Source organism: Camponotus floridanus, unplaced genomic scaffold, assembly GCF_003227725.1.
Source record: "Camponotus floridanus strain SB8 unplaced genomic scaffold, Cflo_v7.5 scaffold35, whole genome shotgun sequence".
Lineage (NCBI taxonomy): Eukaryota > Metazoa > Arthropoda > Insecta > Hymenoptera > Formicidae > Camponotus > Camponotus floridanus.
Window position 1 is genome coordinate 1536459 of NW_020229492.1, and position 144179 is coordinate 1680637.

Here is a 144179-nt window from a genome sequence, read left to right on the forward strand (position 1 = left end):
CATATAGTAATGTAAGATATGTAATATCTCGTAAAGCATTCTTTCTACTAAAATATATGTTAAATTTTTAATAAACAAAATAATGAGTAGGATCGACTAGGAACTTATTTTTATTTTACAAATGCAGCTTTATATCTGTAAAATGTAGACATATCCTCTTTAAAAAAATGCAATTATATATTTTTATATCAAATAACTTATTTCATTTACTCTTTGTGTACTAAAATTTGTGGTATTAAAATAAGTCATTGTGAAAAATAAATCTTTTAGAAGATATTGCACATTTTACGTTATAATATGTTAAAATAAATTATCAAATTCTATAAATTAGTTCCGTTATGATATATATTTATGTTGCTGTAATATTTATATAAATAAAATAATAAAAAATTGCTTTATATAAAAAGCATATTTTTAAACAGAAAAGATTATTTAAAATATTAAAATATTAAAATCAAACTAATCAGTCTTCCTCGAAATTAAACAATTTTCTGAAATATTTTTCTACAAAATAAATGTCTTAGAATTCAAGAATATGGCAATTTTTGATGACTCACTCTATACATATATATAAAACTACCCTCTTAAGAGAGAAATTGTTCAATCAAGTCATGAATAATAAAGGTTATAACGATCAGTGAATATGCGATTAAAGAGAGAAGAGATAAAGCAATTAATATAAAAATTGTGCAGAAATTATATAACTGAAAATGTTTTCAAATATTGATTCTAATTATATGGAATGTATCAAAACTCGCGCACTCATTCTCTTAATCACAGATAAAGTCACACTCATGAAATTTAGATTATAAGCGTTTGTCTTCTATTTTCTTCATGCTTTGATTCATAATTCTAAGTCAATTATACGCATTAAGACATAAGCTCCTTTTACTGTATTTGCAATTTATTCTTCATATCTAATTACGTCCCAGTTATCGCGGAATGCCTCGTTTAGCTACTCTTTTTTCATTATGAAGCAATTTTATTTCTTAGCGATATTCCAGGAACATTAATCAATCTTAGTCGACGATTAAACCACATCTGTTTCGCAGAATTATCTCTCATTATCATCGTTAGTTTACAATCACGAATATTATCGGGACTTGACTTACTCGCGCAATTCAACAAGCTATATATAAATAAGTTATCTGTTGTGGTATCTGCGTGATTAATTCTTACGATGTTGATGTATTTCAAAAAAAAAAAAGATTATATGAGTTATTACACGCTCATTATTTATTTTTAATAAGCGTGTTTTTATCTTTTATTTCCTCGTCATTTTGTTTTTATTATTCAAATTCATTAATTCCAGCATATTTCTTGCATGTGTTTAATTCTTGCATATAATGTACTGAATATTAGTTGCCGCACTATTTTTATTTCCCACACTGAGAAAAAAATCTGGTTGCATTAATTAGAATACTGATAGATTCAACCAGTATGTCTGTTGAAAAATGGATGAATCAAAATTCTTGTAGGAATTACCAAATGAATCTGATTAATTTCTTCCTGTTAAATCATTGTTTATCAAATTTTCTAGTTAATAATACTTGCCAACATCAAGTCGTCTAAAATTTTTTCCATCTAATCTCAAAAGTCTGTTTAATATTTTGAATTCCAACAAAATTATTGCATAAATTCAATTCAGATTATTGAATAAATTATTTCAAATTCAGTTTGTTAGAAATTAAACTGAAAAACAGTGATACAAGAAGAGGATGCAGCTCAAACACACACAATCAGAGAGCTAGCGTCCTCTTTCTAGCACTATTGCTTGTAAGAGAAAAAAAATATACTTTGGATTTAATGTTAATACTAGTTCTTTATATACATTTTATGACAAATATTGAATACGAATTAAATTAAGAAGCATGCAAAGAAATTAATGTAACAAGAAATTTTATAAATCCAACCAAAAAACCAACCAAAGCCTTATAATAAAATCTATTAAACGTTCTAGTTATAAAAAATCGAGTCTTATCACGATAACTAAAAATTCTTGTTTGATTTAACCAAAATGCCTTTAATTATATACATCTTGTTAATACAATTAAACAATTTTTCTCAATACAGCCATATTATCACGAGTTACTTTTGTTATTTTTACTACTTTCTTTTTAAATAAAAAACGCAAGTAATCCGATCGAGTTACGGTACGTGACTCTTTTAGTTATACGTGTCACGATCTCGCTACAAGAGAGGTGAATTCAACACATTTGAACCTGAATTAATCGAGCACCGCGACGTGCATTAAATCTAAACTCGGATAACAATGCAGGATGAGATCATTTCCCGATAATCGATCGATTGATAAATTGCGAGAAGGAAATCAACCTACATCGCTGAAGGGGCACAGAAAAGCAGCGAATTTATCAGATGAAATCGTGCAGAGAAACACAACGATTCCTATCGCAAACTCGCCATTAGCTTATATGCTATAGGTGTGGTAAGGCACACGATAATTGCGATTGCAACGAGTTCGCGATCGTGCGCGAAAATTCAAGCAACGTGTAACTTAATCCAGATGCTTAGCGGAATATTTATTCTTGAAAAACTTAGATCTACCAACATATATAATATCAAATATAAATAATATAAAAAATCGGCTTAAAATTAATCGATAAACTAAAAGTAAAACTTCTCGGATATGCTGTATATATCCCAATTGGTACAAATTGAGAGGGACGGTAGCAAAAAAGCAAGCGCTAATAATAAAAATGTGCGAATAAGTATTGCAGCGTGAAAGATATGTAAAATAATGCGATTTCAATGTTTGAAAGCCCTAGAGTTCTGGTTTTACTTTTGGCCGAAGGACTCGAGGATCTCGTTCGTGACGACGTATCCCATCTTGTTCATTTGATCGACAACTTTCGGATCCTTGATTAGTGCTTCGATCCACTTATAATAAGGCAGCTCGTTTCTCACACCGCCGTAAATCTTCGGTAGATATTCGGGCGAGACATGCTTGTGAAGACTCTTGTAGTCACCGCCGTGGAAGAATATTCTATTCCGCATGTTTGTGTCGAGCAGCGGTTTGAATACCGTGAAGATAGTGTCAAAAATCCACGATTGATGGATAATGTGCAACTCGTGGATCTTTATGGGAAACGCAGTCACCATCAGAGATAGCATCATAGTTGCCACCTGGAGAAAACAAATTATCTCATGTTACGTCATCAATACATATACAGTGTTCCATTTTAAATAATACGCTCAAATATCTTCGAAACGCTGCGTTAAAAAAATGTTTGAAACAAAAGTTATATGGCTTAAAGAGGGTCATTAGATAGTGGCAATTATTTGAACTTGGAGAGTCATTTGAAGGTCACGTAAAGATCACCGTTAATTTCTTAAATGGAATCTCCTATTTTTTATTACATATTCGTATAGCTTATCTCGAGAGCTTTCCAAAAAACTATAATAAAGTATTTCTTCATTGAGTACTTTTCGAGTTATGAGGCTTGAAATCATTTCTTAATTTTGCATAAACCATAAAATATCTGATAAAATATTCATTTTTCGATTATCTTACCTTAATACTTTTATGTACAAAATAATGAGAGGAATCAATTGGTGTAAAGAAAACAGAAAGTTGTTTTTAAGAAAAAATATGGAATTGTTAATTGCAAATTACATATTTTTTCTTAGAAACAACTATGTGTTTTCTTTACACCAATTGATTCCTCTCATTATTTTGTACATAAAAGTATCAAGGTAAGATAATCAAAAAATAAATGGTTTACTAGATATTTTATGGTTTATGTAAAATTAAGAAATTATTTCAAGCCTTATAACTCAAAAAGTACTTAATGAAAAGGTACTTAATTATAGTGTTTTGGAAAGCTCTCGAGATAAGCTACAAGAATATGCAATAAAAAATGGGAGTTCCCGTTTGAGATTTAAAAGTTGCCCCCCACCCCACCCCCAGGGGAGCGGGGGCGGGGTCGATTTTGGTATCATTCGACGGCCCTCTTCGACAGGAACAACTTTTATTTTGGATATTATGTCGTAAAATGCGTATTTTTTGAGTTATTTCGATTTGTCAGGTTACATGGGACACCCTGTATATATTTTTTCGAAGTAATTATGTGTTTTCTTTATACCAATTGATTCCTCTCATTATTTTGTACATAAAATTATTAAGATAAGATAATCGAAAAATGAATATTTTACAAGATATTTTACGGTTTATGTAAAATTAAGAAATGATTTCAAGCCTCATAATTCGAAAAGTACTCAATGAAGAAATATTTAATTATAGTGTTTTGGAAAACTCTCGAGATAAGCTACAAGAATATGCAATAAAAAATAAGGGGTTCCGTTTAAGAAATGGACGGTGATCTTCGCGTGATCTTCAAATGACTCTCCAAGGTTAAATTATTGCCACCATCTGATGGCCCCCTTCAAGCCATACAAGTTTTGTTGGAAACATGTTTTTATTTAACGCACCGTTTCAGAGATATTTGAGCGTATTATTTGAAATAAAACATCCTGTATACCTATATATTAGTTTCCTTTTTGTTTCCCGATTGCAATTAATGCCAATCAAATCGCGATCCATGCACGAGTGTGACATAAACAAATTATAGATGAGAAAAAAAATGACATTGAGATTACCTGAGGAGTCACGGTCCACGCGTGTGCCATAGTGATATCCTTGAGGTCAAAGATAACGATACCGCCCAGAATCTGCGCTCTAGGCTCGAGGATACCCAGCTCGAGCACGCAAGTCGTGGCCTTGAAGAGCTCTTCGATGGGATATTTACTCGGCTTCCAATTGCCTATCCGGTAGATTAGCAGACGTCTACCGCACTGATTCCTGTACGGTGGTACGGTGATCACGTTGTCGTCGCCAATGTACCTCATCTCCGTCGGGTTTAGCTGCTGATGGATCTCTGGATGTTCCTCTTTGAAGTTATAGTAATTCACGATCTATCGAAAGAAAGTCTCTCATTCATTTTATAAGTTGGAATCGCGTAAACAAAACATAAATATTCGTGCTGTTTATTATGTTATACAGCGTTGAGATAAATTGAGACAAATGAGACGAATTGAGACAAATTATAATTCCTCGAATATCGATGAATAAATTGTTAATTTATTATTCATCGGTTGCATTAAAATTTATGAATAGTCTGTTTGTCTTCTTATGCATATGCAGGAATTTATGATTAAATTGTCTTATGCAGGAATTTACGACGAACCGTCCTAAAGACGGTTTTTAATGGACGGTGATCTAATGGTTTAATGAAACTCGGTTTAATGAAATATTCTAGCTTTATATTATTTAGCTTATTATTTCTATTTATTAATTTTGCTAGAAAATCGCAATTAAAACTATTCGATGGTAATTAGTAGCAATTAATGTCTCGATTACTCTGTTGAAAGGCAATTTAAATTTCGCATTATTTTTTTTATTATTCAATCTCTCTTTAAAATGCTAGTGCACTGTGCTAACACTCGTATTCGATTTCTTACCAAAGTAAATTAGTTTGCCTTGACATAATTGTGCAACGGGTAGTTTACCTCGTATTCACGTTTTATTCACTGAAGTATTTTTAATATTATTTATTGATACCTATAAGTCAAAGCCATTCACATTCTTTAAATTTTAATAAATATGATTGATCTTCGAAGAAATAGCAATTTTATCTTATGAATAAAAAAATTTTGAATAACATGATGAAATGATATGAGTTATCATTATATTATCCGACGTCAAATCATGTTAAATAATTCATTGATATCATCGTTATTGAGAATGTATGATAAAATATTCTAATTTTATTCTTTTTGTTTCTCATTTTTGCTAAAAAGTTATGATTATTTCAAAATTATTCGATAGTAATTTGGATCAATTGATGTCTCGATTACTCGATTAAAAAGCGATTCTTTTATTATTCAATTTCTCCTCAAAATGTCAGAAAATTATCGATTTTTCAAAAAAGCATAGCAGTTTTCCTTGGCATAATTGTGCAACAGACAATTTACTTCGTGTTCACGTTCTATTCTGTTGAAGTGACTTTTAATATTAATTATCGATAGATCCATATAGTTACAGCCATTCACATTCCTTGAATAAATATATTTTTATTAAACATGACGTGAAATTACATTCGTTAATAAATTCGTTGATATCGGTGTATCGCAAGTTGTATAAAGTAAATTAAAGATAATAAAATATAATAAATATCGTAAAAGTGATAAAAAAATAATAAAAAGAAATTTAAAAAAATTATACTTATATAAATATATAAGTATAAATTTATTTTCTTAATACTATAATACTAAACAAAAAACAAATTTGCAAATGAAGATTATCACTGCGATTATGTTGCGTCAATTGACGATTATAGTATTGCGTAAGTAATCATGCATAAAAATGAGAAAAATATTTTTTACTTTTTCAGTATATACCTGATTCTACTAATAATTCTAAAAAGTACAATCACATAGTTAAATAAAAAATTAGACATTATGGAAAATTGAAATCTTTTAAGTGTTCAGATGATATAAATATTTATTACCTGCGCTGTAAATTTTCTAAATAATGTAAAATTTAATACATTTATATACAGTGATATTTTTTACTTATACAAGAGTCTCTGTAATTAAATTTATAACTTGCAAACAAGTTTCACATTATGAGTCAATAGGTGATTCATAATAAAGAAATATTTCTAAGTTGTTGTAAGCTTGTTATAATTTCCAGGAATATAGTTTAATTATTAGACAAATTATATACCTAAAGAAACAAGGTTAATTCCGTCTCATGATGTTCTTTCAGAAAGCGTTTATAAATAAATGTCAGATAAATTGTTCTCTTATATCTCTCTCGAGCAATTTTTTTAATTTCATATAATAATATATAATTTTATATATAATATTAAATCCGATGAGATTATGTATATATGTAATACTATTATAAAGAGAGAGAGAGAGAGAGAGAGAGAGAGAGAGAGAGAGAGAGAGAGAGAGAGATGTATAGGCAGATACATATAGACAAATTTAGAAATATAACATAAAAAAACCAAGAATTTTACAATAATTTCTACTTTTTTAAATTTACCTTTAAATAAAATATACTTAATTATATATAATTATATATAAATATATGAAATATATTATATATACTTATACATAATTTTATATAATTATATATATAACTTTAAAAAATTTTTTTTTTATTATTTTTATTTTGTGTATTTTTATATAATTTCGTATATAAAAATTTTGATATATAAGTTTTAATAAATTTTTCAAAATATAATTATTGTTTTATACATAATTATTTAACAGCATAATAATGTATTTGACAACAGATGATCAATAAAACTTAATTTTCAAGACTTTGCATTTATATTTATTCTGTATGTAATCAAGCATTCAATCTAGATTTTATAATTATGCGTCTGATATATGATCTTCGATTGAATTGCCTGAAAAATAGTTTTCTAATCTTTTGTGTATGTAAATTGTGTATATAATATGTTAATCGTGTATTTAAAATGTTAATAGTGCGTTTAATATATTAATCCATATTTAATGTAAGGTAGTTAATCAATAATATTGACTCTGGAAAAAAAGTAGAAATACATCACAGATTTAAAAAATTGTTTACAAAATTGCTCTCATGTAATTTATATGTGTAATTTATATTATTATAATTTAATTTACTATAAATTTTCATTATAAAATTTATTATTGTTTTTATTGCAAAATCACAATTATAAGTATTTATAACTCTTTCTTTTTTTTTATACAGAATCTTTTAAATGGAAATTTAAAGTATTATTAACATTTCTTTATCTTTTTGTTTTCTCTTTTCTCTTGATTGACATTCCTATTCTTGTACGAGATAATCTCTCATCTACTCACTCTCATCTAAAAACATGTCGATGACAGCATAAATTTAACAATGGAAGCAACTTCTTTTTCTCTTTAATCGATTTAAGTGAACTATCTATTCACTTTTCATCCTTATCTCGTTAATTGTTCATTATAAATGTCAGTATCAGTGTCAGTATTAATATCTACATTTACAACTCACCAGCCTGTGCGCTCTTTTTAAATTAAAGCTTCTGGCGCGAAGAAATCTGATGAGAAAATCATCATCCATCCTATGCGGCAAACACTCGCCTCTTTCTGCCAAAGAATATATATATTACACATTAAATCCTAAACAATAAAAACACAACTTGATAAAATTTTTATCTTATTGTAAGATTATAAATTTGTCAAATTCGAAAGAAAGACGTTTATTTTAATTTAAAGACATCTTAAGAAAAAGAAATCATTTTTTGATTCTATTATTATAATAATAAACTATATTTAATAAACTATATTTAAAAAGATATTGTCACAAACATATAGTTTTTATAGCGAGTAAAAATTTCTGGAAAATTATAGCAATTTAAGGATGTATGAAAAATTTCGATATTTTTATTTGGAATTATATGGAAACTAGACTCTCAAAAATACAATATTAATTATATTGCAAGATATTTATATTATAGAAAATGTTAAAAATAATTTCAATAAAAGCAAATGTGGAAGAACTAAGCTTTTGCGAAAATTACGTTTAGATATTTTTTATTTATTCATATAATTTTATTATGCACATATTTTAAATACACACAGAGATATGTATTTTTAAAAAAATCATATTTTCGAATATTTTTATAACGCCTTTACTACCGTTTATATTTTGAATTTGATTTCTTAAAATATATATAAAATAAATATTAAAGATTAAAGTAATCATTTCAGTTTGCAAAACATTAAAAATCATCCAGAAATATTATTTTTATGTCGAAATGTCCCTAAATTACTCCATATTCTCTTCTTCAGGCATATTTAAAAAACTATCAACTGACAGCACCGACACATCTTTTCCATTTAACCAATCATTCATATCTCAGACTAATATTGCAATTTGAATTACCGTAGATCATGTCGCGTAATTCCTGCAGTGTCTGACACTTGACCTCATCGGTCTCCCCGAGCACTCTTCTAGCATATTCCATGACTTCCGGCGGGATGCTGAAATCCAAACTTATCTGCTCGTCGTCTTGTAACAGCTGATCATCCTTGAGCTCGGGCATCTCGTCCTTGCGAAATTCTAGATTCTCCTTGACATCAGCCTGTTGTTCGAAAGTCCCCCGATCTCTCGAATCTTTCTCCGATTTGTCCTGATGCTTTATCGGGATCGTTTCCGGCTCGACACCGTTGCTGATCGTTTGGCTGTTCTGCGGCATGATAACACACGAAGCGATGGCCTAATATTTCATTCGAGATTTGCAAGATCGTCTCTTGATCGAGATCGTTGCGGCGCGTCAAGAACGAAATCACGCGCTCATTCAATCGTGGATCGTACTGTCACTTGCGCAGCAACCGCTGCTGAACTTGCCTCTGCCAGCTTTGCTAGATAATATCCTTTTATATTTATGGACGTGCGCACAATTATGCAAGACATGTGTATACGTATATATATTTCTTGCGCGCGATCCGCGTAGATAAGACGAATGATAATCGACAGTCTTGCTCGCGCACGACTTAAATTCCGAAAGTATTTTTAGTTTTTACAGGTACAAGAGAGAGACTTCCTTGTCCTTGAAGATCTAAACGCGGTTACAGTAGCGCGAACTTGGAGGGACTTAGTGATTTAAGACGGGCCTGGTCAGATCTATGGCAGCGACGAAATATAATTTCAAAAGAAGTAACTTAAAGATGTTTTGTATGTACAATCCCAGCAAAAAGTAGCTGAAAATCAATATTGACGAATATATATCCACTTTGGTGTATTTTGAGTAAGAAATTGTGTGGAATATTACAATTTAATCAGAGATGTATTTTTTAATATTTATTGCGATTTTACTGAAATATTCCGAATTTTGTTAATCGAAATGATTAACTTTTGATAGAGAATTTCGTCTTGTGACAGATACATGACTTCATTTAATTATATTTAATATCTTTTTAACCAATTAGTACTTGTATAATATTATTTGACCCAATATTTCCCCTGTATCTAAACTTTTACAAATTTTAAACAAATTCTAAATATTATTTCTATGTGTTGTCATTTAAATCGATGTGGTTATGCGTTTCCCATAAGAATACATGTTAATTCGATGCAAATTAAAATCCTCATAACTTGTGAACGCTTTAGTGAATCGATTAAAAATTGTACTGAAGATTCTAAACATATGTAAGGATTCTGTACAATTTTCATTATTCTTCTCAATATTTTTAAAATAGGTACAAAACATCCTTAACAAGAGAATAAATAATCAAAAAATGCATGCATAAGTAAAGAAGAACTTTGTATGAAGAAAAAAAATAATTAACATATCGAAAGTTTTGTTATGTAACACATATTACATAATGTATAACTAATAAATTTGCGTTCGGAAAATATTTTAGATTTACAGAGCTGATATTAAATAAATTGTATATGCGTAGTTTGAAAACTGTTCACTTATATTTCTTACTAGTATACTTTTAACAAACAAACGTTGAAATGTCTCGTAATGTCATTAAAATAAATGACTACACGATTATTGTATCGATAAAGTATTTTTCTTCGACGTATTTAAGAGAAGTGATGAATTCATTATTATATCAATTCCATGTAAAATTTAATTAATATACGTATATATGTTGTTTTGAAATAATATTTATCTAACAGATTTGTCAATATCTTAAAGTGTATCATAAGAGATGACTTTTTTCGTAAGATATCAAAACGATATGATAATTATATGAACTTTCGCAAGAGTTATCGTGCGCAACGATAATTATCTGTCAATTTTTACAATATTAACATCCGGTTTGCTGTTGCAGTAAAATATATTTACACTTTGATCACTAATTTTTCCGAGCCTGCAAAATATATACACATGCGATCAAAATTTATATTTATGGAATGCGTTTTTCCCAATTATTAATATCAAAAGACACTATAATGTTTATATTTAAAATATTTTTAAATATATTTTTAAATATAAATAATTGATTTTTAAGGATGCTTTGTGTATACAATCCCAGCAAAAAGTAGCTGAAAATGAATATTGACGAATATATCCACTTTTGGTGTATTTTGAGTATGAGAAATTGCGTGGAATATTACAATTTGATCAGAGATGTATTTTTTAATATTTATTGCGATTTTACTGAAATATTCCGAATTTTGTTAATCGAAATGATTAACTTTTGGCAGAGAATTCGTCTTGTGACAGATACATGGCTAACTTCATTTAATTATATTTAATATCTTTTTAATCAATTAGTACTTGTATAATATTATTTGACCAAATATTTCCTCTGTACCTAAACTTTTGCAAATTTTAAACAAATTCTAAATATTATTTCCATGTGTTTTTGTCATTTAAATCGACGTGATTATACGTTTCCTATAAGAACGCTTATGAATGTTAATTCGATGCAAATTAAAATCCTTATAACTTGTGAACGCTTTACTGAATCGATTTAAAAATTTTACTGAAGATTCTAAACATATGTAAGGATATTCTGTACAATTTTCATTAAATTCTTAATATTTTGAAAATAGGTACAAAACATCCTTGAATATAATATAAAAATGAAACAGTCAGACCACCCATAGGACGCCTCGTGTTGTAAATATTTAAATTCTTAATAATGACTGGATGAATTAAATCTTTGCAGTGCTGACTTGATCGATATCTTATTACTTTAAAAAGTACTATAATTTATATTTTTCTCTCAACATGCGTTTATAAACAAAAAAGTAAAGATATTATGCAACGAACGATTTGATTTACTGTTTACCGTCCAAGACATGCTGTGTTTCAACGTCGCGCTGTTTCTTCTTGCTCTTTTGATAGACAATACGGCGATTCTACTTATATGTTCATTTAAGCAAAACTAAACAACGCGCGGACTTAACGAGAGGACTTGAACATTTCTTTGCACTTCGAGAAAAGCTTCTTTCGATCGAGTGGGATGAATAGACGGCGCATTCAATTGCCATAAACACACACAAATAGAAGAGATAGAGATTTGAAGGAGCGGAAGTGCACCTTATCAGAACTGTATTATCGAAACACTCAAGGAAGACTCGCGATCGTCGATCAACGTCAAATGGAGAACGACCGGTTCCGAGAGATACGTATGTGGATTTAACTTTTCCTCCGCAGATACACGGGATACACACTGGTGAAGGGTATAGATGCAATTTTCCGCGAGTACGACACTGTATTCGCGCGTTGGTGCCGATCGCAGCGATGACGCAACTGGCGCACGGTTCACCAAGGTGGTACGCCACGGTTCTCCTCTTACTTTATGCTTCACCGTCGAAAACCTTTACGCGAATGTGCTAGGTAGTTGTACGTCTTGCGGTTATTAGTGCGTCTTCTCGCGTGTCCGAGGCCAAGCGTGGGCCGCCATTGCCATCAGGTCCTCGTAAAGCGCTCGAGATACGATCACTAGTCGCTGCTCGCAAGTAATTAAAAAAAGAAAAATATTTTCCTTAACCAGCCATTTTTTTAAGCTAGCTTTCATGAATTTTCCTCCTCTTGATTCTGTTGTTTAACAATTTTATTCAACAGTTTATATAATACACTCCATATATAATACACCATATATAATACACTACCATATATAATACACTCCGTGCTAAAATTTGCAATTTTACGCGAAAAATGAAATGACAAGGGATATTGAGATTAATACGCCATTTTAGTTGATAATGATATTTCTAATGGGAACAAGGTTAAATGGAAAAACTAGATAAGCATGTAAATGTATATCAATTACATTGATAGAGAGAGAAAGTTTCAACCGTTAAATATCCTGTTACTTGAAATTCATCGGATAGAATTTAAATTATGACTTTTTCTCGAAGTTTATATCAACCACTTAATTCTTTTCAGAAGTTACAACGTGAGCTTTCACTTATTCTTAAGGAATCTATAAAGTGAGATTATTGAAAGCGTATGACACATGATATTTTGCGAGCATATGTACATACATATGTGTAAGTGTGTGTATGGATGTGTGTCTATGCGTGCATGCAAACTTCTAATGTATCTTTAAGAAATTATTTAGCATATACTCATTATGCATGACGCATCCGTAGATAGTTATTTGTGATGATATCACGCTATTATTATATACTTAGTGGATAACACTACGTATAATATACAATATATGTATATATACAGGGTATCCCAAAACTCATAATCAATCTTTCAAAGACAGATTCCTGGGATCATTTGGAGATGATTTTTCCTCAGCGAAAATGTCGATGAAGGCCATCATTTTTGCATGTTCCCAATTTTTGTCATCATATATATCTTTGCAATTAAGCCTTAAATTAAAACTCAATTAAACTCTATTTAAAATTAATCGAAGAATATGATTTTGTAATATTTTATTTCTGCAAAGCTTAGTTTACGAAATACCCCTTCTTTCCAGTCACTTATAATTCGAAAATTATTAGTGCCTCGACATTTTCATTGAGGAAAAATCGTCTTCAGATGATCCCAGGAATCTGTCTTTGAAAGATTGATTATGAGTTTTGGGACACCCTGTATACAGAGTTTCATTCACACTCGAATATCTCGAAGCCATGGCAGTTTCGGCGAAAATGTTTTAAACAAAAGTTGTATGGTTTTAAGAGGGCCATAAGATGGTGTCATTGGTTTTACCTTGAAAAGTTGTTTGAAAGTCACGCGAAGATTATCTTCAATTTTTTAAATGGAACCCCCTATTTTTTATTACTTATTCTTGTAGCTTATCTCGAAAGCTTCCCAAAACACTATAACTAAACATTTCTTTATTAAGTACTTTTCGAGTTATGAGGCTTGAAATAATTTCTTAATTTTACATAAACCATAAAATATCGAGTAAATCATTCATTTTTCGATTATCTTATCTTAATACTTTTATGTACAAAATAATGAGAGGAATCAATTGGTGTAAAGAAAACACAACATAATTGTTTCGAAAAATAAATGTAATTTGCAATTTCATTTTTTTTGTCGAGACAATTATGTTTTGTCTCACTAATTGATTCCTCTCATTATTTTATACATAAAAGTATCAAGGTAAGATAATCGAAAAATGAATATTTTTCTAGATACTTTACGGTTTATGTAAAATTAAGAAATGATCTCATAACTCGAAAAGTACTCAATGAAGAAATACTTTATTATAGTGTTTTGGAAAGCTCTCGAGAAGCTACAAGAATATGTATCGAAAAATAGGGAGTTCCATTTAAAAAATTGAAGGTCATCTTCACATGACCTTCAAACAATTTTTCAAAGTAAAATCAATGACACTATCTCATGGTCCTCTTAAAACCAACTTTTGTTTAAAACATTTTCACCGAAACCGCCATGGTTTCGAGATATTCGAGCGTAAAAGTTAAAATGGGACACCCTGTATATAAAAATTATCGCAAAAAGATAACAGATGATGCGACGCGTGGTAGAATAACAAGTACGTGAGTCATTAGTTTAACATTGAGAGACGGAAGGAAAGAGGGAAAAGAGCGAGACGGTACGAAATCGCCGCGGGCTTTTCGTTCCGTGAATATAAGAGGACGGACAATTTTCGACTTAATTTTGCGATATACATTGCATCTGGAGAATTATAGAGAATTATAGAGGCGTGTTGCGAAATGTGTCATGGTCATCCTGTTGCACATCCACAGACCGGCGCTTTCACTAACGGCTACGTTTTACGGAACGATAACGCTGCCTCGCACGCACGCACGCACGCACGCACGCACGCACGCATGCCCAGCGTCATTGCATCTATACAAAAACGCGCGGACAAAGGTCCTATTCTTCGTTGGACGGATCAATAAATCGATTGACGTGCGATTATCAACGAAGGGATTCTGTGCGTAAAATAAAAGAGAGATTTATATATATAAAACTCTTCGAAGACGGAGGACTGTGTCATGATCCCCGAGATAATTCGCATCGCGATGAAATAATCTATCGAAATCTCGAGGAAAATTACACGAATATTCGCACGAATCCATGTGAACGTGTGTCATTATAGCGCACGTGATCGAGCATGAGAATTCATATCGAGTCTGTCGGCACGTAACGATGTCTATGTATGATGTAATCTAATTGTAAGTATATGTTAGAGTATGCTTTCTCCGTCGTTTTTTGACGATATTACATCATGTGTCAGCGCAACGATAAATATAGTTGTCTTGTATTCAGGATGCATACGTGTTATTTGTTCATCGTAATTTTCTGAAATTGTTTGATTTCACTTTCGTCTAGTTCGCACGTTTATTGTATGCACTTTGCGGAACATCGAGGAATGCACACTGCAACGGGCCAAAAGTGAAACCGTAATAATGTTGCAATGCGACGTCTAATCGTGAAAAATATAATATCATGTTAGCGGATATATACTTTCCTGTTGTAGAAAATTGTATTTGTTTCGTTCAAGCAGGTATTAATTTCCTTTAATAAATGTTTGCATAAAATACATAATACAATAAAATATCTCTTGTTGCATTGTTGCAACGTACATCGTATTATTATATTGAATTATATTATATTAAATTTTTATTATATTTATTATTTATTACATTAAATGTATTATATTAAATTAATTATTTATTGTCCTGGAACATTTCTCCAGGGAATTTCAATTGTGATAAAACTGTGATAAGAAAAAATATTCAGCTAAGAAAAGATGCAATGGAGATTTCTGAGGTCCATACATACACAGAAAAAGACATTCTTGTTTTAAAAATATCTTTAAGGATGTTTTGTACCTATTTTCAAAATATTGAGAATTTAATGAAAATTGTACAGAATGTCCTTACATATGTTTAGAATCTTCAGTAGAATTTTTAAATTGATTCAAGGTATAAGGATTTTAATTTGCACCGAATTAACATGTATTCTTATGGGAAACGCATAATCACGTCGATTTAAATGACAAAAACACATGGAAATAATATTCAGAATTTGTTTAAAATTTGCAAAAGTTTAGATACAGAGGAAATATTTGGTCAAATAATATTATACAAGTACTAACTGGTTAAAAAGATATTAAATATAATTCAGTCAAGTTAGCCATGTATCTGTCACAAGGCGAAATTCTCTGCCAAAAGTTAATCATTTCGATTAACAAAATTCGGAATATTTCAGTAAAAACGCATATTAAAAAATATAAATATTAAAAAAACGCATATTAAAAAACATAAATATTAAAAAATATATCTGTGCACTGTAGTTTAGATCAAATTGTAATATTTCGCACAATTTCTTACTCAAAATACACCAAAAATGGATATATTCGTCAATATTGATTTTTAGCTTATGCTGGGATTGTACATACAAAACATCATTAATTTTAACATGGAAAATGTTGAAATAAAATTATATTGTGTTAATTAAAGTAAAATATAATTGCTTGAATAATTGCTTGCTTGAATGAAGCCATTTTATATAATTCAATCAAGAAAAATATATTCTTCTGATTTAAGATTTAATTTTCTTGAATGGAAAAGTAACAATGTTAGATAAAAAATAACATTTTCAAATCAAAGATTATAATTTTCTTAAAGTAGAATTAAATAATTATATATTGTTGAGATGACAATTATAATATTAAAATAAGACCATAATATTGTTTAAATTTAAAATGAATAAATTCTTCTAAGAAGGTTATAAATTGTTGCGTATATATGAAACAATGAACGCGTTAATTTAACTATATAAGTTTGGATTTGACACTTATTTTTTTCCTGTGTATAAGGATGATCCACAGGCTACTCCATTTGTTCTACAAAGTGATTCACAATGAATTTTGAACATCGTGAGGGAATCTCATCGCTATCCTTAATAGTTTTCGAGAAAATAGCTTGTAATATTTTACGTGGATTATCTCGTATGAAGATCGGTTCTCACTTTCGTGGGAAAGACTGCAATCTCTTAGAGTTTTGGTTTTTGCAAAGCATGATAAATCGTCCTGCAAATGAGTTCTCCTTTTTTTACGAATCACGCTGAATCATCCGATGATGTAATAAGTGCTTTGCATCAATCTTCATCTTCTGCGGAGTTGATAATCGAAAAAAATTCACTCTCCTCTCTTGCTTCTAATCGCGAAAATTTGTCGGGTGTACGCGATCATCAAGATAGCAACGCCTATCGATATGCAACTGTGTATAGGTTCATGTAATGAGAACTACATGTTACGGCTTTACGCGAAAGTTTTCGCTAGAATTATTTATTGCAAATTTCCGGCTTTTTACTTACCAATTAATATCTTTTTATCATTAGCACTATGTTAAAGAAAGAGAAATTTCTGATAATATCTTAAAATATCTCGTATAAAGAAGGCATTGCTCATATTTATAAGATAACAGGTTCCTATTGATTAGTGTTCTCATCTAACAATAAAACAACCATTCCGATAAAAACTATTAGAAAGTTATTTTCGTATAAATATATCAATACACACATATTCCGCGTAAGTATTAAGTATTTTATACTGTTTATATTTCTGGTAATTGCGCATTTTGACATCTCAAGTTAAAACATTGCAGCATTATTTATTAACATCGTCGAAATGTTTTAAATTTCATAAGCCGTAAAATCTCAAATCGACAAAGGATTCTTGATCAAAGATTGATACAACCACGATAAAATCTCTCATTATATGAGTTGCATCTTATGCAGCATTAATAACTTCTACATAATTTATTCGTAAATTTCTTTTTTTTATCATTAGCATATACAATCAGCTGATCAAGAGTTTTCGATTCTTCTTCCTTGGAAGATTATTTAATACTCCACTATTTCCATTAAATGTTTAGGAAGTCAAATATGTGTGCATAATTAGTTTTATATTTTATGTTTATGTAAATTAGTGACTTCACTTGATTATGTATACATATAAATTGTAAAATGAAAATATGCGTAAATCGTCTAAACGCACTGTGCGATCATCTCTTTGTTTATCTGGGAAGCGAGATTTTTTACTAGCTCTCGTGAATTAATATTGCTTCAATTTCAATTTATGTAAAACAAACATTATCATGTTATTTTTTTTTAAATATTAATAATTATTTGCAAAGTAATTAATCACTCTATCCTTTGATAATTTTTTTTAACCTTGCTATGCGCTTATATTGCCAACAAGTAATTGATTATTATATTACATTATAATATGTAACTTGGACACACGTAATAATTACATGTGTATCTTTATGCAAGCATTAAATATCTGATTAAATTCTGATGCTAATTTTTTCCTTTCGTGATGCTTTTTATCTCTCTTCAATGACGTTAAATAAAAACATATAATGCAACAAAAAAATGATTGTTCAAAATCACAATTCATGGCCTTCAAAGCATAATTTTATTATTCTGTTTTTTTCATTGAGTCAGGTAAGATTTAAACGTGACGGCGTGATAAATATTACACGAATGTGCGTGTCTTTAGCCGATTTTTTGAATCTCGTATTTAACTTTCGATAACGAGACAACTGAAAATATGCGAATTATAAACACTCATCGTGGCAAACATCAATATTGAGATATCGGACATCATGTCATTTCATATAATTACAGTATTACAGTAAGATATCCATTTATAAACAGAAGACACACCAAATCGAAACCTACAGAAGAAAAATTTCCATCATTTCTCAAGATAAATTCACACGGTTCTTAATGAATACTTGATGAATAGAATTTGAGAAATTGATCAGACTCATTGATCGGAAATATTAACAATTGCGATTCACGTTGATCGTAAAGGACGATCTTGCCGTTTCTTGAGCCGCGAAATTTATTTCAACGGTGACTCACCGGAGAAAAGAGAGTCTGCTGAGAACACACCAGATGAGAATCTCTCTTCCTCGTGATCCTTGCGAGACAACGATCCTGTGGGCACTGATTAGTGAATTGGTAAGCGGCTACTCGAGTACTATACCTCTTCGACCTATACCTCTTCCGCATTTGCGATTCCGACAGCGAGAAAGTTGTACGACCGCCGCGTATAATCGCCTTTCCATCGAGGCCCGATGGAAGGGTCGTCGTTTACTACGCTCGTGAACTCTGAAACCCACTAGTTTTCCTCGAGGGTTTAGATTTATCTCACGTTCAGACTGTTAAATCATCGGCGATCCGCGTAGCGATTCCGGTTTACAATATCATTTTGCGTGCCGCTAATTAGATTAAAGGCATATTGCTGAGTACGTCAAGTAACAGGTTTGCCGTAAGATATTATTTATTTATTTATTATTTATAAATATTATTTTTACTTATTATTTCATACATACACTAAGAAAAAAATCTGGTTGCATTAATTAGAATTCTGGTAGATTCAACCAATATGTCTGTTGGAAAATGAACGAACCAGAATTCTTGTAGGAATTACCAGATGAATCTGATTAATTTCTTCCTGTTAAATTTACCAAATTTTCTAGTTAATAATATTAAACTCACCAGCACCAAGTCGTCTAAAATGTTTTCCATCTAATCTCAAAAGTTTGTTTAATATTCTGAATTCCAACAAGATTATTAGATAAATTTAATCCAGATTATTGAATAAATTATTTTAAGTTCAGTTTGATAAAAATTAAACTGATAAACAGTGATGCAAGAAGAGGATGCAGCTCAAACACACACAATCAGAGAGCTAGCGTCCTCTTTCTGGCACTACTGCTCGTAAGAGAAAAAAAATATACTTTGGATTTAATGTTAATACTAGTTCTTTATATACATTTCATGACAAATATTGAATACGAGTTAAGTTAAGAAGCAAATAAAGAAATTAATGTAACAAGAAATTTTATAGATTCAACCAGAAAATACGAACTAAATCCTTATACTAAAATCTATTAAACGTTCTAATTATAAAAAATCTTATCATGATAACTAGAAATTCTTGTTTGATTTAACCAAAATGCCTTCAATCATATACGTCTTGTTAATACACACTGAGAAAAAATCTAGTTGCATTAATTAGAATACTGGTAGATTCAATCAGTATGTCTGTTGGAAAATGGACAAACCAGAATTCTTGTAGGAATTAGCAGATGAATCTGATTAATTTCTTCCTGTTAAATTTACCAAATTTTCTGGTTAATAATACTAAACTCGCACCAAGTCGTCTAAAATTTTTTTTATATAATCTGAAAAGTCTGTTTAATATTCTGAATTCCAATATGATTATTGGATAAATTCAAAGAAATTAATGTAACAAGAAATTTGATAGATCCAACCAGAAAATACTAACCAAATCCTTAAAATCTATTAAAAGTAAAATCTATTAAACGTTCTATTTATAAAAAATCGAGTCTTATGATAACTAGAAATTCTTTTTTAATTTAACCAAAATGTCTTCAATCGCATACGTCTTGTTGGTTTACAATCAAACGATTTTTCTCAGTGTACAGATGAAAAAAGAAAACTGATGCGAAAGAGAGGAAAGAGGAAGAAAATAATTCACCCTCTCGTGTACAATTGATAAATACATAATTACACTTATTATTACATCAAAGTTTGTAATTGGGCATTAATAAATAACTATAAACTAAAAAGAGGATGAAGCTGATCAGTAGTCTTCGATCACATAATTAATGTGCAACGGACATATTTAGCAATAAGTATCGCCGTTGATATTAAGCACAAGCGATTTGATTGTGAAACGAGGCTGTTTCATTAATTTCCGGTGTAATTAATGAGCGTGTGTGTATGAAATTATAATACAATCAGTAAATGAGATATTAATTTATGATGTGAGATGTGATGGTGCGATCTTCGTAAATCAAATTAATCAATATCGGCTTATCGATTACATTCGAGATATTGGGTTTTACGGAAATGACTATTATTTTAAGAAATTAATAATTGGCGTAATAATACAGCGTAATTAAATATACGTAATAATGGTATCCTTTCACGAGCCTTTAATTTGTGATAATCCTAAATTGATTTGGTGAAAATATTATCCGTCTGTTGACCTTTATTTAATAGTTTCTGGTGCAACATTTTAATGGAAATGTGATATAAATAAGTGTCAAGCATTTTTCCACTTCTTCGTTTGAAAAAGAAAAGAGATTACTTCGGCTCGTCATATTGTTAATGTGATGTAAATCAGAGGAAAAAATAATCAAATCTCATTCGACAACAGCATTTGTGTTGCTCTATGTAGTTGTAATTCTCATCTAATGGATAAAAATACGAAAGAGAAGATTACGACGCTTGCTACAAACCACTATGTTAAAAGGAAAAAATGCATGTGGTTGAATCGGTCGGACCGCACATCTAGAGACCTACGGCATGATTAATAATAAACTGCATCGTCATACTTCCATTTCGCACCTTGCAAAAATCATCGATCGTTTCGTTACGTTATCGTATCATCAGGATGTTCGTAAATAATAAACAACACGAGCAATAACATATGTCGTGGATTTAATGGCAAAGTTATTGTAAGAGCAAAAATGCAAACATTTGATTGAAACTTGCTCTCATTTTTTTTTATTACTAAGAATTATTCCTGTTTCATTAAAATAGTATTAATCTACAGCAAATATTTAACGAAAAAGATTTTATCTACATAAATTATTATTCACTATTATTCTGCAACATTTTATAATTATATATTTCTAGAAAAGATAAAATTTAAAATAAGATCAAAGATAAAATTTATTAAATTATTGTAATAAAAAAATCATAAGTTTTTTAGACTTAAAGAGATATTTAAATAAAATATTTCAAATAGATTATCTTTTTCTTTGTATGACGATGTAAATCCGCGCTATAAAATACGCAGTGTGTTGTTAAGAAGAAAAAAATCACTGGGTCTTCGTGATGAAAATTGCGTTTATATTATTTGAATCTTTGTGGCTCACTTTTAATCGTAAATAATCTGTACATCGAAAGTTGGCATGAATCTTCATTGAATGATTTGTTAATCGAGAATGTTATTAATTCGACATATATTACATTATTTCATTAATATTCAATAGACCTGACGTATTATTGATATTGCGCAGTCACCGATTATTTTATTTTCTATTTTATGATAATATGTATATCTTATTGAATTGATAATCATGACTCCAACAATGAATTGCAGTGACGGTGCAGTCTGGCGATGGAATTATTTGCGATGATCGCATCGGGCTATATACCTCGGGCGATGTATCTCGATCACAGTCCAAGTATAAACGCACTGTTGAACTTATTTTATTCGCCGTTTACGCCTTTAAAGTGATTTTTCGATCCGCTTTTATCTCACCTGGAAAAATCGCTTGGAAAAATCGCCTGGATTACAACAAGTAAATTAAAGATGTTTTGTATATACAATCCCAGCAAAAAGTAGCTGAAAATCAATATTGACGAATATCCATTTTTGGTGTATTTTGAGTATGAGAAATTGTGTAGAATATTAAAGTTTGATCTTAGTACAGAGATGTATTTTTAAATATTTATTGTTTTTACTGAAATATTCCGAATTTTGTTAATCGAAATGATTAAATTTTGGCAGAAAATTTCGCCTTGTGACAGATACATGGCTAACTTCATTGAATTATATTTAATATCTTTATAACCAGTTAGTACTTATAATATTATTTGACCAAATATTTCCTCTGTATCTAAACTTTTGCAAATTTTAAACAAATTCTAAATATTATTTCTATGTGTTTTTGTCATTTGAATCGACATAGTTATACGTTTCCCATAAGAACACATGTTAATTCGCTGCAAATTAAAATCCTTATAACTTGTGAACGCTTTAGTGAATCGATTTAAAAATTGTACTGAAGATTCTAAACATAGTAAGGACATTCTGTACAATTTTCATTAAATTCTCAATATTTTGAAAATAGGTACAAAACATCCTTAATCGAAATGCTTAACTTTTGGCAGAGAATTTCGCCTTGTGACAGATACATGGCTAACTTCATTAAATTATATTTAATATCTTTTTAACCAGTTAGTACTTGTATAATATTATTTGACCAAATATTTCCTCTGTATCTAATCTTTTGCAAATTTTAAACAAATTCTAAATATTATTTCTATGTGTTTTTGTCATTTGAATCGACATAGTTATACGTTTCCCATAAGAACACATGTAAATTCGGTGCAAATTAAAATCCTTATAACTTGTGAACGCTTTAGTGAATCGATTTAAAAATTGTACTGATGATTCTAAACATAGTAAGGACATTCTGTACAATTTTCATTAAAATCTCAATATTTTGAAAATAGGTACAAAACATCCTTAATCGAAATGCTTAACTTTTGACAGAGAATTTCGCCTTGTGACAGATACATGGCTAACTTCATTGAATTATATTTAATATCTTTTTAACCAGTTAGTACTTGTATAATATTATTTGACCAAATATTTCCTCTGTATCTAAACTTTTGCAAATTTTAAACAAATTCTAAATATTATTTCTATGTGTTTTTGTCATTTGAATCGACATAGTTTATTATTCGATTATACGTTTCCCATAAGAACACATGTTAATTCGATGCAAATTAAAATCCTTATAACTTGTGAACGCTTTAGTGAATCGATTTAAAAATTGTACTGAAGATTCTAAACATATGTAAGGACATTCTGTACAATTTTCATTAAATTCTCAATATTTTGAAGATAGGTACGAAACATTCTTAAATGCATAGCGAAAGGTAATTTATCTGTTGCATGAAGACGTGTAATTGCGTCAAGGATGAACAAATCTTTGTCAAAGTTAACTGATTGAATTTATAATATTCGTATAATGAGTAAAACTCATACTTAGTACCGTAGTTTTCTTCTCATTATAAACTCACATGAACAAGAAAATATTTATGAAAGTTGATTTATATATCATATTGACGAAGCAGCATTTATACGTCTCATTGGCGAGTATCATAAAATGCCTTTTCTTTGATTAAGTTATAATTATGAATTGCCTGCTCTCGAGACAGAAAATTGTTTCTTCTTCTTTTTAATTACACAATGATTTTAGTGTACCATCGAGATTCTGATCTCGTTTCCGGTTATACGTACACATTTTCCATTGTGCCAGGCTAGAAAGTCTCGCAGCAATAACGTCTTGAGAATGAAATCTCTTATTACGGAAATTGCCATATTACGAGATGATTATGAGAGACGTAAAGAATTAAGAGATGTGGAGAATCCGCGAAATTATAGCTGTCACGCGGATGCATACTTGCTACTCGCGGGTTAGCTTAATGAGTAACATAATGAAGGAGTTTCACAACGGAACGCACATTGTTGAGAATTCATAAAGATAGCACTATCAGAGAGATGAAGATGGATTTGAATAATTGAAGAGATATTTATGGAATTTCGCTATTTATAAAAATGCCTTATATTGCATTACTTTGTAATAGCAATAAATAGGCATAAAATCAATTTTTTTTTCACAAATATGAACATTATTATCGCTTTGTTTTTGAAAAATTCTCATTATTCTTCTCATTATTCTTCTCTTAATTCTTTTTTTCATCTTTTCAACTTTTTATCACGTACACACACACACATGCGCGCGCGCGTATATATACAGGGTGTCCCAAAAGTCTCGGACCGGTCGAATATTTCATAAACTATGTACTTTAGAAAGAAATGTTTCAGACAAAAGTTATATGGCTTGAAGGAGGCCATCAGATAGTGACAATGATTTGACATTGGAGAATCATTTGAAAGTCACGTGAAGATCACCGTCAGTTTCTTAAATGGAACCCCCTATTTTTTATTACATATTCTTGTAACTCATCTTGAGAGCTTTTCCAAACGCTATAATTAAATATTTTTCTATTAAGTACTTTCCGAGTTATGAGGCTTGAAATCATTTCTTAATTTTACATACATCGTAAAATATCTTAATAATCATAAAATATTCATTTTTCGATTATCTTACCTGAATATTTTAGGTACAAAATAATGAGAGGAATCAATTGGTGTAAAGAAAATACATAGTTGTTTTTAAAAAAAATATGTAATTTGCAATCAACAATTATATATATTTTTTCGAAGTAATTATGTGTTTTCTTTACACCAATTGATTCCTCTCATTATTTTATACATAAAATTATTAAGATAAGATAATCGAAAAATAAATATTTTACAAGATATTTTACGATTTATGTAAAATTAAGAAATGATTTCAAGCCTCATAACTCGGAAAGTACTTAATGGAAAAATGTTTAATTATAGCGTTTTGGAAAGCTCTCAACATGAGTTACAAGAATATGTAATAAAAAATAGGGAATTCCATTTAAGAAATTGACGGTGATCTTCACGTTACTTTCAAATAACTCTCCCATGTCAAATCATTGCCACTATCTGATGGCCCCCTTCAAGCCATACAACTTTTGTCTGAAATATTTCTTTCTAAAGTGCATAGTTTATGAAATATTCGATCGGTCCGGGACATTTGAGACACCCTTATATATATACGTGTCTTATACAATATAATATTTTATTCGGAACAACATATCTCATATTCTTGATGAAATTAATATACGTAGAATGTTGTTATCCATTAAAATGTTCACGTGACTTTTGATATCATACTGAAAGCCGTCTAGCGGTGACTAGACATTGCACACGTGCATATATACATGATCGTTTAAAGCGCTTATGTAATTCCTACGCGTTGAACTTTTACTAAATGATGGAAAGACCATTGGGTAGCTATACTCGTAGAAAGGGAAATCGTCGCTCGGGAGATTAGAAATAAATTTATTTCAAGTCGGAAGCACACACACCTGGAAAGGCGCCGTGTACAAAGTACACACTGTCGGGGAATCGTAAAAGATCGCGAATACACATGTATACACTTAGCGCGTAGACATGCATGTGTATAGGCAAACAAAACCTTATATTTCTTCGTTATACAAGCAATAACGTGAGAGTAAGTAGACATGCATTCGATTATTCGGCCATTGACTGTTGTATGTAAATATAAAGCTTGTAATAATGCAGAGGCCTTGTCTATATGTCGACCATAAGCAAGTCTATTTCAAGAGAATCAACAGAGAGGTGAATATTCTGTCTCAATTGTAAAATCTCCATTCCACGAATCTATTCCTATTCCAATAAAACGGACCTATGTTACATATGTCTTGCAGATTACACTAATAATATAATACATTAAAAATTCAATCAATAATATATTAATATGTTAAACAACTCGACTTTCCACATTTATACATATCTCATTTTCATCTTAATTATCAGTTTTATCATTATTATATTTTTTCTTTAATTATACAAAAAATTTAAATTAAAAATTTAAATAGATGTTGTATTTAAAAAACTTTTATAAAGAAATAAAACAAGATGTCGTATCACGTATAGCTACGTATAGCTACGGATATATTCTTACAATTGAAACAGAAAAATATATTTATATCTTTTCCTTTTACTCACTAGAACCCTTCCATTATTATAATCTCTATGCATGTACACATTGGATCAATGGACGATTAACGTAAGAAAGTTTATACGTACTTTACGTATTAATAAAATGTATATATGCATGTATATGCACTGAAAAAAATCTGGTTACATTAAACAGAATTCTGGTAGATTCAACCAGTACTCTCTAAAAATGAATCAGTGTATTATCACTATAATAAAAATATAATCAGTGCTGTACTTATAACTGCTTATAATCAGTGAGTATTTACTGTTTTTCAGTGATAATACATTGATTTACTCTAGTGAAAGTAGAATATATACTACTTTCACTAGAGTAAATCAATGTATTATCACTGAAAAACAGTAAATACTCAATGATTATAAGCAGTTATAAGTACAGCACTGATTACAGTGATAATACACTGATTCACTTTTAGAGAGTATGTCTGTTGGAAAATGGACGAACCAGAATTCTTGTAGGAATTAGCAGAGGAATCTGATTAATTTCTTCCTGTTAAATTTACCAAATTTTCTGGTTAATAATACTAAACTCGCCAGCACCAAGTCGTCTAACATTTTTTCCATCTAATCTCAAAAGTCTGTTTAATATTCTGAATTCCAACACGATTATTGCATAAATTCAATCCAGATTATTGAATAAATTATTTTAAGTTCAGTTTGTTAGAAATTAAACTGATAAACAATGATGCAAGAAGAGGATGCAGAGAGCTAGCATCCTCTTTCTGGCACTACTGCTCGTAATAGAAAAAAAATATACTTTGGATTTAATGTTAATACTAGTTCTTTATATACATTTCATGGCAAATATTGAATACGAGTTAAGTTAAGAAGCAAGCAAAAAATAAATGTAACAAGAAATTTTATAGATCCAATCAGAAAATACTAAACAAATCCTAATAGTAAAGTCTATTAAACTTACTAGTTATAAAAAATCGAGTCTTATCACGATAACTAGAAATTCTTGTTTGATTTAACCAAAATGCCTTCAATCATATACGTCTTGTTGGTATAATCAAACGATTTTTCTTAGTGTGCATATATATATATATATATATATATATATATATATACACATATATATTATATATATTTTTGTAAAAGAAAATTATTTGCATTTATTTTTAATACTGGTTGAGAGAGAGAAATATGTAGAGAGAAAATTATATTCATTTAATTATCGCTACCACTGTGTCGCATCAATTGCGTTATAAATATTAATTGGATGCACGTATATCGACGATAGATAACTATACAAACTAATGCAGAAGCAGAGTTAACAACCACGCATAAGCGAAATCTAATGAAATCCATTCTCTGCATCAGGAATCTCGAAAAATAAATGCTTCTAATATAATGCTAATATAATGCGAGAATGTGTGTATATATGTATATATATATATATATATATATACATATACAATGTATAATATAAATATACATATATATATACAATGATAATAAAAATAAATGCTTCTAATATAATGCTAATATAATGCGAGAATGTGAGATATATATATATATATATATATATATATATATATATCTCACATTCTCGCATTATATTAGCATTATATTAGAAGCATTTATTTTTATTATCATTAATAGGATATATATATATATATATATATATATGTATATATATATATATATATATATATATATACATATATCCTATTAATGATAATTTATAGCGTAATCAGACATAATTAATTGGTCGCTTTCCATTTTTAATATCGAATTTTACAGAAAATTAGATTATGCAAAAATAGAATTTCTGGATCTTCGCATAGATATACCAGTATTGACATTTCATAATTTTTAAGTATTTTACTCGATATCTTTTGAAAATGATTTTGATAAATCTGATGTTGTTACGTAAATGAAATACTTTCTGCGATAGAATATATTATGTTAAGTATCACGTTCCAGTTTGAATTATGCCGATTAAATTGTTCGTTTTTATTGATCCACTTGCGCAATAAGCCGACATTATGTTTTTTTTCACATGCGTCATTCTGATCATTTTTTGCCTCATGAATATATAATATTATAATCTGCAACTGAACTTTAACATGTAGAGTATAAAATTAAAAAAAAAGAAACTACTTTGTTTTCAATTTCTATAAATATCGTTCAACGATTATTATAGATCGATTATAAATCGAGATGATTGTTTTATTTATTCTCGAATGAGAATAGAATTAACATATGAAAAATGCCATCAATATGTTTTTTCAATTTTGCTATAGGTACAATTATATTTAAATTTTTAAAGAATAACATCTTTGGTCGCATTTTAATGTAAATAATTAAAAAATTATGTATCCTATAAATGTATACAGAATTTGAGAGGAGCTTGTGTATAATATCAAAAGAATCAACGAATTTTGATAACAATATACTTCTTAGTTTTTGTTTAAAATATCAAATATCAATATATGTGTGTGTGTGTGTGTGTGTGTGTGTATGTGTTTATTTAATTATTTATAAGAAGCAATAAAACATTCTATAAAAAGCTCTCCAATTTTGTCACTATTTTAAGATATACGACGCATACATTTTTAAAAGAAGACCGATTTTAAAAAATAGATCGATTTTGGTTACATAAATATAGATCAAACCCTGAAATTTACTTTATGAATATATGAAATTCTAAATTTATTGTTTTAATAATTTTGATTAATTCAACCGGTCTGTTATTGTTATTTTGTCATTTTTTCTTTATTTATTTTTCATTATTTCTTTCTTTAAATTTTTTAATTGCCTTCCAGGCCTCTTTTCAGTCCTTTTTCACATTATCACAGAACAAAATGTAATATTTTTTATCAACATGTTTCAAACTTAAAAAAAAAACAATAAAAATAAAATAAATATTTATTAAGCAACGTGTACTTGATCTTTATGTTTTGTTTCAGTAATAATTATATTTTCTCATATTTCGCTGACGCTTACATGTTTTGTAAAGACGCGCGTATGCAAAATTGAGTAAAAAAAATTGGTCAATCTAATATGGCACAATTACAAAGTATAATCAAAATTCATTTTTTTTTTAATTTTTGAAAGAAATTAAAATGCATCGATGTTTGGATTTTGACAAATGCGATAAAGAATCTTGTTTTTCACACATTCAATTCCACGTAACAGATTTTAATTCGCAATGCAAATTTGAACGCGAAACTTTTTTCTCAATAATTATACTCTTTTTTCTAAATAATTACTAAATATAAAGATTTTTTTGACACATACAACGAAATATACACATGTAAAGATACATTTATCTCTAAATAATTAGAAAAAAAAAATTTTAAACCGTGAATGCGATAAGATGGCTAATTATGATTAATAAAAAAAATACAATTATTATAATACTTGCTGCAGATTGAATCTCTTTTAATTGAACGTATTAACATTTTTTACAGTCGTTAAATATGTTTGTTAAATTGTTTCTTTCATTACCATTTCTAATGATATATCTCAAATTTCAAAACACTCTTAAATGTTCATAGACTTGATATAAGGAAAATTGAAGTTTATTCCAGATGCAAAGAATCTGTTGATCGGCTTTTATGATTCATCAGATGTATAATATAATATGTTCCTGGAATATTCGATCGCACATCCTTCGACAATACATCTCGTTATCCTCCATTAAGATTTTTTTTAATTACTTGTACATCTCGCGTTTACTTTAAAAATAAGAATAAATATAAAGAATATAATATAATATAAAACGTGTTACACCGCACATCACCACAAACACACACACACACACACACACACACACACACACACGCACGCACACTTCTTATACAACTTTACTCTGCAATATACAGTAAAAAGAGGATTGTAAAAAAAATAAATTTGTAAAAATTTAAAATTTATATCGTATGTAATAATTTTTTATGATAAAATCTTGATAAAAAATTATAAATAATCTTTATCATAAAAAAATATTACATACGATATAAATTTTAAATTTTTACAAATTTATTTTCTTTACATCCTCTTTTTGTTGTATATTGCAGAGTAGAGTTGTATAAGAAGTTATTGACACTAATCTAATTTTTAATGTATTAAATCGCTGATAAAAATTGATATAAGATATTGTGACATATTGAAAGAAGACACGATTTAAAAATTCGAAGACATTAAATTGAATAAAAAAAATATTTAATTAAAATATACTATAGATTTTGTATAGATTGTAATTTGTTTTCTTTTTAAATAAACAGGATTTACGTGTGTGTGTGTGTGTGTGTGTGCGCGCGTGCGCGTGCGCGTGTGCGTGTGCGTGTGCGTGTGCGTGTGCGTGTGCGTGTGCGTGTGCGTGTGCGTGTGCGTGTGCGTGTGCGTGTGCGTGTGCGTATGCGTGTGCGTGTGCGCGTGTGCGTGTGTGTGTGTGTGTGTGTGTGTAATAATAAACTTGATTCATTATCATATGAAAATGAAGCATTATCTTATTGTACATTATTACATAAATTTCAGTCCTATTTAATTTATTGTCAGATAAAATCGGAATTTAACTTACATCTAAAATAGATAGGATTAGGAATTTAAACATTATGTGAGTTACCTCTCTCCCAGCTCTTTTCCCAGCAATTCTTCAATTCTTTTTTGTATAACATATATATAAATATATAAAAAGTTAAATGTGATATATTTGAAAAATTTAACATTATTATATATATACAGGATGAGTTTTAATGCTTGTGTCAATCTTTTTATCATGCGGGAGATTACCGACTGCATAATAAATTGATCGCGTACATAAATGTCAATTATTTGGATCGATCGTATCTAAGGTCCGAATATAATATGTACAATTAAAGCAAATTAATAGCTGAAATTATGTAGTATGGATTTATTATTATTATTATTATTAAAGCTACATATGTACAATTAAAGCAAATTAATAGCTGAAATTATGCCGTATGGATTTATTATTATTATTATTACTATTATACATAATATATTCGGGCCTTCGATATGGTAGATTCAAATAATTGACATTTATGTCCCGATCAATTTATTATGCCGTCGATAATCTCCCGAATGATAAAAAGATTGACACAAGCATTAAAACTCACTCTGTATATATATATATATATATATATATATATATATATATATATATACATATATATGCTTTTCCTCGCAAATTATTTTTAACTGTATATTTTTCTCAAACAATTTATAGTTTTTTTAAGTCTTTTTCTCTTAATGAAAATTTGAAATAAAATCATAATTTTATCATAATTTATCATAATTTTCTTTAAGCAATAATGCGTTAAAAATGGAAAATGTATTTTTGTTAAGAGATTTGAAATGAATGATAAATTATTATAAAAAATTGTAAATAATAATTGTATAATGCAAAAATTTATATAAAATATAGGAAAACGAAAAAAAAATAGAGTATCATTTAAAAGAGATTAAAGTAACGAAAAAATAAAATAATATTTCATGTAATTTCTAATATCACTTTTTGTTTTTTTACTCTCTAGCTAGGTTATCGCGTATAAATTATCGGAATACATCAAGAGGAAAGAAATTTGCAATAGTGAACCGAATGAAGAAAAATAAGATGATAAGGATATACATGAGTGGCAGTAGTGACAAACAGCAAAAAGCTAAGATCAGAGAGAAATAACGCGAACTTCATTAGCCCATTTATTTAAGGAAAGATGTGTCGTTAGATTAGCATTCAACATTCGACTTTGTAAAGTACATGCCATCCATTCGCTAGAGAGTGCGAGTGAGTCAATTACTTTAATCGTTCTGCTCTTCAATCAGACAGTACCAGTCGGATCTTCTATTGGATTCGATCAGGATTGAATCAATGGAGTCAAACAGCTTCGAGATTATGTTAATAACAATACCACCAGGTACGAAATTTATTTATCATTATTCTTAATGCTAAAATCTCGTAATTTACGTAATAAAATATAGAATCTTTTTAATTCTTTAAATTTTTTTATTTACACTTTTCTTTCATATTTATATGTATTTATCACAAGCGGTATACAAACATTTAATTTTTACGGCTTTAAAAGGGCAAATATAACAAATGAAAATAAATATGTATATATTATATATTATATACATTTATTTTTATTATTATTATATATTATATACAGGGTGTTCTAAAAAGGTATGTCAAAAATTTAAGGAGATATTCCTCACACTTGAAAGATGAAAAAATGTTATATGGACATAGGTGCGGAAATGCTTATTTCAGGAGTTACGTTGAAAATATTGTTAGCTGTATTACTTACACAAGGAAAAATTTAGAATTAATTATTGTAAATGACAATCGTTTAATTAGGCTTATTTACATTTGTTTTAATGTGATCTTGAATATGTTACAATAAATGTTGAAAACCGTTTCCCTGCTTGTATTCAGGAAAATGATGAACATTAAAACCAATTGTAAATAAGCCTAATTAAACGATTGTCGTCTACAATAATTTATCCTAAATTTTTCCTTGTGTGAGTAATATGGTACAGCTAACAGTATTTTCAACATAACTCAAATAAGCATTTCTGCACCTATGTCGATATAATATTTTTTCATCCTTCAGGTGTGAGGAATATCTCCTTAAATTTTTGACATACCTTTTTAGAACACCCTGTATAATAAATTTATACTATATATTTATTATATATACATATATATATATATATACAGGGTGACCCATTTTAACTTAGGCAGCCAAATAACTCGAAAAATAAGCACACTACGAAAAAATGGTTAGAATCAAAATTTCGTCATTTCGAGGGGGACGTACAATGACGTTAAAATCAGCCCCCCCACCCCTCCCCCTGGGCGGTGAGGGGGGGCAAGTTTGAAATCTTAAATGGAACCCCCTATTTTTCATTGCATATTCTTGTAGCTTATCTCGAGAGCTTTCCAAAACACTATAATTAAGTATCTTTTTATTAAGTACTTTTTGAGTTATAAGGCTTGAAATAATTTCTTAATTTTACATAAACCATAAAATATCTAGTAAACCATTCATTTTTCGATTATCTTACCTTCATACTTTTATGTACAAAATAATGAGAGGAATCAATTGGTGTAAAGAAAACATATAGTTGTTTCTAAGAAAAAATATGTAATTTGCAATTAACAATTCCATATTTTTTCTTAAAAACAACTGTATGTTTTCTTTACACCAATTGATTCCTCTCATTATTTTGTACATAAAAGTATGAAGGTAAGATCGAAAAATGAATGGTTTACTAGATATTTTATGGTTTATATAAAATTAAGAAATTATTTCAAGCCTTATAACTCAAAAAGTACTTAATAAAAAGATACTTAATTATAGTGTTTTGGAAAGCTCTCGAGATAAGCTACAAGAATATGCAATGAAAAATAGGGGGTTCCATTTAAGATTTCAAACTTGCCCCCCCTCACCGCCCAGGGGGAGGGGTGGGGGGGCTGATTTTAACGTCATTGTACGTCCCCCTCGAAATGACGAAATTTTGATTCTAACCATTTTTTCGTAGTGTGCTTATTTTTCGAGTTATTTGGCTGCCTAAGTTAAAATGGGTCACCCTGTATATATATATATATGACATAAAACACAAGACTTTTTCGTAACAATTACAATTATACATTATTTTTTTATTAAAGATACATTATTCATGAAAAAATCAATATTCACGATGAATAAATTTATTAAGTTTATCAAGTCTATTCGCAACGAATCGTATGAAGAAAAATATTATAGATTAATTAAGAAGTAATGATTAATTAAGAGGTAATAGCCGCAACAAACGGTGGAAAGTTAAGATCAGAATAATGCAAGTTTCATATCCGTTTGTACATATAAGAATAGATGTGTCGTTAATGAATGTTGCATTAGTGCCACTTTAAAATACACGCTATTTACTCGCTTGAAAGTCGATTAATTTAAACAAGTTGCATATATCAGACGGACAATACTAATCAAATCTACGGATTCGAGGAAATCAAATCAATGGAATCGAAGCTTCGAGATAATAATAATATTGATCAAGAGACACGGTAATGTCTCGCGCCAAGTTCATGCAAAGCATTAACGCGACACTCCGTGTATTTATATATGCGAGTCGGACAGTTGAGAGTAACTCAGATTATCGAAATTTCAATAACGGCTGAACGGATTGAATTCTTACTAGGCTTAATCGATAGAGCGGGTTTGAATTGTATAAAGAAAGTATCTTTATTTTTGTGCTGCGTGATTTATAAACGAAGAGATATCATAACGCAAAGTCGAAATATGAAAATTTTCAGTTAAGAAACGTCTTTATGGTCATCAACGCACATGTACACAAATACATGGAAAGAGAAAACGTACATTTCCTACTCTCGACAGAAGATTCCACTAATGACGCTTTGCGATATTTGTGATATTAATGATATGTGTCATATCATTAATATGACATGTATCATTAATTGCATTTTGCGTGTTAAATATTTTAGTGATAAATAATAAAGTATAAGTTAAATAATAAATAATTAAATTATTAATTAAAAATTCGCAAGAGCCAGTAAGGTATGATAATTGGAGCGCAAGGTAAATAAATATCTTCAAAAATTTACCTTTTTTAAAAAAAGATAAAAAAGGGTGCCAAGTTCATGTACTAATTGTATCCAACTGTCATATTGTCTACAAAAGTAGTGATACAAAAAAATTGCGCCAACTAAGAATAAAAATATGTACAAGATAAATAGAAGTACAAGGAAGAAAACTTGTACAAGTTAAATAGAAATATTTTAATTGAAAACAATGTTATACAAAATAATTGTTTTAATTTTCAAAAATAATAATATTAAAAAATTAAAAATTTATTTAAAAATTGAAAACTGAAAAAATTAATATAAAACTAAAAAGTAAAAAAAAATTTAATTAAAAAAACTTGGCACTGTCAATTTTATTAATATATTGTTCAGCTTAAAAGTCTAAATTTCCAAATGTAAATCAATATAAATTAATTAAAGAAATTAGGTCATTAAATTTAAATGTTAGACTAATAATTGGAATATGTTCAAATCTTTTAGATTTCCATACTATATAAAGTTGATAAAATAGAAAAAACATAAGCTTGAATAAATCTCATAGAAATTAAAAGTAAAATAAAAAGTATAATTTGTGAAAATAATATGAGAATTATAATTAAATTATTAATTGAAAATCCAGAAGATCTTAAGAGAGTTAATAATAAATGTCCAGAAATTATATTTGCTGTTAAATATATATTTAATTAAAATATATACCAATTTTATTGGCAGCGCCAAGTTTTTTTAATTAAAATTTTTTTATTTTTTTGTTTTATATTAATTTTCAATTTTTAATAAATTTTTAATTTTTTAATATTATTATTTTTGAAAATTAAAACATCTATTTTGTATAACAATGTTTTCAATTAAATAAGCTACAAGAATATGCAAAAGCATATAGGGTGTCGCATTTAAAAAGTGGAGAATCTTCGCATAATTATCTTCCGCGGATAATCTTCACATGACCTTCGGGTAACTCTTCGAGATCAAACTAATGACACTATCTTATGTCCCCCTCGAAACCATACAATTTTTGTCTGAAACATTTTTTTTTGAATTGCTTCGTTTCCGAGATATAAATTTGTAACACTTTACGTGGGCCATCCTGTATATATACAATAAATTATAAAATTCAAAACTTATATAATATAAAATTATAATATTGTATAAAACAAAGAAACATTTATAACAATTTTATTGTTGTTATTTGATCAAAGATTCATTATTCATGAAATAATTAATGTTTACAAAAAATACATAAACTGTTTACTAAGTTTTTATTCGCATCCATTTGTGTTTCTTATAGCATTTCTTATAGCATTTCTTATAGCATTCATAGATTCATGGCAATCAATAAATACAATTCCAATATTTTCTCTTTGTAAAGAATATTTCTTTTACAAATATATTCAAAAAACATTTTTTTCTTCATTAATGGAGGAATCATTAGCATATCTCTTCTTCGCGAGATCGATTTTCAAACAAAAAATATAATAAAATGAAAATTTTGCACAATGCTTATTTATATTCATTTATATTGATCATTTCGATTCAAGGCGCTGACGTGATCACCGTTCCACAAATGGAATATTTATACGTGACGTGTTGTGTCCGATAATCATCGGTCTGACAATATATCGATTAATTGGTCGCATCTACCGTCGCATTCTACCTGTGTGCGTCAGTCCCTCCATGGGATCGTATTGTTTACTGCCATACACGTGGCAACTTTGATAGTAGAAACAATTAAATTACATCACGTTTGCATGCGACAAGGTAAGTCGACATGCGCTTGCGGAAAATCGACACGGCCACTGCCTTACTACCTGCTTGACCCTGAAGATCAGGACGTATAAGAGCGCTCGTCCGTACGATACCGGCCGCATTTTCGTTCGTTTTTTGGTGTCGCACGGATCGTTCGTTTCACGTATCATCCTCGGTAGTTGACGCATTTTTAACTGATACAACCGGTAACGATATTCCCGGCACATCATGGCACTGATAGCAAGTAGTGAGTACGAGGCAATTTTCTTAAGCAAAAGTGCATCTCTCTCAGTGATCATACATAATCCATCAATCTTCTCCTCGCTCGAAAATGTCACGTGTTTTATACGTCCGTAAAGAAAGAGTTGTACAAGTTATAAAGTATACACGTCGAAAGCCATATTAATTTACATTTAATATGCGTTTCATAATTTAATAAAATAAAACGCTATAGCTGATTTATCTCGAGCAGAGCAAATTATATCTCAATGTGACTATTAAGAAATACACTTGATTAATTAAATTAAATTAAAATCAAAAAAATCATGAATGAAGTCTAAACGAAAGCATTTACGATATTACATCGACTTTCTACTAAACCCAAATGTATGTCAGTGCACGTATGAAATGGGTGAACGGCCGAGTACCATTCACATTTTCGTCGGTTTTTCAAACGCGCGTTTTAACGTCGAGCATTCGCATCGGCAAAGTGTTTCTCTTCTATTTTTAATTTTTTGACGCATAAATTGATTCTTCTATTGCTATTATGTTGTATTTTTTTCGAACTATCTCTTCGGTTAAAACATAAGCAGAGCATGTGATCGAGTGTGATCATTCAAGAGATACCCTGTCAATAAATTCAATTGTGTGTTTTTCGCGATTATGATAATATTGACTATTAATCTGTGCGTAAGAGAAACTACTAAAAAATTAAATAAACTTTCAAGATTAAGGGAAACTATATATCGCCCCAGTTTTAGTGCAATTACCTCAGTAGAGTTTGTATTCCAAAGTTATATATAATATGTGTAAAGCTTAGCATATATTTATTATTTCATAGATATTACATAATAAAAATTTGCTAACAGTGCACTTTCGCGATCTTAAAATTTATTTATGCTACGTTATAATGCTACGTTGTAATACTTGATCGATTACGTAATGCATTATTTATGATTGCGCATAACGCAACATTAATTTTACTGTCACGCTTCAAAAAATATACGTTTCTTTCTTTAATAAAAACAACTAAGCAATTTAAAAAATTATTCATATACCTTATGCAAGATGTCACCGCGCTATACTCGGCATATAAAGGCACGTCATATATTTTTTATTCGTGGAATATATACATATATATATAAATAAAAATCAATAATATATAATCTAAAATACTATAAATATATAAATATATAACCTATAATAACATATAATAACATATAATAAATTATATATATATATATATATATATAATAAATATATATAATCTATAAATATATAATGTAACACACAAAAACAGCTTTTTTATTAATATGTATGTGCAATAAATTTTAAATAACGATAATAAAAAAAATTATTTACTAACAAGCTTTAGAGATTTAATGTTAAAGCTGAAAATTATAGGAATATTATATTGAATATCATACTGATGTTTTTTCCAAAGATTTTGAAAGCTATTTGTAAAAATATTTTGACTTTTGTTTCTTTATGGAGATTTTTAATGCATCCGATATACTTTTCCACAAGCAAATTAGACTCAAAACAAGTCTTAAACTTATGAAGCAATTTCTCGGTGACCATGACACGGATAGGGCTCATGAAAAACCACTCTTTACCATTCCAAGATAATATTCCGCTTTGCAAATTAGAATTTTTAAAAGAAAAATCTTGTATTTTATGTTAATGCGAAATATTAATATAAGATGCAAGTTTCTCCTGCGTCATTCTATTTTTCATATAAAAGATCTTCGACTACAATTTTTAATTGATTTTTCCCTATGAAAAATAATGCATATAAATATCTCAATGACTTCTAAAATTGAAACATCTTAATACGTACATGTATTTGTATAAAATACAAATTTGCTAAAAAAAATAAAAAGAGAGAAGAAATAATTATAAGAATGATTATTTGTTATATTGAATATCAACGATTCATCATTTATATTTTATCATTTATATTTTATAATAAAACGTGACAGTTTCATTTACATTTTACAATCACACGGATAAAGTAACGCGTTAGTTTCTCACGTATGTGGAACATTACGTGGTCTGATTACGATTAACGGATAACGCTAATGAATCACATGTTTAATTCCAAAGTTGATGTATAAAGAGCTCAAAATGAGAGATTAAAATACGAAATGTTAAATATAGTTTTTAAAGTGAACATTATTATCATGAACTTCTATTTTTACTGTGAAAACATTATATAATTTATCCAACATAATTTAATCGCTGTCAACTTCGATGATTGAGTGAATTCTAACTTTTATTATAGTTTAGAGCAACTAAACAAGGAATGGTATCTTCGTAGAGAATCTCGCGTAGAGAACCATTAGTTGATCAGAGACAAATAATCAGCATCGAATTTTTCAACAAAATGGAGAAGATGGACAAAGAAATATTTGACGTTCCATTTATGACACACCTTTGTTTTGCGGAAAATATTCGTTCTTACTTTCTGTCCTGTACAATCTCGATTCGTCAAATGCGAAAGGTTCAACCGGTTAGCCGATTCTTGTTTGCGGAGTCGTAAATGTTGAACGATAAATCTATCAAAATGCAACTTCCTATTCAGTCTGTCTGGTTTCTCTCATCTCGCAGAGATATTAGAAACGTAAAAGAATATTTGTTTTATTTCTTCCTCTTTTTTTCTCTCTTTCTCTGGCAAACTAAACAACGAGTCATCATTTTCTTTTACGAAGATATATCGCGCAGAGTAATCTTCAATATTATTACATGGCGCCCGATTCGCAGAAAATTGCTAAGAGATTACAAAAGCTCGCTAAACATTTTTGCCACAAATTTATTCAAACATGTTTTACATTACATTTAGTTATATTGATGCAGTACAAGGAGATAAAATGCTACGACTTGTTTAAAGATTATTATAAAAATATAATAATAAAATATAATAAAATTAAGAACAAAATTTAATAAAATTATTATAAAAATAATTTTATTAAATTTATTCTAATTATAAAAATATTTATAATATAATATTTATTAAATAATATTTATATAATTTTTATATTATTAAATAATATTATTATTAAATAATATTTATAATATAATATTTATTAAATTATCTTTTTAAATAAAATCTGTACCGTATGTGTGTGTGTATTAATATATTAACATGTCTTTATTATATATACACACAATATAATTTATTCTAAAAATTTATATTTTACGTAAACGCAATTTCTTAATAATATCCCTAAAGTCATTTTTTATTTTAAATCAGAATAAACACATAGCGATATCAAAATAATGTCCGCGAAAATTGTTAATTTTGTTCATAGAATATGCATGTAATTACCGATTTAAATGCTTACTGTGATTTATGAAGAATTTTCTAATTGATTGCCAGTTGTTTATAAAATCAGCGTTTCAATATCTAAGATCTGCCCAACCGGTCAAACATGATCGATCAGCCAATTCACACTATCGGTTTGCTCCTCTCACGGTCCGATACATATTCTCCCATTGTTTATAAATAGATATTCACATCATAGACTCCGCATATGTGCCAAAAAAGTGAAGCCAACATATAGAAAGAGACAAATAATCTAATCTCTCTGTTCTTTGTCTTCTTTTGCGCAGATGAATTACAAAAAAAACAAAAAGAAAGAGAGGAAACGAGCCCCTCTATCTCGCTCTCTTTCTAGATGTTGACTTCACTCAATTAAACGGCAAAATGAAGGGCATTCAGAGTTCATGATTCACACTAACCTAGGTAACCTTCAACTGTCAACTTTAGACGATTAATTAATGCAATATATATTGAGAATCAAAAATGTTGAAATAAAATTGAAATCCTCTGATTGAATCGACATTGAAATGATATAAAGTGTTAATAAATCTCCGACGCGATCATTTCAACACAATTTCAACATTGAATCAACTTATTAATTATATTCATATGCTTTATAAACTAAAAATAATATTAATTTTTACTAAATAAATACACCTAAAGAATAATAAAAAATACATATCATTTATATTTTATGTATATTATATATATTAATATATTAATATTAACGAATATATTAAAAGATTTACATGCAATTTAAATGTAAATAAGTAATATTTAAATGTAAATAGAATAAGTAACAATAATAATAGAAACGCAACATTGCATAGCTAATCATAAATTGAAATAAAAACTAAATATATTAAAAATTAAAAAATTAATAAAAACAAAATGTCATGTACTCATTACAGTTATTATCAGAAGCAATATTGATTTTGAATGATTTTTTAAAATATTTTATGCGGATTGCAATGATATTAGCTTTACATTATTTATCCAATCTTTGACTTTTAACGAATAAAAAAAAATAAACTGTATAATGCAATATCAATATTATTATTATTATCTTCTTTGTTTTCGCTGCAATGAGCTCCCTGGCTTGTAAATCTAAAAAAAATAGAAATACAGTCGATATGTAGCAATGATGAAAATCGATATATTTAATCATATTTTAGTAAAGGTTGAATAAACTTGCGATATCGATACAAAAATGAAAGAAAATGACATTCACGACTGTCAAAGAGAAAACAATGAAAGAAAGCATGTAGACAAAGTTTTTCGTTTGCATCAGACATTTATAACGAGATTGCTCAAAATGTATCGACTTTTTCTTCGTTTAAAATACTTTTTTACCATTTTTTTTTATTCTAAAATAGCTTTGATGTATTTTCACGAATTATTGAAGAAATAAATCTTATATGCAATTAGTTGTCAAAATATATATATAAATAATTGCAAACTTGTAACATTTTTTCTGCGTTTATTAAATCTACTTTGTTATAATGTTCTTTCTTTTCTTATTATAAAAAATTAAGTTAAAAATGGCCTCAAATGTTTTATTAAGGAGATATTGTTTCAATTCTTTTATCAATATCCTAAGAAATCGACATGTTTGATACATATTTGCGCATATTGAATAAATGATATAGAAAAAAAGCATGAGTATTATAAAATGATACGCAAAATGATTCTTAAATGATTCCTCGATTCTTCCAATTAATTCCGTTTACGTAATTTATGTATATATCGCATGCAGAAAAACGTAATAAGTGTGATAACTATTTTCGACACGTATAACTGCTACGTATAATTGCTATGCGCGATGCATCATTATGTGCTACGGTGAAATCAGCATTTTTCCTTCTATCCATTCGCAACATAAAAACTGTCGTAATACCGATTCTTGTCGAAATCGCGATGCAATTTATCCAGTCAATATTCTAGGCTAATCCATGCGATCTGTCACTGTACTAAAAAACTAGAGAAAAATCTTGTGTAAGGTTATTTTTTACCTATAATTGTTTAATATTCTAGAAGTATATCGCAAAATCATGAATTTATACATGAGCCAGTTGCGACATCGTTTGCACTTTATTCTACATTGCGCTTACAAATTTGTTGATTTGCAAACGCAGACTGAAACTCGTTTAGAGCAGTACTCATTTAGAAAGCGATAAGGGTAACTGCCCACAACAGTGCACTTGGTTCGCGTTAATGATATCAGTTTATTAAACGACGTATACCGAGAAGCGTGCAATATCTATTCATGTACATGCATGTATTATCTTTTGGTACATTCTTTTGCTGTGTGTCAATTGCAGCGATGTTCCGGCGACCGATAATTTACAAGTTTATCATGACATTCTCTGCGCGAATTTCGTGAAAGTAAAATAAATTTATTAAATTAATAAATTTAAATAAAAAAAAAAATAAATTTAATGCAACGTATTTATAAATTTTATTCTTTAATTTATAATTAAGTATTTATAATTAACATTTTGCACTTCTTAACATAATAACTTTAGACTGTATTTTGAGGAAACCGCGTCGTAATATCGTAATAATAATAATGATATTATTATTGCACGACAGTATCTAAAACTTATCATGTATAATATATTAGCAAGTATTAACATAACTTTCTTGACACGATTATCTTACAACTTTTGTAATCTATTAAAAATAGTCAAAACTCCTCTGATGATCAAGATAAATCAAAGATTCGTGACGAAAAAAAAAAATAAATTATATCGTGATTAGTGATATACTGACGCAATAAATTTGCTTAATAAAATTTTATATATATAAATGTCATGTATCTGTTTAAGTTTAATAAGCTCAAATATATAATTTAAATTAATAAACTCTAGTATAATTAATAAAGAAATTATCATAAATAAATGCTAAAATATACAAATAATATAAAAAATGTTTGTATATGTAAGACGTCTTTTAACTGATTTCTTTTTTCATATATTTAAAAAATATTTTAGATGAATAAATGAATAAAATAATAAAAAAGAATATTATTGATATTATGATTTCAGCAATATTTTATTTTGTTCAATTGTCCAATTTTTGATATTCAGATTTAGAAATAATTGCTAAAATAATAAATAAATTCAAAAAAGAATTAATAATAATCGAAAATACAATGTAAAAAAAGCAAATACATTGCGATTATATTTGGTAGGAGTTCTCAGTATATAATTCTACAACCACAGGCTTCGAATATTTACGATAAGGAAGCTGACTCATGTTTCCACTGAGTGTTTGTGAACGTGGTACGTCGAGGATTTTTGTTCTGCTTCCTTTCTGAAGTCGCAAACGATTGCGTTACTCACTACATCCGCGATGTGTTAGATAATTAACAGCTGTTCGAACACGAAAAGCAAACTCATCTTATTCGTTGGTTCGACGAGTAACAGAATTGTTTGATTTATCGCATAGTTTAATCACCGTATTCGCATGTGGATTAAAGCTACATCATGCGTCATCAATTATTCTATAGATCTTCTTGTATTTTATTCATTTATTACAAGGAATGATGGATTCAGGGATCTTGTTTGAAGATGGTGAGAACATGTGTGGTTTGAAAATTTCAAGTTGTTTACGTTTGTCATCTAATCTTATAGATAAATTACAAAAAAAACGCTAAAATATCCTGTATTATGACAAACTTTCAATTTTGTATCAATTTAATCTATTAATTAAAATGTGTAATACTATATAAAAAGAAAGAGAAATTAAATGATGTAAGTATAAGATTAAAACAAATTTCTTATTTGAATTTGTATAACCTAAAGCTACTTGTGAAAATTTCATATATTTTATTTATATTTTATTTATATTTTTATAAGACAATTCTTGCATAATACAAAAAAAAGAGAAACAATTTATATTTTCTAGAAACTCACAATAGATGTGCGAAAACAAAATATTAATTATAAATCCGAAATAAGAAAACTGAAAGTTGAATCGTTTAAAAATATTTTTCAAAATGTATACGTATTATATGTAAATTTTTGTATTTATAATTGTTCAAAATCCAAAATAAACTACCTTTTTATCTTTTTCTTTAAGAATGTGAAAAAATTATATCTACAAATTTTTAATTTTATAATTATAATTCTCATAATTTAATCATATATTTAACCGATAATATCATCATCATTAACTGAAATAATTAATTTACTTATAATTACAGAGCTTTTAGCATTACTTAAAAGATAACTATAAGGAAAATAATTACTTAAAAGATAACTATAAGGAAAATAAGATGTGAATACTGGCTAAAAATAAATTGCATTTTTTTCAGACACCTTCTTATCGGGTTTAACTGAAATACCGTCCTTGAAAATCGGAAACAAAACGTTCGAGCTCGAAGTAGGTCCTCCCACTCCAGAATTGCAACAAGTAGCCCAAAAGGAGCTCAGAGAAAGTCCCGAAGTTCAAAAAGAAGCAATAGCACGCTTGAAGGAATTATTAAAAGGTTTTCTTTTTATATATACTGATATAAAGAAACTTAATAAAATAATGTACAAAATAAATATAAAATTTTATATACATGGAACAATAGTTTGAGCACAAACTGAAAAAGTTTTGATCAAAAGATTAAGAAATTATTTAAGAAATCTTGCGAGAAAATATCGAAGAAATGCATTTTGGAATCTTTTCGAATGTGAATGTTTTCGCTATTGTTTAAAATCTTTCTTGTGAACCGGCAGCGGAGACGGATCTCAAATGCCCGTTGGACAACGAGCCGTGGCTGATTAGGTTTTTGAGACCATGCAAGTATTATCCCGAGTCATCGCTCAAACTCATCAAGCATTATTACAACTTCAAAGTTAAACACGCGAACTTCTACGACAATTTGAAACCGAGCAGAGAGAAGAATGTATTTGACCATAACGTCTTGACGGTACTGCCGATTCGCGATCAGCACGGTCGACGCATATTGATACTCGAGCTCGGCAAAAAGTGGAAGCATAACAAATGCAGTCTGGACGAGGTCTTCAAGGGATGCGTGCTATATCTGGAGGCTGCCTTACTGGAACCAAGCACGCAGATCGCCGGTGGGATCGTCATCTTCGACATGGACGGTCTCACCCTTCAGCAAACTTGGCAGTTCACTCCGCCGTTTGCCAAAAGGATAGTTGATCTGCTTCAAGAAGCAGTGCCATTAAGAGTAAAGAATTTACATATCGTGAACCAACCATATGTGTTCAACATGGTGTTTGCTCTATTCAAGCCATTCCTAGGAGAGAAATTGAAGAGTAGAGTAAGTTTTTTTTATGTACACGATATATAAATAAATATTCATGCAATTCGTGTTTGCTTATACAGGATGTCCCAAAATTCATAATCAATCTTTCAAAGACAGATTCCTGGGATCGTTTGGAGACGATTTTTCCTCAACGAAAATGTCGAGGCACTAATAATTTTCGAATTATAAGTGATTGGAAATAAGGTTTTTTTTGTAAACTAAGCTTTGTAGAAATAAAATATTAACAAAACCACATTCTTTGATTAATTTTAAATAGAGTTTACTTTAGTTGAGTTTTAATTTAAGGTTTAATTGCAAAGATATATGATGACAAATCGGGAACATGCAAAAAATGATGGCCTTCATCGACATTTTCGCTGAGGAAAAATCGTCTCCAAATAATCCCAGGAATCTGTCTTTGAAAGATTAATTATGAGTTTTGGGACACCCTGTATATTTTTCTTTCTTCTTTTTTGCTAGATAATATTCCACGGTTCCGATCGAAAATCATTGCATAAATACATATCGCCGAAATATCTGCCGTCGCAATATGGCGGTACCATGGAAGTCGCTTTGGTAGACGGACCTACATGGTATAAATTGCTGATACAATGCGAAAAGGAATATGAGGGTGAGTATGAGAACTACGTCACATAATTATCTGAATAAGTATAACAGAATTGAGAAAAATTAGAAGCCATCTCTAATTTTTCAATAACATAATATTATACAGGGTGTTCCATTTTAACTTTGTCATCGAAATATCTCGTAAAGTCTAAAAGATACGAAAAAATATTTCAGACAAAAGTTGTATGGCTTCGAGGGAGATATAAGATAGTGCCATTAGTTTGACCTTGAAAAGTCACCTGAAGGTCATGTGAAGATCACCTCCAACTTTTTAAATGAGACACCGTATATGCTTTTATATATTCTTATAGCTTATCTCGAGAGCTTTCCAAAACACTATAATTAAGTTAGATTTCATTAAGTACTTTCCGAGTTATGAGGCTTGAAATCATTTTGTAATTTTACATAAATCGTAAAATATCTTGTAAAATATTCATTTTTCGATTATCTTATCTTAATATTTTTATGTACAAAATAATGAGAGGAATCAATTGGTGTAAAGAAAACACATAATTGTTTGGAAAAAAAATGTAATTTGCAATTAACAATTACATTTTTTTTTTTTCGAAACAAACTCGGAAAGTACTTAATGGAAACTAATTTAATTATAGTGTTTTGGAATGGAAACTAATTTAATTATAGTGTTTTGGAATTCTCTCGAGATGAGCTACAGGAATATGCAAAAACATATAGTGTGTCCCATTTAAAAAGTTGGAGATGATATTTGCGTGACTCTTCAATATCAAATTAATGGTACCATCTTATGTCCCCCTTGAAACCATACAACTTTTGTCTGAAACATTTTTTCGTATCTTTTAAACTTTACAAGATATTTCAATGATAAAGTTAAAATGGCACATTCTAATTAAATAGAGTTTTGATTATAATAATCTTTTCCTTGTTGCAGCTGTCAATACGTACGGTTACAAAAAGAAATAACCTCTCATTAAATTAATCACAATTAAAGCTATACAAATATTTGGATTTAAATTATTGGGGAAAATAATTAGAGAAGAGGATTATTTGGATTTAAATTATTGGGGAAAATAATTAGAGAAGAGCAAAATTTACAAGGCGAAGTGTCAATTTAGAAAGAATTACGATGATTACGGATCATTTTTGTTCACTTGTTAAAACCAATGATTCAAATGTTGCTCACTCTGTAATTTTATTTATGATATGTTGTTGCATAAGTCCTTTTTCTTTCCTTCCTTCCACTAGATAGTCTGAACAAAAACTATCAATCTATAAGATTAAGCGATAAATTATGAGAAGTGACAATGCGTTACATTGTGTATTTCTTTACAATTTCTTCACAATTTTTTACTGCAAAAATTATCTATTAAGTATCAGTGATCTTATCGGAATGAGATATATGTATAATTGTTATAGTCCTACAGTCATGTGTGATAAGATTATTATACATATCAATATAGATTTTATATACAGGTGTATTACAATGTGGTATAATTGTTAGCCATAGATTTTAGAATAATTATTTCATTTATGAAATAAGAACAATAATAATCTTAAAAAAAAACAGATAAAGTTTCATATTTTTAAATATTTTTGCATACGGGAGATTTAGGATTTACATAATTACATAATAGGAAATATATTAGGAAATATATAAATAGTATTCTTGTGATTTAGCGCGAGAGAGATACGATTTTACTATTTATTTAAAACCGCATACAAATTAATGTACTTAAGTGTATAATTGTGCATTTGGTATATAATTTATGTAATTGGTGTAAAAATAAATTTGTATTAAAAAAGTGTTTTTGACTTGATATTTATGTACATAATAAGTTATGCACATATAAATATTCAAAATATATACACGTATCTATCATTGATGTACTATAATGTATAATATATAGTTATACATTGACAGTCGCAATGAAAAATATTATAACTGTATCTTTGAATATTTATGTGATTATAAAAAAAAATTAGTAATTTTCTCATTTCCTTCACGTAAATTTTATACTTATTTTATTAATATTGTCCAATATTCCATTAAATACACTCAAACAATTTTTGAAAAAAAAAATTTACAAATATATAAGAATACTTAAAAAAATACAGTAATGTAAGTTGCAATACATTTTATTGGTGCTATCAATATATATCAACATGTATTTGCTACTGTTTTTAAATAGCCTGTTTTTTTAATAAATCACCTTCGTTGATAGGCCTTTAGTGTTTTCTTTTGTGCAATTTCTGATGTAACAACTTTAAATTACATTCGCAATTTTCAAAGATAAGATGTCCACGATGCTAGTTTCTTGTTGCAATTCCATATAATTGCTGATCATAATCATAAGAAAAATGATTGCTGATGAACATAACAATCCAATATAAATAGTGATTAGTTTACATTATTATCTGTACTATATCCAGAACGTTGAATAACTAAAACGAAATATAGATTCTGTCAATATAATTCTGTGTACATATAAAATAAAAGAGCTTTAATGAATTTAAATTTAAATTTAATCATAATTTAATACGTAAAACGACGCACATTTTATTTCTATTTATATAAGAATATTTGTTGAGGTTTGCCACGGCCTCATCAGGGTTCATCCACTGTTTTCCATAGTGGATATTAACATTTAATTTATAATTAACAATTTATAATTAACATTTAATTTCTAGATTTTATTTTTTAATTTATACATGAGAAAAATCGTTTGATTGTACCAACAAGACGTATGATTGAAGGTATTTTGGTTAAATCAAACAAGAATTTCTAGTTATCATGATAAGACTCGATTTTTTTTATAATTAGAACGTTTAATAGATTTTACTATAAGGATTTGATTAGTATTTTCTGGTTGGATCTACAAAATTTTTTGTTACATTCATTTCTTTATTTTCTTCTTAACTTAACTCGTATTCAATATTTGCCATGAAATGTATAAAGAACTAGTATTAATATTAAATCCAAAGTATATTTTTTTCTCTTACGAGCAGTAGTGAAGAGAACGCTAGCTCTCTGATTGTGTGTGTTTGAGCTGCATCCTCTTCTTGCATCACTATTTATCAGTTTAATTTTTAACAAACTGAATTTAAAATAATTTATTCAATAATCTGAATTGAATTTATCCAATAATCTTGTTGGATTTCAAAATATTAAACAGACTTTTGAGATTAGATGGAAAAAATTTTAGACGACTTGGTGCTGAGAAGTTTAGTATTGTTAACCAGAAAATTTGGTAAATTTAACAGGAAGAAATTAATCAGATTCATCTGGTAATTCCTACAAGAATTCTGATTCGTCCACTTTCCAACAGACATACTGGTTGAATCTACCAGAATTCTAATTAATGCAACCAGATTTTTTTCTCAGTGCGTATATAGACTGACCTCCTCCCACACACACCCCTATCTTTAACTCAGCAAATTCTCTTGGTATCATCTAAATGTAAATCGTCAGTTGTGTAAAATTATTATTACCTTCGAAAAAGGATTCACAATAACATAAACCTTGCCAAAAATTTACACCAAATTGTCTCTCGGGCATTTCTAATTCACCCCCGTGCCTCTTAAGTAGCGCTTTCTTGTCTATGAAAGTCGTTAAAGACTCCCAGTTTGTTCCGTGGAAACAAATTCTTTTGCGAATCTTTTCCTGCAACAAATATCATTTATTTTTAAATATCAGAGCCAAACGCGGATGGTGATACGTTTAACAGAAAAATTAATGATTATTGTGCACACGAATTTTTCTTGATCAAATCAAGGAAAAATTAAATTTCAAGATCTTCGATATTTTTAATATCTCTTTTAAAGAAATTGTAGGCGAGAAAAATATCAGGTCGATAGTTACTGAATCGGGAATCGAATCCGAATCTTTCGCTTCTCCGGCGACTGCTCTGCTGAGCTATTCAGATCCCTTCGATCCGATACTTCTCATTTTACCTACATATATAAACTTAATGTAAATAAACACCTCTTTACAACCGCGTGATAACGAATTAAGAAGATAGTAAGGCTATCTAACAAGCAAGTTAAAAGCACAAATAAAAATATATATAAATAATATATATAAATACATTATTTGTATTTTCTGTTGGATAGCCTCACTAGTTTCTTAATTCAATAATACTTATTTTTATTTTTTTTCTTATAATTATATATTTTAGATAAATATTTGTGAAAAGTTTTAAATTATTGGAAATTTATTATTTCATATGACTTATATAATAGCGAATTATATTCGGCTGTCAAAAAATTGTGTACCTCTAAAAATGGTTTAAAAATTGCAAATGCCATGTTGAACAGAAAAGATTGTTTTACAATGTGAATATTTTTAAGACGAAGGGGCAAACACTTTTGTGTAAACTCAACCATCATTTTGGCGAAACTCGGAGTAATATACGTTATATGAGACAAAGATAAACCCTCCACGTCTATGATGACGCACGCACCCGCAATCTGAGAAACAAAATAAAACTCAACAGTGTTAAACTATTTTTAATGATTCGTAAATTTATCGATAAATTGAAAGTTAATTTAAAAATTTATCTATAGATGTACAAATCTTTATCTCGAAACAGAAAAGATATTTTTCAATGGCAAACCTGAGTTTTGGGCTCGCCTAGTGACAACAACAAACACAACATCACGCCTTTAAAGAAGTCATTGATTGATACTTCCTTTGGATTCCATCGTTTACCGCCCTCTATTAGTAATATTCTGGTTCCGTCTTTAGCGCGAAACGGCAATGGATAAATCAAATTGGCGCAAAAGGCAATCTTCTCTTTACTAGGCAATAAATGAATAAATATGTGCGGATAGTTTTGACGAAACCGATAAAACCGTTTAATCTATCAAGCAATACGAAAAAATTAAGTAATTTTATGTCAAATATAGAATATGTAATTGATCGTATATATTTTGTACAGTTTCTTTGGCTAACACAGAGATTACTTTTTCTCAGTAAACATGTTGAGGAGGTTAGTATTTAACGTTCTTTGTTAATTTCTAAAATAGAATTCAATAAAATATCGAATTTTAAATCTATTTTTTTAAATGTAAATACACACAAAATTGTTATTAATATTTTAAACTGATTAAAAATTATTTTTTTTATTAGAATTTCCTTCTTTAATTTTTCATGAGCTCCTTATGTCTATTCAATAATTAATTACGTTAAAACTATAACTAGTTTGACATTTTTGCTGAAGAAAAATCAATTTCAATCTCAAATAGCCAGAATTTGTACAAAATTTTAAATTATATATATAGCATTTATAATAATATATAATGTTATAGCATATTTAACTTATATTCAATGTTAATTATATCTATTTATGATAGTATTATATTAATTAATTATTATGTTATTATTATGTTAATTATATCTGTTTATTATATTATAATATTATTTTAAAGTGAAAGAGAGAGAGAGAGAGAGAGAGAGAAAGAGAAAAAGAGAGATGAATTAATGATATTAATAATAACATTTTCATACTAAAAGTGTTCTGACTTACAAGCGAAAAAGCGCTTTTTGGATAATATTTGCATGGTCGCAAGAATGATTTATAAAAATCTTCATCATCAGGTACAATTAGATTAGATTCCCCTAACGAAATAAAAATAAATTTCAATTATTGTTACCGATTAAATGAGTGAGTGAGTGAGTGATTTTTAATAATAATAATAATAAAAACAGTAATAAAATCAATAATTTAGATTACACAAATGTACTGTAAATGTACAGAATATTTTGCATATAATTTATAAAGAGAATAATACGAAAAAATATCGATATCATCTGTAAAACAATCTTAAATTCTTTTAAAAAGAGGCATTAAATGTAAATTTCTATTTCTGTATTTAACATATTCTAATTACTCTGTTAATAAATATCAATTATATATTTCGGCAAAACTTGCACACTCTTCTTTTTATGACGAAAGACAGAGAAACGTTGGAAATTATCAGTGTAAATGCGAGCAACTTTCGTTTTCACTCGATTCACAAGAACGTGATGAAATTGTATATATGTTACGTTTGATACTTTTACCATCGTTAAATACGTTGCGTTATGATTTGTAATTGCGTACAAAAATTGATCTTTGCTCTAGAAGCACTCAATCTAACGTTGAAATCGATGTTAAAAAGAAATGATTGTTATTGCACGATTTAATCGATTTTTTTGTGATAAGTGAACCTGTTTACATACTTGAACTATATTATAAATATAGGAAAATGATATTTTTTCTTTATTAGAGATTATGTAAAAGAGAAAGATTTTCTTGTTCCATTTGTCATCGTGTCTTTTTACGAATCATTTTCTCTCTAAAATTATAGAGTTTAGGAGCATTATTTATTAGAATAACATTTTTTTAATTAAATAATTTAATAAGAAACTTTGCGATATAAATATATTTTCTTTAACAAAAAAAAACACTCTTTCTTTCAATTCTTTCTTTTTATAAAATATATGGAAACCGGTTGAAGAACGAGAATAACGATAGAAAAAGATTCAGAAAGAAAAAACATTACCAAGAATATTGAACAAATTAGTAATTCAATTCGTTGTATTACAAAACTGGTTTCAATCTCAGTTATTAGATTTAAATTGCGATAGTAGCATTTGTCCTTCTTGCTTCGGATTTGAAATCTTGATAGCAGAGAAATGTTTTTTTTATACAGGGTGTCCCAAAAGTCTCGGAACGGTCGAATATTTCATAAACTATGCACTTTAGAAAGAAATGTTTCAGACAAAAGTTGTATGGCTTGAAGAGGGGCCATAAGATGGTGTCATTGGTTTGACCTTAAAAAGTCGTTTGAATTAATTTGCAATTAACAATTACATATTTTTACTTCGAAACAACTATATGTTTTCTTTACACCAATTGATTCCTCTCATTATTTTGTACATAAAAGTATTAAGGTAAAGTAATCGAAAAATAAATATTTTACAAGATATTTTATGGTTTATGTAAAATGATTAAGTACGGGTTATGTAAAATTATTAAGAAATGATTTCAAGTCTCATAACTCGGAAAGTACTTAATGAAAACTAACTTAATTATAGTGTTTTGGAAAGCTCTCAAGATAAGCTATAAGAATATGTAATAAAAAATAGGTAGTTCCATTTAAAAAATTCAAGATGACCTTTCTTAAAAAATTAAACGTGACCTTTAAGTAACTATTCAAGGTTAAATTAATAATACCATCTTATGGCCCCCTTCAAGCCATATAACTTTTGTCTGAAACATTCCTTTCTAAAGTGCATAGTTTATGAAATATTCGACCGGGACTTTTGGAACACCCTGTATAATTGACCTTGTTCTACCTTCAATTAGTTTTTTTAGCTCCGCGCAGCTCTTGGCGATTATTTCCGGCGTCTCCCGCAATTCTTCCTTGGCTTTCTGGATAAACAGCTCGTCCATTTCAATCAACTCAAGTTTAAGTTCGTGTTCACCAAAAAACATCTTCGAACCATTCTCTTGCCATTGTCGGTAAATTTCTTCTTTGCACGGCAGTTTCAAGTCTTCCTTGATAGTTGCGGATGATGCCATTATATCCAACACGACGATATTTATCAGATAATCCGAATTATCATACGCTAATTATAATATTCTGCTGATGCACTATTTTACGCATGTGATGTTAATCCTGCAAAATGCACTTCTACGTAGAAATAAAAGTGACTGTCCGATAAAATTCACAATAAAGGATAAAGAATCGGTCTCGTATATTGTTTTCTGTCGGTCAAGAATGTATATATCCAGCAGAATTTTGTTACTGGATTATGGAATGCGTGACAACGGTGAATGTGCCGACATGTGTGTATTTGTGCGTATAGGAAGAATTTACGTTCAATGCCAACGAAGTGCAATTTATTAAATATATACACGTGTTCGTCCTGAAATTGCGTGCTGCGAGAATCTCGCAACGAGAAAACAGTTAGAGAAGGCTCTGCTAAGGTTTCCAAATATTTATGTAGATTCTAAAGTGAAGGTTTCCAAATCGTCACTTTCTATTAGCTCGATAACAAGAATTTTACTTATAATTTTAAAATAGCACAAAAATTTATATGGACTTTTTTTATTAAGATAGAACACATTTGAAGATTCAGAGCGATTTTATATTCTCTTAATTTTTATGATATAATTTATTAATTAATTTATTAATATAAAGTTTGATATTATTTTCTGAAAAACAATAAAACTTTATGTATGTTTACACATACAATAATTTTGTATCTATTGCTTTGGATATATCGACATTCAGCTTTTCGTTATTATATATTATTATATATTGGGGTATCAATAAAATGAATCGCAAATAACTACTTTAATTATCAGCATTCCAATTAAGTGTTATCTTACCAGACGCATCCGAATTCGTATATGATAAATTCCTTTTAATTCTATAACAGTCGTTGTGCAGTGCGTAATTTTATGATCTATTCATTTGCTTTAATAATTCAATCTTAAGTCATATTACGTGAAAAATATCTTATCTCGTTTATTTCCTGTCACCTTTACTACTAAATGAATTGCCAATCATTTTTAAAAAAATATTAAAGAAATATTTTTTTATATTATATAAGCATTATTTTACATACGAATCCATTTATTATTACATATGGAGAGATCCATTATGAGTTTTTTTTATCTAATTATATTTAGTTATAGGTAAGACTATTACATAAAAGGATAAAAACATGTTTTGCAAGTATACGTTTAATTATGTTCACTTGGAAATTATTAAAACTAATATTATCAAATAATTATATTTTTTTGTCAATTAGTTACACGTACGTATATAATGTTTAAATGATATAATCGTTAAAATGTAGAGCAAAGTTCTATAAGAATAAAAAAAATGAAAAATGATTGAAAATACTGGAGATAATGTATTTTAAATCCGAAAAAATTTAATATTCACTATATCAAATTATTCAAAATTGATTGTAAAAACTGATTCGATTTTAATATAAGACTAATGCAACAGCAATTTAATTAGAAGTTTAGTTGAGAGTTATTTAAGATAATAAATCGAATAATTTCATATTTTAGAGTTAATATTTGCATTTTTACAAAGAAAATAAGACAAATTAATTAAAAATATATTTTTCCTTGAAGGTAAATCTTACGAAACATTTTATATAATTATACAAAATAAATATGTATTTGTGATGTGTTTACGCATATCTGCTTTAATGTAACCTATTTGTTGTTTAGCGTAATCCATTGTTTTACTGAAGTGTGACAGAAAATATAATGAACATTCTACGTTTTTACGGAAAAGAAAAGTTTTAAAGAAATACCGTCATTTTAAATAAAATTTGAAGCATTCTTAAATATCTTTTTCTCTTTTATTATGTACTACTTATGCATACATTATTTTATGTATAAATTAAAAATTTTCTGCAGTTTTTTGTATGGATTACTATCTCATTTTTTAATAGTATGCATCAACTAATAAAATACGCATAAAAGACTACAATACCAACTGTAGATAAAATTTCTCTAGAAAAATATTTATTTTATAAAATATAAATTCAGATAAATTTTAAAGTAACCATAACATCTTTTGTAATTCATTACCAAAAAATTGTAAATTAATATGTATTATAAACATATATATTATACATATTTCCCATAATAAATATGTATTTAGAAAAAATAAGCGTTACTTGGCAAATTATATATATCTTCCATAATAAATATGTATTTATATATTTTCCATAATAAATATGTATTTAGAAAAAATGAGCATCACTTGGTAAATTACATTAAAATGGTAATAAAATAACTACTTTTGCTGTTTACGATGCTTTTATATATTTAAAATATGATAAAACACATCGGTATTTCTTTATTCACTTTTTAAAAAAATGTTTTTAAATGAGAATTTGGAAGTTGTAACTGACCAAAAATAAACCTAAAATTATATAAGTACATGTATTTGTTTATGATATGTCGACAAATGTATACGTGTGTTTACGACATATGCGATTAGAAATAAATTTTATTAGTATCAATTATCGTGAAATATGAATAATTAAATTGATTAAAATTATATCTTAAAGTATGTAAAGTTGCCCTTTCACCAAATCAGTTTTTATATGTATGTTTCTATTTGTCTATATGTCTGTCATCATTAAAATTTTAGTGATACTCACAATCAATCACTGTAGATTAAAGATTGATTAATCCTTCTTTTTCTTTCTTTCTCTTTTTATTTGAATAAATCGTCAGATAATCGCGGGAAATAACAATAAAATATAAAAATTAAAGTGAAAATAGATCACAATATAAAAGGATTGAGCAAATTAGTTCCGTGGTGCTCGCATTGTTGATGAGAACTGTGTCCAGACAGTTCGGTTAGAATGGTTCGCAAGTCATAGGTTCCCCCACTTTTACATGGACGTGACGATGCGAAACGATGGTAGCATAATTTCATATACACTTGAAATTATCTAAATTATGGAAAGTTACAAAGTGTAATCAATATGATCAATATTCTCTAAAAATTTTGATATTAATTAAATTTTTCGTAAAATAAAATTTTGTGTCGGATTAAAGCTTACAAATACAGATTCATAGAAATTCGTGGAACATCTAAACAATTTGTGAAACTGCGTAATATTCACACATATATAAACCTTTTATCCTTGATTCGAACTCAATTCTTGAATTGGAGGACTCTAAAGAAATCAATGAATTCGAGAATTCGAAATGTGTAATCGCATTGTTTGATAATTTGCAACGCTTAAAAGTACAATTATTTGAATAGTACCTTGAAAAAATTTAAGCAAGTATTTATTGCAAATAAGAATAATTTATTTCTTTATTTTCTTACAATACATTGTTTTTTATTTTTAGATTCAAATTGTTGGAATTTATTTATAAATCCAAAAAAACCCAAGTAATTTACAATTTTAATTCAAAATTTATATTATTTTTAATCGACGAAATATTACTATTAATAAATTAATATTACTATTAATAATAATATTATTAGAATTTAAATAACTGAAAGCTAAAAACGTATCATAAATAAAATATATTATAAATAAAAGAAATACTTTTTAGAACGTATTATGAACTTTATTGTATATGAATTACGTATACCTGGCGATATGGAATATTGATGAAGGGATATAATGTAAATACAATGTGAAATAATGAAATATTGATAGAGGTCTAGGTCATTCACGTAATCAGTAACAAACATCATCTTTTTTAATTAAATGTTAACAACTGTCTAGTAAGTAAAAATATATTTTATTTGTATTATAAATGTACAAAAATTCTGCACAAATTAAACACGCAACAATTAAATAATTCTTATAGTTAAGATCGAATAAAGTAACAAATTAACATAACTACATTAACATAGCTATCCAGTCAGAAGTCTAACGTTAGTTCAACATTGATTTCTGATCGGTTGAGAACTCGTTAAATCTAATCGAAAGTCAACTTTTGCGCCATCGCTTATTATTTTGTAATGTTTCATAATGTCTAAAATTACCTAAATTAAGTAATGTAAGCGATTTTTTATTATTACAGGTAACAAATATAATATTATATAAATAGTATTATATGAATAGTAAAAATTATATGTGAAAAATTTTAAATTACAAATTTTAGATATATTATAAGTAATATGTTGAATAACATATTTTGGATATAAGAGTATTTATTTTATTTAACAAGATATTTTTCGAAAATATCGATGTGTCGAAAAAATAAACAATATTAAATACTAGGAATTTGGAATTATTTTACTTCAAACAAAAGAATGAAATAAATTAATTATCTCTAACTCTTAATTTATGATGTAAATTTATTTTATTTTACTTTGAAATGAAATAATTTCAATTTCTTCTGTTTCTAATATTTATTAATATTAATTTCTATTGCTAATGTAAAAATTATAATTACAATTACATAAAGTATTATATTATATTTATTAGAAGTAACATTATTGAACTAAATAATGGATTTTGAACCATTTTTTTTCATATATATGTCGTATCTAAAATCCTTCAATATATATATTTCTTCAATTTATAAAACTTTTTATATAATATATAATTTGCGATGGAAGATAAAATTCTGCTTACATATATATATATATATATATATATATATATATATATATATCTACAGGTATATGTATGAAATTAAACTGTTAATTGCAAATTACATATTTTTTCTCAAAAACAACTACATATTTTCTTTACACCAATCGATTCCTCTCATTATTTTGTACATAAAAGTATTAAAATAAGAGAACAGAAAAATGAATATTTACTTAATACTAGATATTTTATGGTCTATGTAAAATTAAGAAATTATTTCAAGCCTCATAATTTGAAAAGTACTCAATAAAAAAATACTTCATTATAGTGTTTTAAAAAGATCTTGAGATAAGCTACGAGAGTATGTAAAAGTATATAGAGTGTCCCATTTAAAAAGTTGGAGGTGATCTTCACATGATCTTCAGATAACTCTTTAAGGCCAAATCAATGACACCATCTTATGTTCCCCTTCAAGCCATATAACTTTTGTATGAAACATTTTTCTGTATCTCTCTTAGTTTTCCCGATATTCACCTGGGGCGATTAAAATGCCCCACCCTGTATATATAACATAAAATATAAGTAATATGTTTTTTTTATATAATCATTCTTTAAATATTTTTTATTTATTAAAATTAGTAGAATTTTATCTTTAATTTTATTGTGATTATCTAAACAAGATCATGTAAAATAAGTTTCAATTTGCAAAACATTTGGATATAATTAATTGATTAATTCAATATCGAAATTATGTGGAAATTATGTCGAAATGATAGTCAAAGATCATCAGTAATTAATATTATTTTCGATGTGGATTTAATTAGAAAATTTCAATTTTCGATTCGACTTCAACATTTGATTTCTGATATTAATTCGATGTCACATTAATTATATATTTCTGACTGGATACGCGAATTTTTACATAAATAATTATATAAAATTAAATAAAAAATATATATAAATTAAATAAAAGATACTTACTTCTCAATGTTTTACATTTAACAGTTAGTAATAAGTAAGAAAAATGGAATCAATTATTGTAACTATGTGGAAAAAAGACATGTAAATTAAGATTAAAATAACTTTTAATCGGAGAACGGTTAGATAAGAATAACAAATATAATCAAATGTTAGATAAAAATAACAAATACAAACAAAAAAACCGTAAAAGATTGAATATTTAATTGAATAAATATGAGGCAAGTGTCAAAAATTAATTTTTGATATTTCGCATAATATTTACATAAATATAAAAGTTGTGTGCCAACTTGTGAAATTTAAGATTAATGTCTAATGTAAAATTTTGAAACTTTTATTGATAAAATATTGAGATTTTTTTAAAGTGTCTATCGCAATATCAAAATTCATATGAATCTATAAATAGACTAAAATGTCAATGCCGTAGTCATCACATATATATGTAATAGTCTATTGAATATAAATAAGGAAGAGAATAAAAGTGATGAAATTTTTATTTATATTTATATTATATTTATTTATATTTATATGTATATAAAGTAAGTATTTTTTTATTAGATTAATATTACAAAAAGAATTATTAAAACTGTACACACAAATGAAATGATGTATTTGTGTATTTTATTATTAATAATTTATTATTAAGAATTTTTCAAATTAAATTTTTTTGGATTAAACATTTTATGTCTAGATATTTACTTATTCATAATGATTATTTAAAAAATCCAAAGGTCTATTTTTATTAATTAAATTAGTTTTTATTAATTAAATTAGTAAAATTGTTTTATCTGTTATACATTTTTTATCTTCTTGTGTTTAAACTTTCATATTTATTGTATTTATTACTTAGAAACTTCAAAGTATTAAATAAAACTCGAAAACATGATAAACATACAAACGTTACACGTTTTGAAAATGTTTATTCCTTGGAAGTAAAAAACATTAATGATATCATATATATGTTAATATAATATGTAAAATTCAAAAACATTTTTCAATATTTCAGATTTTATCAGATTTAATCAGATTGTGCTGAAACGTCATACAAGAAATCGCGATAACTTTTATAATATTGCTTTTAGTTTTAAATTGTTAACTCTCTATTTAACGTAAATATGCTATTTAGTCGCATTTTGAAAATTATCGCCTAATAATAAATAATAAATTAAATTTATAAATTACTCACCTCAAAGTTTGTTCGATGTCCCTTTTTTGCTTCATGTTTACTACTTCTTCTTTACATATGATTATTCATTACTCTTTGACACACTTATAAGTAATAGCTAATTATAATAAACACAGAAACTAATAAAATTTTTTGAATTATAATCCCACAACATATGGAGTTTTAATCTTTCTGTTCGAGTTTCACTGCACGAATCACATTAAATCTAATTTGAACAAAATGCAACATATAAATATTCAGCGCGGAAATTATGTTATAATACATGTGTTAAATACATTTTGGAACAACAAATCTGCTGTAACCTCAGTATATTGTGGCGTACTAATGTACATTAGTTATACAAATATTTGACCTTCGCGACGTTTAATACAATATTGAAATACGCAGACTCCGTATATCATCGAATTATACTTCGAAAAGTGCTATTATTTTTTAGGTTTATTATAATTAGTTATTAACTGATAAATATGTCGAAACGATCGTATTTAAGTGAATGATGAGTATCGTAAACATGCGCAAAGAAGCAATAAAAGATAAACCATGAAGTGAAAAAAGAGACTCAAAGAAATATCGAGCGATTGCGGAGCAATTTCGAGGTAAGCAATTTATAAATAATTTAACCCTTTGCGTCATGATAGATCGCTCATCGACCTACCTTTTTTTGTAATTTTACATTGTTTTAATTATTTTTTTAACAACAAATATCGAGCTTTTTATTTCTACAATGTCCCTAAAATATTAATAAATATGATTAAAAATATAATTATTAAAAAATATAATTATAAAAAAAATTTAATTATTAATTGTTAATTGCAAAAATAAGATATATAATAAAAACAAATAGTCAAAATTAATACTTTTTCACGAAGAATGAAGAATTTAAAGAATGAAGAAAATAATAAATTTATGAAAGTTTCCGAAAGATAGTAACTTTTAATTCAATTTTTTTTTCAACGTATTTGTTTCATCATTTATTCCCTATACAAATTTATACGCCTATGAAATATGATATATATTCTGCGATGTAATTAATCCCACGAAAGTGCATTTTCAAGTACAAATAACAGATTGCGTTTTTCACAGTCACAATAAATCTTATTTTAAATTGAATGATTTGACGAAAAAGTCTTTGTAATTTTGAAATACTGTTATGACAAAAAATATCTTATACATACTTTGCAATTGAAACGTTCTTCTCTCTTCAGGAATTCATTTTCTATCATTAATTCATTCTAGGATCAGTTTTGAATTAGTCAATTAACTTTATAATATTGAAGAGATTTTAATCTCACATATGACAATATCTTGCACATTTTTTTTTTAATATTCTTGATAGACAAGAATTTTTGATAATCGTGCAAGCACGAGGAAACGCATTATTAAGTCTTGTATATCTTTGTCAATTATTATCATTAATTTTCCATAGAGTTATTACCCATAAAATTATTATAGATTATATAAAATTATTATAGATTCGATTTATGAATAAATAATCTCTTTGGCGTATGCAAAAATGGTAGGGAGGAAGATAAATCGCAATTACTTTACGTGCATAATACTAGATACACACAGCTAATTTACATGATGAAGATTTTGCATTCATTTACATAAACAAATCAGCTATATATTTATTGTCACATCACGCAAGTGTGATTCGCACATATTTTTTCTGCATATATCGGCAATTTTTTCATTTAGAGAAGAATCGCAACAACTTAAGAAATAAATAATATATAAAAGTCTCGAACGTATGCAGCGTGATAAAGATTTATTTTATGTATAACAAATATGTTAATATACGCGTTAATGTATAACTAAAATAATTTTGAATTTACAAATGAATAAATCAATCTTTCTTGTGAATGCAATATGAAGTTAATTTTTTTATAAAAAACCTGTTTTTATAATTAATAGAATTGACGCGAATCGCACCAACATATTTTTATTTAAAAAAATTTCATGTATTATAATTTAGGACATCTTGACATATGACAAATTTTGATATGTTCAATTCTTTTATTTTTCCACATATAGATTTCAAATATGTCTCAATACAATAAGAAGCACTTTCTTCGAATATCAAATAAAATTTATTTTTAAACGTCAATATCTTATATCTTTTAATTTCTTATTATTTATAAAATACAAAATAAAATATTTATTTCAATTTGTGAAATATTATAATACTAATCAATTAAGTCTGAATTATTATTTTTATGTTAGTACATCAAAATGTTTCTACAAATTATCACCATAATATAAAATGTGTACATATGATAGTCTAAACATAAAAATACATCTCACATGTAATATATTACATTTTCCGAAATTAAAAAATTATTTATATTAATATCATTAGGATGATATTGATCTGATAAAAATTTAATTTATTTTTTATCAGTATATCCATATGTGTTCCATTCTGTAAAAAAAAGATAGAGATTAATTATAGTTACATAATTCTTTTCGCATTAACGAAAAGATGCCAGAGCTAAGAGATTTAATAATTCAAATGAACATTTTCTCGTCAATTTTAATCACCTTTAATCTTATCTTCGTAATTTAGTATTGTTGGGTACCAATCGGCGCTAGTGTAATCTATTTCCGGTTGTTCACCGCCATAGTTTTTCGGTAAATGGCTAGCAGGAATGTGAGTGTGAAGAGAGGACATATTGGTACCGTGGAAGAACATGCGTTTTCTCAGTTTTTCTCTAACAAATGGTTTAAACATTGTCCATACCATGTTAAACAGAAATGGTTGTTTTACAAAATGAATCTGAAACAATATCGAATAATTAGGAATATAATATTCATGTAACAAAAATAATTATTATACTCTTGATTAGTCAAGAATAATAATTATATTTCCAAATAAAGAGTACAGACACATAACAATTAAATTTATCGATCACATTTAACTTAATTCGCGCAAAATATAAGAATATAAGATTTTTTTTATACAAAAATAATTTTAGACTTAATATTATTGATATGAACCTCTTTTAAACGCAATGGCATTGCATCTTGAATGAAACCAAGAAGTTTTATGGAAAAGCTTGGTGGCATTCCCTTAACCTGTTTCATGGAGAGACCGTCGAAGTCCATTATAACAACAGTTCCAAATATCTAAAAAAAAAGATAAAGTAATAACTATGACACGACAAAAAATAGACGTTTGACAAAATGATTCTGAAAAAAATTGATTAATATTGATGTATGCTATTGCATTGTGTTTAATTAGAGTGTGATATTATCTTTTTTCATGGATATTAAATTCATATTGAATTATTCATATTATTTATCAACCGATTAAAGTACATAATCATATCTTATTCATGTTTGTACCTTATTTAAGATTAAATTATTTAAGATTAAATTATTTTACTTTAACATTGTTGAGACTTACAAAATGAGAATTACAAAAAAAATTGTTAAAAATTGCTGTTGGAATTTTGGTCCATCTTCAAGATACTTTCCTTCTTATATAATCAAATTTACAATTTTGCTGTTGCATAAGTTACCGCATACACGCGATTCGATGGAATCACCCATGCTTAACAATTTCTACAATTTTATATACATATATATACATATATATATGTGATTTATTTTAATCTTAACAAGCAAATATTTTGAAAAATATGCGAAATACGAAAAAATGTTTCAAACAAAAGTTATATGGTTTTAAAAGAGATATAAGATGGTGTCATTAATTTGATCTTAAATAGTTACTTGAAAGTCACCCTCTATTTTTTAAATGGACCCGCCTATTTTTTATTACATATTCTTGTAGCTTATCTCGAGAGCTTTCCAAAACACTATAATTAAGTTAGATTTTATTAAGTACTTTCCAAGTTATGAGGCTTGAAATTGTTTCTTAATTTTTCATAAACCATAAAATATCTTGTAAAATATTCATTTTTCGATTATCTTACCTTAATACTTTTATATACAAAATAATGAAAGGAATCAATTGGTGTAACGAAAACACAGTTGTTTCGAAAAAAAAAATGTAATTTGCAATTAACAATTACATTTTTTTTTTTTCGAAACAATTATGTGTTTTCTTTACATCAATTGATTCCTCTCATTATTTTGTATATAAAAGTATTAAGGAAAAATAATCGAAAAATGAATATTTTATAAGATATTTTATGGTTTATGTAAAATTAAGAAACGATTTCAAGCCTCATAACTCGGAAAGTACTTAATGAAAACTAACTTAATTATAGTGTTTTGGAAAGCTCTCGAGATAAGCTACAAGAATATGTAATAAAAAATAGGCAGTTCCATTTAAAAAATTGAGAGTGATCTTCACGTGACCTTCAAGTAACTATTTAAAGTCAAATTAATGACACCATGTTATATCTCCTTTAAAATCATATAACTTTTGTCTGAAACATTTTTTCGTATCTCGCATATTTTTCAAAATATTTGTCTGCTAATATTAAAATGAATCATTCTGTATATGTATATTTGTACAGAAATTTATAAATATACAAAGATTGAAAGGAAAATGTCTGATTTAAACACAAATTACTTTTCTTTTTGCTGCATTGCAGTCGATATCTGAACATAATTTTCAATAATTTGGGTATTCAGTCTATATGAAAAATTTTGAACAGTCACGGATTAAAAGCTAGACACGTACTTTATATATTTGTAGATACCTGCGATTCCTGCTCCTGTATGGCTATCAAATGAACTAAATAAAACATTCTCAATATTTGATCACTCGTAACCTTAGACGGATCCCAAGTTTTGCCAGCTTGGACTATCATCACCCTGCGATTTTTATGATCTCTTGTTTTTAAAACGTTAATAACACTGTGATTCACGATGGCATCTCTTTCATCACTCGGCAATAGATCATAGAAGAGAGCTGCATTCTTATGTCTGAAATCCGCGATGCGTTTCATGAGTTCATATGCGCTCTGCGGATAAAACTTGCATGGACGGAGGAAAATCAAGAGAAAATCGTCGTCGGTGCAGTAGTATAGCGTTTTATCCTCTAAAATAAGAGAAAATTTTACATCAGTTGAGCGAAGTTATTAATTTTGACATATGAATAGCTGAAAGATTAAATATTTAACATATAAAGACCTCAAAATTATTTTGTTCATAAAAATCAGTTAGTAAATTTAGACTTTTCAATCTAGACTATAATTTGTAAAATTAACTAAGATCTTGATTTTGAAACTTTGAATCATAAATTGCTCTTTAAAAGAGTCTTTTGTACACATTTTTGCTTTTTGAAGAAAAAACAAGTAAAAAATCAGGTACTAACACTTAAAACACATATTATAATCTGCTCGATACGTTGCTATAAATATTTAATGTTATTTGAATGTAATCTGTGCACGTGAGCAATAGGAATAATCTTATGTATACATATTTTTTTCCAATAATGATTCACTGTGCCAACTATGATCATCCTTCTGATCTAAAAGAATCGTCGGACTTTGCAACATTCTATCATGTGTTATCGAAATCTGCTACTTGATCAAGGTACGTAGTTAATAACATGTCATCATAATCAATAAAAATTACGATATATAGTCATTTTTTAATGACTTTTGAATTATTCAAAAGAATAGATTAAATTTTGCAACTCATTAAAAATAAGATTCTTCTAAAAATATAATATTCGCTAAATTGTAGTCATACAGATGGTTTTTTTGTCAATATTCTTTGTAGCTGTCTTGATAGCAAAAACGTTGACAAATCACTTTGGGGCGATTTCGCGTGCGAGGTCAGGATTCTATTCTTAAAGAAATCGTCTCGGTACTTCTTATTAAGGAAATTGCGAGGGTCACCATTTTTTATTCTACTTGAAGCCAAATAGATGCGCATACCGTGTGTAAGGCAATACAAATGCACAATACCCGGCGACGCAAATGAATGACGAACGACCAAAAACGATTTGCAGAACGTCCAGGAATGATAAATGCGCGCTTGACAAGAGTGCAGATCACGCTATGTATTATATATCTGAGTATTCTATCTCTATTATATATATACTGAGATACAAGATTATTCAATTATTGAATAATGATATTAGCTTATCGTGTAATTATTTATATTTGCCATCAAATTTATCTCGTGATAAGTATATGCATTATGCGCTGAAATGTCCAGCATTTCGGATTTTTATTCTACAATCTTGAGATATTTCGTGTGAAAACAGTAACAAGTGTCAAGCATTCTCAAGTTCAGTAATTCAATAATTTATCGAAAGTTCTAAAGGTTCTTACGCTGCTCTTGAGCAGATACTTATTTGATAGCTACTTGATATTATGTATGTATCTTTTATACTTTATCATATGTGAGGGTCAAGGTGCATACCACTCGAATCGATCGTTGTTATTGTTAATTTTTTTATCTTTGGATAACATTTACGTAAGGTACTTATGGCAAACAAATATTTTTCATCTGTTGCTACGAATTACTTCTCATAGTGTATGTTTTAAGTGTATGTTTAATTATAACTATATTTTTAATATACTTATAAAACCTATTACACATGTCAAACAACTAGTATCTTATATAATTTTCTTAATATTTTATATATATTTTATAATATTTTATAATACTAAAGAAAATAATATAAGATACTAGTTGCTTTACGAATCTAATATCATGTGAATCGATGAAATAAAAATAATAATTATCTTTAAAAATAATTATTATTTTGATCTCATCGATTCATATGATATTGGACCGTAAAACAACTAGTATCTTAAAGATAATTATTATTTTTCGTATAAAACAACTAGTATTTTAAAGATAATTATTATTTTTCGTATCTTTAAAGATAATTATTATTTTTATCTCATCGATTCACAGATGATATTAGACTCGACAATGCTTGAAATCGAGAGCAGTTGAAATTTACTTACAATTAATAGTTTGCAAATAATTATTTTAAGAATTTGTCATGACATGGTTTAAAACTTCAAGAAGTCTTAAAGTTTTCGTCTTAATTTCAGAAAAATAGATAAAAAATATCAAAAAAATAAATCGAATCTGATTTAGTTTTCTGCAGTGAAACGAGAGAAAAGATAAAACGCGGAAAAAACATTATCAAAATGTCATAGGCCATTTCGATTTATTATTTTTCAGTGCATCTATTCAGCAATATTTTATCGAAATGGCTCGTTTTAATTAACTTCAAAGATCATTACATTACATTAGAAAAAAACTCGTATTTTTTTTATATGAATTACTTTTAGTTACGTTTAAAATAATAATAAAAAAATTAATCTTTCGATTGATTCTTTTAATGCAAAATTAATATTTACTGTATAAAAAAAAAACAATATATATATATATATATATATATATATATATATATATATACATAATGTGTGTGTTATGTAAAGAATTTTAATCATGATATAGTACTTATTATAATCAAAAATCCTAAATTTGGCATGATAACAATTAATCAACATATACCATACAAAAAAGAAAAAATGCTTCGTTCAATAATATCAATTTTTCAGATATGTAGAGCCTCTCGAGTTACTGCACTAAATTCTATAATCTTCAAGATAACATATCATTGTTTTTTATAAATGTAAGTCGAGTCATATTTTTTTAGAATTATGTGCACGTAATGAGAATTCTGATTATATCCAGTAAACATATCCTTTCGATCTTTTCAATGCAAATTGAACCATAATCAATTTTATTAAAATAATGATATTCTCAAACAAGTTTTAAAGATCAAAAGACTAACCTTGATAGCTTATCTCTTGTTATGAAGCGGAGCTTTAAATAAGAGGGAGCAGAAATAATATATTATTTACATTGATATTTTATAATTCGTAACATTAAGGATTTTATTTCATTTTCTTAAATTTATATAATTGAGCATCACAGATCACACGATCTTAATTGTAATAATAAATAAAAATAAGTTAATTTAAAGTAAATTTAATAAGTGAAACTTTAATAGGAAAAAGAGAATAGAATATTTTCTCAAAAATAATCATCCCCTGGACAGATTATTTTTTACAATAATACACAATAGAACGAATGTGCGTAATTCTTTTCAGCAAGATTAGAAACATGCGGAAAAATTGAATAATTTTGCAATATTTAAGAAAAAACATATGCAAAAGACAAAGTTTTTTAAAATACATTTATATATCGTCTTTCATGAATTTTTATTAATTCTAAATTTTAGAGAAATTAACATTCGAGGATCTCTGATAAAAGTTTTTGTAAACTTTTATCAGAGATTCTCGAATGTTAATTTCTTTAAAATTTAAAATAAATAAAAATTCATGAAAGACAATTATAAATGTATTTTGACTAACCTTCAATATATTTTCTCAGGGTCTCGATGCCGTTCTTCACATTTTCCTCGGTTTCCCTAAGTTCTTTCTCGGCCAGAGCCCTAGCTTCAGGTCCGGGTGGACCCGTTAATATAGTGAAAGACATCTTCGATCGGTTTTTCTATCTTCTCACTGATCTTGGTTCTTACAAAATAATTCTCTAACTAACTGACTGAGACGAATAAATGTTCCTTCTGTCAGGACAACCGAGATTCATCTGCTGCACCACTACGATAAGAACAAGAGTACCTCTTGCGCCGAGGCAATCTTTGACCGCTCAAAGTCCACAAGTCCGATTTGTATCTTCTATCAGCGAGCATTGGTTCTCCACGCCGATTTCTCGTATATGTGGAGAAAAATTTAATAACTGCCTGAATTCTTACTGATCTGAATTATGCTGAAGCTATGTTTCCGAAATAATATATCTCAGGTAAATTTATCCTCCATTTTTTTGAATTTCATTTATAAGCTTTTCATTTGATGATTTGATTTTCGCAATCTAATCGACATATGTGTAGGTAATATAATTTCTTCGTACTCGAGATGTTTTTTTTTTTATTAAAAGAGATTTCTTATTTTTCAAGTAAAAAAATTACTTTTTATTTTTAGGAAGTCTATATTTTTTAAGTATTTTTGAAATATTTTTGAAATATGTATTTTGGAATGAAATAAAAAAATTATAAAGTTATAATATTTTATAGAAAAAGCGCAAAAAGAAATAAGCATATGCTCGATTTTTTGATACTTGTTTTTTATCGAAGAATAGATGAACTCGTATAAGACTAGATGACTCTCGTATTTCATCAATCTATATCTTGTATATATATCACGTATTTCCAAGTCAGAATATTTTTGAATAAATATTAAGAAGCATGCTCTTACTCTTTGTACAAAATAGATACTATTTCAGTGCTGAAAACTAGAGAAAAACATATGTTGAATAGAAAGGGATCTTATGGCAACAAATTTATTAAAAGTAATTTAACTTGCTATAAGAACAACTGTAGAGAAAATAAAAAATGTAAAAAATCAAGATATTCCAGTCAACTTATTGCACACATGGCTACTGTTAAATTTTTCAGATATTTTAATAACAAATTTATCAAATATAGATTTATTATAAAAATACTTCAAAACAACATGCAAAATCCTGATAATTTTGATTTCGACATTCGTTTCTTTATATCGCTTTTAAATATATTTATATTTTCCATCTATACACCAGGATAAAATAGCTAAGAACTTAACTTAAACCTAAGCTAAGAACCTAACTTATATATTTTCAACGAGAAATATATGTTAATATTATACGAAAGCTATTATCAATTCACAGACAAAAGAATATACAAATGCGAGAGACATCGCTTAGAAAGAAAATTGTACATTCAATTCATTAAAAAAGATTAATAGTTCGTATTGATGTAACTGCTGAGCAGGCATTTTTTTTTTAAAGCAAGTAATTTTTCATAATTGTAAAGGGTAATAAATTAATAATAAGCAGCATAGATTTAATCTTATTTATCTGTAATCTTAAACTTGTGAAACTTTGAACTCATTTTTCGCAAAACTATTTTTTCAAAACGTATTCCAAAAATTGATTTCTGTGATTTCTTAAAAATTAAATAAGCTAGAATTATAATTAAATTAAAATTTTACAGAAACATAAAAATATACTCCTTTTGTCGAAATTATGAATAAATCGATATTTATAAATTCTTTTTTATACAATTACTTAAAAATGTATAAAAATATATTAAAGTGTATTTTTTTAATTACATATATGAAAAATAATCTTTAAATACTTACAAAAAATAAAAAATTCCATTTAATAAAAATAATGATAATGATAATAATAGCCGAAATTTGGATGTACATAAGAGAATTCTTTTTATACACACAAACAATGGAGAAATATTTTCCATTTTCTTTATTCTATAATATTTTATCAAAGACGAGCAATCAATTCTTCTGTTCATCAGAACTGATTCAGTGTGCTAAAAGAAATCGATGCATGCATGGACGGATGAATTAATCACGAAGATAAAGCGAGAAAGAAGCGGTAGTCAGCAGTAGATTATGAGTAAATCATGAATTTAATTTATGAAACTTAAGACTTTGATTTATACAAGGAACTCTCTTCGGGAACAATCATCTATCTTTTATCGTGTAATGATCTTTCTGTTGATCGGAACTGATTAACTAACGTTAAGAAACGAGCAAAACATGGATGAGTTAATTTATAAAGATAAGAAAGAAATGATAATGATAAAATTGGAATAAATGCACTATAAGTTTAATTTAAAAAGCATAAGACTCGAAATGTTCTTAACTTACAAAGAAACTTCTATATAACATCAAATAATTGCTTTTGTTTTCGCAGATTGCACGTGCATTTTAAGCTATCTGACAATGAATCACAAAGTACATAATCTTGCATTCTTTTCTCGATGTGATATTTTTATCATTTATCAATCCATCAATATAATATGACTATCATAAACATATTAGATTAGAAATATCTAATGATAATAAAAATTCCATCATAATATATATAATTTATATAATTTATTATAACATTCAAGAGAGTACAAAAGATATGCGATAAATATTATAATAATTTAGAAATAAAGATTAATTTTATACTTGTAGCAAACAATGTTCTTTTTTTATATTTTTAGAAATTTTTAAACATTTTTTATGTTTTTAGGAATTTTTTATTAACACGCGCAATTTACAAAGAAACAATTAATTGGATATTAGAAGGAACTTTCTTTATAAATTAAAAAAATACAGATTTCATTAAACTTAAAAATACAGATTTCATTAAACTTCTTAAATTAAATTTATATACTTATCATATTCCGTTGTCATTTACATTTCTTTCTTTCTCTCATTTTTCTTTTCATTTATTTTCATAAATTCATGCTTTTCTCACTTCTTAGCTAATCAACTCTGATTGATAAAAGACAACGAAAAATAATTATTAAGCTAGATAATTAAGATTTTTAAAAAGTCACTTATAATTTATTTTTGTTTTTAAGCAATCATTTCAAGAATAATTAATGACTTTATTTTTAAATCTAGAGAATGTACCCATTGTTACACCCATTGTTACACGTAAACTAATAAAAAATTTTCATTCTTGTTTATTTAAATCGAACAGACATAACACCACATACGGTGTAGTAATATTGTAATGTAAAACTTTTTATTGCATATTACACTCCTGTTATCATCGTTTAATATATTTGTGAAAATGTTGTATTAATTATTATACACGCACGTATATTGCATATAATTTACTTTATCTTAAATTACAATCTTCTATCAAAAAGAAAATAAAATAACTATGTAATGTGTAATAAATAATAAATGAAATATATAATATATAATAAATAGATAAATAAATAAAATAAATATATAATAAATAATAAATAAAATATTAAAAATATGAATGGACTCTTTTATATTACAAGCTTGGTGCTCATGATTACCAATTTGAATAAAATAAATCTGATTCATGCAAAACGACGATCATTCATCGCACATGTGATCAGCTGAGGTGAAAGAAACAATAAAGTCTTTCCTAGGTTCTTACCTAGATGACGCTTCGATAGTATAACAATAGAGGCAAAGGGGAGGAGGAAAAAATTCAATTGCATCCAAATGGTCCAGCTACATGTGCGCGCGAATCTTCTCTGACTAATCAATTTTATCATTTCAATTAATATGCAATTTAATTTTGCACTAGATAATTTATTCACTTGAAAATTATCAATAATGTTAAGAATATAGATGTAAGCGGATGCCAGAGTCCTGTTTTACCGATAAAATGTTATATTTCATTTTTCACAAAATAATAAATGCTCCTCCACGATTAAAGTACATACAGAAACAAAGCGGAAACCTCCTGATTTTATATTACAAATTTTTAAAAAATTGAAAAATCGTAAGAAGGCCATAACAATATTTGCTTAATATATATAAAAGTTTTGCAGTTTGTATGCACAAAATAAGATAGGTTCCCGCTGGAGATTGTATGAAGGAATATAAATGGACTTTTAGAAATGAGTTTAGAAGCCTAATGAAAAAGATTTCGGTTTATTTACGGTTTATTTTCATTAGGCTTCTAAACTCATTTCTAAAAGTTCATTTATATTGCTTCATACAATCTCTAGCGAGAACCAGGGCCGAATTTAGAGGGAAGGGGAGGGCAACAGGATCTGAAGCCCAGGGGCCTCCACAAGAGGGAGGCCTCTACAACACAAATTTTTGTGTAAAATTTCCTATCGAATGGTATACAACACTTACAAGGTGTGTTACAAGGTCTGTGTATATTGCTTGACTTTGTTATTTCGCAATAAATTATTTAAATAACGTAAAAATTAAACATTCACATTACATATAATTCGCATTATATATGCAATATAAATATTTTTAAAAATCAAGAATGATGTCGAACATTATACATTAATCTTGATTGTATAGCTTTGTAAAAATGATATATAATTTTTTGATCTTACATTATAACTTTTAATTTTAATATTCTATAAGAAAAGCCTTATAGTATATTAAAATTAAGTATAATAAATTATAATATAATAAAGTTATAATAGATAATCCTACTATATAAAATATTATATCTAGCAATCCTAACAATCCTAATTATCCTAAACAATTTTGGTGATCCTAACAACCTTAGTGATATTAACAATCTTAACGATCCTACCTAACAATCCTACTAAAGGATCCTAACAACTTTAACGATCCTAATAGTTTGAATGAGATCCTAAGCAATGACCACAGCCCTAATTACTCTGCAAATTAAACCAGCGGAAATATGCGATTTTTTTAGATTTGGGAAATACGCCCTAATTAGGATTTTATTACACAAACGCAGTGTTTATTTTTCGCGAGTTTCTGAGTTTATTTTTATATATTATTATTTATTATATATTATTATTTATTTTATGCATATTTTTATGTTATTATTTATTTTATCCGTTTAATTTACGCGTTTATTATGTGCTATTGCACATTTTTAGATTGACTTACTTTCCGAATATTCAGGCATTTGGCTATAGGTCAATGAAGGAGAAAAACTCCTTCCGTTGCCGGCTACTTATTTTCACCGGTACATGAGCATAATTTTACGCTCATTTACAATAATATTATGACCGTTTGTTATCGTCTTAATATAACTTTGCTTTAATTAATAATGCTACATAGTGTCATGTTAATCAAAATTAAATGATTGCAATTTTTACAATATACAATATAATATTATTTATAATAAAAAATGTATAATAATGATTTACGATAAAATAAATTAATTCCACATTATTTATACATTTTCTACTATATTTTCACTCTATAGTATCATTCATTGAACTTTTTAAACATTATATATGGTTCAATAGATTGATAACTTATTTAGATTTATAGCAATTAAAGCAAAGTTTTTTAATGTTACTACATAAAAATGATGAACTATAAAAAATTAAAATAATGTCAATATGCATTAGAAAAGTAAATTATTATATAGTATTAAAAAATAAAATTATTAGCATGTATTCTTTATGTTTTGTATTTATGTATAATATTTATTTTAAATAAAATAAATAATTGATTATAATGTAAAATTAATTAAAAAATGGAATTTTCCTTTAACTAATATTTCAATTTTGCATTTTTAAGCTTTAATATATATTGAAAAAAAAAAACTTTAAAAAATTATATGATTTAATTTGTTCTAGCCCATCCATTTTAAGGTAACGGACCTACAATCTACAATCTACAATCTACAATTTACAAGCTCTACATAAATTCGTTACCTTAAAATTAAATAAAAGTTTTTCACTCACCGACACTGATGTGCAACAGCGGAGTTGTCAATATTGAAGCTACGTTGTCTGTAACATACAAATATAAAATTCATATAATTAGCAGCTTTTAAAAAAATTAATCTTTCATTATATTTAATTATTATTGTACGCACCAAATTTTATATCCGATATGTGCAATAATAAACAAATAAATAAATATGTAATAATTTTTTAAATCCTAAAAAACCTATTTTTTTAAATAGAAAATTGTATAGGATTATTTACAATACAATCTTTGTATAGGATTATTTACATACAATCTTTTTTCTTTGAATCTTTCTTGTTTCATCATTCAAATAAATGACTCAAATTAGTACGTGTACACGATATAATAATTAATATAAATAAATAATATAAATAGTACTCACCATCAGGTTGTTCCGCCGATGCAAGATGCCTTTCCTAGGCCTGCGCTTCCTCTCATCAGGATTGTTAGGTTGATCTATAACAAATAGAAGATTTAAATTGTAATAACATCCAAATAATTAATATTTCAAAAGTTATTACATGTATTGAATTTTACATTCGATGCATATAATAATAACAGATTAATAAAATAATTCTATAAATTTAAAAAAAAAACATTACTAATAATTCTCTAATACTTTATAAAAGCTTATACAATAGCTAATTTTATAAGATTATAGATTTTATATAAAAATCTTTTTCTTCAAAATTCTCTCTTATTTAAATTATATAAATAAAAAATCAAATTACGCGATTAATTGTTTAATTTAAATTATAATAAATATATTTAATATTTAATATACAATTACAAATAAATAAATTACTTACCAGAAGGTTGCTCTGCCAGAGCCCGATGCCTCTTCTAGGCTTCCTCCTCCTCTCAGTCTTGGACGCGCGATACTTTACGGCACTCCGCATTCACGAGCGATATTTTTATCGTTATTTTCGTACTTTTACGCGCGATACTAAGCGCTTTCCGCACTAGTTCGATACGATAAAAAATTTTCATTTTAGTCGCGCGATGTATATACTTAATATGTATATACTTTAAACGACACTCCCGGTTTCGGTACGAACGAAAATTTATTTATGAGAATCAGCTTCGAGTCAACAGGTCAGGAATGCAACGATACAACGAGCAAGGATTAAGTCCAAACCGGAAAGAAGACGAAATGATTGACGGAAGTAGAGGAAAATGAAGTTCACCAACTCTTTTTCGCGCATAATTATCCTATCTCGTATCGAACCTGGACCCGCTAAGCACGATTTCAGGTGTTCCGCTCGGACATATTATGCCTCTCGCGGTTGCTATATGCTACACCAGGCTGGTAGACAGCAAAAGAAGAGGATACCCACATTTTTAATGCTAGAATTAGCAATTTAGAAAATGGGAAGGCAACCTCTTTTACCGAGTGAAAATCGTGCCTAGAGGAATCCACTTGACTCCTCGACAGGGTTAACACACACAGTGCGTGTGGCTGTAGACGAGCAAAGAAAAGAGACCCATTGACGACCATTCCGAACAATCGATCGAGTTCTAATCAATTCGAACCGAATCACTTGACGGAACACGAAGCACGAGTGTAGGTTGCATAGCGCAACGTGTGCAAACTCGAAATCTTAGTTAATTGGCATCGGAAGTAGAGACTCGTGACAATAATGAAATTGGGATTTTTATACGAAAAGTTCAACGCGGAAGCGCGAAAACGCGATGACGCGAGAAAGCTAAACGCGGAAACGCGGTAACGAGACGCCGCCGTCCGCGACACGTTGACGGTACCGACGACGGAAAGTCGACGACGCAATGCGTCCAATGCAAATTGCCACATATGAGCCATTGTGCGACTCGTGGTAATGCTATGCTGGGTACTTAGCTTCCTCTTCAGGCTCCTTGACATTTATCCTAAATAAAAAAATTTTAAATAAACCTCAAGGCACCATCCAAGTACTGAGCCACCCCACCGCGTCAAGGTGTACTCGTGGGGGGGTTGCATTATATAAATTATTTATAATATAATATAATTTATATGTATGAAAGAGAAAAAGAGACATTTATATTATATATAATTTTATATAATTTGTGTGTGGAATTGATTATATCATTCAATAATGTAATCTGACTCATTATAGCGCTTCCGATTTTAATGTCATGTGTACGAAATAAGTATGTAAACATTTAGTTATAATAAAACTTTTTTTTTATTGTAATGTCTACTTATATAAATATTATTGAATAAAAGATTAGATACACGATGATCATTTTCTTTAATAAAGGAAAATTGGAATCTAATTCACAGAGATGTTAGAATAATAAATAACAATGAGAAAATTATATAATAATTATATTGTATATAATATTATACTGTATATATTATATATAATAATTATTATCACAATTGCTGCTCCTTAGATTTGCAACAGCGTTCATATTAATACATAACTGCTTAACGCTTTTTCTTATTATTTATTTCCGTTCCTATATGCGAAATGTCGACCGAAAGATAAAAGCAATCTGGATAAGAAAGCTGTCTAATTGTATATATAAAACATACTATCTTAAATTGAATCAATGAAAATTTTTATTGATTAAAAAAGTAACACAACGTATCTCTCATTTAAGTAAGCATTGTGTCTTTTTATAACATTTTTTGCGAATTATTTATATAAACCAATAAATGTGTTTTTAAAATCAACAAATAATTTTTTAGAAGATATAGTTAAAATGTTTTAAATATATTCTTTTCTAAATGCAAATCGAAATTATCAATGAATTAATGTACGTTAATCACAACAATATTTTGTAGCTGAAAAACAAAAGAATATATGTATATCTAAACATTTATACAGATGACATTGATTGCTTTAATTGTAATATATGAATAATATACAGGGTGACCCATTTTAACTTAGGCAGCCAAATAACTCGAAAAATAAGCACACTACGAAAAAATGGTTAGAATCAAAATTTCGTCATTTCGAGGGGGACGTACAATGACGTTAAAATCAGCCCCCCACCCCTCCCCCTGGGCGGTGAGGGGGGGGCAAGTTTGAAATCTTAAATGAAACCCCCTATTTTTCATTGCATATTCTTGTAGCTTATCTCGAGAGCTTTCCAAAACACTATAATTAAGTATCTTTTTATTAAGTACTTTCCAAGTTATGAGGCTTGAAATCATTTTTTAATTTTACATAAACCGTAAAATATCTAGTAAACCATTCATTTTTCGATTATCTTACCTTCATAGTTTTATGTACAAAATAATGAGAGGAATCAATTGGTGTAAAGAAAACACATAGTTGTTTCTAAGAAAAAATATGTAATTTGCAATTAACAATTCCATATTTTTTCTTAAAAACAACTGTATGTTTTCTTTACACCAATTGATTCCTCTCATTATTTTGTACATAAAAGTATGAAGGTAAGATAATCGAAAAATGAATGGTTTACTAGATATTTTATGGTTTATGTAAAATTAAGAAATTATTTTAAGCCTTATAACTCAAAAAGTACTTAATAAAAAGGTACTTAATTATAGTGTTTTGGAAAGCTCTCGAGATAAGCTACAAGAATATGCAATGAAAAATAGGGGGTTCCATTTAAGATTTCAAACTTGCCCCCCCTTACCGCCCAGGGGGAGGGGTTATACACAACGTTACAATAACGTTACAATAACGTTATTGTACGTCCCCCTCGAAATGACGAAATTTTGATTTTAACCATTTTTTCGTAGTGTGCTTATTTTTCGAGTTATTTGGCTGCCTAAGTTAAAATGGGTCACCCTGTATAAAGTGCACCTTTAATAAATCGAATTTAAAGAGAAAAGTCTCGAAACTACACCGTTTCAAACGAGTGTATAAGTAACTGAAATATATGAAATAAATTTGTGCGAGTAACTAAATTGAGACATAAATTTTGTACACGATAAGAAAGTGATGACAGGTGGATATGAAAATCAGTATTATTTTGGTTTAGTTTTTATCTGCATATCGAGTTACAATAAATAAAGCCGAGTCGAGACTCGCTCGAGCTTGTCCTTTAAAAACAATTAGAGAAAAGGATGCAACGAGGGTGCGACAAGGATGTGAGAAGAAACGCGAATAAGACGCGAGATACTTCGCGAGTGAAAATCCGAGTTTTTTATTGGATTTAAGGGTCGAGAATCTATGATTATTGACTATCGATTGAGTACGCGTGGAGTATTTAACTCAGGAGTCCTCGCGGATTATTTAGGTCAGGAAAAATTCGAGATGCTATCGATATATGGAACATCTGACGCGAATATTAATCATTTCGCAAAGGCCAAACACAAATTAAATGCAAATACATTCAATTTTAATATTTTTATATATCTATTTTCTAATAAAATTAAGTATCTAAAGTAATTGATTGTAAAATTATTACGCGCAATCAATTTTTTTGCCTTTTAAACAGATATTTAATATTGTAAATTATATATAATTATAATTATCCTGCATTATCTTGAATATAAACTTTTAATAAAAATTCAGTCTATTTAAAAATATCTATTCTTATCTATTATATATGAAGTATATAATAATTACATTACTGTGAAATATTTTATAAAATATTGAACTATCTTGAAATATCAATTAATACGAAAAATATTTTATTATATTATTTGGAATATTTTAAAATAAAAACTGAAATATTTTTTATATATGCGTTATATGTTAGATGATAATTAAGAATAAATGAAAAGGTGAAAAAGCAACAGGCAATATGTCTAAAAATAACATGAATGATAAATAATTTATAAATGACTTACATTTTATATTTCGTTGCTCCGTATGTGTTGTTCGATGCTTTTCCTCCTTTTCTCTCTTTTTCGTCCTTTGCTATTTCTTCATAGCACTCACATTCACTTCCGAAAATACGAATAATAATAATTAATTATACATATATGGAACAATCGCGAGACACTTTGCACGACACTCCCGATCGCGGAATAATTACATGAGAAACGCATTTTTTAACATATTGTAAGAAATAGAAGACACGAGAGAAGTACTATTTTCGTTCGATATTTATATAAAGTTTCAAATTCATGCACTACTCATTACAAATGCTCCGTTTTATTAATATTATATTAACACGAATTATAAAATTGAAAGATTGATCTAATTGAAAATCATGATAATCGATTCAATTAATAATAAATTCGATAATATACGAAGAGTATCGTTTCGCACCACTACCTTGCTCGAGTGTCGTAGTGTGAATGATATCAAGACCGCGGAATGTAAACATTAGCGCGCTTTGTATACGCCGTCAAGGCTAAACATTGTATTATCATCTGTTCGAAATATTTTACGTATTTTGACAAATATATACGCGAAATATTTTAAAGTATAGAAATTTAGATTTTAAATGATATAGATTAATTACATAATTATTTATCGAAGGAGTACTTTCATTGTGTTAAATATATATTTATATTTACAATTCGATCGTTTTACTGAACGATCTCAATCTGAATTACATTTAAATAATCGAAAACTAGATAAAGAGTCACGAATGATTTATATTTGACCATGATCGGATTTAGTGGGGGGCAACAGGGGTTGAAGCCTAGGGGCCTCCACAAGAAGGAGCCCAAATAGAACATGAAACTCATAATGACATTATTATGACGTCATCATGATTTTATTTATCACTTAAAAATTACCTAAACAAAAATGATTAAAAAATGAGTTAAAGATGACAAAAAGAATCATAAATTTTTAAGTTCAATAATCGCATTATATAATTTTAAAAAGATTATGTTGCTTAAATATAATTAAAATATACATGAATAATTAAATAAACAAGTAATTATGACGTCACCTAAAAGTCATTTTAGAAAAATCATAATGATCTCATTTGATATATTTTTGGCAATGTTTTGGTGACTTATTAATATCATTTTTTATATATATTACGCAATTACTTGTTTATTTAATTATTTATGTATATTTTAATTATATTTAAGCAACATAATCTTTTTAAAATTATATAATGAGATTATTGAACTTAAAAATTTATGATTCTTTTTGTCATTTTTAACTCATTTTTTAATCGTTTTTGTTTAAGTAACTTTTAAGTGATAAATAAAATTATGATGACGTCATAATAATGTCATTATGAGTTTCATGTTCTACCTGGGCCCCTTCTTGTGGAAGCCTCTGAGATTCAATCCCTGTTTCCCCCCACTAAATCCGATCATGGTCAAATATAAATCATTCGTGACTCTTTATCTAGTTTTCGATTATTTAAATGTAATTCAGATTGAGATCGTTCAGTAAAACGATCGAATTGTAAATATAAATATATATTTAACATAATGAAAGTACTCCTTCGATAAATAATTATGTAATTAATCTATATCATTTAAAATCTAAATTTCTATACTTTAAAATATTTCGCGTATATATTTGTCAAAATACGTAAAATATTTCGAACAGATGATAATACAATGTTTAGCCTTGACGGCGTATACAAAGCGCGCTAATGTTTACATTCCGCGGTCTTGATATCATTCACACTACGACACTCGAGCAAGGTAGTGGTGCGAAACGATACTCTTCGTATATTATCGAATTTATTATTAATTGAATCGATTATCATGATTTTCAATTAGATCAATCTTTCAATTTTATAATTCGTGTTAATATAATATTAATAAAACGGAGCATTTGTAATGAGTAGTGCATGAATTTGAAACTTTATATAAATATCGAACGAAAATAGTACTTCTCTCGTGTCTTCTATTTCTTACAATATGTTAAAAAATGCGTTTCTCATGTAATTATTCCGCGATCGGGAGTGTCGTGCAAAGTGTCTCGCGATTGTTCCATATATGTATAATTAATTATTATTATTCGTATTTTCGGAAGTGAATGCTACGAAGAAATAGCAAAGGACGAAAAAGAGAGAAAAGGAGGAAAAGCATCGAACAACACATACGGAGCAACGAAATATAAAATGTAAGTCATTTATAAATTATTTATCATTCATGTTATTTTTAGACATATTGCCTGTTGCCTTTTCACCTTTTCATTTATTCTTAATTATCATCTAACATATAACGCATATATAAAAAATATTTCAGTTTTTATTTTAAAATATTCCAAATAATATAATAAAATATTTTTCGTATTAATTGATATTTCAAGATAGTTCAATATTTTATAAAATATTTCACAGTAATGTAATTATTATATACTTTATATATAAGAATAGATATTTTTTAATAGACTGAATTTTTATTAAAAGTTTATGTTCAAGATAATGTAGGATAATAATTTACAATATTAAATATCTGTTTAAAAGGCAAAAAAATTGATTGCGCGTAATAATTTTACAATCAATCAATTTAGATACTTAATTTTATTAGAAAATAGATTTATAAAAATATTAAAATTGAATGTATTTGCATTTAATTTGTGTTTGGCCTTTGCGAAACGATTAATATTCGCGTCAGATGTTCTATATATCGGTAGCATCCCGAATTTTTCCTGACTTAAATAATCCGCGAGGACTGTTGAGCTAAATACTCCACGCGGTTCAATCGACAGCCAATAATCATAGATTCTTGATCCTTATATTCAATAGAAAACTCGATTTATTAAAGGTGTACTTTATATATTATTCATATATTACAATTAAACAATCAATGTCATCTGTATAAATGTTTAGATATATATATATATATATATATATATATATATATATATTCTTTTGTTTTTCAACTACAAAATATTGTTGTAATTAACGTACATTAACTCATTGATAATTTCGATTTGCACTTAGAAAAAAATATATTTAAAACATTTTAACTATATCTTCTAAAAAATTATTTGCAGATTTTAAAAACACATTTATTGTTCTATATAAATAATTTGCAAAAAATGTTATAAAAAGACACAATGCTTACTTAAATGATACATTGTGTTACATTTTTAATTAATAAAAATTTTCATTGATTCAATTTAAGATAGTATGTTTTATATAAACAATTAGACAGCTTTCTTATCCAGATTGCTTTTATCTTTCGGTCGACATTTCGCATATAGGAAGGGAAATAAATAATAAAAAAAAGAGTTAAACAGTTATGTATTAATATGAACGCATTACAATTTATATATACAGGGTGTCATTTCATTGGCGTCCACTATTTATATAGCGATATTCCTCATGGAAAACTGAGTCAAAGTCCTGAACCATTTTTTTCTTAAATGCTTAATAAAGCGGTAATTATTGAGCAAAGTTGCGCCAATAAGCACCGACCTTTAGCCTCCTCGATGAAATTTTCCTTAAGAAAACGCTTTTAACGAAAGAAATGAGTTTTAATATAAAATAAAGTTTTTCGCATTATAGAAGAAAAAAATGATTTAAAAAAAAAATGGTTTCAAAAAAATGGTTTCAAATTTTTTTCATTATAGAAAAAAATGATTCAGGACTTTTCAACTCAGTTTTCCATGAGGAATATTGCTATATATAAATAGTGGGCGCCAATTAAGTGACACCCTGTATATTTCTTTTCTCTTTCCCTCTCTGCTGTCGCATTTAGTTTAGTTCGCCAATCAAACCATCCCGACTCTCGGCCTTGCTCCTATACACGCAATTCTCCTCTATTCGTTCGTATTTAGATCGACCGCAGGAATTAATGCAAAATAAAATTTTTCGCATTATAGAAGAAAAAAATGGTTTCAAATTTTTTTCATTATAGAAAAAAGTGGTTCAGGACTTTTCGACTCAATTTTCCATGAGAAATATCGCTGTATAAATAGTGAGCGCCAATTAAGTGACACCCTGTATATTTCTTTTTTCTTTACCTCTCTCCTATCGCATTTAGTTTAGTTCGCCAATCAAACCATCTCGACTCCCGGCCTCGCTCCTTTACACGCAATTCTTCCCTATTCGTTCGTATTTAGATCGACCGCGGGAATTAATGTAAAATAAAATTTTTCGCATTATAGAAGAAAAAAATGGTTAAAAAAAAATGGTTTCAAATTTTTTTCATTATAGAAAAAAATAGTTCAGAATTTTTCGACTCAGTTTTCCACGAGGAACATCGCTATATATATATATAGTGGGCGCCAATTAAGTGACACCCTGTATATTTATTTTCTCTTTCCCTCTCTCCTGTCGCATTTAGTTTAGTTCGCCAATCAAATCATCCCGACATCCCCTCGCTCCTTTACACGCAATTCTCCACTATTCGTTCGTATTTAGATCGACCGCAGGAATTTAACCACCGAGTCGAGCGATGGACGGAGCGCCTGGAGGGCGAGAAGGGCAAGGCAGCGACGATGCGTCGCGACGACGCGGTGCGCGCGCGCGCTCGCGCGCGCGCGCTGATACGTTCGTCGGCCGACTGCGGGGTCCACGACGGCGCGACGCGACTGACACGGTGAGGTGAGGCGAGGCTTGGGGTCCGACATGTTCCACCGGCGATGCGGCCACCGTGTCACCCTCAGCAACAACAATTGCACCGCCACGCGCAATTTCTCCGAGTACAATTATGGTCTGGTGTTCAGCGCCGAGCCGCTCCAGGATGACGAGCTGTTCGAAGTCACCATCGACAAGAAGGTATACACGCGCGCGCGCGCGTCATATTTTTCCCGAGACGTCCATGTGTGGGTCCCTGTAAAACACAACAGTGCATCATCTCTGCGGTAATCTTATCGTGGGAATAATTGTGCGACGTAGGGTCTGGTACACGTGTGTTATTTTTCTCATCGAGTGCTCGATTGAAATGTTTCGGTTGATTTATTCGAAGGCAGATAGCGATGTGTATTTTATGAAAATGTTGATAATTGTGCATTTTACGCATTTGTTTATTTCCTATTATTATTTACCTATTTATTATATATTATTTATTATTTATTTATTATTTATTATATATTATTTATCTATTTATTGATATATATTTACCTATTTATTGATCTTGTACAAACTGATATTGTATATACTCATTTTGAAAATTGTACAGATGATATCATGGAGTGGCAGTATAGAAATTGGAGTGACAGAATGCGATCCGGAGACATTGGAAATTCCATCCTGTGCCATAAATCTTCGCCATGGATCTTGGATTATGACTGGTTGTGGCATAGTTCACGATGGAGATCGAATTGTCGATGTGTATGGAACGGATCTTAATGATCTGGAGGAGGGAAATACTGTAGGAGTGATGCGAACATCTAATGTAATTTATAATTCGCTAGTCTGATTTATCATTATTTATATCGCGGAGAGTAATTAATGATAGTTTTCTGTTTGCAATTCTAGCACGAGCTGGTATTTTACGTCAATGGTGTTTCGCAAGGCGTTGCTGTGAGCAACATTCCGGAGCATATTTTTGCTGTTGTAGATATGTATGGCGATTGTGTACAAGTCAATATAACTCATCCCAGACTTGTCACTTTATCTAATATGCCGAAAGATGAAGTTGAGATTAATAACGATTATGTTATGGGGGAAACCTCTAGTTCCTCGACAACAAATCTAGTCGCTAACTTAAATGTTAATTTAAATGTCAATGTAAATGTTAATTTACCGAAAAATCCCACTCCTGCCGCAATAAGGGAAGACAGATTGAAGTTTCACGAAAGAGTCGGAACGCTGGTAAAGCTGTCCAATAATGCCAGGACTGCCGAGAGGCGGAGACCGCTCGATGAATTTAATAATGGTGTCGTGATGACACATAGGCCGTTACGAGATAATGAACTATTCGAAGTAAGTATCTAGAGATACATGTAAAATTATACAGGAGCATTTATGTAAATTGCAACAGCATGTAACTTTTGATTTTTTTCTTGCAATTTTTGCAATTATTTTATATCAGAATTATTTTATTATTTTTTATTTACTTTATAATTTACAAAATTTGTAGATACGAATAGATAGGCTAGTTTACAAATGGTCAGGAAGCATAGAAGTTGGTGTTACAACTCATAGTCCTACAGCGCTAGAATTTCCAGCAACAATGACCAATATGCGTTCTGGCACGACTATGATGTCTGGCTGTGGTATTTTAACGAACGGCAAAGGCACACAACGGGAATACGGAGAGTTCAATTTGGATGAATTGAGAGTAAGATAAGACTAGATTTATAATCTTGGACCTCTTATTTTATTTTTTCCCTCTTGCATCAAATTTATTGTGCATCATTTTTTAGGAAGGAGACCGTGTGGGAATGATTAGGCAGAGTAATGGAGACCTTCATTATTTAATAAATGGTCTGGACCAAGGTATCGCTGCTAAAATACCAACAGGTGTATGGGGTGTAATAGATCTTTATGGAATGACCGTAAAAGTAACCATTGTCGATCGTGACGAAAGGGAAGAGCAAAATCTAGTTACAAGGAGAAACACATTGCAGCTACAGGGTCTGGAAAGTGAAGGTAATAATATGCGCATCTCAAGTTCTTCAAGTTTCTATAGAAATAGAAAATGCTGTTAACGTAGATATTTAAAATATAATGAATTCTGCAGAAGTTGGAGAAGAGGAATTACCCGACAGACTAATGTTTCATCCTTGTTGTGGCACACATGCCGATGTAATCAATAACGGACGTACAGCACATAGACCTAAGTAAATTAAAAGATATATTTATGCAGATTTATTTAGTCATCCAATATGCAGGGTGTTTCATTTTAATTTCCCCAGGCAAATATTTCGGAAAATAACGAAAAATCGAAAAAATGTTTCAGAGAAAAGTTGTATGGTTTCTAGGGGGACATAAGATAGTGCCATTAGTTTGACCTTAAAGAGTCACATGAAGGTTACGTAAAGATCATTTTGAATTTCTTAAATGGAACACCCTATATATTTTTGCATGTTTTTGTAGCTTTTCTCGAGATCTTTCTAAAACACTATAAATAAACATTTTTTCATCAAGTACTTTTCGAATGAGACTTGAAACCAGTTCTTCATTTTACATCAATCATAAAATATCTTGTAAAATATTCATTTTTCGATTATCTTATTTTAATATTTTTATGTACAAAATAATGAGAGAAATCAATTGGTGTAAAGAAAACACAGTTGTTTTTAAGAAAAAATATGGAATTATTAATTGCAAATTACATATTTTTTTCTTCGAAACAATTATGTGTTTTCTTTACCAATTGATTCCTCTCATTATTTTGTACATTACAGTATTAAGGTAAAATAATCGAAAAATGAATATTTTACAAGATATTTTATGGTTTATGTAAAAAATTAAGAAATGATTTCAAGCCTCATAACTCGAAAAGTACTTGATGAAAAAATGTTTATTTATAGTGTTTTGGAAAGATCTCGAGAAAAACTACAAAAATATGCAAAAATATATAGGGTTCCATTTAAGAAATTCAAAATGACCTTCACGTAATCTTCAAGGTGTGACTCTTCAAGGTCAAACTAATGGCACCATCTTATGTCCTCCTAGAAACCATACAACTTTTGTCTGAAACATTTTTTCGATTTTTCATTATTTTCCGAAATATTTGCCTGGCGAAATTAAAATGAAACATTCTGTATATAAATTTATAAATTCTAAAATCACATATAATCTCTTCCTAACGATAGATATAAATCTTTTTCAGTGCCATAGATGATTTCAATAACGGAGTGGTATTAACTTCGAGACCATTGAAACCTAATGAATTATTTGAAGTCAGATTAGATAAAATCGTCACGAAATGGGCCGGTTCTATCGAGATAGGAGTTACCACGCATTCCCCAACAGAGTTGGAATTTCCTTTTACCATGACAAATGTTAGGTAGGTAAGGTCGTGCGCATCGGTTTTAAGCGAAAGCATGAGGAACTACGAAGGGCGCGGTAAATTGTTTACCCGCTTATGTTATTGCTCGAAGGTGGCTCATATCGCTTGCAGATCCGGCACATGGATGATGACAGGCAACGGCGTGATGCATAACGGCACCACGATGATAGATCAATATGGTCAAAATCTGGACCGTCTGCAGATCGGTGATCGCGTGGGCGTGATGAGAAAGGATAATTCGACGCTACACTTTTACGTGAATGGCGCAGACCAGGGTGTGGCCGCGATGAATGTGCCCGACAGAGTCTACGGAGTGATTGATCTTTACGGGCAGGCCGCCCAAGCTACCATAGTTGATAATGTAGACTTTTACAGTCCCACCACGAACAATTCCAGTTTTAGCAATACGACGTTGTACAGGTGCGATTATCCACCAGAATTGGAGATACAGATTTATAGATTTATTGATATTATATCGTCGAACGTAGATGATGATTGTGCAAATCTGTTGACAGCGATCTAAGGTTTCATCATGTACATGGTAAAAATGCGAGGATCACGAATAATGGTTTAACAGCGTCCAGACCGCGAGCTCTGGGTGAATTCAACGAAGCTATTGTAATTGCGAATCGCGCGTTACGCGATGGTGAAATGTTCGAAGTGACGATAGATAAAATGGTTGCTAGATGGTCTGGTGCTATAGAAGCAGGTAATTGCTGTCCTAACCATACAGGGTGGACCAAAAGTCTGGATACAGTCGAATATCTCGTATAGAATGCATTTTAGAACAAAATACTTTAGACAAAAGTTGTAAGGATTAAAAATATGTATTTAACTGTAATATCCATTTGACATTGAGTGGCGTCGCCAAGGTCAGGGCAAGGTCAACTTGAATTTTTTAAATGGAACCCCCTATTTTTCATTGCATATTCTTATAGCTTATCTTGAGAGCTTTCTAAAACACTAGAATAAAATATTTTTCCCTCAAGCACTTTTTGAGTTATAAGGCTTGAAATCATTTCTTAATTTTACATAAACCGTAAAATATTCATTTTTTGATTATCTTACCTTAATACTTTTATATAGAAAATAATGAGAGGAATCAATTGGTGTAAAGAAAACACATAGTTATTTCGAAGAAAAAATATGTAATTTGCAATTAACAATTAAATATTTTTTCTTAAAAGTAACTATGTGTTTTCTTTACACCAATTGATTCCTCTCATTATTTTGTACATAAAAGTATTAAGATAAAATAATCGAAAAATTAATATTTTACAAGATAGTTTACGATTTATGTAAAATTAAGAAATGATTTCAAGTCTTATAACTCAAAAAATACTTGAAGGAAAAATAATTTATTATAGTGTTTTGGAAAGCCGTCGAGATAAGCTGCAAGAATATGCAACGAAAAATAGGGGGGTCCGTTTAAAAAATTCAAGATGACCTTGCCCTGATCTTGGCGACGCCACTCAATGTCAAATGGATATCACAATTAAATACATCTTTTTAATCCTTACAACTTTTGTCTAAAGCATTTTGTTCTAAGATGCATTCTATACGAGATATTCGACTGTATCCAGACTTTTGGTCCACCCTGTATATCAAACATAATAAAAATTATCGATATAATTTCTCGACGACACAAAACTATAGGTGTTACTGTGATAAGGCCCGATGAATTGGAATTCCCATCTACAATGACGGATATCGATCACGACACGTGGATGCTCTCAGGATCGACGGTGATGCGCGACGGAGTTACGTTGCGCAATAATTACTCTTGCGATTTAGATAAATTAGTGGAAGGCAATCGAATCGGAATGATGCGGTGCTCGGACTCTTCCTTACATTATTTTTTGGATGGAGTAGATCAAGGTTCCGCTTGTACGGGATTACCAGTGAACGTTTATCCAGTAATAGATCTATATGGACAATGCGCACAGGTATAACATGAATAATGTTCGCTTGGTAATGACAATAATCATACATTTTTTCGCAACTGATTCCAACTGATTTGTTTCAGGTAACGATTGTATTGCCTGAGCGCAGAGATCCGTTGACACAACAATATTTACCCTCTGAAAACAGTATCAGTCAACAACCGACTTCGGTGATCCAACCTCAGGCGCAGACAGAGATTTTGCACAAGTTTCACGAATCGGTCGGGCTGAATATACAACTGAATAGCGATAGAACCGTGGCGACCAGATGCAGAGAGTACAATAACGCCGTGCTGTTGAGCGACGCGCCGCTGGAAAATAATGAATTGTTCGAAATCGCGATTCAAGAAGTAGCGCGTGAGTGGAGCGGTTGTCTAAGAGTGGGTGTCTTGAGTAACGAGACAGGGAACTGGTTGACATCGATGAACCTTGTGCCTGGAATGACGTCCATACCTAGTGATGCTTGGTATCTAACCGGTAACGAGGTGAGGCACATGGGTTTCGCGCTCACCTCGAATTACTGCACGAGTCTGGATTGGTTACGGGTACACGATAAAATCGGCGTGAAACGTACACCTGAGGGTAACCTTAAGTTCTACATGAATGGCGAGGATGTGGGCGTGGCGGCGTCTGACGTACCGGAGATGGTGTATGCAGTGATCGAGCTATTTGGCAGCACCGTGGCCGTGAACATCACCAGCAGCAAGCAGCAAAATCCCGTGATATCTCCCAACGCCAGTCTGAGGCTGCAAGATTCGTTGGAACTTTTGCTGGACCCGATGCCACCGAGAAATGACGCGGGAATGGACACCTCCATCGACGTGTCCGAGGGAAAATTAATGAACGAGGCGACGCTTACCCCAACTCAACCCGCTATCGCCAACGTGACTGTCGGTGACGGGGATTGGAGCTACGAGTTCCACGAGAATCACGGCAGGAATATACAGCTGGAGACCAAGACGATCGCCAAACGAGTAGCCAGTTATAATCAGGGTGTAGTGATGTCCAGCCGGCCGTTAATAAAAGGCAAGCCGTTCCAAGTCAAGATAGAGAAGCTGAACGAACGTTGGGTGTCGAATATTCTCTGCGGCGTTTCCTGCATATCGCCGGAAAAGCAGACGAGCTTCCCGTTGACGGCGCTCGGTTTCAAGAGACACTCTTGGATCATTTGCAGCGATTGGATATTTCACAACGGCATGAGGGTAAAAACAAAGTACGGCGCCGGTTTGGAAAATCTTCAGTGTAACTCTGTCGTAGGTCTACTGATCGATGAAGACAATCGATTGCATTTATTCATCAACGGCATTGATCAGGGGGTGGCCGCTACCGATCTGCCGCCCTACGTCTTCGCCGTGATCGATCTGTACGGTCAGTGCGAGCAAGTGTCCCTCGCAGGCGTCAACGAGGAGTCTACCTACACGAACGTCGCTATCGACAATGCACTCGTGGCTCCTATCGAGTGCACAAACGTGGAGGCGGAAGATGTAGAGAATTCGCGCGAGAAAGCAGATCTAGAACGTCACGAGAAAGAAAATGCGATGGCGACTACCTCTTCGGATCTCTCGCCGTCTTCGACGTCCCCGAGCGTACCAAGTCAATGCGGCTCGAGTACCAGGGACGGCAACCTCGAAGCTGAATATTCGTCTTTCGACAGCGCGAATCTGGCGAACAATAGCGTAGTAAATAAAACTGTATCGAGCGCCGACAGTAATAATTCGGACTCGTGTTCGGAGTTGAGTAATGATGCCCGGAGCGCCAAGAATAGGGTGTATCTCGATAATGCGGGGCAGCAAACGCCATTGAACAATCAGCCTGAAAACAACTCGAACGAGTCTAATCTCGACTCGGCGGGGAATCGCGCTCTTGTAAGCGTCTTGAGTATCAGAAACGAGTGTACAAATGTTGAAATAAACAACGCGACTAATATTAATATACAGAAAGGTATGGTCGCGAGTGCCAGTAACATGAGTAGCCTGAACGCGGCGATCACGGCGACGAATGCCAATAATGCGATTAATGAGAGCATAGCGTCCAATAGTCAGGTTGTCAATAGTAGCACGCAGCAGAACAATCTGTCGGATCTTCCCAACAACGTTTGTTCGGGCTTTCACGAACCGCGCTCCTACGCAAGTCGAGACAATATTGCGTTGATCCGCGACAACTCGATCTTCAACGGGAATATACTTCCGAGCCAGAACCCGATGATTCATCAAACGCGAGACGCCTCGATACCGCTGATGCCGTCGTTACCGTCCACTCCACTTGGCTCTACTGTCGTTGCATCCTCGAGGAAGTGCGACTATCTGAAGGCGTGTATGCAGCTAAAAAAGTCGCTTGTTTTGCCGGATGAATTTTTCTCCACCGATGAGATATTGTGCTACTGTAGCGCGTGTTACAAGGTGGACGGTGATAACACGATCTGCAAGAAGGGTGAACCACCAGCAGAGTTCGCGATACCGGTTGGCTGGGCTAGGTTCCCGTTGAAGCAAAGCATTAACGCCAATCAGATCCCACAGAGTACGACAGACAAGTGGCACGTTGCGTTCTACGGCATACGACTAGATGCGATAAGGTAATATGAATATAATTTTGACTTTTTTCGATTATATACACAGGGTGTTTTAATCAATACATGCGAATATCTCAAAAACACTGCATTAAATGGAAAAATGTTTCATATATAAGTTGTATGGCTTGAAGGGGGACATAAGATGGTGCCATTAATTTTACCTCGAAGAGTTATCTGAAGGTCACGTGAAGGTCACCTCCAACTTTTTAAACGGGACACTCTATATACTTTTACATAGTTTTGTAGCTTGCCTCAAGAGCTTTCCAAAACACTATAATAAAGTATTTTTTCATTGAGTACTTTTCGAGTTATGAGGCTTAAAATAATAATCTTAAATGTAAAAATAATATCTTAATTTTACATAAACCGTAAAATATCTAGATCAAGATATTCATTTTTCAATTATCTTACCTTAATACTTTTATGTACAAAATAATGAGAGGAATCAATTGGTGTAAAGAAAACACATAGTTGTTTCAAAGAAAAAATATGTAATTTGCAATTAACAATTCTATATTTTTTCATAAAAGCAATTGTATGTTTTCTTTACATCAATTGATTACTCCCATTATTTTATACATAAAAGTATTAAGGTAAGATAATCGAAAAATGAATATTTTACAAGACATTTTACGGTTTATGTAAAATTCAGAAATGACTTCAAGCCTCATAACTCGGAAAGCACTCAATAGAAAAATACTTTATTATAGTGTTTTAGAAAGTCCTCGAGATAAGCTAGAAGAATATGTAATAAAAAATAGGAAGTTTCATTTAAAAAATCGAAGATAACCTTGCCCTGACCTTGACAACCATTCAAGATCAAACCAATGGTACCACCTCATGTCCCCCTTCAAGCCATACAACTTATATCTGAAACATTTTTCGATTTAATGCAGTGTTTCTGAGATATTCGCGTGTATTGATTAAAATGGTCTACCTTGTATATTATATATTATTTTTCACATTAATTTAAACGTGACACATGTATAGATTGATCCTAGATAGAGGAGAGCTTATGACCAAAGAGCAATTAGACGTAAGCAACCTGACAGCGGGTATAAAAAGTGAAGATCAGAACTTGCAGGTATCGTTCTCGCCCAGTATCAAATGCGCTGCGTCCGACGAATTTACTAGAAAATATCCGTAAGTAGCTTGTTTATGTAAGAGATGTGCGTTCTTTTTTATATCATAAATTAAAAATATAATTTAATCCTGTCAATCTTGTACCTAGGTATATCGATATGCAATCCAATAAAAAATTGAACGTATCAACTGCGTTCCAATTACTGGTAAGACCAGGCTCGTATACGATTAGTCCCGGCGACAAGGACAGCACCGATTTGCACTGCGAATCCAGCAAATGGGCCACCAAAGAAGCCGGAGCCACAGTGATCGTTGCCCTGCTCGTTCATTTAGATGGATTCTAATTCGTGTCTGTCTCGAAAGTGTTTTCATGGACTTAAGTATCATTACATCGATTTGCATCGAGCAACAGACCGTGAGTGATTGTACATATGTACAATGTGCCGACTATGTTGAGAGACAGTCTTGTGATTGATATTTCAATTCCGTCGAAATCGCATCGTATATTTATGTTAGACACCGCGTAAGTTTTCCTCGTGCAGCCATTTAAGAATTGTGTCATCATGATTCGTATAATAGAGATTAATCGAAGCTTTAGAGCATTTCCTTTAATGTTGTAACGTTTATTATGTACAGTACAGATAATTGTGTAATAGAGAGTTTACATTCGTTTATTTATATATATAGAATACAACGCGAGCTTCGACTAGAAAAAGATTCTCCACGAATTCGCTGGATAGCTATGGCAATTTTGTGACGCACCATAAAGGACCTTGTATAAGTTTGAAACACTTTAACACACGCGTCCCGTGTACAGGGTGGACCAAAAGTCTGGATACAATCGAATATAGAATGCATTTTAAAACAAAATGCTTTAGACAAAAGTTGTAAGGATTAAAAAGATGTATTTAACTGTGATATCCATTTGACATTGAGTGGCGTCGCCAAGATCAGGGGAAGATCAACTTGAATTTTTTTAATGGAACCCTCTATTTTTCATTGCATATTCTTATAGCTTATCTCGAGAGCTTTCCAAAACACTATAATAAATTATTTTTCTCTCAAGTACTTTTTGAGTTATAAGGCTTGAAATCATTTCTTAATTTTACATAAATCGTAAACTATCTTGTAAAATATTAATTTTTCGATTATTTTATCTTAATACTTTTATGTACAAAATAATGAGAGGAATCAATTGGTGTAAAGAAAACACATAGTTACTTTTAAGAAAAAATATTTAATTGTTAATTGCAAATTACATATTTTTTCTTCGAAATAACTATGTGTTTTCTTTACACCAATTGATTCCTCTCATTATTTTCTACATAAAAGTATTAAGGTAAGATAATCAAAAAATGAATATTTTACGGTTTATGTAAAATTAAGAAATGATTTCAAGCCTTATAACTCAAAAAGTGCTTGAGGGAAAAATATTTCATTCGAGTGTTTTAGAAAGCTCTCAAGATGAGCTACAAGAATATGCAATGAAAAATAGAGGTGTTCATTTAAAAAATTCAAGTTGACCTTGGCGACGCCACTCAATGTCAAATGGATATCACAGTTAAATATATCTTTTTAATCCTTACAACTTTTGTCTAAAGCATTTTGTTCTAAAATGCATTCTATACAAGATATTCGACTTTTGATCCACCCTGTATTTGTCGCTAGACTGGCCTAGATTGATGCTCACGAGAACAAATAGCATAAATGATATATGATATCACCGTGGCGACGATCAGATTCGCCGAGAAGAGAACACAAGTATTTTTGACGCTAATCGATCGCTTTATCGCCTAATCGATGTACCAAATCCTTATTGTATTGCATTAGTAAGTAAATCTTAAAACACGCGCGATACGATTTTTTTAACGCACTCTTCTGCAGCATCAATAGGAAAAAACGAATAGTGTATTATGTCCATGCTATAGAAATAAACGATGCAAATGCAACTCGCATTGCCAGTCAAACGTGTAGCTTACGAATTAATTATATTAATTAATTCCCACTTAATTAATTGATTGGATTAAATAATTTTCATCTTTAAAGTTGATAAGGAAATTTACTTTAAAGTAAAATTATTGAATATCACGCACAAACATACGTTCGTAAGCTACACTGCTGATAAGAAAGATAATATTAATGTAATTGTTTATGAAATGAAGATTTATTTCCGACATGTAAAATGGATCCGGGAAATCATTATTTCGAAGAAATTTTATATATTTTGTAAAGTTTAGTTTAACGATGGGTGCAAGTTGCGAAACGCAGTTTACGTAGATCGAACTATTGATTATCACGTAATTGTAAACTAAATGAAAGAAGCAGTTTATATTGGTAAGAGCTTAATTCAATCAGGGACTGTGCAGGTTTCGTGCAAGAAGAATCGATCGGCTTTTTTAACATCAATATATTTTTGGTAATATATTTCCTCCGGTGTCTTCTCATCGATCACTTGTGTGTAATCACTTGTTACTGTTCACACCCAAATTCGGACGTTCTGATCCCAGGAGCAACTGGCCACTGCCATCCCATTGTCAGTGACACTGAGCGACGTCACTCTGTTCTCGTGGCCCGACAAAACACCTTGAAACAAGAACAAGCATTTTTAAAAGTAACAAGGAGGAGAATTTTAAAAACGTCCGAAAATGTGATTGATACAAGATGCAACGAAAATTTTATACAGGTTGTCCCGGACCGGTCTAATATTTCATAAACTTTGCACTTTAGAAAGAAATGTTTCAGACAAAAGTTGTATGGCTTGAAGGGGTCCATCAGATAGCGGCAATGATTTGACATGGGAGAGTCATTTGAAAGTCACGTGAAGATCACCGTCAATTTCTTAAATGGAACTTCCTATTTTTTATTAAATATTCTGGTAGCTCACGTCGAGAGCTTTCCAAAACACTATAATTAAGTTAGTTTTCATTAAGTACTTTCCGAATTATGAGGCTTGAAATCATTTCTTAATTTTACATAAATCGTAAAACATCTTGTAAAATATTCTTTTTTCGATTATCTTACCTTAATACTTTTATGTACAAAATAATGAGAGGAATCAATTGGTGTAAAGAAAACACATAGTTGTTTTAAAAAAAAAATATATATATATATATATATATATATATATATATATATATAATTGTTAATTGCAAATTACATATTTTTTTCTTAAACAACTATGTTTTTTCTTTACACCCATTGATTCCTCTCCATTATTTCGTACATAATGTCCATTATTTTGTACATAAAAATATTAAGGTAAGATAAAAATGAATATTTTAGATAAAAAATGAATATTTTACTAGATATTTTATGGTTTATGCAAAATTAAGAAATGATTTCAAGCCTCATAACTCGAAAAGTACTCAATGAAAAAATACTTTATTATAGTGTTGGAAAGCTCTCGAGATAAGCTACACGAATATGTAATAAAAAATAGGGGATTCCATTTAAGAAATTAAAGGTGACCTTTACATCATCTTCAAATGACTCTCCAAGGTCAAATCATTGCCACTATCTGATGGCCCCCTTCGAGCCATACAAGCCATACTTTTGTCTGAAACATTTCTTTCTAAAGTGCATAGTTTATGAAATATTCGACCGGTCCGGGACTTTTGGGACACCCTGTATATCTTCGCGGATATATTTTATCGATATAATTATTAATTTTTGCATTATAAAAATACAGTTCTTCAGTACAAGACACGAATCGATGGATTTACCATTATGTTGATTCTTCAATGTATCCCATATGTGAATGGAATTATCATCACTGCCGCAGAAGATGAACCTGCCGCTTAGAGACAAGCCGCATGATGTAAATCCGGGGTTGGAGTTCGGCGGCTTGAAGGTGGCCAACTGCTGATCGGATCTAAAGTCCCATAGTCTCGCCGTTTTATCCTCGGACGCTGTCACGAAGCCTTGCCCGGAAGGATGATACTAAATGAACAAAACAATGTATAATCCTCTGCTGAAATATCTCAAATGCAAATCTTGAAAGTCTACTTACGCAGACGGAGTTTACGTCAGCATCATGACCGATGAACGTTTGCTTGGCTTTCTCCTCCCGTAGATCCCACAGTTTGCAAGTTTTGTCAACCGAGCCGGTGACATAAGTGTTGCCATCGGGAGACAAGCTAATGCTCACCACGTCGCCTGCATGCGCCTCGAAGTCCGTCGTCTTCTTGTTAGCCTCGAGATCCCATATACAACTAGAGACACACACAAGGTATTCATCATTGCTCCTAAAATACAGGGTGAACCCATTTTACCTTTCATAACTTATATCACCTTGAATAACTTTTTTAATTTTGATGTAGAAAAAAATATTTCGGGAAAAAATTGTATGGCTTTAAGGGGCACATAAGACGGTACCATTAGTTTGATCTTGAAGAGTCACCTGAAGATCACGTGAATCACTATAATAAAGTATTTTTCTATTGAGTGCTTTCCGAGTTATGAGGCTTGAAAATATTTCTTAATTTTACGTAAACCGTATCTAAAATATCTTGTAAAATATTCATTTTTCGATTATCTTAATACTTTTATGTAGAACTTATGTATACTTATGAAGAAAATATACTTATATAAAAAATAGAAAATATACTTATATAGAAAATATACTTATATAGAAAATAATGAGAGGAATCAATTGATGTAAAGAAAACACATAGTTACTTTTAAGAAAAAATATGTAATTGTTAATTGCAAATTACACATTTTTTCTTCGAAATTATAAGTTTTCTTTATACCAATTGATTCCTCTCATTATTTTGTACATAAAAGGATTAAGATAAGATAATCGAAAAATGAATATTTTTCTAGATATTTTTTTATGGTTTATGTATAAAATTAAGAAATGATTTCACGTTCCATAACTCGGAAAGTACTCAATGAAAAAATATTTTATTATAGTGTTTTGGAAAACTCTCGAGATGAGCTGCAAGAATATGTAAAAGCACGTAGGGTGTCCCATTTAAAAAGTTGGAGTTGATCTTCAGGTAACTCTTCGAGATCAAACTAATGGCACCGTCTTATGTGCCCCTTAAAACCATACAACTTTTGTCTGAAACATTTTTTTCTACAATCAAAATTGAAAAAGTTATTCAAGGTGATCGATTAAAATGGAACACCCTGTATTGACTATCTATCCTCAACGTTATTAACAGATACATTTTCATGTCACCGGACCCGGTAATGATCTTCTTATCGTCGAGGAATCTGCAGGACGATAGGAATCCTTCATATCCCAGCAGTTCCCTTACAATCTTGGCGGATCCCGTAGCATCGCGATTGTTCACATCATAAACGGTGCACATGTTGTCCATACCACCGCACGCAACGAAGTTGCCGGACTGCGCGAAAGCCACCGACATCACCCAGGCTGAACGCAACGGGATGACCTGTACCTTGTTACCGCTCCATGAATCCCAGATGATCAACTTTCCATCCAACGAACCGGTCACGCAATGCCTACGTACGAAAGCATAAATCAATTTTCGTAAATCTATTTTCTCAATACTGAAGATTATTAGAACTTATAAAAAAAAATTGTCGACGTACGATAAAAAGAAAAATAAGTTTCGCGATTGAGAAATCGTAAAATCTGCTTTAGATGATCCATATAATTGACAGCAAAATTCGTATTCTATTTATAATTTTATGTGCCTTGTATAAAAAATATTCGAAAGAGTAAAACGTCAAAAATATATTGGGATATGCGACGAATTATAGATCGTGTAAAGCACGCTTTATTAAGTCGAACTAACCGATTATCGCCGCTGTAATGCACCGAATTGACTTTATTAATGTGTCCCTTCAGCAATCTCTTAGTCGTCAATCTAACTTTCGGAGCAGCCGCCACTCCGTTGCACGCTTGTTCCAACGTCGTATCCTGCTGCTTCTTTTGCTCTTCCTAATGAAGCGAATAAAATAAAGAGGTAAAGCGAATAAAGATAGAATTATATCGAAAAGTCTTACTATACTAAAAATTATAACTGTGATGTAACATAAAACGCTTAAACCTTGCACTTGTTAATGAGATCTTCCAACTCTTTCTTTAGGGCTACAGTTTCTGCGTCTTCTTTGCCCATTTTTATCTGTTTATATACGAGACTGTCTTTATCAGCGTTTAGAAACAAAAGGAAACTAGACACCACCGACGATCGACATGCGAAAACTGCTCAACAATTTTCAACAACATACAGAGGAAACCTCAGGATCGTCCACTCTGTTGCCCCAGTAATTGTATTAAGTCGTCGGTTAATTCGATTTGTTCGAGCATTAGCTCGACTCGTTCGCATAATTTAATTATCTATTATACATATATATTGACACTTTTCAAAGAAAACATATATTTGTATACAGGATAGATTATTTTAATCAATACACGAATATCTCAGAAACACTGCATTAAATCGAAAAATATTTCAGACAAAAGTTGTATGGCTTGAAGGGGAACATAAGATGGTGCCATTAGTTTGATCTTGAAGAGTCACCTGAAGGTCATGGGAAGGCCACCTCCAACATTTTAAATGGAATACTTTACATACTTTTACATATTCATGTAGTTTGCCTCAAGAGCTTTCCAAAACACTATAATAAAGTATTTTTCCATTGAGAACTTTCCAAGTTATGAGGCTTGAAATAATTTTTTAATTTTACATAAACTATAAAATATCTAATAAAATATTTATTTTTTTATTATCTTACCTTAATACTTTTATGTACAAAATAATGAGAAGAATCAATTGGTGTAAAGAAAACACAGTTGTTTCGAAAAAAAAATGTAATTTGCAATTAACAATTACATTTTTTTTCAAAACAATTATGTGTTTTCTTTACACCAATTGATTTCTCTCATTATTTTGTACATAAAAGTATTAAGGAAAGATAATCGAAAAATGAATATTTTACTAGATATTTTATGGTCTATGTAAAATTAAGATATTACTTTAAGCCTCATAACTCGAAAAGTATTCAATGAAAAAATACTTTATTATAGTGTTTTGGAAAGCTCTTGAGGCAAGCTACAAGAATGTGCGAAAGTATATAGGGTGTCCCATTTAAAAAGTTGGAGGTAACCTTCACGTGACCTTCAGGTGACTCTTCAAGGTCAAATTAATGGCACCATCTTATGTCCCTCTTCAAGCTATACAACTTTTGTCGGAAACATTTTTGTCTTAAACTTATGAATTTTGAAATATTTCAAATATTGCGTAGATTAAAATGGCCTACCCTGTATATGTTATTTTTCTTTTTCAAAAATACAGACACTTCTCGGAGTATAAAATGAAACTGGTACAAAAAATTGTATAAAATGCAAGCTTCTTTATCTTTACCAAAGAAAGAAAGTTAATTAAAGATAATCATTTAATGCTGATATGTAAATGTGTGTTGTCCACAGATCAAATCACGGACTGGAATGTTTCGTTCACATTTCATTACAAAACGTCACGGACCGATGATGACATATTCGTCTGGGAATAGGAAATCGATTCGATCGTACGATTAGCCGTTCTTTTCGACCACAAAAACCATCAGCCGTCTCGCTTTCGAGTTTCCCGCTTTCTCCTATAAATGCCCGAATTTTGATACCGATCTGCGCGATTCATCGGAGAGCGATCGATGCCGGATAAGCGCATATTCGAATCATAATATATTCGAAGAAAACGATATAAATTTATTATTTAATTTATAAATATTTCAATACGAATATTGAAGGAATATGCAAAATATATAAATCAAACAATTGTTGAGATGGCACAGTAAAATAACAATTCCAATTCTCAATAAAGGCAATTATATAAAACGTTACGAAGATATTTTCCAGCGCATGTGATAACAGTTTTGATAAGATGAGAGCACTGAGTGTCTCGAGAAGATTAACGCTGTCGATTGTTGTGCTTTTGTATCAAGGAAGTCGTCCTACAGCAAAAAATGAAGAAGCGTGCAAGTTATATTATAATGTTTATGTGCCTTCGAATGATCTCCGATGCCAGGACAATACTTTGGATAATGATTTATCCGTCATTGAGCGATACAGACCTACGAAGGAATCTTGCACATCAAATTTCGATTTGACAGGTATCTTATCTCTAATATTTGCTTCATTAATTGTAGTCAGAATTTCATTTTTTCAAAGTGCCCACAACATGCCCATTAAAATTTTAGGAAATTCCATTTTATATATGTAATAAATATAAATATTTTATTTTATTTTATTAATTGAGTAAAAATAAAATAATTTTTACTATGAAATGTAGATGCTTGATATTTTTCTCATTTATTATTGAGTTTCAATTTTTCACATTCTAATATTTAACTTTTTTATATTCCCAAATACTAATAATTTAATTTATTACATATATTTAACTTTCTTTTAAACAATAATTGTGACAAGTGATATTTCTTATTTTATCGATATATGTAATAAATATAAATATTTTATTTTATTTTATTAATTGAGTTTTATAGTAAAAATAAAATAATTTTTACTATAAAATAATTTTTACTATAAAATATTAGAATGTAAAAAATTGAAACTCAATAATAAATGAGAAAAATATCAAGCATCTTTTATAGTAAAAATTATTTTATTTTTACTATAAAAATAAAATAATATTTTAATAATATATTTAATATATTTAATAATATTTTATTATAATATTTTATTAATATATTTAATATATTTAATAATATTTTATTTTTACTATAAAAATAAAATAATACTAGTAAAAATAAAATAATTTTTACTATAAAAGATGCTTGATATTTTTCTCATTTATTATTGAGTTTCAATTTTTTATATTCTAATATTTAACTTTTTTATATTCACAAATTACTAATAATTTAATTTATTACATATATTTAACTTTTTTTTAAACAATAATTGTGACAAGTGATATTTCTTATTTTATCGATATATGTAATAAATATAAATATTTTGTTTCATCTTATTAATTGAGTAAAAAGATAATTTTTACAATAAAATATAGATGCTTGATATTTTTTATTATTGAGTTTCAATTTTTTACATTCTAATATTTAACTTTTTTATATTCACAAATTACTAATAATTTAATTTATTACATATATTTAACTTTTTTTTAAACAATAATTGTGACAAGTGATATTTCTTATTTTATCGATATATATAATAAATATAAATATTTTGTTTCATCTTATTAATTGAGTAAAAAGATAATTTTTACAATAAAATATAGATGCTTGATATTTTTTATTATTGAGTTTCAATTTTTTACATTCTAATATTTAACTTTTTTATATTCACAAATTACTAATAATTTAATTTATTACATATATTTAACTTTTATTTAAACAATAATTGCGACAAGTGATATTTCTTATTTTATCGATTGAGTAAAAGGAAGTTGGTGATTGGTTGGTTCTAGCTATGGCGGTATTAATAAAAGTAACAACTATCTCAGGATTCCCGTAGTCTTTGTAAATTTCGTTTACTCTTTTAGAGATCTTGTCTTAAAATATGAGACTGACCACAAGTTGCTTAAGAGCTGTCGAATTTCTAGATTTCTCCGAGCTTCCACGTATATAAAATTTTCACATCCCTGTCGCATCGAAAATCACGTTCTACGTACGGGGTGCCGTAATTCCTGATTACGACTCTGCCCGATGGTTTTCATCAATTTCCGCACTCGTGATGCGCAGTCGGCGCTAAGCGACGAACGCGGACGCGCGTTATCGAGAAGTGGTGTGCATCAGCGGGATCCCGGGTCGGTCAGTGAAAGAAAGAGAGAGAAAGAGAGGGAGAGATGTTTGGCGACAAAGGGACGACAATCGGATGCTACCTCGCGTGGTGCTGTGTCTTCCTGACATACCACGTGGTCAGCGAGGCTCCAGCAGCTGACGCTAACGGTACGTCAAGATTGCCCTTTCGGCGAACAAGAAGATCGATACAGAAAGAAAGAGAGAGAAACGTCAGCTTCGTCGATTTTTTTCGTTCATTTTTTTCTTCACGTTTGGAACTATTAAAACACGAGGGGCGATTTCTTTCCTAATATTTTTATTCCAGGGGAGATTTAAAATTTTATTGATTTAGAATTTAGATAATTCATTAATCCATTTCTTTTCTGCAGCATTGTAGTGTGCAATTTTCCCCTCAAAATGAGATATATACGTAAAAAATGTTACAGATAAGAGAAGAATTGAGAAAGAAAATGCATTAAAAAACAGGTCCATTTACGTTAATCATCTAATTAATAAGAAATATAATATATTATAATTATCCATTTGATAAGAAATTATTGATTAATTCATAAGGATATAACTTTTAAAAATATATTAAACTATTAATAAGAAAAGGAGATGCATCTTATGAAGGATTATCATGTCCGAAATTTTTTTATTGAATTAAAATGATTTATAATGAAAAAAAGACGGAATTCTCTCTCTTTATTTTTTTATGATCTCTTTTATTTCCTTTGTTTTTCTACAACGAATATACAAAAGCATTTCGATATCCACCAGCGTTGATTCTCGATGAGATGCCCGCTTTAAAAGATTTCATTTTAGTCACAATCAAGATATTGTTGAAAGATGTGCCACAAAATGATGCGACAGAGAGTTAATAATATATAATTAATTTTTCTTGATGATATTAGTGGGAAAAGATGACAGCGAAAGTCGACGTTCATTGACTCGTTTTGGTTCGGTTGACGATAAGTTTCAGCTCTTTTTCCTCCTCGAGGAGAAATATCTGAATTAATTTATTTTACTTGCAACGTTACAGATTGTTTTCGGATTATTTTCTATAGCACACACTGAGGGAAAAATTTTTTTAAATCAAATAAATTTGTTTTCTTGAAACTTTTGCTTTAAATGCAAGGAATTGTTTATTTCATTTAAGCAAAAGCATTTAATTTTAATTAAATATGCATGTTATATTAAGTACATTATTTTCATTTATATATTTTTTATATTTAAATACCATTTTCGTAAAATATACACTATTATTTATGAAATTAAATATATTATTTTTTTTAAATAAAAAATTTAAAATTTTTGGGAATAAAAAATGCATTTTAATAAATATTTTGTAAAATTAAAATAAAAATATTTAATTATAAAAATTATATTTTTTTAAGAATATATACAGGGTGTCCCATTTTAATCGATGACCCCGAATAACTTTTTTAATTTTGATTGTAAGAAAAAATGTTTCAGACAAAAGTTGTATGGCTTGAAGGGGGACATAAGATGGTATCATTGGTTTTATCTTGAAAAGTTGTTTGAAGGTCACATGAAGGCCATCTTCAATTTTTTTAATGGAACCCCCTATTTTTTATTACTTATTCTTGTAACTTATCTCGAGAGCTTTTCAAAACACTATAATAAAGTATTTCTTCATTGAATACTTTTCGAGTTATGAGGCTTGAAATCATTTCTTAATTTTACATAAATCATAAAATATCTAGTAAAATATTTATTTTTCGATTATCCTACCTTAATACTTTTATGTACAAAATAATGAGAGGAATCAATTGCTGTAAAGAAAACACATAATTATTTCGAAGGAAAAATATGTAATTTGCAATTAACAATTCCATATTTTTTCTTAAAAACAACTGTGTTTTTCCTTTACACCAATTGATTCTTCTCATTATTTTGTACATAAAAGTATTAAGGTAGGATAATCGAAAAATAAATATTTTACTAAATATTTTACGGTTTATGTAAAATTAAGATATTATTTCAAGCCTCATAACTCGCAAAGTACTTAATGAAAACTAACTTAATTATAGTGTTTTGGAAAGCTTTCGAGATGAACTAAAAAAATATATGCAAAAGCATACAGGGTGTCCCATTTAAAAAGTTGGACCTTTAGGTGACTCTTCAATGTCAAACTAAAGACACCATCTTATGTCCCCCTTCAAGCCATACAACTTTTGTCTAAAACATTTTTTCCTACAATCAAAATTAAAAAAGTTATTCGGGGTCATCGATTAAAATGGGACACCCTGTATTTTTAAACATATGTAAATAAATACTTAACTTAAGTAAACAGACGTTTTGAATACAAGTAAATACGTGATTAGTACCCACCGAATAAATAGCTTTCTTGAGTTAACTAAAATTTTTTTATTTTAAGATAATTTTTTCCTCAGTGTAAGAATTATTAATATTTCAAGTATACGAAAAAAATCTTACAATTTGTCTCGTATATCTGATTAATTTTTCGACAATTTTTCTCGCTAATAAATATAAATTCGAAGAATGCTAGAGATAAGGCCATAAAGGCTATCTAAAGTGAAATATTTCTTCTTGCAATCGGACTTGTTGCTTAAATGATTATATAATGTGGTTCTTCATTTTTATTGCAGTGATGTTCTTTATATGGTAAAATGAAGGCTGGAATTTATCCAGCGATAATTCATCATTCGATTTTCTACGATGATCAAGCGACATATAGCAGCATGACATAATCGTTTCATTTATGGAACGTGAACTATATAATTTAATACGACTCCATTTTCTTAATCAACATTTAACCGGATCGAGTGTGTCCTTATCATTTCATTTCCGTTGTTGCTCATCACACGAATAGAAACGCGAGATTTCGAAATTTCTTCATTCCATGATTATTTTTTTATAATTCAGTGATTAACGCTAATCGCTCCTTTTATATTTAACTTCTGGATTAATATATCTCCTATCATTAATATGTTACATAATATATGTACACAGAAAAAAGGACATTCTTGTTTTGAAAATATATTTAGTTTTCACATGTAAATGTTGAAATGAGATTGCGTTAATTAAAGAAAAATATAATTGCTTATTTGAATGAAGCCATTTTATACAGTTCAATTCAAGAAAAATATATTCTTATGATTTAAGATTAATTTTTTTGAATGGAAAAGTAACAATGTTAGATAAAAAATGATATTTTTAAATCAAAGATTATAATTTTCTTAAAGCAGAATTAAATAATTATATATTCTCGAGATGACAATTACAATATTAAAGTAAGACTATAATATTGAAATTTAATTATTTAAAATTTAAAGTTTATTTAATTATAAAGTTATTTAAAATTTAATTATTAATAATTTAAATAGAAATTTAAAATTATTAAATTCTCCTAAGAAGATTATAAATTGTTGCGTATACATGAAACAATGAACACGTTGGTTTAAGTATATAAGTTTCGATTTGACACTTATTTTTTTCTGTGTACATATATTTCACGAGCTTTTATATACAATTTTCTCATAAATTGTTCAATAAAATGTATAACATTTCAATATCCTTCAATCGCTTAAGAAAGTCCTAAAGGCGTCTTTCCCCTCGAATTTCCATGAACATTCGAAATCGCCTGTTCTAAGAATATCCCGAGAACAGCTTGCGTAAGAGAATATTGACGGCTCAGTAATACAAGCAGAGTGGAAATGCAGCCGGTATACGTGCTGCGGTTCTCGTGGGCGCTACTTCTCGACGTGACATCACAAGCTTGATACGCGATGCTAACGAGTTGATCGGCTGGGTACCAATGACGGAATCGATATATAAAATTTGCTCTCAATGTTGGACAAGGATCCTTTTAACTTTTTAGCATCGTCGATTGATCCCCAAATTTTTTTTTCCCTAAATGAAAATTTTGCCATTTATTTTTCAGGCTTTTCTTGGAAAAAAAAAGTATAAATATGTGAATTTTGTGATTAAGTTTTCAATTATTATTTCTTTTTTCCGTTACGCTAATTTTGCTAATTATTATATTTCAGATGTCCTGGTATTTACTGTCGCATCCAACGAGACGGATGGCTTTCAAAGATACCTGAGATCAGTTGAAGTCTACAAATTTCGCGATAAATTGAGGATTCTCGGGTTGGGTGAGCCTTGGCGAGGCGGTAATGTTATGACTTATGCCGGCGGTGGATACAAAATCAATCTTCTGAAAAAGGCTTTAGAGGATTATCAGAATGATGAAAAGAAGATCGTCTTGTTCACTGATAGGTACATCATGTCGCGGAAACATTTTTTAAGATATAGAGAATATACAGAGAAAAATGTATACTGTATTCAAGTAAATATTACTTATTTCATTTTAAGTATATCATAAGTTTGTATATCCGCAAATATATCACAAGTTCATCACAAGCATTAAATTTAATTAAATATATTCTGAATTTTAGTAACTGCAGCATTTTAGTCAAGAATATTAAATTAAAACAAAAATTTGGTTTGCTTACCACATAAAGTAAGTTTGATTTTTGATACAACTTTACAATATTCTTAAAGACAAAATAAATTCTTCTTTTGAGTACATGATAATGAGATTTTCTAACACTTGTGATGAATATATTTTAAGACTTTTATAAAGAATATATTCTTTGTTGAACAAAACTATTACTTAAAAAAAGAAAAATAAACTAAGTAATCGTTTTTCTTGGCAGTAGAATATTTTACTCTGTGTACATACATATACACAGAGAAAAATGTATACTGTATTCAAGTAAATATTATTTATTTTAAGTATATTATAAGTTTGTGGATATACCGCAAATATATCATAAATTCATCACAAGCATTAAATTTAATTAAATATATTCTGAATTTTAGTAACTGCAGTATTTTAGTCAAGAATATTAAATTAAAACAAAAATTTGGTTTAAAATAAATTTATAAAGAATACGGCTCTATGTATTTAACAACATGATAATTATGAAACGAGCGAAAAGAGCCTAAAAACGCGGAATGCGTAATTTTTTTTTTCTTTTTTTTTTCGCGAACAATTAATGTTTGGGAAAAAAAAATTTACGCATTACCATCCGCGTTTTTAGGCTCTTATCGTTCGTTTCATAATTATCATGTTGAAAAATTTGGTTTGCTTACTACATAAAGTAAGTTTGATTTTTCTTCGATACAACTTTACAATATTCTTGAAGAAAAAATAAATTCTTCTTTTGAGTACATGATAATGAGATTTTCTAACACTTGTGATGAGTATATTTTAAGACTTTTATAAAGAATATATTTTTTGTTGAACAAAACTATTAAAAAAGAAAAATAAACTAAGTAATCGTTTTTCTTGACAGTAGAATGATATTTTTCTCTGTGTATATATACATATTTTCTATACTTTCAGTTACGATGTGATATTTCTCGGCGGTTTATCTGCCATCGTCGAACGGTTCCTGGATACCGATGCTCGAGTCTTATTCTCTGCGGAAGTGTATTGTTGGCCAGATAGATCCTTGGCGATTCATTATCCAACCGTATCTGGAGGCAAACGATACTTGAACTCTGGGGGTTTCATCGGATACGCGTCCGATGTGTACGAGATCCTGGACAAGGCGGACATCAAGGATGAAGACGACGATCAGTTATTTTACACAACCGTCTATCTACAGGATGAGCTTAGGACGCGACATAAGATCAAGCTGGATCACAAATCCGAGATATTCCAGAATCTCTTCGGTGCGGTAGGTAAGGACAAACGCAAATCCGAAAAAGCATCGCGTAATATTAATTATAATGTAATTATTACTATTATCGTATAATTTTTACAGCCGATGTGGAGCTCAGATTTAAAGGAGAAGAAGCTTATGTTCAAAACATCGTTTACAACACGGTGCCTTTAATACTCCATGGCAATGGATTCAGCAAGCTGGTCTTAAATTCCTTGGGCAATTATCTGGCTCGTGCTTGGACGGCAAATGAGGGATGTTTGGCCTGCTGGGACCGAACCATCGAGCTCGACAAAACTAAGCCGGAAACATATCCGATTATTTTAATAGCCATTTTTATCGAACAGCCTACACCGTTTTTGGAAGAATTCTTTCAAGCTATCCATCGTCAAGCCTACCCAAAGTCAAGACTACATTTGTTTATTCACAACAATGTGCCTTATCACGAGAGCGTGATCTATAACTTCTTCGAGAAGACCAGTCGCGAGTACTTGAGCGGGAAACAAATATTACCGAGCGATGAAATCAGCGAAGTTGATGCGAGAAAATTAGCATTGTAAGTGTAAAGAGAATGATTTTATAATATATATATATATATATATATATATATATATATATATTTTATATATTATATATTTATATATTTGTATAATATATATTTTATGTATATATATATTTTATATATTATATATTTATATAATATATTTATATATTTTATATGTATATATATATATATATATATATATATATATATATATATATATATACCGGGTGTTTCAGACCACCCGTACACCCCATTTTAAAGCAAAGGAAGTGGTTATTTTGAAAAATGTTTCAGACAAAAGTTGTTGAAGATAAAGTAATGCATTACATGGGTAAATTTGATTGACCTTGGGTGGCGTCGTGAAGGTCATGTCAAGGTCGACTTGAATTTTTTAAATGGGAACCCCTATTTTTCATTGCATATTCTTGTAGCTTATCTCGAGAGCTTTCCAAAACACTATAATTAAGTACCTTTTTATTAAGTACTTTTTGAGTTATAAGGCTTGAAATAATTTCTTAATTTTATATAAACCATAAAATATCTAGTAAACCATTCATTTTTCGATTATCTTACCTTCATACTTTTATGTACAAAATAATGAGAGGAATCAATTGGTGTAAAGAAAACACATAGTTGTTTCTAAGAAAAAATATGTAATTTGCAATTAACAATTCCATATTTTTTCTTAGAAACAACTATGTGTTTTCTTTACACCAATTGATTCCTCTCATTATTTTGTACATAAAAGTATGAAGGTAAGATAATCGAAAAATGAATGGTTTACTAGATATTTTATGGTTTATATAAAATTAAGAAATTATTTCAAGCCTTATAACTCAAAAAGTACTTAATAAAAAGGTACTTAATTATAGTGTTTTGGAAAGCTCTCGAGATAAGCTACAAGAATATGCAATGAAAAATAGGGGTTCCCATTTAAAAAATTCAAGTCGACCTTGACATGACCTTCACGACGCCACCCAAGGTCAATCAAATTTACCCATGTAATGCATTACTTTATCTTCAACAACTTTTGTCTGAAACATTTTTCAAAATAACCACTTCCTTTGCTTTAAAATGGGGTGTACGGGTGGTCTGAAACACCCGGTATATATATTAGTATTTATTTAAAGAATTGAATGAATTAAATTAGAGAAATTAATAAATTAATAAATAAATTAAGAAATTGATAAATAAATTAAGAAATTAATAAATTAAATTAGAGAAATGTTAGTGTTTATTATTTTTCAATATTAAAGCATTTATTAGGAATATTAAAAAGCCATCTACTTCACAGGGAGCATTGCTTGTTGAAGGAGTGTTCCGGATATCTGTCAGTTGACGCGGTCGCGCACTTGGACAATGAACACACATTGAAATTACTGGTGGAGCAACAGAGAGGAATTGTCGCACCCTTACTCATTCGACCGTACAAAGCATGGAGTAACTTTTGGGGCGCCATAACGGATGATGGATTTTACGCGCGAAGTTTCGACTACATGGAGATAATAAAGAACGAACGCAGGTATAGTAAATTCACACATATCAATCTTTTATATTTCTTTTTCAATCGACTATGGTTGCGTGTCTGTTACCCAGGTAAAACATGAAACTTATAATGATCTCATTTGATATACTTTTAGCAATGTTTTGGTGACTTATTAATATCATTTTTATATATATTACGCAGTTACTTGTTTATTTAATTATTCATGTATATTTTAATTATATTTAAGCAACATAATCTTTTTAAAATTATATAATGCGGTTATTGAACTTAAAAATTTATGATTCTTTGTGTCATCTTTAACTCATTTTTTAATCATTTTTGTTTAGGAAACTTTTAAATGATGAATAAAATCATGATGACGTCATAATGATGTCATTATGCGTTTTATGTTCTACCTGGGTACTCATTCTATTTTAGAAGAAAGTAGTTTATTATTCTAGATAAATGGTTCGCGATTTTCTAAGACGTTTTTCGCGATTGGGATTAAAGAGAATTCCTTTCTAATTTTTTATCAGGACGATTTATAGTTTTCCATTTCAGTATAAGTTACAATAAAAATATATATCGTCCTGAACCGTTTTTTTTTCTTAGAATCTATCGCTTCGTAATATCTATGGCAAAAACTTTACACGTTACCTGGAATTTACATATTTTACCTAGTTTATATGTTTATTTCGGATCTCTCGCACTAATCGAAAGCGATGGAGAAATCAGTCTTGAAAGACCTTCGATCGATGCTGTACATGTTGTCCGCCGTGCACTCGTAAACCCCGGCATCCATTTGAGTGGCGGGATCAATCTCGAGTTTTGACTTCACTTTGTCAGTATCAACTTGCCACTCGTGTATCTGCAAAGAAATGAGATATTATATTAGCGCTGGATTATCAAAAGTTATTATACAGGGTGTCACTTAATTGGCGCCCACTATTTATATAGCAACATTCTTCGTGGAAAACTGAATCGAAAAGTCCTGAACCATTTTTTTCTACAATGCTTAAAACGGTAATTATTGAGTAAAGTTACATCAATAAGCACCAACCTTTAGTCTCCTCGACGAAATTTTCTTCAAGGAAACGCTTTCAACGGAAGAAATATAATTTTTAATGCAAAATAAAGTTTTTCATATTAGAAGAAAAAATGGTTTAAAAAAAAATGGTTTCAAAAAAATGGTTTCAAATTTTTTTCATTATAGAAAAAAATGGTTCAGGACTTTTCGACTCAGTTTTTCACCCTCAGTTTTCCCTGTAGATTATAAATGCGTGTCGACTTGCTTATTGCTTAAGGTTTTTCTAACGAGAAAAATCTTTAAACGCAAAACAAAAGATTAATATTTTTTTACATATTAATAATGTTCACTGACATGTAGATAATGATGTGTGTAAATCTCGGCGCCATCCTTGAACCATGTGATGTGCGGACGTGGATTACCACGAGCAACACAGAGGAAAGCTATCTTGTGTCCCAAAACATATTCCAGATCGAAGTGCGATGCTAGCAGTATCTTGGCTCCCTAAAAAGATCGATAAAAGGCTAACAGCAAATTGAATTTGGCATTAGAAAAATGCGTGATGAATAAGAAAGATCTAGGGACTCTTCTTTTAGGCACTCTTCTATTTTACATACGTTGTTATTATTGTAATACTGATCACTTTCCGGATCACGGTACTTTCCGGTAATAGGCAATCCAATCTGCACACGAGATTTGCTTCTGTTTCTTCCCCGTCCTCTTCGGCCAAGTGTTTCTTGGCAATTGAGCAATAAAATACCCACCAGGATCAGCAATAACATGGAACGTGACATGATAATCTGATAATACGGAATCAAACATTAATCCATTATATTTGTAATCTTTGGAACTGCAGACTTTCAAACTATTTAATTTGCAAATCAAGAAGAGTGCTCGAAAAATTAAATTTTATTATTGTAGATTTATATAGCGTGTAAAATTGATACTGGGAAGCCTGCTCAATTGAAACGTATTTATATCAGAGAGAATGCGATGAGGATACTCACCGTATGTAGCAACGTTCGTCGATGACACGGAACTCCGATACAACTGACAGTCACCTACCTAACTCATTACTCCCCTAGTATCCTCTCGTATCTATTACAGACTTATACGCAGATAAACTCTATGCACTATACGTGCCGTGGTTATTCCTTTGGTCCACTACGTGATCACCATCAATTTCTATCAAATCTGCAGACCGCTTATCTATTAATTTAACCATATCCATTCCTTCCGGATGATTCACGTTTACAATTTGGCAATTTTTCAATTTCGGATATTTTTTGCACTTTCATATTAATTGTTTAACGCAAAAGATACTATTTGATTGAAATTTAAAAAAAAACTCACGAAAATATATTATATATTATATTGAAAAAATTAAAATCGAAGAAAAATGGAAGGAAAAAACAGTCGGAAAAAATAAGCATGTCCACACAGAAAAAAAATAAGTGTCAAATTAAAACTTATATACTTAAACTAACGCGTTCATTGTTTCGTATATACGCAACAATTTATAATCTTTTTAAGAGAATTTAATAATTTTAAATTAATAATTTAATAATTTAATAATTTTAATAATTTTTAATAATTTAATAATTTAATAATTTTAATAATTTTAAATTTCATTAACAATATTATAGTCTTATTTTAATATTGTAATTGTCATCTCAAGAATATATAATTATTTAATTCTACTTTAAGAAAATTATAATCTTTGATTTAAAAATGTTATTTTCTATCCAACATCGTTTCTTTTCCATTCAAGAAAATTAAATCTTAAATCATAACAATATATTTTTCTTGATTGAATTATATAAAATGGCTTCATTCAAGTAAGCAATTATTCAAGCAATTATATTTTTCTTTAATTAACGCGATATAATCTCATTTCAAGATTTCCATGTTAAAACTAAAAATATTTTCAAAACAAGAATGTCCTTTTTTTCTATGCACAATGCATTGTTAACACTCGTGCTAATTGTTTATTCAGGTTTGTTATATAGGTTGTTGCGTTCGTCAATGATAATGCAATGAAATATGCCCTTCCATATCACTTTCATGTCATAGCACGACACAATTACCTTGTTAAATTCGCGATGATGAACCATTTTCGATATGTTCCTCACGCTACCCTTTATAATACTCAATCATGCTTTAACGAATAAGAACTGGGGAGGGGAAACTCCCATATTCGCATCTCTTTGCATATCTCATTGATAAATTGCATGAATCTGTTTTGTTTAAAGAGAAAAAACAAATTATTCGTTTCACTGTCGTGCAAAATATTAATATAATATAATTTTATAAATTTTATAATTTTATAATGTTTTAAATATTAATATAATTTTATCATGTACTATACTATATAAAAATTTTACATCATTGATACATGTTGTAGAGCAGATAGGAAAAAATGAAGAAAATGCTTGGATCTATCTCGTCAATTATATGTGTGAATTTTTTCAATCAATTTCTTTAAATGATCTCAAGATGTTTGTGCGATGTCTCGATCAGTAACTAACGTGTCTATTTTATATCAGGTAAAAATATATCAAATAGTAAATCTCTTTGTAATAACAAATATCTATCAACTATTGTTTAAAAAAAAATAATAATATTAATATTTTTAATAATATTAATATTTTTATTAATATTAATATTTTTAATAATATTAATATTTTTAGTAATATTAATATTTTTAGCAATATTAATATTTTTAGTAATATTAATATTTTTAATAATATTAATATTTTTAACAATATTAATATTTTTGATAATATTAATATTAATAATTTTAATAATATTAATAATCTGATTCTAATAAACTAAGCGATCGCGGAGCTACGACTAGAGAACGCGTTTAATACGAGATCATGACATAGTCCGTTCTGAAGCCCCGACGATCGACGGCATATTGATTATCCGCTTGGCACTCGTAGTATCCCGCATCCTTCTGCGTCGCAGGATCAATCTCCATTTTCGATTTAATCGTGTCATTACCGACGGGCCATTCGTGCACCTAGCGATTGAAACGATTCCCTCGATTTTCTCGATCATGATAAACATTCTCTTAACAATGGATTTTTTTTAGGACGGCGAGCACCCTTTTAACGGCTATTGAGACCTACCTGAAAGAATTTGTGATGGTACAGCTCGATCCCGTCCTTCAGCCAGGTGATTTCCGGCCTAGGGAAACCGGTGGCCATGCAGAAGAACGTGATCTTCCTGCCCAGCATGTAATCCAACTCAAAGTGCGATGATTTCACGATCTTGGCACCCTGCGAAAAACCCATTATCAGATGATTCGTCCTCAACTATTACGTCTCAACTCACATCTTTATTCTCGTAATAATTGGCGCTGGCGGGATTTCGATTAGGTATCAAGATGGGCATCCGCGAGCCCCATGTTCTTCCTCGGCTGCGACCTCTCCCTCCTCTGCCTCCGCCGCCCTTCTGCGCTTCGGTGCTCATCATTAGGGCCGTTAATAGGAACAGATATAGCAGCCGGCATCTCGTCATTTGTTCTACAACCCAGAAAGAGAGAGAGAGAGAGAGATTCTTGACCACCGGGATGACTAATGCGGGCAGACTCGTTCGCGCCAACACCTTATATACCTTCCGTCACTATTATATACGCCAAGTATAATTCATCACTCTGCTATAATATATTATTATATTATATCTATCGGCGAGCGCGTGAGAAATTCATTGATGAGATAAATGAGCCGCGTTCCGCGGCCAATAACGATGAAGGTAATCTATAGACGAGCCGTTTTACGCTATTCACGCAACGTATACGTCTGCTGTGCTCTTACCGGAGGTTCTGAAGGACTCGGCTGATCCCTGACACGCAGAATGTACGACGGAGATCGGATCCGCTAGACCCTAAAATACGAATGGACCACACGACGCACGCCGGACACACGCAGTCACACGCTAGTGTGACAAGAGTTATGACTCTCAATTGGATAATTATGCATAACCCATTGCCAAGTATGTTCATCGGCCAATCGCGGCTACCACAAAATTACCACGATCACCTTACAAAACACTTAAGCAATGACCTCCGCGAAAACAACACGATGTTCGCCACAGCCGGGCAAATGCGTCTGCTTGTTGCGCTCGTTGCACGCGCTCTCGTTTCCGTCTCTCGACTCGCGCAGTTCGTCGAATCACGTTAACACGTCTGTTTCAGGGGACTGTGGAACGTGCCGTTCGTCAGTAACTGCTACTTGATCAACGCGACCATTATAGCAAACAAGGCGACCCGGCCGTCCTACGAGGATGCCGAGCTGGACACGGAAATGGCTTTTGCTCGGACCAACCGACAGAGAGGCCTCTTCATGTACCTCAACAATAGGCTCGACTTTGGTCATCTCGTCAATCCTGATAGCTACGACATCCGACTTACCTATCCGGACATGTACCAGATTATGGACAACAAGCTGGATTGGGAGAAGAGATACATTCATCCGAATTACAGCGAGAATTTTAATCCCGATAAAAAACCGATACAGGTAAATCGAGGCAGGAATCTCGTTGTTTAATAGGGGTTACATAAGACTATTGTTTGCAGCCGTGTCCCGATGTCTATTGGTTCCCCATCGCTACTCTTAGGTTCACCAGCGAACTTATTGGGATCGTCGAGACTTTTGGGCAATGGTCCGATGGCTCTAATCACGTAAGTAAATTGTTTCAATTTGTTTTATTAATTTAGAGTGTAATAATGTATGTAATAGAAATCATTTGTACTTGTAATGTACATGAAAATTTTCGGCAGGATCCACGGTTGACGGGTGGTTACGAAAATGTGCCGACCCGTGATATTCACATGAATCAAATTCAATACGAACAACAGTGGTTATACTTTTTGAAAGAATACGTTAGACCATTGCAAGAGCGCGTCTTCACCGGCTACTATCATGACGTAAGATTCATTTGTGTATGTCGGATCTCTTTTTAGGATTCCCGACTGGAATCCGGATACGAAGCGGTACCGACTCGCGATATTCACATGAACCAAGTCGGCCTCGAGGACGCATGGTTAAAATTTCTCAAAGATTACATCAGTCCCTTGCAACAGCATGTCTTTACAGGATACGAGGATTACGTAAGATTCTGAGATATCCTGGTATACGGAAGTGATCTTAAACGCGCACATAGATCTCGCAATGCACTCGGATACACAGAAAAAAAAATAAAACATATACTTAAGCATGTTTTGTAGCTATTTTCAAAATATTGAGAATTTAATGAAAATTGTACAGAATGTCTTTACATATGTTTAGAATCTTCAGTATAATTTTTAAATCGATTCACTAAAGCGTTCACAAGTTATAAGGATTTTAATTTGCACCAAATTAACATGTGTTCTTATGGGAAACATATAACCACGTCCATTCAAATGACAAAAACACATGAAAATAATATTCAAAATTTGTTTAAAATTTGCAAAAGTTTAGATACAGAGGAAATATTTGGTCAAATAATATTATACAAGTAATAACTTGTTAAAAAGATATTAAATATGATTCAATGAAGTTAGCCATGTATCTGTCACAAGGCGAAATTCTCTGCCAAAAGTTAATCATTTCGATTAACAAAATTCGGAATATTTCAGTAAAATCACAATAAATATTAAAAAATACATCTCTGATCAAATTGTAATATTCCACACAATTTCTTACTCAAAATACACCGAAAGTGGATATATTCTTCAATATTGATTTTCAGCTACTTTTTGCTGGGATTGTACATACAAAACATCCTTAAACTAACGTATTTATTGTTTCGTATACATGCAACAATTTATAATCTTTTTAGAAGAACTTAATAATTTAATAATTTAAATAATTTAATAATTCTAAATTTCATTAACAATATTATAGTCTTATTTTAATATGTAATTGTCACCTCAAGATTATATAATCATTTAATTTTACTTTAAGAAAATTATAATCTTTGATTTGAAAATGTTATTTTCCATCTAACATTGTTTCTTTTCCATTCAAGAAAATTAAATCTTAAATCATAAGAATATATTTTTCTTGATCGAACTATATAAAATGGCTTCATTCAAGTAAGCAATTATTCAAGCAATTATATTTTCCTTTAATTAACGCAATATAATCTCATTTCAAGATTTCCATGTTAAAACTAAAAATATTTTCAAAACAAGAATGTCCTTTTTTTCTGTGTATATGCACATGTATATGCTTTCGGGTTACGATTTGCTCTCGTAGTCTGGTTGTACCGCTTCGTAAACGTTCTGATTATACCGCTTCGGATAAAATTTGAAGAGATTTCTGCAGCATATATGTAGAATTATATCAACAAAGCTTTATTTGGATAAGAAAAATACATTTATCATAAATCACTCTAGTTCGAATCGATTATTACATTAATTTAATGTCAACAGCCACCGCGATCGCTTATGAATTTCGTCGTAAGATACCGCCCGGACGAGCAGCCATTCTTGCGGCCACATCACGACTCCTCGACCTATACCATCAACATCGCCTTGAATCAGGCGGGTGTGGATTACGAGGGAGGTGGATGCAAATTCATCCGATACAACTGCTCCGTCACCGACACGAAGCCAGGCTGGATGCTGATGCATCCCGGAAGATTGACGCACTATCATGAAGGATTGCGAGTAACCGCGGGCACGCGTTACATTATGATCTCCTTCGTGGATCCGTAATGGGACTTATCGTAACGCATCAATCTCAAATTATTCGACTGCCAATGTATTAAAAATACAAGTTAGAATATAAAAAGAGAGGGAAAATAGAGAGCGTGAATTATGAGACATATAATTCTATATAAATGATGCTCATTGTTGTCAGCTAGAAACGTCAATTGCTACTGATGGACTGAATAGTGCATTTAACAGAAATGAAAACTGCTTGATCAATGTATTATTTTTGTACTTCAATGTAAAAAATGTACGTTTGAACGTGTTTTTAGCATATAGTTAACAATCGCAAATTTATAAGAAAAATAAAAATTATATATTATACATATTTTACTATAATGTATCATATACATATACATATATACAGGGTGGCCCCGAATGTTCCATAAAATAATTTTTCTTTTTTTAACTAACTTTTATTTTATTTTCATAAAAGAAAAAGATTTTTATTTTTTATTTTTATCGTTTTTTTCAAGAAATTTAGTTTCATTTTCTTTTTATTTTATTTTCTTTTCACCTTTTGCTCTTCCTTCAGCAGAGGTTTTTGAGCGATAACTTCTTAAGGAAGCAGCATTTTTCGACCCATGTTTATAGGAAATTTTTGTTCAGAATTAAATTTCTTATAAGATCTCAAAGTCTGGCTGGAACGTTCGGGGCCACCTTCTATATGTACAGGGTGTCACTTAATTGGCGCCCACTATTTATATAACGATATTCCTCGTAGAAAACTGAGTCGAAAAATCCTGAACCATTTTTTTTTATAATGAAAAAAATTTGAAACTATTTTTTTTTTAACCATTTTTTCTTCTATAAAGCAAAAAACTTTATTTTGCATTAAAAATCATATTTCTTCCGTTAAAAGCGTTTCCTTAAAGAAAATTTCATCAAGAAGGCTAAAGGTCGGTGCTTATTGACGCAACTTTACTCAATAATTACCGCTTTATTAAGCATTTAAGAAAAAAATAGTTCAGGACTTTTCGACTCAGTTTTCCACGAGGAATATAAATAGTGGGCGCCAATTAGGTGACACCTGTATATATAAATTGGTAACATTTATTAATATTTGAAATCAATCTTCAAAATATGAACAAATCGATATAATATAGTTTATAATAATAAATGTTATTAAACATTGTGTGAGTCATCATTTATGCTAACACTTTCTTATTTTCTATTTTTAGGCATGGGGAGGGAGAGGTTGAAATCTTTCAAGATCAACGATTTTTTTTTTGCTTTCGTTTCTCTTCATTGTATATCTATACAATTTGTTTAATATGTTACAACAGTAGGAACATTCACAGGATAAATAATTAAAAGTAACGTCACCGAATAGCAAATTTTCAAAAATTGATTTTAATTACATCCCTGCACATTTATTTACACAGTAAAAAACGTACCTCCCTCGGAGTTAATCGCGACGGTACATGTGTTTATTATCACATGTGCAAAACTAACATAATTAAAGCCACGTTGTTTTTCTTTTTTTTTTTTTCACTATGGAGTAAGTACTCGCGTATGAATCAACTTGTTACATGGGAATTGCAAACACGGATTTAATTCGTTCACTCATGCATATTGCTTTCTTATCTCACGAAATTGTCCGAAATACAGAATCTCCATCGAAGTCAATCTTAAAGCACTCCTGGTTTTCACTTCCGTTTAGCGCCACTTGTGTGTACGTGTATACATGTTCAACTCTGGAATGCTACGCGCGTGTGATTTAAAGTGATTTAAAATCTAGCATAAGTATATATATATAAGAAGCGAGCAAAACGTAAAGCATTTACGCAAAAAATATGTTTTTTTCAACTGAATACTCAGTTGATTTCTCTAACCGCAGACGTTTGGTAATCACGAATGCTATGAATTTAAATTCACAATAACGTTTAAATTAACTAAGTCTTATTTACAGTTGCTTTGTTCGATCCATAGAAAAAGATGATTATATGCGTATCATTTCAGAAACCAGCCCGTTTCAATTCGTTCAACTGATGCGCCAGTTTCTCTTCCTTGGTTCGTCTCGCTTGGCCCAGCTTTCGACATTCGATATACGTGCTGAGAAAACGCTCGACATCGATTTTCCGGTTTAGAAAATCCTCGGCGATCTTTTCGCTCTCTTCGTGACTCTCGTCTGCAGCTTCCCTCAAACACTCTTTTATGTGATCCGGCGTGAAGACTTCGGACAATTTATTGTATCGTTGTATGAGATTATCGTATCTGGCTTTCAGCACCGTCACTGCTTTTATCTTGTCCGTCACATCAGCTTGCAGTTGCTCCAGCTCGGGTTCTTTGGCTGCATTGGATTCTACGAGAAAAGATACGGACTCATTGATAATTGATTGAAATAAAACAATTTAATATAGATATACACGGTGTAAAAAAGGCTGGACACGGTCGAATATCTCGATAAGGAAGAGTTTTACTAGAAAGTGTTTCAGACAAAAGATGTATGGCTTCGAGAGGGACATAACATGGTACCATTGGTTTGATCTTGAAGAGTTATTTGAAGGTCACATGAAGATCACCTTCAATTTCTTAAAAGGAACTTACTCTTTGTCATTATATATTTTATAGCTTATCTCGACAGCTTTCCAAAATACTATAATCAAGTTAGTTTTCATTGAGTACTTTCCGAGTTATGAGACTTGAAATCATTTCTTAATTTTACATAAACTGTAAAATATCTTGTAAAATATTCATTTTTCGATTACCTTAATACTTTTATGTACAAAATAATGGGAGTAATCAATTGGTGTAAAGAAAACACATAGTTATTTTTAAGAAAAAAATGTAATTGTTAATTGCAAATTACATTTTTTTTTTCGAAACAATTATGTGTTTTCTTTACACCAATTGATTCCTGTCATTATTTTATACATAAAAGTATTAAGGTAAGATAATTGAAAAATAAATATTTTACAAGATATTTTACAGTCTCTAGTTTCAAGCCTCATAACTCAAAAAGTACTCAATGAAAACTTACTTAATTATAGTGTTTTGGAAAGCTCTCGAGATAAACTACAAGAATATATAATGAGAAAGAATAGGTTCCATTTAAGAAATTGAAGATGACCTTCATGTGATCTTCAAATAACTCTTCAAGATCAAACCAATGGTACCATGTTATGTCCCTCTCGAAGCCATACAACTTTTGTCTGAAACACTTTCTAGTAAGACTCTTCCTTACCGAGATATTCGACCGTGTCCAGACTCTTTTAACACCCAGTAAATAAGACAAAAGGTAATGGAAGAAAGTAATATACAAAAATGAAATGTTTCACACAATATTCCAATAAAATATTCTTGTTCCTACCGGCAGTTCTTTCAACCCAATCCATAGCATCTTCGATTGCTGCATTTATCTCTTTAATTTGGGAATGTTTCTCCAGAAATTCATCCAGCTTATCGTCATCTTCACCGAGCCTCTTCAATTCTTCATTCGTTAAATTATTTAATTCGGGAAATATTATGCTCTGCGGAACCTGCGTCTGCGATTGACTCGGCAATGTCTGCTGATAATTCGCGTTCGCGTAATGCGAATTCAAATAAGGCGTGCCACGATGATTCGCGGTATATCCTGTGGGTGCGGCATTGTGTAGAGCGCTGCTTCTCGAAGGAATATATGCCGAGCGATGCGACGTGTTGCCGAATGATTTCGAGGTCGAGACATACGTGTGACCGGAGTTTGTGTAATTATAATTGTAAATGCACGTATTTGCACTGGAGGACGACAAATGTGGAAATTGCGTATTGTAATACGAATTGAACGACGTCGATGGGATTTCGACGGGATACTGCTGAAGCGAAAAAGACGGCGAGTTCCTTCCTTGTAAATCTGCAAAATGAATCGTCGAATGAAAAATACCTCAACGCATCGACGCAGAAAAAAATTAAGTAAAATGTAGGATATAAGTAAAAAATATTAACGCATACCTCTATGAGGCTTGGCAGAGCTAGGCGAAATGTCCTCTAATAACTTGGGTGGATTCTTACTGAATTCTCTGATGATAGCTTGAACGACCCGACCAAGATCGCTGTGCACTGAAAACTAAAATAACAAGAAAAATGATTATCCACTTTTAGATACATCGACATAGAATATACAAGAGGAATATAAAATGTAGAGAAAGCGATACACGAATCTTTAACAATATATTAACAGTATATCTTTATATATTTAACAATATATCTTTAACAATATATGTTTCCCAAATTATCGACACGTGAACTTTTTCACTCACATTGAGTAATCCTGGTGCGCTAGTGATTTCACTGTGCTCGTTGCACCAGGGATGGCTTATCGGTGGGGAAACTCTAAGTACTGGCTTCTCCAATGGGAAATTTGGCAGCAAGGAAACCATGATAGCCATTCGTCTCTCGCCAGCTTGAAATTCCACCTGATAGTCCACATTTTCTCTGAGCTCTATCACACTGCAACACGTCACTATACATTACACTGGTAATCAAACCCTTGAAAACAGCAACCTCGAGCCAACATTAATTATTTATTACACCAACTCGATTATATTTTTTTTATATTTTTTTTATTTATTTTTTATTTTTTAGAAAAAAACATTTATTCAAACAAATATTTTACCACGATTGCAAGCATGATGCAGCAGCAATTTGGAAAAAAAAAATTTCGAAAATTCTATGATCGATGTGGATGATAGAGACCGACCCTCTTCGATGCAAAAATAATATTGAACAGATAAACGTAGCGATTATTTGCCAGATAGGAATGGATGTTTACGAGCGAAGATTGGTGGTAATAAATATATAAGCGAGGTTAATGAGAGGTTACGACAACGACGAGATGACGAGGAGGCTCGTCCGAGTTTACTCTTACTTGTCATTAAAGATTTTCAGAGTGTCGATTTGCCGTTTGCGTTTGACCGCGACATTCTCATTTTCCCCACGAAATATTCGCGATATCATTTAAGGGCCTGGATTTGTGATAAATCATCCGCTTGATCCGTCGATCCCTCTGTCAAAGCAACCATCCAGCAGAACAGCTGTTTTTTAACCTCGTCACACTTTACGTACAGAAGGACAGAAGGGCTGTGCTCTATACTCTATGGGGAGTATATAACGTGAGAGAGGCTCGCTTATTCGCCCTGGCACCTGACACTACCAATTTTCCGCTGTCAAATGGCGCTGTCGTCGTCCACTTGCGGCGAAGATTCACGGAGATTCACGGAGATTTTCGAATTACACATGCCTGAGGAGAAAAATTTTTCTTTTTTTTCATAATTAAGGATGTTATGTACTTATTTTCAAAATATTGGGAATTTAATGAAAATTGTACAGAATGTTTTTACATATATTTAGAATCTTCAGTAGAATTTTTAAATTGATTATTCAAGGTATGAAGATTTTAATTTCCACCGAATTAACATGTGTTCTTATGGGAAACGTATAACCATGTCATCGATTCAAATGACAAAGACACATGGAAATAATATTCAGAATTTGTTTACAGTTTGCCAAAGTTTCGATACAGAGAAAATATTTGGTCAAATAATATTATACAAGTAATAACTGGTTAAAAAGATATTAAATATAATTTAATGAAATTAGCCATGTATCTGTCACAAGGCGAAATTCTCTGCCAAAAGTTAATCATTTCGATTAACAAAATTCGAAATATTTCAGTAAAAACACAATAAATATTAAAAAATAGATCTCTGATCAAATTGTAATATTCCACACAATTTCTTACTCAAAATACATCAAAAGTAGATATATTCGTCAATATTGATTTTCAGCTACTTTTTACTGAGATTTTATTATACATACAAAACATCCTTAAAGATATTTTGTACCCATTTTCAAAATATTGAGAATTTAATAAAAATTGTACAGAATGTCCTTACATATATGTTTAGGACCTTCAGTACAATTTTTAAATCGATTCACTAAATTTAATTTGCATCGAATTAACATGTGTTCTTATGGGAAACTTTAACCACGTCGATTTAAATGACAAAAACACATGGAAATAATATTCAGAATTTGTTTAAAATTCGCAAAAGTTTAGATACAGAAGAAATATTTGGTCAAATAATATTATACAAGTACTAACTGGTTAAAAAGATATTAAATATAATTCAATGAAATTAGCCATGTATCTGACACAAGGCCAAATTCTCTGCCAAAAGTTAATCATTTCGATTAAGGATGTTTTGTACCCATTTTCAAAATTGAGAATTTAATGAAAATTGTACAGAATGTTCTTACATATGTTTAGAATCTTCAGTACAATTTTTAAATCGATTTACTAAAGCGTTCACAAGTTGTAAGGATTTTAATTTGCACCGAATTTACATGTGTTCTTATGGGAAACTTTAACCATGTCGATTCAAATGACAAAAACACATGGAAATAATATTCAGAATTTATTTAAAATTTGCAAGACACACAGGAAATATTTGGTCAAATAATATTATACAAGTACTAACTGGTTAAAAAGATATTAAATATAATTCAATCAAGTTAGCCATGTATCTGTCACAAGGCGAAATTCTCTGCCAAAAGTTAATCGATTAACAAAATTCGGAATATATCAGTAAAATCGCAATAAACATTAAAAAATACATCTCTGATCAAATTGTAATATTCTACACAATTTCTTACTCAAAATACATCACAAGTGGATATATTTGTCAATATTGATTTTCAGCTACTTTTTGCTGGGATTGTACAAACAAAATATCCTTTAAAAAATGCATACAAAGTTTCTCGCACGTAAAAATCACATCACGAAATAAATATTAAATTTATCTTCTTTTTTTTCAGATAAACGATAAATCTCTTGCGACGTGAATATTTCGTTGATCGTGAAATTGCGAGCGAAAACAAAAACTTTGACGGATCTCCGTGATTTCTCGGAAGGCCATATGTGGAATACCCGGCGAGCTTTACGAGCGAAATTCATTCTATAGTTAGATGTAAATATCCCCCCTGCCCTGGGCGAACAAGCGCTTACACCGGCTTGTATTCTTTCTCCAAGGAAATCGCGCAACGCGCCAAAAATAAACGCGAAATCGAATGTGAAGACTCCTCAAATGTGAAACTTGAATGCTTAGGAGCGTCATGTCGTCCCTTGTGCAAATAGACGGTAGTTTGGGCGAAGGAGTGAGTACCGTATTGGAAGTAATCTCCTCGAGTATTGCCTCTTGGATAAAATATCTACCAGGTTATATTTGCTAAGCGTGATAAATATTTGGTTTTTATCTCCAAAAAGAAAATGAGAAACGGTTTTGAATATTTTAATTTCTTTTCTAATTTCTTATTTTCACGCATAAATTTCATGCATAAATTTCCTTGTGAAATATTTTAGCTGCAGAGTTCAAATAAATTTTCAAAATAAATGATCGTTAGACATGCCATGAAAGCTAAATTATTTTATTTCTTGTCGTTATTGACTGCTCCTTATGTAAATCATGTATAAAAGAAAGTGTAAATCGTGTATAAATTAAAATAGTTTGAAAGATATATATCAGAAAAATTACAAAAACCAGGCAAATAACCACAGGCATCGATGGACGATGCAAATCTTAAAAATGATTTACTATTATATTAACATTTCAAAACTATATTAATATTGTTCAGGCGAGAAGGGAATACAAATCGTACATAAATTGAAAGAAAAATCATATATCCCTTGCACAATCTTAATTTTTCTTTTGTAGGGTGGGCAAGTATTAAGAATTGCTCTCTGTTTGAGTACGCTCTATGGCATTCCTATTGAAATTGAGAATATACGTGCTGGAAGGCCTAAGCCTGGTCTTGCTGCACAGCACTTGAAAGGTATGTTATAAATGCAAGAGGATTCAATATTTTCATACATTATATATCTAAAGCATAGAAGATTTGAGATTATATATTGTTGTAGGAGTGGAACTCGCCAAGGAGATGTGTAACGCTCAAGTTAGAGGCGGATATGTAGGATCAACGCATTTGGAATTTCGTCCTGGCCCATTAAACACAAAGAAGCGACAGTTTGTAGCCGATACGCAAACTGCTGGATGTATTTGTTTGTTGGCCCAAGTAGCATTACCATGCGCACTCTTTTTTCCATGCACTGACACAATCACGCTTGTTCTCAAGGGTGGCACAAATGTTCCGATGGGTCCACACATTGAATATTTAACAGAAGTGTTTAAGCCAATGCTGAATAAGTTTGGAGCAGATTTTGATTTCATTGTTGTGAGAAGGTATATACACTCATCTTATTGTATCTGGTCTTGAATGTCTCCATGCTTTATTCCATTTATACTAAAATTAATGACAAATGGAGGGGGTATTATCCAAAGGGAGGAGGCGAAGTACATTTACGCATAAAACCAGTTGGTAACTTAAATGCGATTACTTTACTCGATCCGGGAGTTCCACGAGGAATAACAGGATGGTCTTATGTAGCTGGAGCAGTTAATATAAATGTATGTATCATTTTAATTCAATCTACAAGCAGGGCCGGATGGGGGCTGAAGCCCAGGGGTATTCACAACACAAATTTTTGGGTAAAATTTCCTATCGAATGGTATACAACACTTACAAGGTCTATGTATATTGCTTGACCTTGTTATTTCGCAATAAATTATTTAAACATAAAAAATTATATTATTATTTGATTATATGTTAATTATATATATTAATATATTAATATATATAATTAAAAATTATATTATTATTTAATTATATATTAATTATATATATTAATATTATATATTTATATATTAATTATATTATTTAATTATAAATTATTTAAACGTAAAAATTTCTATGTGATTTTGGTTCAAAAATGGTTAGGGGTCTCTATCTCTTCGTTGCCCAAAGGCCTCCACACCTTTAAATCCGGCCCTGTCTACAAGGAAAAGACAAGTCAAATTTGAATTAATCATATCTTCTAGGAAGCGCATAAAATGGCAAGCGATGCTAAGACGGCTTTAACAAATAAATTGATAAAAAGCAATATTCGAGTGCCACCAATTACAATCGATGCTTACAGGGAAGATAGAGCAATGGCTGTAGGAAACGGCTCTGGTATCAAGTAAGAAATTATTGTGTATTAAAACTATTATATAAAATTCTTTTTTAAAATTTTTTTAAATGATTTGTATTTTTTTAAATTATTGTATATATAATGTATTTTTTATTTGTATTTTTAAAAATTTTTTTAAATTATTTGTATTTTTTTTAAATTATTGTGTATTAAAACTATTATATAAAATTTTTTTAAAAAATTTTTTTAAATTATTTGTATTTTTTAAAATTATTATATATATAATGTATTTTTTAGGTGTATTTTTAAACATTTTTTAAAATTATTTGTATTTTTTTTAAATTATTGTGTATTAAAACTATTATATAAAATTCTGTTTTAATCTTAAATCCATCTTAAATAAAAAAAACGCTAGCAATATATAAACATAAATGTGGATATTAGTATAGTATGCAATACCAGTACTGGATGCGTCCTCGGCGGCTCCGGCTTAGGCTCTGGACGTCATGAAGCATCGTCGCCAGGTGAAACGGCGGCTATCGAGATTTTGAAGCCGCTTCTAACAGGAGCATGTGTCGATGAACACACACAGGATCAAGTAAGGATGTCCGAAGTAGATACAAGAAAAGCCATTTGACATTCATGTTATCATGTTACTTGTTACAGATGATAATTCTAATGGCACTGGCGAAAGGTATTTCGAAGATTAAAGTCGCGGATAGGAAACTTACTTGTCACACGGAGACTGCCATGCAGATCGCAGAGATGATGTTAGGTAAACGCGGACTCGCTTTCAATTTGTCGGAAAGCGCCGAAGGCGGAGATACTTTGTCCTATGTTCTGGAGTGTAAGGGATGTGGACTGATTAATGAGAATGTAATTAAACAATGATCAAATAATGATGCTTTATAACTTATCACTGCTCATGTGTTTCGATATAAGTATTTACGCCAATCATACAAATAGTTGGATCCTTGCTGTTACCGGAAGTAAATTCAGCAACATCGATATTAACACACTTACTTTCATATACTTTCACATACTTTCATAAACTTTCGATATTCTCTGGTATTTCTAGAATTTTACGGTGAATTTAAATCTAAATTACACTTTGTTGACAATTATTGTTATACAATGTGCTTGTGTAAATCATGATTTGTTCAATGTAATGTATCGTAAAATTAATGGACATCAAGTAAAAAGTCTCGAAATTCTCTTAACGAGTAAATATTGATTTGTCACATAGGAAACACTTATTTGTTATATATACATGCTATTACATACACAGGATAATATATAACATGTACCGAAAATGCGCATTCTAATTTTGAAAAGAGTCACACGCACACATCCATAATTTACCATTTTTTAGAAAAATTACAAGGCAACGGAATTACTCTTGTTTCGCTCGAAAAAACGGCTCGACCGCTCGTAGAAATTCTTTCTCGAAAAGCTGACATGAGAATCGGTTTACAGATGATCTGTAAAGAATAGTCGAGATAATGGTATCCTTTTCATATCATTTTAATATCATATAATTATGAATATATGTACCTCGCAGCAATTCTAATAGCATTTCGTTCGTCCTGATGCATATGTATAATGTACGCTAATACCTTCGCGTATTCTTCTTCGTCTTCTGCTAGAAATCCAGTCACGCTACCCGTTTGCGTTTCTATGATGTCTGCTCTAGGATTATGAAACAGTTTTTAATAAAAAAAATAATCGTTTTTCGTTAAATTTTGACGTTAATTTTTTGTTTCTAGTAAATACCTCGGTCCACCAGAAGCGTGAGCCACCATAATCAATCCCGCGGCCATACATTCCACAACACCGATACCAAAGTGTTCGTTCCACATTGTGTGCAGACCAATTGTTCCTCGTTGCAGTTCTAATACGAGTTCAGAGAACGGTATATTTAATTTGAACTCGACATTCTCGTCTAAAGCCAAGTGTTTAGCCAAATCCTGCATATCCTTGACGCGTGCTTCATCCTCTGCGTCTCGACAGGAACCGATGCAGATTAATTTGACCTAAATAATGTATATACAAGGTGAACCAAAAGTCTGGATACAGTCGATTATCTCATATAGAATGCATTTTAGAACAACATGCTTTAGAAAAGTTGTAAGGATTAAAAAGTTGTAAGGATTTAAAAGATGTATTTAACTGTAATATCCATTTGACATTGAGCGGCGTCGTCAACTTGAGGGCATGGTCAACTTGAATTTTTTAAATGGAATCCCCTATTTTTCATTGCATATTCTTGTAGCTTACCTCGAGAGCTTTCCAAAACACTATAATAAAGTATTTTTTCATTGAGTATTTTTCGAATTATGAGGCTTGAAATAATCTCTTAATTTTACATAAACCATTACATGAACCATAAAATATTTTGTAAAATATTCATTTTTCGATTATCTTACCTTAATACTTTTATGTACAAAATAATGAGAGGAATCAATTGGTGTAAAGAAAACACATAGTTGTTTCAAAGCAAAATATATAATTTTTGAAATTAACAATTCCATATTTTTTCTTAAAAACAACTGTATGTTTTCTTTACACCAATTGATTATTATTCCCATTATTTTGTACATAAAAGTATTAAGATAAAATAATCGAAAAATGAATATTTTACAAGATATTTTACGGTTTATGTAAAATTAAGAAATGATTTCAAGCCTTATAACTCAAAAAGTACTTGAAGGAAAAATAATTTATTATAGTGTTTTGGAAAGCTCTCGAGGTAAGCTACAAAAATATGCAATGAAAAATAGGGGGTTTCATTTAAAAAATTCAACGACGCCACTCAATGTCAAATGGATATTATAGTTAAATACATCTTTTTAATTCTTACAACTTTTGCCTAAAGCATTTTGTTCTAAAATGCATTCTATACGAGATTGCTGCATTTCTTTAGAAATGCGTTTTATTCGACTGTATCCACACTTTTGGTCCTATATAATTAATTTTAGAATGCATTTTTGTTCCTTCTCAATTCACCAACTTACTCTTTCCCAAACTTCCTCTTCGAGAATTGATCTCAATTCAAACATGGCTCTTAACATGAGCGGATGATTCTTTTCCGGTCTGAATTGCGCGAGCGCTACTATACGTATACAATCGCCTTTTTCCTCGTCACTAAGAAGCGGCAATTTGAGCAGATGCTCCACGTTGCACGGAGGATACACTCGATGCGTTTTTAATGGACATTTCCAGATAGAATTGATATGATCTTCGGTCCACGACGAGTTTACCATCACAGTTTCGGCGCAGCTACCGACTAGTCCGTACAACTACAATAATCTAACATCAAATAATTGTTTGAAAGCGATATATCTTTTTCTTTTTATAAAAAGTATTAATCAAATTTTATAATCTTAAATATATATTAATTATATAAATATGTATACAGGGTGGCCCCGAACGTTCCAGCCAGATTTTGAGATCTTATAGGAAATTTAATTCTGAATAAAAAATTTCCTATAAACATGGGTCAAAAAATGCTGCTTCCTTAAGAAGTTATCACTCAAAAACCTCTGCTGAAAGAAGAGCAAAAGGTGAAAAAAAAATGAAATAAAGAGAAAATAAAACTAAATAAATTTCTTGAAAAAAACGATAAAAATAAAAAATAAAAATCTTTTTCTTTTATGAAAATAATTTTTTTTAAAACTAATATTTTAGTAATAGCACATAATAGTAGAAAATGAATAAAGACGTTTTTCAAGAAATTTATTTAGTTTCATTTTCTTTTCACCTTTTGCTCTTCCTTCATCAGAGGTTTTTAAGCGATAACTTCTTAAGGAAGCATTTTTCGACCAATGTTTGTAGGAAATTTTTTTGTTCAGAATTAAATTTCCTATAAGATTTCAAAGTCTGGCTGGAACGTTCGGGACCACCCTGTATATATATACACTTACATGTGCAAATAATTTATAGTAAAGAATCTTCACTCCCAAGAGAAATGGATTCCTGGTAATGATTCGGCGGTTGTTGTACGCAACAATTCTTTTGTAGACGTACCTCAACATATCGGTCGAAATGGTAGGATAATGTGTGTACGATCCGACTCGGCAACCACCGATATATTTAAATAAAGGATATGTAAATGCATAACCCATTGTATCGATATATACGTCTGCAATTTGTATATTTTTATGTACTTGTTATTTATATAATGGAAATTATATAGGAACATTATCAATATATTTAACAATTTATTATGTTACCTGGTGGAAGCTTGTTCAACGCCTCGATACCCAACCAGATAGATCCCAGACTTTGTCCCAGCAATGTAAAATAAGGATACATGGAAGCTTCCACCCATTTTCGCCTATGTAGGTAGACGAATTCAATGTTTGGACGTAATTGTACATTGAATGCTTTTTCGGTTTTGTTGAGAATCTTATCGGGATCAGCATCAAGATCACCAGTATATATAACTATATGTACATCAGGATATCTAGAAGCATACAGTGCGTAAATAATAATAAGAAATATAATTATTCGTATACGAGATGTATGATAACAAAGAAAGTATAGATATATTTTGATTTTGGTGGATTAATTTTTAATATTTAAAATAAATTTTTTAATATTAGATGCTGCAAATTTTATTGAGATACATACTTATTTTGTATAGCATGAATCGCAGCCCAAAGCACTCTCTCGCCTCCTCCACCTGCATTGCAATATGGATGAAAGATTCCAACGACTGTGCCTCTCTGTTGTCTTTCTTCTCGCTTTTTTGAGTAAAACTTTCTCCATTTTATCAACAAGATTGGTAGAAGCACAAGGATACAGAGTAATTTACATACTGCCACTATCAACAGCATATTTATGGATAGGATGATGGATGTCCTATAATAATAAACTTGTTTAAACAAATCACTTCTACAGGTAAATCTTATCTTATAAAAACGTATCTAAATGTACTTCAATTAATATTAAAATATATAAAGTGAGCAAGGATAGATAATAAGCAAAATTATTTAACTAATTAAACTATGTATGCAATACTCTTTTTATAATTAAGGATGTTTTGTATGTACAATCCCAATAAAAAATAACTGAAAATCAATATTGACGAATATATCCACTTGGTGTATTTTAAGTATGAGAAATTGTGTGGAATATTACAATTTGATCAGAGATGTATTTTTTAATAATTATTGCATTTTCACTGAAATATTTCGAATTTTGTTAATCGAAATGATTAACTTTTGGCAGAGAATTTTGCCTGTGACAGATATATGGCTATCTTCATTGAATTATATTTAATATTTTTTAACCAGTTAGTACTTGTATAATATTATTGATCAAATATTTTCTCTGTATCTAAACTTTTGCAAATTTTAAACAAATTCTGAATATTATTTCCACATGTTTTTGTCATTTGAATCGACGTAGTTATACGTTTCCCATAAGAACACATGTTAATTCGATGCAAATTAAAATCTTTATAACTTGTGAACGCTTTAGTGATTCGATTTAAAAATTGTACTGAATATTCTAATCATATGTAAGGACATTCTGTACAATTTTCGTTAAATTTTCAATATTTTGAAAATAGGTACAAAACATCCTTAAATGTAAATTTAATTTACTTATTTTTCAAACAGAATGATCTCATAATATGAAGTGAAAAATCTAATTAAATTGATGAAAGAAAGAAGTAAAGAAATAAAAATAGACTACAGATGAAGGGCAATTTTTAAGCTAGAAAAAAACCCAATTGCTATTACACACCATGCAGAGAATCGCACTAACGAGCCGTTTTAACGCGGTGTCCTTACATTAAAGAGTAAAGGATCATGCTTGCAGCTGCTCGTAGACTTGCACATGGGACAATCGGATTTGCCGACGTGTAACTGCGATGATTCCTCAATCCTTATCACCGTGGACGCCTTCCTGTAACTAACCTCGTATTAACCTCGAAAAATCATAGAGGAAAATTCGAGAATACCTCTCCCTTTCATAGGATAATCGATATAGATCGATATATATTGCAGGTAAATATCAATACTTAATACAAGTATACGAATTTAACATCTCATTTTATACATTACGTCTTTTAATATTTTTTATATTTAATTTAGACATTATCCCGTGGGATAAAAGATAGCATTTAATTGACCAATCAGCACAAAGAAATATCTCTTTAAGAAAGATTCTCTCGGATAGGATTTCCGTTCTAATTATTAACACAACTCTATTTTATACTTAATCGAAGTTTAAAAAAAATATATATATATCAGGCGTAATATAATAATAATAAACTATAAAGAAAACTCAATATTTTTCGCGCGAGCTCATCAGCTGTTAGTATGTTAGGTTTTCTCACGCATGCGCATTGAATATGATTGAAGTAGTTAATACGCAATGTATTTTATTATTATTATTATATTTATATTATTTTATTATTATATTATTTTATTACTATATTATTATTATTCTATTATTATATCATTTTATTATTATATTACTTTATTATTATATTTCCATAATAATATTACTTAATTATTATATCTATATTATTTATATTATTATTATATTATTTTATTATTATATCTCTATAATAATATCACTTAATTTAGAATAAGTAATATTATTATAGAAATATAATAATAATGGTATTATAAAATACATCGCGATTAACTACTTCGGTGATATCATACTCAATGCGCATGCGCGAGAAAATCCGGCCCGTCAGTCAGCTGTGCGCTTGTCACGACGCGTCATGTGACTCGCGCGGCGAATTGACAGTTCGTTTTGCACGCGTCGCGACGCGTCTCGCCTTTTCCTTGTTCCGTGTTCGTGTCGTGCCGCGTGATTTCGGAATCGTGGTGCGTCCGACAACGCGCGCTCTCCGCAGATCAATCTCCGACGCGATAATTCGTTACCCCCTCGCCCCCCGCCCCCTCTTCGTCAAGGCATCGCAAGAGAGCGATGCGCGGTGTTGTGACCGTTCGGCTCCGAAAATCATCTGGGAATTCTCGAATTTTTCACAGACATAGGCGACCACTGAGGTTATATCAAGTTCATAACCCCATATGAAGAGTCGCAGGAGGACGACGCGTATGCTGAACGGTATGTGTATGGGTGACTTGCGTGAGTGTGTTTGTTGAATGCACTCTCGGAAGTAGATGTGAAAGACAGTCTCTTTGTGTTTGTTCCGTTTGATGATGCCATCGGACGCGATTAAGCAGGATTCTATGCTTCTATGTCTCAATGTTGAGAACAAAGAGAATCGGTTGACACGATTTGCTTTAATATTTTTAAATTTTGTCTGATTATAGAGGAGAATGAACATGACGAAGATAGAGGAATGTCAGGCGACTGTAAAACACATAGATAGAGGTGAGTGTGAGATAAATGATCTTAGGGATGTTTTGTAGCTATTTTCAGAATATTGAGAATTTAATGAAAATTGTACAGAATGTTCTTACTTATGTTTAGAATCTTCAGTAGAATTTTTAAATTGATTCACTAAAGCGTTTACAAGTTATAAGGATTTTAATTTGCACCGAATTAACATGTGTTCTTATGGGAAACGTATAACCACGTCGATTTAAATGACAAAAACAGATGGAAATAATATTCAAAATTTGTTTAAAATTTGCAAGAGTTTAGATACAGAGGAAATATTTGGTCAAATAATATTATACAAGTAATAACTGGTTAAAAAGATATTAAATATAATTTAATGAAATTAGCCATGTATCTGTCACAAGGCGAAATTCTCTGCCAAAAGTTAATCATTTAGATTAACAAAATTTGGAATATTTCAGTAAAAACGCAATAAATATTAAACAATCTCTGATCAAATTGTAATATTTCACATAATTTCTCATTTCACTAAAAATACACCAAAAAGTGGATATTCAATATGATTTTCAGCTACTTTTTGCTGGAATTATACATACAAAACATCCTTAATTTCTGTAAATTATACGGAAAGAATTTTGAAAGGTTTTTGCACTGCGATAAGAATGAGTACGATCGATGAGATTCGATGTTTAGAGAGCTTGATAATAGTGTATATTTTTATGTGTTGCAGATGGGAGAAACGATAAAGCTAGGGATGATAAAGCTAAAAGCCAATCTATGAGGAAAAAGTGAGTAAAATATATTTTCCAATGAATACAATATTTTGTATGCATTTATATATTTGTCTCGGTTTCAAATGAAGAGAGAACGATTTGAAGAGACAAAAATATATATCTCCCAGAGAGAAAAGATTTTCCAATTGATTTTACATAATTTAGAATGAAAGCTTTAGAATAAACCTTGAGATAAACCTTGAGCGTTGTTAGTAAGTCATGCGTAGAGACTGGCATTGATTTTTATTTTTAATACTTGTATAAGAAATAATGAATATTATAAATATTATCGCATAAAAGATACATCCTTGTAGTTTGGAGATCTCCAAGGAATGTTGCCGCTTAATTTTATCTTATCTGCTATTCGCTCTCACTTTATAAAGCGTTGTCAGCTGTGTTTCATTCATATTATATATACAGGGTGGCCCATTTTAAACAATACGGTCAATTTTCTCGTAAACTAATCGAAATATCGAAAAATTGGTTCAGACATGTGTTGCATGGTTTCGAAGGGGCTATAAGATGGTGCCATTGATTTGATCTTGGATAATCATTTGAAGGTCACATGAAGGTCACCTCAATTTTTTTTAATGGCACTCCCTATTTTTTATTACATATTCTTGTAACTGACCTCAAAAGCTTTCCAAAACACTATAATAAAATATTTTTTCGTTGAGTATTTTTGGAGTTATAAGGCTTGAATAATTTCTTAATTCTACATAAATCATAAAATATCTAGTAAAATATTTATTTTTCGATTATTTTATCTTAATACTTTTATGCACAAAATAATGTGAGAAATCGATTGGTATAAAGAAAACACATGGTTATTTTTAAGAAAAAATATGTAATTTGCAATTAACAATTACATATTTTTTCTTTGTAACAATTATGTGTTTTTTTTATATTTGCATACAAAAAACGAGTCAGTTGATTGCGCGTTCAACTTCATCGAGAGCTTCGCATAATTCTATTCTATTCTAATATTTTGAAGGTATATATTCTAATATTATATTATATTCTAATATCGTTTTAGAACAAAGAAGTCGCGTTGCAACATTGGCTGTTGCATATATTTTCGTGTTTGATAAATTATTCCAAAGTATTTAAAATAGTAAGTATTTTAAATAAACTTTAAGCAAGTCTAAAGTTTATCTTAAATACTTACGCATGCTCTTATTATCAGTTAAAAAATAATTGCTTACTCGATTACGTGCTCGATGTGTCAGTAGTTTTTCGTCGACTCGAAGTGCTCGATATTTCGAGGAGCTCTAATCTTTCCGTGCGTGAAAAAAAATTTCTTAACTCAAACCTCTACCTTGGCTTGTTTTAAGGGGGGAACCTCATGTAAATAGCCTGTTTTTCAGGAATTTTTTTTGAAAAATGTAATGCGTAGATTAATTTGCAATTTAAGGCACAATTTATTTACGTTATAATATTTAAAGAAAATATTTTTTTAAGATTAATCGTTAACAATAAAACGGTGCAATGGCGGCTTGAAAACAGCGTCTTGAAAATGCGCCGTGCAGCATGCAGGTCACAAAAATGATCTGAAACAAAAAATACAAAATGGGTTCTTTAGTTTATGCAAAAACGCTCAGCATGACGGTCCCCTTTTATTAAAATTTGCAAATTTGCAAAAATGGCGAAGTTTTGAAAAAAAAAAGGATTTTCTTTTATAAACAATTGTTAATAACAAAGTTTTAAATAAAAAAATTAAAAATCGGAGCTCGTCATGCTGAGGCCAAATATCTATAGAATTTCTATACCAAATTTCATAAAGATCGAATGATTAGTTTTTGAGCTACGTTGCACGGCGTGCGAAATTTTGCGTTTCGAGAAAAACGCGTTTAAAGTTTGAGTAATAGAAAAATCGTGAAAAAATTCGTAATTCGTTCTAACTTACCGCAGTTTTTTGCTAATCTGCGATTCCAGGGCCATAGAGTAGACCTTCCTCTTCTTCAGACTGACTTCGAACTACATGTTTTGCACACAGAAATATCCACAAAGGAACCGAAAGGCCGATTGTCCGACGACCGCTCGACTATTTGAGTGCTCCGCCCAATTCGACTGTTTACTTTCTTTTGAAAATAAAGTACAAGGAGCTCTCGGATCACTTTCTAACTTTTTTTCTCGTATTTTTGAAGAAATTTCCTATCAATTTAAGCAAAAAAATAAAATGGCTAAAAAATTTCATTTTACATGAGGTTCCCCCCTTAAAAAAAGAAGGTTTAAGCTATATGTAAAAAAATCGTGCACTTTGAAATGTAATGTTTACAGTACAATATAATAATTATCTAAACTTTGGAAAAAATTAAACTTAGAGAATGAAAATTAATATATTTATTATATATTAATTGAATATTAATATATTAATATATTAATATAATTTAAAAAAATATAATATAATTGAAAAATCATATTATTAATTGAAAAATAATATATATTAATATATATTATTTTTCATATATAATAATATATAATATAATATAATATAATAATATATATAATTTTTCATGTATAATAATATATATTAATATATATTATTTTTCATATAATATTAATTCATAAAAAATCATAAAATTTATACGCTAATTATAAACTTAAAATTTTATATAAATGTGATTACAACTTTATTATGATAAATATTATAATAATTTATATGTGTAATCAAAGTAACATGATTTTTGATGGTAAATTTGGAATCAGCACCTCCAAAAACCTGTAAAACTGCCTTCGTATGAAACACATCTTTTGGGAAAGGATTAAAACAAACGCAATTTTTAAAACAAGATAACTCTGAATTTTTGCGACGCGTAAGAAAATTTATTAATATAAATATAAATTTATTAAATATAAATAAAAATATAATTAAATATAAAATATTTATAATTAAAATATAATTAAATATAAAATATTTATAATTAAAATATAATTAAATATAAAATATTTATAATTAAAATGTAATTAAATATAAATTTATTAAATTTATTAAAGAGAAATCTCATAATTTTATGAATAAAAATGCAACGTTAATTTGTTGACATTTGTTTGATCTTTTAACCGTAATCGAATTCTTTTATTATCTAATATTTACATAGGCTAAAGAAACAAGCACGAGAACATGATACTGTTTAATAACATAGATACGAGGACACTCTTGTAGTGTCATTTTGTAACCGGATTACCGATCGAATATCGAAATTGTAGTCTTGTAGATCAATCCGCTTGCAAAAGTAATGTAGAAGTATTAACAGGTGCTTCGTGTATTTTTTAATGTGTTATCGCGTGCATCGAGTCGTTCGATGCAACATGAACGTATGACTGAATTCGTAACAAGTGAGATGTGAGATGCATTATGACAGTTTTGTTATGTTTTAATTATTGTTTTGCTTCGAAACAATTGTAGAAGGAGAGAAAAAAATTCGCTTTAATTAAAACACGCGAGAAATTTGGGGAAATTTTCCGAGTGACGTGATAAAAATGACAGGAAAATTTCATACATGGAAATACAATGCGTTAATCGAGACGCTTGGGTAAGTCACATTACTATCGAAATATTTGAGATTCTTGAAGAATATTTTCCAATACACTCTCGAATGAATCACACTTTTATTACACTAAGGAAAAAATTATCTTGAAATAAGAAAAATTTTAGTTAACTCAAGAAAGCTATTTATTCGGTGGGTACTAATCACGTATTTATACTTGTATTCAAAACGTCTGTTTGCTTAAGTTAAGTATTTATTTACATATGTTTAAAAAAATATAATTTTTAATTAAATATTTTTATATTTTAATTTTACAAAATATTTATTAAATTGCATTCTTTATTCTCAAAAATTTTAAATTTTTTAATTTAAAAAAATAATATATTTAATTTAATAATGGTCATTTTTATTCTGTTAAAACACGAATATGTATCATTGTAATTCTCGTTGTTTCATTGTGTTTCTCGAGATAAATAGCAATTGGGACAATAAATTAAATGCTGCTCTCGATTCGCGCGTTTTAATAGCTATTAAAAGAGATCGCATGCATGAATAGTAACGACGTAATGTTGCCATTGGAAGCTATACATCGGATAGAAAAGTTAAATTAATTATATATAATATTGAAAATTAAGTTTAATTAATTAATTTATATATAATAATAATTAATTAATAATATATAATATGAAAAATTATAATATTAATATTAATAATTTTGAGAATTTTTTAAGGAATAAATTTTATAGCAGGGAATTAATTCTAAATTAATAATTTGTAGATACATTTCTGGGATATTTTTGGATATTTTATTTGGGAAAAAAGCATAATTTAATTTTTTTAATCCTTCTTTGCTGAAGATATTTAATGTATCCTTATTTCAAAACTTCTTAAGCTATTAGATGCAAATATTATCAATAAATTCTTCAAACTATATTTATACAAAATAACATAATATTCATGATGAAAATATTATCATGATTTCTTTTGACAATAACACAATAATTTTAATTAATAACTATCTGTAAATTATATATCCTCAAGATATACATATCTTGTAAAAATATTTTATATCAATGATATTAGATATTTTTACCTCACAATGCTATAGATCTACAATTTGATTTCGAGAACTAATTGTCGAATCAATTCTCAAAATAGTTCATCGTTTGTTGGAAATACTTTATCTACACTGAGAGAAAATTTTTTTAAATCAAATAAATTTGTTTTCTTGAAACTTTTCCTTTAAATGGAAGGAATTGTTTATTTCATTTAAGCAAAAGCATTTAATTTTAATTAAATATGCATGTTATATTAAGTACATTATTTTCATTTATATATTTTTTATATTTAAATACTATTTTCATAAAATATATACTATAATTTATGAAATTAAATATATTATTTTTTTAAATTAAAAAATTTTAAATTTTTGGGAATAAAAAATTCATTTTAATAAATATTTTGTAAAATTAAAATAAAAATATTTAATTAAAAATTATATTTTTTTAAGCATATATATTTTTTTAAACATATGTAAATAAATACTTAACTTAAGCAAACAGACGTTTTGAATACAAGTAAATACGTGATTAGTACCCACCGAATAAATAGCTTTTTTGAGTTAACTAAAATTTTTTGATTTCAAGATAATTTTTTCCTCAGTGTAGTAAGTGTAGTAAGTGTAGTATAGTAGACATAATTTATATATTGCAATAATAACAAAATTACCAATAATCACCTATATTTAGTGCCAGACTCTATGATATATTTCATTTTACTCCGAAATTTAATATCGAAGAATAAACTGCTTTGCATTGGAGCGAGCGAATGTAATGAATTTTTTTTCTCTGTCTTTCCATCACGCATAGTATGAAAGTCCTTGTTCAATTCAGAAGATATCACAATCTGGAGCATGCCTTTCTCTCTCGTTATACTTGCCTCAAGTAGTCGATTCAAGTAGTTGAGCTCACCTGGTTCCCCGGATATTCACTCTCGCCTTAACTTATACTCGTTAAACATGTGCCGTTTTTCATGTCATGCGCTGCCATGATTTGCCATGTGTCACGTATCTCTCAAGAAATTTTGAATATTACATGTTGAATTTTTTAATATAATAATATATCTTATTTATATTTTTAGTAGAAAATATAATATATACGCGCAGTGCTGTTACTCGTGTGTGTGAATTAATATTAAAGTGTTATAAAAAACATTATTTATGATAATTATACACTGAGGAAAAAATTATCTTGAAATAAAAAAATTTTAGTTAACTCAAAAAAGCTATTTATTCGGTGGGTACTAATCACGTATTTACTTGTATTCAAAACGTCTGTTTGCTTAAGTTAAGTATTTATTTACATATGTTTAAAAAAATATATATGCTTAAAAAATATAATTTTTAATTAAATATTTTTATTTTAATTTTACAAAATATTTATTAAAATGCATTTTTTATTCCCAAAAATTTTAAATTTTTTAATTTAAAAAAATAATATATTTAATTTCATAAATTATAGTATATATTTTATGAAAATGGTATTTAAATATAAAAAATATATAAATGAAAATAATGTACTTAATATAACATGCATATTTAATTAAAATTAAATGCTTTTGCTTAAATGAAATAAACAATTCCTTGCATTTAAAGCAAAAGTTTCAAGAAAACAAATTTATTTGATTTAAAAAAATTTTTCCCTCAGTGTAATCGATGATAAAATTTAAAAGTGATCTTTTGTTGGGTCTTTTTAGACTCACGAAAAAATAGAAATAAATTATCTCGCTTGTCTCATGAGATTCTTACTATCTTATCTGTATAGTGATATAAATATATTACTTAAAATTAAAATAATAGAGCTTCGAGAATATTTGGGAGAAGATAATATTACGATTTGATGTTACGTGATGTGACAATTAATCGCGAATTCGTGTTATGAGAATAAAAATATCGTGCGATTAAGCTAAGATGATCAAGTTCAGGGGTCCATTGGTCCATCGGGTGAAGCTGACGTATCACGATTTGATGGATATTTCTGTGGCTAACTATATGAGCTCGAGATTGCGCGAAAATATTAGGCTGCTTGGGTCAGTATTATTATTTGTAAGAGTAAAATATATTTAAAAAATATATTTAAATATATTTAAAAATATATTTAAATTAATTATAAAATATTGTAAAATATATTTAAATTAATTATAAAATATTGTAAAATATATTTAAATTAATTATAAAATATTGTAAAATATATTTAAATTAACTATAAAATATTGTAAAATATATTTAAATTAATTATATTTCTTTTAAAACCGTTTTTCGAAAAGCTAAGTTTCTTGATTTTTTAATTTTATTACATATATTTTCGCAGAAAAATTTTCAAAAAAAAGTATGAATCTTCAAATCATGTATATGTATCATGTATATATTTTGACTTAATGACTAATATCATTAGTTTTTTTTGTACATTTTGCACTATCTATTCTACGCATAATACATGCGTAGGTATGCGTCGAACTTGCTAGATGAAAGTTCATCATGAGCAGAAAGCGTGAAAATCTTTTACTTGAATCGCAGTAACTTTCACATTAAAATTAAGATCGGCAATTCCGTATGATTAGTATATACAAAATCTTTATACACGGTCTGTATATGAGCGATCAATGTTGTTTTGCAATATTTTGCAACGCAAAATAACCCGAGTAGTTTTGCTTTATCTCAGTATATTAATTGTCGACTTTTTTGAAAATGCTTCATTTATTGCATATGCATTCTGTGTTTAAGCTTTCGTCATGATAAGATGCCGTATTGTCGTTCAAGGATTAACAAAGCATGCTTGTACGGAAATACTTTTGCAATATAAATTACAGTTTATAAAAAGACATTCTTTTCCATATTTATGCTAGTAAAGCTAGAATGATATTAAGATATTTATTATTATAAAAATTGTAAAGTATCTTTTTTTTATTGTTTGTTAACAATTATGCGTTTGTTTGTGCATCAAAATATTTGAATAATTACAATATTTTTTTGTGAAATATGTAATGCGTATGATTAATATTATTGAGTAAAAGTATTGTAATTTCTCTCATATGTTAGCATGCACAAATTTTACTATAATATTTTCTCTAATATAGAAAAATAACGATGCAACGTAAAGAAATAACGAACGTCCTTATCTTTCGAATTTACTTTATTATAAAATGATAAATACTTATGAATGAATATTATTATACAATAAATATTATCATATTATATAATTGATAAATGATTGATAATTTATTTATCATTAAAATTACAAATTTGAATGCATGAAAATTTGACATGCTTGATGATAATTATGATGAATTATGATTAATATATGCCATATGAGCAACATCTTATTCTAAATATATTATTATCATGTATATCGAGAAACTTATATGTAAATAATAAAATAATACAATATGTATGTATAAAATAATACAATATGTATGTATATACAGGGTGGGCTATTTTAATCCGTCCATGGGAATATCTCTTCAGATAGGGGCGATAACGGAAAATGCCTCCAACAAAAGTTGTATGGCTTGAAGGGGACCATAAGATGATGTCATTGGTTTGACCTTGAAAAGTCGTTTGAAGATTACGTGAAGATCACCTTCAATTTTTTAAATGGAACCGCCTATTTTTTTATTACACATTCTTGTAGCTCATCTCGACAGCTTTCCAAAACACTATAATAAATTATTTTTCTATCAAGTACTTTTTGAGTTATGAGGCTTGAAATCATTTCTTAATTTTACATAAACCATAAAATCTTATAAAATATTCATTTTTCGATTATCTTACCTTAATACTTTTATGTACAAAATAATGAGAGGAATCAATTGGTGTAAAGAAAACACATAATTGTTTCTAAGAAAAAATATGTAATTTGCAATTAACAGTTCCATATTTTTTCTTAAAAACAACTGTTTTCTTTACACCAATTGATTTCTCTCATTATTTTGTACATAAAAGTATTAAGGTAAGATAATCGAAAAAAGAATATTTTACAAGATGTTTTACGATTTATGTAAAATTAAGAAATGATTTCAAGCCTCATAATTCGGAAAGTACTTAATGAAAACTAACTTAATTATAGTGTTTTGGAAAGCTCTCGAGATAAGCTACACGAATATGTAATAAAAAATAGGGAGTTCCATTTAAGAAATTGACGGTGATCTTCACGTGACTTTCAAATGACTCTCCCATGTCAAATCATTGTCACTATCTGATGACTCCCTTCAAGCCATACAACTTTTGTCTGAAACATTTCTTTCTAAAGTGCATAGTTTATGAAATATTCGACCGGTCCGGGACTTTTGGGACACCCTGTATATATATATATATATATATATATATATA

The 144179-nt window shown here is 29.6% G+C and overlaps 13 protein-coding genes across 26 annotated transcripts in view; 5 read left to right on the forward strand and 8 right to left on the reverse strand.

Annotated features, from left to right (window-relative positions):
- Positions 1-2014: 2014 nt before the first annotated feature.
- On the reverse strand, positions 2015-12358 carry LOC105258161 (alpha-tocopherol transfer protein). 2 transcript variants are annotated; one of them, XM_011269258.3, is made up of 5 exons: positions 11812-12358; positions 8945-9685; positions 8051-8145; positions 4618-4932; positions 2015-3144 (listed from the first exon to the last, which is right to left on the reverse strand). In XM_011269258.3, exons 2-5 carry the CDS (start codon positions 9255-9257, stop codon positions 2797-2799), a joined length of 1071 nt encoding a protein of 356 aa, XP_011267560.1. In that variant the 5' UTR covers positions 9258-9685; positions 11812-12358; the 3' UTR covers positions 2015-2796. The 2 variants fall into 2 exon arrangements, with proteins under 2 accessions (XP_011267560.1, XP_025266626.1); XM_025410841.1 differs by having other exon boundaries at positions 8945-9762.
- A 9857-nt stretch (positions 12359-22215) lies between these two features.
- Positions 22216-47566, forward strand: LOC105258162 (alpha-tocopherol transfer protein-like). 3 transcript variants are annotated; one of them, XM_011269259.3, is made up of 6 exons: positions 22216-22318; positions 31953-32333; positions 44620-44793; positions 45029-45582; positions 46048-46198; positions 47102-47566. In XM_011269259.3, the coding sequence occupies exons 2-6, from the start codon at positions 32288-32290 to the stop codon at positions 47131-47133; spliced, it is 957 nt and encodes a 318-aa protein (XP_011267561.1). In that variant the 5' UTR covers positions 22216-22318; positions 31953-32287; the 3' UTR covers positions 47134-47566. The 3 variants fall into 3 exon arrangements, with proteins under 3 accessions (XP_011267561.1, XP_011267562.1, XP_019885211.1); XM_011269260.3 differs by lacking the exons at positions 22216-22318; positions 31953-32333 and adding an exon at positions 36856-37007; XM_020029652.2 differs by lacking the exons at positions 22216-22318; positions 31953-32333 and adding an exon at positions 43715-43876.
- Positions 47567-48287: 721 nt separating this feature from the next.
- On the reverse strand, positions 48288-56530 carry LOC105258163 (alpha-tocopherol transfer protein-like). 4 transcript variants are annotated; one of them, XM_011269262.3, is made up of 7 exons: positions 56351-56530; positions 53510-53832; positions 51696-51787; positions 50784-51029; positions 50443-50637; positions 49660-49831; positions 48288-48612 (listed from the first exon to the last, which is right to left on the reverse strand). In XM_011269262.3, exons 2-7 carry the CDS (start codon positions 53733-53735, stop codon positions 48569-48571), a joined length of 975 nt encoding a protein of 324 aa, XP_011267564.1. In that variant the 5' UTR covers positions 53736-53832; positions 56351-56530; the 3' UTR covers positions 48288-48568. The 4 variants fall into 4 exon arrangements, with proteins under 4 accessions (XP_011267564.1, XP_011267565.1, XP_011267563.1 ...); XM_011269263.3 differs by having other exon boundaries at positions 53510-53844; XM_011269261.3 differs by having other exon boundaries at positions 53510-53847.
- Positions 56531-62758: 6228 nt separating this feature from the next.
- On the reverse strand, positions 62759-68998 carry LOC105258164 (alpha-tocopherol transfer protein-like). Its single transcript, XM_011269264.3, has 5 exons — positions 68744-68998; positions 65090-65430; positions 63417-63545; positions 62961-63195; positions 62759-62841 (listed from the first exon to the last, which is right to left on the reverse strand). The coding sequence occupies exons 1-5, from the start codon at positions 68865-68867 to the stop codon at positions 62807-62809; spliced, it is 864 nt and encodes a 287-aa protein (XP_011267566.2). The 5' UTR covers positions 68868-68998; the 3' UTR covers positions 62759-62806.
- A 15057-nt stretch (positions 68999-84055) lies between these two features.
- LOC105249530 (neuralized-like protein 4) lies at positions 84056-93639 on the forward strand. The gene is made up of 13 exons (XM_011255070.3): positions 84056-84205; positions 84609-84824; positions 84908-85354; positions 85512-85712; positions 85798-86023; positions 86115-86214; positions 87210-87386; positions 87501-87809; positions 87905-88098; positions 89046-89335; positions 89416-91904; positions 92892-93044; positions 93133-93639. The coding sequence occupies exons 1-13, from the start codon at positions 84056-84058 to the stop codon at positions 93326-93328; spliced, it is 5148 nt and encodes a 1715-aa protein (XP_011253372.1). The 3' UTR covers positions 93329-93639.
- Positions 93640-95374: 1735 nt separating this feature from the next.
- On the reverse strand, positions 95375-99192 carry LOC105249531 (guanine nucleotide-binding protein subunit beta-2). The gene is made up of 6 exons (XM_011255071.3): positions 99008-99192; positions 98753-98898; positions 98157-98456; positions 96994-97195; positions 96707-96923; positions 95375-95567 (listed from the first exon to the last, which is right to left on the reverse strand). Exons 1-6 carry the CDS (start codon positions 99074-99076, stop codon positions 95461-95463), a joined length of 1041 nt encoding a protein of 346 aa, XP_011253373.1. The 5' UTR covers positions 99077-99192; the 3' UTR covers positions 95375-95460.
- A 1618-nt stretch (positions 99193-100810) lies between these two features.
- Positions 100811-118551, forward strand: LOC105249535 (procollagen-lysine,2-oxoglutarate 5-dioxygenase 3). Of its 2 annotated transcripts, none has more exons than XM_020027020.2 (9): positions 100811-101069; positions 106745-106976; positions 108109-108449; positions 108533-108986; positions 110269-110496; positions 115689-116010; positions 116070-116174; positions 116274-116420; positions 117912-118551. In XM_020027020.2, the coding sequence occupies exons 1-9, from the start codon at positions 100841-100843 to the stop codon at positions 118194-118196; spliced, it is 2343 nt and encodes a 780-aa protein (XP_019882579.1). In that variant the 5' UTR covers positions 100811-100840; the 3' UTR covers positions 118197-118551. The 2 variants fall into 2 exon arrangements, with proteins under 2 accessions (XP_019882579.1, XP_011253377.1); XM_011255075.3 differs by lacking the exon at positions 100811-101069 and adding an exon at positions 102634-102878 and having other exon boundaries at positions 117912-118547.
- LOC105249533 (immunoglobulin domain-containing protein oig-4) lies at positions 110986-112613 on the reverse strand. The gene is made up of 4 exons (XM_011255074.3): positions 112495-112613; positions 112105-112287; positions 111842-111991; positions 110986-111328 (listed from the first exon to the last, which is right to left on the reverse strand). The coding sequence occupies exons 2-4, from the start codon at positions 112279-112281 to the stop codon at positions 111170-111172; spliced, it is 486 nt and encodes a 161-aa protein (XP_011253376.1). The 5' UTR covers positions 112282-112287; positions 112495-112613; the 3' UTR covers positions 110986-111169.
- On the reverse strand, positions 114285-115586 carry LOC105249532 (immunoglobulin domain-containing protein oig-4). Of its 3 annotated transcripts, none has more exons than XM_011255073.3 (4): positions 115309-115586; positions 114827-115017; positions 114622-114771; positions 114285-114512 (listed from the first exon to the last, which is right to left on the reverse strand). In XM_011255073.3, the coding sequence occupies exons 2-4, from the start codon at positions 115010-115012 to the stop codon at positions 114354-114356; spliced, it is 495 nt and encodes a 164-aa protein (XP_011253375.2). In that variant the 5' UTR covers positions 115013-115017; positions 115309-115586; the 3' UTR covers positions 114285-114353. The 3 variants fall into 3 exon arrangements, with proteins under 3 accessions (XP_011253375.2, XP_025266651.1, XP_011253374.2); XM_025410866.1 differs by lacking the exon at positions 115309-115586 and adding an exon at positions 115109-115269; XM_011255072.3 differs by lacking the exon at positions 115309-115586 and having other exon boundaries at positions 114827-115086.
- Positions 118552-119086: 535 nt separating the features above from the next.
- On the reverse strand, positions 119087-123353 carry LOC105249536 (vacuolar protein sorting-associated protein 37A). Its single transcript, XM_011255076.3, has 5 exons — positions 123040-123353; positions 122432-122621; positions 122124-122238; positions 121504-122025; positions 119087-120495 (listed from the first exon to the last, which is right to left on the reverse strand). Exons 1-5 carry the CDS (start codon positions 123126-123128, stop codon positions 120149-120151), a joined length of 1263 nt encoding a protein of 420 aa, XP_011253378.1. The 5' UTR covers positions 123129-123353; the 3' UTR covers positions 119087-120148.
- A 1563-nt stretch (positions 123354-124916) lies between these two features.
- LOC105249538 (RNA 3'-terminal phosphate cyclase) lies at positions 124917-128113 on the forward strand. Of its 2 annotated transcripts, none has more exons than XM_025410845.1 (7): positions 124917-125327; positions 125885-126002; positions 126088-126409; positions 126493-126634; positions 127106-127245; positions 127642-127795; positions 127864-128113. In XM_025410845.1, exons 1-7 carry the CDS (start codon positions 125271-125273, stop codon positions 128086-128088), a joined length of 1158 nt encoding a protein of 385 aa, XP_025266630.1. In that variant the 5' UTR covers positions 124917-125270; the 3' UTR covers positions 128089-128113. The 2 variants fall into 2 exon arrangements, with proteins under 2 accessions (XP_025266630.1, XP_025266631.1); XM_025410846.1 differs by lacking the exon at positions 124917-125327 and adding an exon at positions 125370-125388.
- Positions 128075-133400, reverse strand: LOC105249537 (GDP-Man:Man(3)GlcNAc(2)-PP-Dol alpha-1,2-mannosyltransferase). 2 transcript variants are annotated; one of them, XM_011255077.3, is made up of 8 exons: positions 132996-133400; positions 131830-132060; positions 131430-131662; positions 131121-131338; positions 130212-130496; positions 128971-129230; positions 128752-128886; positions 128075-128678 (listed from the first exon to the last, which is right to left on the reverse strand). In XM_011255077.3, the coding sequence occupies exons 1-8, from the start codon at positions 133013-133015 to the stop codon at positions 128591-128593; spliced, it is 1470 nt and encodes a 489-aa protein (XP_011253379.1). In that variant the 5' UTR covers positions 133016-133400; the 3' UTR covers positions 128075-128590. The 2 variants fall into 2 exon arrangements, with proteins under 2 accessions (XP_011253379.1, XP_011253382.1); XM_011255080.3 differs by having other exon boundaries at positions 132949-133399.
- Positions 133401-133930: 530 nt separating this feature from the next.
- The window catches only part of LOC105249539 (copper-transporting ATPase 1), a 23463-nt gene continuing 13214 nt past the window's right edge, over positions 133931-144179 (forward strand). The window contains exons 1-3 of one of the 3 annotated variants that reach the window (XM_011255082.3): positions 133931-134289; positions 134499-134559; positions 135260-135317. In XM_011255082.3, coding sequence (XP_011253384.1) covers positions 134505-134559; positions 135260-135317 — 113 coding nt within the window. In that variant the 5' untranslated portion in view covers positions 133931-134289; positions 134499-134504. Of the gene's footprint in view, positions 134290-134498; positions 134560-135259; positions 135318-138725; positions 138839-141725; positions 141881-144179 lie in introns of those variants that run through there. The other 2 variants (XM_011255084.3, XM_020027022.2) reach the window with 2 other exon arrangements.

Coding starts and splice junctions, on each gene's coding strand:
- LOC105258161 (XM_011269258.3), bottom strand. CDS start 9,257: ATGCCGCAGAACAGCCAAACGATCAGCAACGGTGTCGAGCCGGAAACG. Junction 4,933..8,050: donor TAAAAAGAGCGCACAGGCTG/GTGAGTTGTAAA, acceptor TTCTTTCGATAG/ATCGTGAATTACTATAACTT. Junction 3,145..4,617: donor CGTGGACCGTGACTCCTCAG/GTAATCTCAATG, acceptor TGTTTTCTCCAG/GTGGCAACTATGATGCTATC.
- LOC105258162 (XM_011269259.3), top strand. CDS start 32,288: ATGGAGTCAAACAGCTTCGAGATTATGTTAATAACAATACCACCAG. Junction 32,334..44,619: donor GTTAATAACAATACCACCAG/GTACGAAATTTA, acceptor CATTTTTTTCAG/ACACCTTCTTATCGGGTTTA. Junction 44,794..45,028: donor CTTGAAGGAATTATTAAAAG/GTTTTCTTTTTA, acceptor GTGAACCGGCAG/CGGAGACGGATCTCAAATGC.
- LOC105258163 (XM_011269262.3), bottom strand. CDS start 53,735: ATGGCATCATCCGCAACTATCAAGGAAGACTTGAAACTGCCGTGCAAA. Junction 51,030..51,695: donor CAAAAAGCGCTTTTTCGCTT/GTAAGTCAGAAC, acceptor ATTGCTTGATAG/ATTAAACGGTTTTATCGGTT. Junction 49,832..50,442: donor TTTTTAAACCATTTTTAGAG/GTACACAATTTT, acceptor TATTTGTTGCAG/GAAAAGATTCGCAAAAGAAT.
- LOC105258164 (XM_011269264.3), bottom strand. CDS start 68,867: ATGTCTTTCACTATATTAACGGGTCCACCCGGACCTGAAGCTAGGGCT. Junction 63,546..65,089: donor TACAGGAGCAGGAATCGCAG/GTATCTACAAAT, acceptor CTTTTTTTTTAG/ATATTTGGAACTGTTGTTAT. Junction 62,842..62,960: donor TTACGAAGATAAGATTAAAG/GTGATTAAAATT, acceptor TTTTTTTTACAG/AATGGAACACATATGGATAT.
- LOC105249530 (XM_011255070.3), top strand. CDS start 84,056: ATGTTCCACCGGCGATGCGGCCACCGTGTCACCCTCAGCAACAACAAT. Junction 84,206..84,608: donor AAGTCACCATCGACAAGAAG/GTATACACGCGC, acceptor AAAATTGTACAG/ATGATATCATGGAGTGGCAG. Junction 86,215..87,209: donor CGTACAGCACATAGACCTAA/GTAAATTAAAAG, acceptor AATCTTTTTCAG/TGCCATAGATGATTTCAATA.
- LOC105249531 (XM_011255071.3), bottom strand. CDS start 99,076: ATGGGCAAAGAAGACGCAGAAACTGTAGCCCTAAAGAAAGAGTTGGAA. Junction 96,924..96,993: donor CTGACGTAAACTCCGTCTGC/GTAAGTAGACTT, acceptor TTGTTCATTTAG/TATCATCCTTCCGGGCAAGG. Junction 95,568..96,706: donor ATTGAAGAATCAACATAATG/GTAAATCCATCG, acceptor TCTTGTTTCAAG/GTGTTTTGTCGGGCCACGAG.
- LOC105249535 (XM_020027020.2), top strand. CDS start 100,841: ATGAGAGCACTGAGTGTCTCGAGAAGATTAACGCTGTCGATTGTTGTG. Junction 101,070..106,744: donor ATCAAATTTCGATTTGACAG/GTATCTTATCTC, acceptor ATTATATTTCAG/ATGTCCTGGTATTTACTGTC. Junction 108,987..110,268: donor GATGCGAGAAAATTAGCATT/GTAAGTGTAAAG, acceptor TCTACTTCACAG/GGAGCATTGCTTGTTGAAGG.
- LOC105249533 (XM_011255074.3), bottom strand. CDS start 112,281: ATGTCACGTTCCATGTTATTGCTGATCCTGGTGGGTATTTTATTGCTC. Junction 111,992..112,104: donor AGTATTACAATAATAACAAC/GTATGTAAAATA, acceptor CGATCTTTTTAG/GGAGCCAAGATACTGCTAGC. Junction 111,329..111,841: donor ACACACATCATTATCTACAT/GTCAGTGAACAT, acceptor ATTTCTTTGCAG/ATACACGAGTGGCAAGTTGA.
- LOC105249532 (XM_011255073.3), bottom strand. CDS start 115,012: ATGACGAGATGCCGGCTGCTATATCTGTTCCTATTAACGGCCCTAATG. Junction 114,772..114,826: donor ATTATTACGAGAATAAAGAT/GTGAGTTGAGAC, acceptor GGTTTTTCGCAG/GGTGCCAAGATCGTGAAATC. Junction 114,513..114,621: donor ACCATCACAAATTCTTTCAG/GTAGGTCTCAAT, acceptor TTCAATCGCTAG/GTGCACGAATGGCCCGTCGG.
- LOC105249536 (XM_011255076.3), bottom strand. CDS start 123,128: ATGATATCGCGAATATTTCGTGGGGAAAATGAGAATGTCGCGGTCAAA. Junction 122,026..122,123: donor CTCTGCCAAGCCTCATAGAG/GTATGCGTTAAT, acceptor TTCATTTTGCAG/ATTTACAAGGAAGGAACTCG. Junction 120,496..121,503: donor TTGGGTTGAAAGAACTGCCG/GTAGGAACAAGA, acceptor CTTTTCTCGTAG/AATCCAATGCAGCCAAAGAA.
- LOC105249538 (XM_025410845.1), top strand. CDS start 125,271: ATGCTTAGGAGCGTCATGTCGTCCCTTGTGCAAATAGACGGTAGTTTG. Junction 127,246..127,641: donor GGAAACGGCTCTGGTATCAA/GTAAGAAATTAT, acceptor TGTGGATATTAG/TATAGTATGCAATACCAGTA. Junction 127,796..127,863: donor ATGAACACACACAGGATCAA/GTAAGGATGTCC, acceptor TACTTGTTACAG/ATGATAATTCTAATGGCACT.
- LOC105249537 (XM_011255077.3), bottom strand. CDS start 133,015: ATGATCCTTTACTCTTTAAT. Junction 132,061..132,995: donor ATGATCCTTTACTCTTTAAT/GTAAGGACACCG, acceptor TTATTATTATAG/GACATCCATCATCCTATCCA. Junction 128,679..128,751: donor GCTATTAGAATTGCTGCGAG/GTACATATATTC, acceptor TATTCTTTACAG/ATCATCTGTAAACCGATTCT.